Below are 144,179 nucleotides of genomic sequence, written 5' to 3'. Positions count from 1 at the left end.
TGTTGTGCAGGTTAGTTATCATTGTTTTAGTTTACAATGGAGCCCCTAGTTCCACTCTTTATACCCCTGATACCTCCTTTGTCCCACCCCCCACACATGCGGTGACCTCACCCATTACAACCAGCATGTCCAGAGATACAACCTCTCTCATCATCACCCAGTGCCTGGGCTTACCTCCGCTGTACCCGCACCCCACCATACCCCTGTTTGCGCATTATGCCCTGAATATATTCTACCATGCCCAGAAACCTGCTCCTCTTATTCGCTGTCCCCAACGCCCTAGGCGACCAGTTTTGATAGCCTTCAGCCGCACACTCATACTACTCCTTCTCTGTTCCGCGGGTGATGTGGAGGTAAACCCAGGCCCTGCATGTCCCCAGGCACCCTCATTTGTTGACTTCTGTGATCGAAAAAGCCTTGGTTTCATGCATGTCAACATCAGAAGCCTCCTCCCTAAGTGTGTCTTACTCACTGCTCTAGCACACTCTGCTAACCCTGATGTCCTTGCCGTGTCTGAATCCTGGCTCAGGAAGGCCACCAAAAATTCTGAGATTTCCATACCCAACTATAACATCTTCCGTCAAGATAGAACTGCCAAAGGGGGAGGAGTTGCAGTCTACTGCAGAGATAGACTGCAAAGTAATGTCATACTCTCCAGGTCCATACCCAAACAGTTCGAACTACTAATTTTGAAAATTACTCTCTCCAGAAATAAGTCTCTCACTGTTGCCGCCTGCTACCGACCCCCCTCAGCTCCCAGCTGTGCCCTGGACACCATTTGTGAATTGATCGCCCCCCATCTAGCTTCAGAGTTTGTTCTGTTAGGTGACCTAAACTGGGATATGCTTAACACCCCGGCAGTCCTACAATCTAAGCTAGATGCCCTCAATCTCACTCAAATCATCAAGGAGCCCACCAGGTACAACCCTAACTCTGTAAACAAGGGCACCCTCATTGACGTCATCCTGACCAACTGGCCCTCCAAATACACCTCCGCTGTCTACAACCAGGATCTCAGCGATCACTGCCTCATTGCCTGTATCCGCTACGGAGCCGCAGTCAAACGACCACCCCTCATCACTGTCAAACGCTCCCTAAAACACTTCTGTGAGCAGGCCTTTCTAATCGACCTGGCCCGGGTATCCTGGAAGGACATTGACCTCATCCCGTCAGTTGAGGATGCCTGGTCTTTCTTTAAAAGTAACTTCCTCACCATTTTAGATAAGCATGCTCCGTTAAAAAAATGTAGAACTAAGAACAGATATAGCCCCTGGTTCACTCCAGACCTGACTGCCCTCGACCAGCACAAAAACATCCTGTGGCGGACTGCGCTAACATCGAATAGTCCCCGCGATATGCAACTGTTCAGGGAAGTCAGGAACCAATACACACAGTCAGTCAGGAAAGCTAAAGCCAACTTCTTCAGGCAGAAGTTTGCATCCTGTAGCTCCAACTCCAAAAAGTTCTGGGACACTGTGAAGTCCATGGAGAACAAGAGCACCTCCTCCCAGCTGCCCACTGCACTGAGACTAGGTAACATGGTCACCACCGATAAATCCATGATTATCGAAAACTTCAACAAGCATTTCTCAACGGCTGGCCATGCCTTCCGCCTGGCTACTCCAACCTCGGACAACAGCTCCCCCCCCCCCCGCAGCTACTCGCCCAAGCCTCTCCAGGTTCTCCTTTACCCAAATCCAGATAGCAGATGTCCTGAAAGAGCTGCAAAACCTGGACCCGTACAAATCAGCTGGGCTGGACAATCTGGACCCTCTATTCCTGAAACTATCCGCCGCCATTGTCGCAACCCCTATTACCAGCCTGTTCAACCTCTCTTTCATATCGTCTGAGATCCCCAAGGATTGGAAAGCTGCCGCAGTCATCCCCCTCTTCAAAGGGGGCGACACCCTGGACCCAAACTGTTACAGACCTATATCCATCCTGCCCTGCCTATCTAAGGTCTTCGAAAGCCAAGTCAACAAACAGGTCACTGACCATCTTGAATCCCACCGTACCTTCTCCGCTGTGCAATCTGGTTTCTGAGCCGGTCACGGGTGTACCTCAGCCACGCTCAAGGTACTAAACGATATCATAACCGCCATCGATAAAAGACAGTACTGTGCAGCCGTCTTCATAGACCTTGCCAAGGCTTTCGACTCTGTCAATCACCGTATTCTTATCGGCAGACTCAGTAGCCTCGGTTTTTCGGATGACTGCCTTGCCTGGTTCACCAATTACTTTGCAGACAGAGTTCAGTGTGTCAAATCGGAGGGCATGCTGTCCGGTCCTCTGGCAGTCTCTATGGGGGTGCCACAGGGTTCAATTCTCGGGCCGACTCTTTTCTCTGTATATATCAATGATGTTTCTCATGCTGCGGGCGATTCCCTGATCCACCTCTACGCAGACGACACCATTCTATATACTTCCGGCCCGTCCTTGGACACTGTGCTATCTAACCTCCAAACGAGCTTCAATGCCATACAGCACTCCTTCCGTGGCCTCCAACTGCTCTTAAACGCTAGTAAAACCAAATGCATGCTTTTCAACCGTTCGCTGCCTGCACCCGCACGCCTGACCAGCATCACCACCCTGGATGGTTCCGACCTTGAATATGTGGACATCTATAAGTACCTAGGTGTCTGGCTAGACTCTAAACTCTCCTTCCAGACCCATATCAAACATCTCCAATCGAAAATCAAATCAAGAGTCGGCTTTCTATTCCGCAACAAAGCCTCCTTCACTCACGCCGCCAAACTTACCCTAGTAAAACTGACTATCCTACCGATCCTCGACTTCGGCGACGTCATCTACAAAATTGCTTCCAACACTCTACTCAGCAAACTGGATGCAGTTTATCACAGTGCCATCCGTTTTGTCACTAAAGCACCTTATACCACCCACCACTGCGACTTGTATGCTCTAGTCGGCTGGCCCTCGCTACATATTCGTCGCCAGACCCACTGGCTCCAGGTCATCTACAAGTCCATGCTAGGTAAAGCTCCGCCTTATCTCAGTTCACTGGTTACGATGGCAACACCCATCCGTAGCACGCGCTCCAGCAGGTGTATCTCACTGATCATCCCTAAAGCCAACACCTCATTTGGCCGCCTTTCGTTCCAGTTCTCTGCTGCCTGTGACTGGAACGAATTGCAAAAATCGCTGAAGTTGGAGACTTTTATCTCCCTCACCAACTTCAAACATCTGCTATCTGAGCAGCTAACCGATCGCTGCAGCTGTACATAGTCTATTGGTAAATAGCCCACCCATTTTCACCTACCTCATCCCCATACTGTTTTTATTTATTTATTTTTATTTTTCTGCTCTTTTGCACACCAATATCTCTACCTGTACATAACCATCTGATCATTTATCACTCCAGTGTTAATCTGCATAATTATAATTATTTGCCTACCTTCTCATGCCTTTTGCACACAATGTATATATAGACTCCCCTTTTTTCTACTGTGTTATTGACTTGTTAATTGTTTACTCCATGTGTAACTCTGTGTTGTCTGTTCACACTGCTATGCCTTATCTTGGCCAGGTCGCAGTTGTAAATGAGAACTTGTTCTCAACTAGCCTACCTGGTTAAATAAAGGTGAAATAAAAATAAAAATAAAAAATATAATATTCAATCATTTTAGTACCTAACATTCGATTTGGACCAAACATTTTTCGAACAATGAGTAAGACATGAGGAATACAAATAAGTTGTCAAAAGCCATCCACGCACCCCCCACACTGCACTCTAATCCCACCTCAACAACGAGTATACAGTATCAGTTCTCTATGTTTTACAAGTAGTATGGAGCTGCGGCTTAGAGTATTGTTTCTTCATCCTATGTAATGTATTCGGTGATGCTTTTTTTTCCCCCTGTTCAGAGAAATTAGTAATTTAGGTTTTTGGGTTTAGCCAGCCGCCAGAGGAAAAGGAAGAGATTCCATGATGCGACCTCTCAAGAGGAGACGGCTCAGGACAGTGCAGCAATGGTGTTTCGGTAACACAGTGTTTATGTCCCATCCTACGTTCTGATATTACTAGGTTCTGACCACTAGACGGTGCTGTTCCTGCTATTAGGTGTTGTTTTTTAAACAATCCCCCCCAACCCCGATTGTTAAATGGGACCATGCCTCAGGACTACCTGGCATGATGACTCCTTGCTGTCCTCAGTCCACCTGGCCGTGCTGCTGCTCCAGTTTCAACTGTTCCACCTGCGGCTATGTTCACTGGACGTGCTAACTGTCCCAGACCTGCTGTTTTAAACTCTCTAGAGACAGCAGGAGCGGTAGAGATACTCTGAATGATCGGCTATGAAAAGACAACTGACATTTACTCCTGAGGTGCTGACTTGCTGCACCCTCGACAACTACTGTCATTATTATTATTTTACCATGCTGGTCATTTATGAACATTTGAACATCTTGGCCATGTTCTGTTATAATCTCCACCCGGCACAGCCAGAAGAGGACTGGCCACCCCTCATAGCCTGGTTCCTCTCTAGGTTTCTTCCTAGGTTTTGACCTTTCTAGGGAGTTTTTCCTAGCCACCGTGCTTCTACACCTGCATTGCTTGCTGTTTGGGGTTATAGGCTGGGTTTCTATACAGCACTTTGCGATATCAGCTGATGTAAGAAGGGCTATATAAATAATACATTTGATTTGATTTGATTTAAAGGGACAGTTAACCCAAATAAAATGACATATTGGTTTTCTTACCCTGTAAGCGGTTTATGGACCAGGTATGAAAACAACCCATGATTTGGTTTTGTTTACCAGTACACTGTTTCAAAATGCTAACCTTTCAGCATTTGTGTCACAAATCCAATGCAAGTCAATGGTACCTATATTAGCATTTTCATCCTTCAAGCATCCTTTCCATTCCCCCCCGTCTCCAATAGATTCTCGCAGAGGAGGTACAATATCAATAGCGGTTCTTTTGAGACATTAGCATGCTCTGTATTCGAGACCCTTCAGTGCCAATGGCTCCCGTGTTGCATTCAGGTGATTACAATGTACCCCACTGGGACCAGAGTGAAATATGTCAGTGTGTCCTTCCCCGAACAAGGCTGAAGGAGATAATGAGCATAATTATTGTTAAAGACTGCTTTTAAAAAGAGCCTGTTACTTGGCTACCTTATAGGCAATGATCACGATGGATGTTATACACAGGGAGAGACAGACCAGAGGGAAATTGAAATGAGATATCATACATTTCTGCCAAATTGAGATTTGAAAGGTAAGCTGTGAGAAGGTTTCCCACTGTAATAGATTTTGATGGGTGACCTCTGAGAATATTTGATGAACTTAACGAACAGTAAATCAAAATCAAATGACAATAGTAAAACATATTGTCTCCCATGAATGAAGCAGTGTATCCCCTCCCCCACATGGGCCAATTGAGATATGTGTCAGTAACACATTTTCTGTTAATTACCATAGCTCTTGCATTGAGCCATTCACCCAAGTTTCGTGAAATTTGTCCCAGTCCTGTCTGAGATATCGCATGGGACCAGGGGTGCCGTATTGGGGGGGGGGGGGGGGGGGGGGTTCTAACAAATTATTACAACATTAGGTTATTAATTTAATATTGAAAAAAAGTACCTATCATTATTAATATAATATTTTATTTACAATTCACTAATAAAACTAACGGTTTATTTTTATGTTCTTGTTTTTGGCAAAACAGTTAACATCCAGAGAGTCTTTGCATTGCCCAACTCCCCTCTATTTACATGAAAAGGTTTGGTCCTGCCCCCCAAACCAGGCGCGAGCGGTACTCGCTAGCAGTGAATTGCAAGTGAGGAGTGGCGGTGGGTCATCATGTCTCAGCTTCCTAAAGAAGAATCTGGTTTCCAAAGACGAAAAGGAAAGACAGGAGTGAGAAGGAGAAACGGTGATGTCACCCAATGTTTCACAAAGGAAGGTCCGTGAGTGGTGGATATTAACCTGATAGCTTAGTCCGTGAGTGAAATAGGCTACTTTTGCTCCCCTAACATTCAGTTACTTAATATCTTCACAGAAAATTCTGAGTGTTCACATTTCACTCCTATTTTAGTCGACATTTAATAAAATGCAGGAAAACTTTTAGCAAGCTATTCATAATAAATCAGTTCTCCCTGTCCCTGCCTGGTGCCAGGCCCAACAGATACAGCTTCAGGCTCAGCAGCCCTGTCTCCCCATACCCCTGAACCAGCCCTGTCTCCCCATCTCCATGAACCATCCCTGTCTCCCCATCCCCATGAACCAGCCCTGTCTCCCCATCCACATGAACCAGCCCTGTCTCCCCATCCACATGAACCAGCCCTGTCTCCCCATCCCCCTGAACCAGCCCTGTCTCCCCATCCCCCTGAACCAGCCCTGTCTCCCCATCCCCCTGAACCAGCCCTGTCTCCCCATCCCCCTGAACCAGCCCTGTCTCCCCATCCCCCTGAACCAGCCCTGTCTCCCCTTCCCCATGAACCAGCCCTGTCTCCCCTTCCCCATCCCCATGAACCAGCCCTGTCTCCCCATCCCCATACCCCTGACCCAGCCCTACTCCCAACTGAAGAAGGAGCTGAGCAGCATTGTGTTGAATGACACATCAGTTGGCATAATTGCAGGTACTGCAATGCATTGAGGACAAGAATGTGATTCTCCAGTCATGAAAAATCTCACTTGACACAGATGCAGGCTCTTAGAGATGGATGAGAGTCTCTCCTGTCTGAGGCAACACTGATTGCCACGCAAATGGATGTTGCACCTCAATTTATCAAGGAACACAGTCGCCAGAGGAAAGGGAAGAGATTCCATGATGAGACCTCTCAAGAGGAGACGGCTCAGGACAGTGCAGCAACAGTGTTTTGGAACACAGTGTTCTTTACTGCTATGGAAAACATCATAAGTGACTTGGACACTAGGTTCCACACCACTGCAACAAAAAAAAAAAATGTGTAGAATAATTTCCTGCCGTTCTGAAAGTTGGGCAGATTAGTGAGGATAAAGTCCCTTCTGTGTACCAACCACTGATCATGAAGTATTCCAGAGATCTTACACCTGAGTTTCAACATGAAGTAAGACACCTGAACACTGTATATGCTGCTCCCCTCCTAACTTGTCCCCTCTTGGTCTCCTGACACCTGGACACTGTATATGCTGCCACTTTCTCCTCTAGCTTGTCCCCTCTTGGTCTCCTGAACACTGTATATGCTGCCACTTTCTCCTCTAGCTTGTCCCCTCTTGGTCTCCTGAACACTGTATATACTGCCCCTTTCCCCTCCTAACTTGTCCCCTCTTGGTCTCCTGAATGCAATTTGTGAGATGCAGCTGCAAAGCATTTTTGGGAGAGGTGTGCATTGCTTTACGGATATTTTGCACACTGCCTGTGACTGTTCCTGGTGGCGAGGGAGCTTTCAGTGAGCTAAAACTGATAAACAACGATTTGAGGTCCACTATGTCCCAGGACAGGCTTTACAGTATTGCCATGCTGTCCATTGAAAGTCCGTTAGCTAGAAAGCTGGACTTCAAAGACTTGATCAGTGTCTTTGCTAGCAAGAAGGCTCGGCGCTGGGCTCTTGGTGAGTAAGGCTGAGCGAGGGCCAGTGATAACTGTTTAATGGCTATGGATATTGGATCACGACACACATGATGCCCACAGGCTGAGAATTAAGACTGAGAACAAGATAATGGCTGGATTGCCATAAAAATTTGTTGAGCACAATCAAGACCCCCAAGTGAAAGAAACCAGTTGATTTGGTGACCTCTTGACCTTTCCACTAGCGCCACCTTCAGGCCTTTTCCATTTCCACTTTTACAGCTGATTATTGTCTCGTTGGTGTGTAAACTTAGTTCAAAAATCTGCTGCCGATTTTATTATTTTGTTTATTATATCGTTCTATAGATGATAATGTTATTTTGTTTTTATTGAAGAGGAGTTACTGTATATTTAAAGTTATTTAAAAAGTTATTCATTAATGTTAAGAGAATTTCCCATTCAATAATTTTTACCATTAAAATGACATTTAGACTGTTAAAAGATGGCCTTAGGCACATTTCTTATAGAGGGTATCAGTCTTGCATCAAATAGTGAATTCCACTGTATGCAGACTGTTGCATGCATGTCTGCACAGTGTTATGCTTTCACAGCTCACTGTCGGTAAATATCGTACAGTAAATATTGACCTACAAGATGAGCTGCAAGCCTGCAAAAGGTAGGAGTTATTTAAAGCTTTGAATGGGTCGATTGGGTTCTGACAGTGTGTGGTTCCAGCAATTTCGCAAGGTTGGTGTGGCTTGTGGTGGTGGGGCCCAATGTGATATCTTTTCATAGTGGCCAAAATCCCCGGCGGCGCCCCTGAGTGTGACTAACGGTACAAATGAACGGACCGAGACAGATCCACAGTCCCCTGCAACATTTCATTGTGCAGGACAAAATACAAGTACATTAAAATTGTTATTTTGTATTCAGTTTAGATTTAGAAAACGTGGTTGTGATGAAGTGATTGGGACCCGATGCCAGATGTATTTCAACTTCAACCTGATGTTCATCTTCATCTTCACAGAAGCCCCAGCACTCAAGGAAACGTGACTTGCGGCCTGTTTGAAATGCATCCTTCCTTGAAGTGATCACAGATCACATTTGATTTTGGATTGGTTAATGTAAAGGGAGAATGACCTTACTTTCAGGTATCCAATCACAGTGCCTTTGGAAATTATTTAGACCCCTTGACCGTTTTCCACATTTTGTTACGTTACAGCCTCATTCTAAAATTGATTAAATTGTTCCCCCCCTCATCAATCTACATACAATAACCCATAATGTAAAAACAAAAACAGGTTTTTAGAAATGTTGGCAAATGTGAAATATCACATTTACATAAGTATTCAGACCCTTTACTCAGTACTTTGTTGAAGCACGTTTGGCAGCGATTACAGCCTCGAGTATTCTTGAGTTTGACGCTACAAGCTTGGCACACCTGTATTTGGAGAGTTTCTTCCATTCTTCTCTGCAGATCCTCTCAAGCTCTGTCAGGTTGGATGGAGAGCGTCGCTGCACAGCTATTTTCAGGTTTCTCCAGAGATGTTAGATCAGGGGGTCAAGTCCGAGCTCTGGCTGGGCCACTCAAGGACATTCAGACACTTGTCCCGAAGCCACTCATGCTTTGTCTTGGCTGTGTGCTTAGGGTCATTGTCCTTTTGGAAGTTGCATCTTGGCCTCAGTCTGAGATCCTGAGCACTCTGGAGCATGTTTTCATCAAGGAGCTCGCTGTACTTTCCTCTGTTCATCTTTCCCTCGATCCTGACCAGTTTCCCAGTCCCTGCCGCTGAAAAACATCCCCACATCAAGAGGCTGCCACCACCATGCTTCACCGAAGGGATGGTGCCAGGTTTCCTCCAGACGTGACACTTGGCATTCAGGCCAATGATTCAATTTTGGTTTCATCAGACCAGAGAATCTTGTTTCTCATGTTCTGAGAGTCCTTTAGGTGCCTTTTGGCAAACTCCAAGCAGGCTGTCATGTGTCTTTTACTGAGGAGTGGCTTCCGTCTGGCCACTATCATAAAAGGCCTGATTGGTGGAGTTTTGCAGAGATGGCTATCCATCTGGAAGGTTTTCCCATCTCCACATAGGAACTCTGGAGCTCTGTCAAAGTGACCATCAGATTCTTGGTCACCTCCCTGACCAAGGCCCTTCTCCCCCAATTGCTCAGTTTGGCCAGGCGGCCAGCTCTAGAAAGAGTATTGGTGGTTCCAAACTTCTTTCATTTAAGAATGATGGAGGCCACTGTGCTCTTGGGGACCTTCAATGATGCAGACATTTTTTTGGTACCCTTTCCCGGATCTATGCCTCGACACAATCCTGTCTCTGAGCTTTTTTGGAGAATTCTTTCGACCACATGGCTTGTTTTTTTTTTTCTCTGACATACACTGTCAGGTAGACAGGTGTGTACCTTTCCAAATCATGTCCAATCAATTGATTGGACCACAGGTGGACTTCTACAATCAAGTTGTAGAAACATCTCAAGGATAATCAATGGAAACAGTCTGCACCTGAGCTCAATTTCGAGTCTCATAGTAAATGGTCGGAATATTTATGTAAATAAGGTCTCTTCTTTATCATCGTTAATACATTTGCAATTTTTTTGCATTTTCGTTGTGGGGTATTGTGTGTAGATTGAGGAGGAAAAATGTATAAATTAATGTAATCCATTTTAGAATAATGTAATGTAACAAAAATGAGGAAAGAGGGAAGTGGTCTGAATACATTCCTGTATATACACTGAATATGCATTGTGTGCTCACATCGAGGAAACAAGGACGGACACATTAGAACAGGGCTTTGATTTATAGTCACCTTTGACCCTGGGCCCCTATTTCATGTCGTTATTATTCCCTTACCCGGAATGGCTCAGAGAGTTGGAGGTGGAACTGAGATCATTTCCTTCTATGGCACTCCCTAGGAGGTCTGGTTGATGCTGGACGATGTCATTGATTGTAGCACATGCAATGTGGCTCCTGCTGGGATGTAAGAGTTCCCACTGTGGCCATTATGGACAGCTTGAGTGATGTCACACCAGGGACGAGAGAGAGAGAGAGAGAGAGCGAGAAGGCCTGTCTGGTCACAAATATACTGTAAGTACAGTAGATATGGGCATAGCGGAAAAAGAACACAAAGGGGTTTTAAAAAGTATCTGAACATTATTTTTTTTTAAAAATATAAAGTGCACATGTATAATCATATCTGCATGGAGAAAAACGGTATAATGGAAACATAATCTGTTGATGTATACAGCACCTGGTGTATAAATATTTGTTTTTATAGAGCAAGGTTATCTTTGGTAATTTATCCATCTGATACATTGTACTGTATTTGTCCTGCTTACATAGGAAGGACTCAGTATCACAGAGAAGAACATATCCATCCCGTGCCTATAAGACATCCTGGGCTTTGACTACAGCATGTAAAGGATTTTCCCAAATAATGCACAGCATGGGGTAAACAGATAGTTTAAGGGACTATCATAATGTCAAAACAGTATACAGGGACTATCATACAGGGACTATCATAATGTCAAAACAGTATACAGGGACTATCATACAGGGACTATCATAATGTCAAAACAGAATACAGGGACTATCATAATGTCAAAACAGCATACATGGACTATCATAATGTCAAAACAGCATACAGGGACTATCATAATGTCAGAACAGAATACAGGGACTATCATAATGTCAAAACAGCATACATGGACTATCATAATGTCAAAACAGCATACATGGACTATCAATGTCAAAACAGCATACATGGACTATCATAATGTCAAAACAGCATACAGGGACTATCATACAGGGACTATCATAATGTCAAAACAGCATACAGGGACTATCATAATGTCAAAACAGCATACAGGGACTATCATAATGTCAAAACAGCATACAGGGACTATCATAATGTCAAAACAGCATACATGGACTATCATAATGTCAAAACAGCATACATGGACTATCATAATGTCAAAACAGAATACAGGGACTATCATAATGTCAAAACAGCATACATGGACTATCATAATGTCAAAACAGCATACATGGACTATCATAATGTCAAAACAGCATACAGGGACTATCATAATGTCAAAACATCATACAGGGACTATCATAATGTCAAAACAGCATACAGGGACTATCATACAGGGACTATCATAATGTCAAAACAGAATACAGGGACTATCATACAGGGACTATCATAATGTCAAAACAGAATACAGGGACTATCATAATGTCAAAACAGCATACAGGGACTATCATACAGGGACTATCATAATGTCAAAAGACAATACAGGGACTATCATAATGTCAAAACAGAATACAGGGACTATCATAGTGTCAAAACAGAATACAGGGACTATCATAATGTCAAAACAGCATACAGGGACTATCATAATGTCAAAACAGCATACAGGGACTATCATAATGTCAAAACAGAATACAGGGACTATCATACAGGGACTATCATAATGTCAAAACAGAATACAGGGACTATCATAATGTCAAAACAGCATACAGGGACTATCATAATGTCAAAACAGCATACAGGGACTATCATAATGTCAGAACAGCATACAGGGACTATCATAATGTCAAAACAGAATACAGGGACTATCATAATGTCAAAACAGCATACAGGGACTATCATAATGTCAAAACAGCATACAGGGACTATCATAATGTCAAAACAGCATACAGGGACTATCATAATGTCAAAACAGCATACAGGGACTATCATAATGTCAAAACAGAATACAGGGACTATCATAATGTCAAAACAGCATACAGGGACTATCATAATGTCAAAACAGAATACAGGGACTATCATAATGTCAAAACAGTATACAGGGACTATCATAATGTCAAAACAGCATACAGGGACTATCATAATGTCAAAACAGCATACAGGGACTATCATAGTGTCAGAACAGCATACAGGGACTATCATAATGTCAAAACAGCATACAGGGACTATCATAGTGTCAAAACAGCATACAGGGACTATCATAGTGTCAGAACAGCATACAGGGACTATCATACAGGGACTATCATAATGTCAGAACAGCATACAGGGACTATCATAGTGTCAGAACAGCATACAGGGACTATCATAATGTCAGAACAGCATACATGGACTATCATAGTGTCAAAACAGCATACAGGGACTATCATAATGTCAAAACAGCATACAGGGACTATCATAATGTCAAAAGACAATACAGGGACTATCATAATGTCAAAACAGCATACAGGGACTATCATAGTGTCAGAACAGCATACAGGGATTATCATACAGGGACTATCATAATGTCAAAACAGCATACAGGGACTATCATAATGTCAAAACAGCATACAGGGACTATCATAATGTCAAAACAGAATACAGGGACTATCATACAGGGACTATCATAATGTCAAAAGACAATACAGGGACTATCATAATGTCAAAACAGAATACAGGGACTATCATAGTGTCAGAACAGCATACAGGGATTATCATACAGGGACTATCATAATGTCAAAACAGCATACAGGGACTATCATACAGGGACTATCATAATGTCAAAACAGAATACAGGGACTATCATAATGTCAAAACAGCATACAGGGACTATCATAATGTCAAAACAGCATACAGGGACTATCATAATGTCAGAACAGCATACAGGGACTATCATAATGTCAAAACAGAATACAGGGACTATCATAATGTCAGAACAGCATACAGGGACTATCATAATGTCAAAACAGCATACAGGGACTATCATACAGGGACTATCATAATGTCAAAAGACAATACAGGGACTATCATAATGTCAAAACAGACTACAGGGACTATCATAATGTCAAAACAGAATACAGGGACTATCATAATGTCAAAACAGCATACAGGGACTATCATAATGTCAAAACAGTATACAGGGACTATCATAATGTCAAAACAGCATACAGGGACTATCATAATGTCAAAACAGAATACAGGGACTATCATAATGTCAAAACAGAATACAGGGACTATCATAATGTCAAAACAGAATACAGGGACTATCATAATGTCAAAACAGTATACAGGGACTATCATAATGTCAAAACAGCATACAGGGACTATCATAGTGTCAGAACAGCATACAGGGACTATCATAATGTCAAAACAGCATACAGGGACTATCATAGTGTCAAAACAGCATACAGGGACTATCATAGTGTCAGAACAGCATACAGGGACTATCATACAGGGACTATCATAATGTCAGAACAGCATACAGGGACTATCATAGTGTCAGAACAGCATACAGGGACTATCATAATGTCAGAACAGCATACATGGACTATCATAGTGTCAAAACAGCATACAGGGACTATCATAATGTCAAAACAGCATGCAGGGACTATCATAATGTCAAAAGACAATACAGGGACTATCATAATGTCAAAACAGCATACAGGGACTATCATAGTGTCAGAACAGCATACAGGGATTATCATACAGGGACTATCATAATGTCAAAACAGCATACAGGGACTATCATAATGTCAAAACAGCATACAGGGAGTATCATAATGTCAAAAGACAATACAGGGACTATCATAATGTCAAAACAGAATACAGGGACTATCATAGTGTCAAAACAGAATACAGGGACTATCATAGTGTCAAAACAGCATACAGGGACTATCATAATGTCAAAACAGCATACAGGGACTATCATAATGTCAAAACAGAATACAGGGACCATCATACAGGGACTATCATAATGTCAAAACAGAATACAGGGACTATCATAATGTCAAAACAGCATACAGGGACTATCATAATGTCAAAACAGCATACAGGGACTATCATAATGTCAGAACAGCATACAGGGACTATCATAATGTCAAAACAGAATACAGGGACTATCATAATGTCAGAACAGCATACAGGGACTATCATAATGTCAAAACAGCATACAGGGACTATCATACAGGGACTATCATAATGTCAAAAGACAATACAGGGACTATCATAATGTCAAAACAGACTACAGGGACTATCATAATGTCAAAACAGAATACAGGGACTATCATAATGTCAAAACAGCATACAGGGACTATCATAATGTCAAAACAGTATACAGGGACTATCATAATGTCAAAACAGCATACAGGGACTATCATAATGTCAAAACAGAATACAGGGACTATCATAATGTCAAAACAGAATACAGGGACTATCATAATGTCAAAACAGAATACAGGGACTATCATAATGTCAAAACAGTATACAGGGACTATCATAATGTCAAAACAGCATACAGGGACTATCATAGTGTCAGAACAGCATACAGGGACTATCATAATGTCAAAACAGCATACAGGGACTATCATAGTGTCAAAACAGCATACAGGGACTATCATAGTGTCAGAACAGCATACAGGGACTATCATACAGGGACTATCATAATGTCAGAACAGCATACAGGGACTATCATAGTGTCAGAACAGCATACAGGGACTATCATAATGTCAGAACAGCATACATGGACTATCATAGTGTCAAAACAGCATACAGGGACTATCATAATGTCAAAACAGCATACAGGGACTATCATAATGTCAAAACAGCATACAGGGACTATCATAATGTCAAAACAGCATACAGGGACTATCATAGTGTCAGAACAGCATACAGGGATTATCATACAGGGACTATCATAATGTCAAAACAGCATACAATATATACTTCGCTCTATTCAGTTGTTGAGACGAGTACTTGTTGACACAGTTTAAAAAATTGGAGCCTTGGGCTTTCAAATGCTTTAGTTACCTCATCAAAGAGCTTGCGAGCAGTAAAAGATGTTTGTGACTATCTTGACAAATCCATGCATGCAGACTAATAAATTGTGATGGGAGCTTGGTGTTATTTCCATGTCCTGTGAGCCTTGATCAATAGTTGATTGGGACTAATTTATTCAGCAACTTTCAAATAAACAAAATAAAACACAGGCACTTTGTATACTAAATAAAAGAGGCACATCTCATTGAAAAGCTGTTCTGCTCTGATAAAAAAAAAAGTCCTTAAAGAAACAACCAAATAATCCCAGAAAACAGTTTCTTTCATCTTGATCCTGTGGGAAATTCCCCTGCTTGTGGTGCAACGAGCGAGTTTTTGGATCGTGGGGCAAATAGGGCATGAAATCTCAGTGAAACATCCTGAAGATCCTGATAATTTTCAACACTTGCCCTTCCCCTCTCTCTCTTGTGAGACATTGAGGAGATCCTGTCCAACCTGAAGCTCCATTCCCTCTCTGAAATAGCCTGGTAGAGTTTTTAAACAACTAAATTGACCAAGGTTGTTTGAAGTTTTAGAATTTATTTATTTACTTTTTTGGTGCTCAATGCACACATTGTGCAGTTTCTCTAGAGGTAAATCAGATCAAGACCCAACTGTGCGATGTAGTAATTAGAGTTGTAGTTTCCAAAAGGCCAATATTTCTACATAGTTCAGCGCAGAAAATGTGGTCATTAATGAACTACAACGACCATAATCCATATTGCACGCCTACTTGTCCGGTCTGTGTGTTTCTTTAACACCTGCTATGTTAGGTTAGTGTGGGGCACACCGAGGTAGGTCGGGCAGATAAGGAGAGCAAGAGAAGAGACAGATTAATTCCTTTTTTCGAGAGAGATAGAGAGCAGTTGCTTCGCCAGGTATCTCTACCTGAAAATACATGATCTAAGTGATTGATAGTTGGCATTCAGCAGTCATAGTAGTATGTCTTATTTACTTTGAAGAACTACTAAAATAGTGATTTTTGTCAGACAACAGACAGGTCTATCGAGATGAGATGACTTGGAATGAAATAAAGTCATCATATAAAACCAATGTAATAAACACAACACTGAAACATTTTCCCAAAGTAAATGAATGTGAATAAATTATGGTTAATAAGTGATCAGCACTAATGTACAGTCACTACCATCATGGGGACTTTTATTACAGTCACTACCATCATGGGGACTTTTATTACAGTCACTACCATCATGGGGACTTTTATTACAGTCACTAGCATCATGGGACTTTTATTACAGTCACTACCATCATGGGACTTTTATTACAGTCACTACCATCATGGGGACTTTTATTACAGTCACTACCATCACGGGGACTTTTATTACAGTCACTACCATCACGGGGACTTTTATTACAGTCACTACCATCACGGGGACTTTTATTACAGTCACTACCATCACGGGGACTTTTATTACAGTCACTACCATCATGGGGACTTTTATTACAGTCACTACCATCACGGGGACTTTTAATACAGTCACTACCATCACGGGGACTTTTATTACAGTCACTACCATCATGGGGACTTTTATTACAGTCACTACCATCATGGGGACTTTTATTACAGTCACTACCATCATGGGGACTTTTATTACAGTCACTACCATCATGGGACTTTTATTACAGTCACTACCATCACGGGGACTTTTATTACAGTCACTACCATCATGGGGACTTTTATTACAGTCACTACCATCATGGGGACTTTTATTACAGTCACTACCATCATGGGACTTTTATTACAGTCACTACCATCACGGGGACTTTTATTACAGTCACTACCATCATGGGGACTTTTATTACAGTCACTACCATCATGGGGACTTTTATTACAGTCACTACCATCATGGGACTTTTATTACAGTCACTACCATCACGGGGACTTTTATTACAGTCACTACCATCATGGGGACTTTTATTACAGTCACTACCATCATGGGGACTTTTATTACAGTCACTACCATCATGGGGACTTTTATTACAGTCACTACCATCATGGGGACTTTTATTACAGTCACTACCATCACGGGGACTTTTATTACAGTCACTACCATCATGGGGACTTTTATTACAGTTACTACCATCATGGGGACTTTTATTACAGTCACTACCATCACGGGGACTTTTATTACAGTCACTACCATCATGGGGACTTTTATTACAGTTACTACCATCATGGGGACTTTTATTACAGTCACTACCATCACGGGGACTTTTATTACAGTTACTACCATCATGGGGACTTTTATTACAGTCACTACCATCACGGGGACTTTTATTACAGTCACTACCATCACGGGGACTTTTATTACAGTCACTACCATCATGGGGACTTTTATTACAGTCACTACCATCACGGGGACTTTTATTACAGTCACTACCATCACGGGGACTTTTATTACAGTCACTACCATCACGGGGACTTTTATTACAGTCACTACCATCACGGGGACTTGTATTACAGTTACTACCATCACGGGGACTTTTATTACAGTCACTACCATCATGGGGACTTGTATTACAGTTACTACCATCACGGGGACTTGTATTACAGTTACTACCATCACGGGGACTTTTATTACAGTCACTACCATCATGGGGACTTGTATTACAGTCACTACCATCACGGGGACTTTTATTCATTGTTTTATTCTGTGTTGTTACAGCATTTAACCCACAATGCATAGCGCATTTAATGTATTGTACTTTTTTTAAATTTATTTTTTTTAAATCGAAAAACTGAAATCGAACTGACCTCAAAAGCACTAATTCGCTCAGCACGTGCAGGGGCTTCCAGGGGCTTCCAGGGGCTTCCAGGGGCTTCCAGGGGCTGAAGCCGTAGGGGGCCCAGGAGGCAAACAAAAATAAAAATGAAAGAGTGTAGTACATATTATATATGCGGTTTATCTTTTCTGCAACCGCCAACCACAGGTGGACTCAGGAGCTCTCAATGAGTATAGACAGCCTGCTCTCAATGAGTATAGACAGCCTGCTCTCAATGAGTATAGACAGCCTGCTCTCAATGAGTATAGACAGCCTGCTCTCAATGAGTATAGACAGCCTGCTGCTGCCGGTTGGGGGTAACTTGGGAGCCCCATCTTGGTTGGGTAACTGATTCAGGGCCCGTCCTAGCCTTAAATAAAACCCAAACAAAGCCCCGGGGAGCGCAGGGGAGAGGAGCAGGTGCAGGGGGAGATACTGATCGATTTGGTTGTCCGCCGATAAAATAAGAAATCAGGGCTTTACTCGGCGCTGACTTGGCAAGCCTTCAGAGGGCTGAGGAGATTAGAAAAGAGAATTTCCCGACAACAAACAAAGGGCATGGTTAAAGAGCCCAGTCCTGACCGCTTGTCCCTTTGTCTCTTTCTAAGTGTGATTAGATCGGAGTCTTTCCATCCTGTCTGGGAGGAGGGGAGGGGGGGGGGGATCTGAACTCTGGCTCTATAAATGTCAATATACTCTTGTTTTAGATGACTTGATTCTTCTGAGATGAGACACAGTGCTGGAGAACGTTCAACGTTACAAAAAAACAAAAGCAAAGTGACGTTCATCTGCAGTCATGTGTTCTAAAGTTCCTCTCACACACACACACACACACAACACACACACATACACACATACATACATACATACATATATACACACACACACACACACACACACACACACATACATACACACATACACATACATACACACACACACACACACACACACAACACACACACACACACACACACACACACAACACACACACATACATACATACATACATACATACATACACACACACACACACACACACAGCTCAAAAAAATAAAGGGAACACTTAAACAACACAATGTAACTCCAAGTCAATCACACTTCTGTGAAATCAAACTGTCCACTTAGGAAGCAACACTGATTGACAATAAATTTCACATGCCGTTGTGCAAATGGAATAGACAACAGGTGGAAATTATAGGCATTTAGCAAGACACCCCCAATAAAGGAGTGGTTCTGCAGGTGGGGACCACAGACCACTTCTCAGTTCCTATGCTTCCTGGCTGATGTTTTGGTCACTTTTGAATGCTGGCGGTGCTTTCACTCTAGTGGTAGCATGAGACTGAGTCTACAACTCACACAAGTGGCTCAGGTAGTGCAGCTCATCCAGGATGGCACATCAATGCGAGATGTGGCAAGAAGGTTTGCTGTGTCTGTCAGCGTAGTGTCCAGAGCATGGAGGCGCTACCAGGAGACAGGCCAGTACATCAGGAGAAGGCCGTAGGAGGGCAACAACCCAGCATCAGGACCGCTACCTCCGCCTTTGTGCAAGGAGGAGCACTGCCAGAGCCCTGCAAAATGACCTCCAGCAGGCCACATATGTGCATGTGTCTGCTCAAACGATCAGAAACAGACTCCATGAGGGAGGTATGAGGGTCCGACGTCCACAGGTGGGGGTTGTGCTTACAGCCCAACATCGTGCAGGACGTTTGGCATTTGCCAGAGAACACCAAGAATGGCAAATTCGCCACTGGCGCCCTGTGCTCTTCACAGATGAAAGCACACTGAGCACATGTGACAGACGTTACAGTCTGGAGACGCCATGGAGAATGTTCTGCTGCCTGCAACATCCTCCAGCATGACCGGTTTGGCGGTGGGTCAGTCATGGTGTGGGGTGGCACAGCCCTCCATGTGCTCGCCAGAGGTAGCCTGACTGCCATTAGGTAGTCAGGCTACATATGCTGGTGCGGTTGGCCCTGGGTTCCTCCTAATGCAAGACAATGCTAGACCTCATGTGGCTGGAGTGTGTCAGCAGTTCCTGCAAGAGGAAGGCATTGATGCTATGGACTGGCCCGCCCGTTCCCCAGACCTGAATCCAATTGAGCACATCTGGGACATCATGTCTCGCTCCATCCACCAACAGACTGTCCAGGAGTTGGCGGATGCTTTAGTCCAGGTCTGGGAGGAGATCCCTCAGGAGACCATCCGCCACCTCATCAGGAGAATGCCCAGGCGTTGTAGGGAGGTCATACAGGCACGTGGAGGCCACACACACACTACTGAGCCTCATTTTGACTTGTTTTAAGGACATTACATCAAAGTTGGATCAGCCTGTAGTGTGGTTTTCCACTTTGATTTTGAGTGTGACTCCAAATCCAGACCTCCATGGGTTGATACATTTGATTTCCATTGATAATTTTTGTGTGATTTTGTTGTCAGCACATTCAACTATGTAAAGAAAAAAGTATTTAATAAGAATATTTAATTCATTCAGATCTAGGATGTGTTATTTTAGTGTTCCCTTTATTTTTTTGAGAGGTGTACATATTCCTCCCCCCCTACTACCATACTCCTTTCAAAAGGCACTTAAATCTTTTGTCTTGCCCATTCACCCTCTGAATGGCACAATCAATGTCTCAAGGCATAAAAATACCTATTTAACCTGTCCTCTCCCCTTGATTTAATAAGTGACATCAATAACGAATCATAGATTTCACCTGGACTCACCTGGTCAGTCTATGTACTACAATGTACTACATCACAGTGCTAGAGGCGTCACTACAGACCCGGGTTCGATCCCGGGCTGTATCAAAACCGTCCGTGATCGGGAGTCCCACATAGCGGTGCATAATTGGCCCAGCGTCGTCCGGGTTAGGGAAGGGTTTGGCCAGGGTAGGTCGTCATTATAAATAAGAATTTGTTCTTTACTGACAAATAAATAAATAATGATTAAATAATGGTTAAATAAAATAAAAAATACATGTACAAAAAGAGCAGGTGTCCTTAATGTTTTATACACGGAGTTAAGAGCCAGTAACTGTTTAGTCGCTTGTTCGACTCCCCGAGCTGGCATGGCAGTTAACCCCCAGCAACAACTGCTTCCCGGTGCCAATGATGACAGCTAAGGCATCCCCCCCCAATATTTTTTGAAAACAATGTATAGCCTCAGAACTATGATTTAGATCTCATGGATGGTCAGTCTTTGCATCTATTGTGCAGTCTATGAATTGGAGAGTGGTTACAATTCTCGGACTACCCAAAGATTCCTAGATGCCCTTCCAGACTCCCTCACCTACCCAAGGACGTCAGAGGCCAAAAATCAGTTAACCACCTAACTGAGGAACTAAATTTAACCTTGCTTAATACCCTAGATGCAGTCGCACCCCTAAAAACAATAAATATTTGTCATAAGAAACTAGCTCCCTGGTATACAGAAAATACCTGAGCCCTGAAGCTTCCAGAAAATGGGAACAAAAATGGTGCCACACCAAACTGGAAGTCTTCCGACTAGCTTGGAAAGACAGTACCGTGCAGTATCGAAGAGCCCTCACTGCTGCTCCATCATCCTATTTTTCCAAATTAATTGAGGAGAATAATGAAAATCCGAAATGTATTTTTGATATTGTCTCAAAGTTAACTAAAAAGCAAGCATTCCCCAAAGAGGGGATGGCTTTCACTTCAGCAGTAATAAATTCATGAACTTCTTTGACGAAAAGATCATGATCATTAGAAAGCAAATTACGGACTCCTCTTTAAATCTGCGTATTCCTCCAAAGCTCAGTTGTCCTGAGTCTGCACAACTCTGCCAGGACCTAGGATCAAGGGAGACACTCAAGTGTTTTAGTACTATATCTCTTGACACAATGATGAAAATAGTCTTGGCCTCTAAACCTTCAAGCTGCATACTGGACCCTATTCCAACTGAACTACTGAAAGAGCTGCTTCCTGTGCTTGGCCCTCCTATGTTGAATATAATAAACGGCTTCCTAACCACCGAATGTGTACCGAATTCACTAAAAGAGGCAATAATAAAGTCTCTCTTGAAAAAGCCAAACCTTGACCGAGAACATGTAAAAAAAACTATTGGCCTATTGGCCTTGAATCTCCCATTCCTCTCAAACATTTTTGAAAAAGCTGTTGCGCAGCAACTTACTGCCTTCCTGAAGACAAAACAACATATACGAAATGCTTCAGTCTGGTTTCAGACCATGTTATAGCACTAAGACTGAACTCGTAAAGGTGGTAAATAACCTTTAAATGGCGTCAGACCGAGGCTCTGCATCTGTCCTCGTGCTCCTAGACCTTAGTGCTTCTTTTGATACCATCGATCACCACATTCTTGAGATTGGAAATTCAAATTGGTCTACACGGACAAGTTCTGGCCTGGTTGAGATCTTATCTGTCGGAAAGATATCAGTTTGTCTCTGTGGATGGTTTGTCCTCTGACAAATCAACTGTAAATGTCAGTGTTCCTCAAGGTTCCGTTTTAGGACCACTATTGTTTTCACTATATATTTTACCTCTTGGTGATGTAATTTGGGAAACATAAAGTTAACTTTCACTGCTATGTGGACGATACGCAGCTGTACATTTCAATGAAACATGGTGAAGCCCCAAAATTGCCCTCCCCGGAAGCCCGTGTTTCTAACATAAGGAAGTGATTGGCGGAGAGATGATAGTTTTAGGTCCCAAGAAACAAAGAGATCTTCTGTAGGATCTGACAATTAATCTTGATGGTTGTACAGTCATCTCAAATAAAACTGTGAATGACCTCGGCGTTACTCTGGATCCTGATCTCTTTTGATGAACATAATCAAGAATATTTCAAGGACAGCTTTTTTCCATCTTCGTAACATTTCAAAAAATCTGACATTTTCTGTCCAAAAATGATGCAGAAATATTATCCATGCTTTTGTCACTTCTAGATTACTGCAATGCTCTATTTCCGGCTACTCGGATAAAGCACTAAATAAACTTCAGTTAGTGCTAAACATGGCTGGTAGAATCTTGAAAATAACCCAAATATGTGATCATATTACTCCAGTGCTAGCCTCTCTACACTGGCTTCCTGTTAAGGCTAGGGCTGATTAAGGTTTTACTGCTAACCTACAAAGCATTACATGGGCTTGCTCCTACCTATCTTTCCGATTTGGTCCTGCCATACATACCTACACGTATGCTATTCTGTCCCTAGAGTTTCTAAGCAAAAGCTGGAGGCAGGGCTTTCTCCTATAGAGCTCCAGTTTTATGGCATGGTCTGCATATCCATTGGAGAGACGCAGACTCGGTCGGGACCTTTAAGTCTTTATTAAAAAGACTCATCTCTTCAGTAAGATTGATTGTAGTCTGGCCCAGGGGTGTGAAGGTGAACGGAAAGGCACTGGAGCGATGAACCGCTCTTGCCGTCTCTGCCTGGCTGGTTCCCCTCTCTCCACTGGGATTCTCTGCCTCTAACCCTATTACAGGGGCTGAGTCACTGGCTTACTGGTGCTCTTCCATGCTGTCCCTAGGAGGGATGCATCACTTGAGTGGGTTGAGTCATTGACGTGATCTTCCTGTCTGGGTTGGCACCCCCCTTGGGTTCGGGAAGGTCTTTGTGGGCTATACTCGGTCTTGTCTCAGGGTAGTAGGTTGGTGGTTGAAGATATCCCTCTAGTGGTGTGGGGTCTGTGCCTTGGCAAAGTGGGTGGGGTTATATCCTGCCTGTTTGGCCCTGTCCGGGGGTATCGTCGGACTGGGCCACAGTGTCTCCCAACCCCTCCTGTCAAAGCCTCCAGTATTTATGCTGCAATAGTTTGTGTCGGGGGGCTAGGGTCAGTCTGTTATATCTGGAGCATTTCTCATATATTTTCCGGTATCCTGTGTGAATATGCTCCCTCTAATTCTCTCTCCTTTCGGAGGACCTGAGCCCTAGGACCATGCCTCAGGACTGCCTGGCATGATAACTCCTTGCTTACCCCAGTCCACCTGGTCATGCTGCTGCTCCAGTTTCAACTGTTCTGCCTGCTGCTCTGGAACCCTGACCTGTTCACTGGACGTGCTACCTGTCCCAGACCTGCTGTTTTGTACTCTCTCTCTACCGCACCTGCTGTCTCTAACTCTGAATGATCGGCTATGAAAAGCCAACTGACATTTACTCCTCAGGTGCTGACCTGTTGCACCCTCTACAACCACTGTGATTATTATTATCTGACCCTGCTGGTCATCTATGAACATTTGAACATCTTGGCCATGTTCTGTTATAATCTCCACCCGGCACAGCCAGAAGAGGACTGGCCACCACTCAGAGCCTGGTTCCTCTCTAGGTTTCTTCCTAGGTTCCTGCCTTTCTAGGGAGTTTTTCCCTAGCCACAGTGCTTCTACACCTGCATTGCTTGCTGTTTGGGGTTTTAGGCTGGGTTTCTGTACAGCACTTTGTGACATCGGGTGATGTAAAAAAGGGCTTTATAAATACATTTAATTGATTGATTGATCCCTACTGCCTCTGATCTGGTGGAATCACTAAACACAAATGATTAATTTGTAAGTGATGCCTGAGTGTGCTCTTGACTCTCCGAAAGTAAAACAAATAATAATTGTGCTGTTTGGATTGCCTAATATAAGTAATTTGAAATTATTTATACTTTTTTTGCAATTACATTTTGATACCTAAGTATATTTAAAACAAAATGCCTTTACTTTAATTCAAGTACTATTTTACTGGGTGACTTTCACTTTTACTTGAATAATTTTCTAATAAAAAAGGTATGTTTACTTTTACTCAAGTATGACAATTGGGTACTTTTTCCACCACTGTGTAGGTTCAAGTCGTCACCGTGTAGGTTACAGGCGTCACCGTGTAGGTTACAGGCGTCACCATGGCAACTGTGTGTGTATTGCCACTTGCTCAAAGCCGATTCCGTCACGTCAGAGTACAGGAGCTCAAGTGAGGTTCACAGTAGAGACGAGGGTTTTTCCGTGGGGAGTTGTTTGAATACTCGGGCTGACATATTGTGTTAGAGCCCCGTCGGAGAGACAACCCTTTTACAGTAGGTGGTTTCCTCCCTCAGGTGCCATGAGTGTGACAGGAAATGATATGTTGACACAGCCAATGGCAACGTGTGTGACAGATGACATAGAAATGACCCCACAGTGTCACAGCACCAAGACCAACCAACCTGTTTCATACTCACCCAGAGTCAGTGTACGGCACTGGAATTCACTATAGAAAGAACATTATGGGGCCTATGTAACATTCAGGAGCAAGGGCTATTTCAAACAGAATGCTGTGTGGTGCTGTCTTTGAGCCAAAATGTCCGCCGCGCTTCACCCAGGTACATGTCCCAAGGTGTCCCCGACCTTGTATTAAAAATGCCATAAAAAAATACAATGTATTATGCATTAGCCCTAATGAAATTCACTTAGGATGTTGCAGGCCTAAACACATAATCATCAGAGCAGTAATATTTTTCAAATTAAAAAAGGGACGATTTCATTAGAAGACAAAAACAAAAAAGTGGATAAATGTTATACATAGCTGGTCAAACAAACGAGTGATGGAATGTTTATTCAGTCGTGGCAATTTGCTGAGGTAATGGATTCTTTGGCCAATAAAGAAATTTAACAAAATAAAAAAAATTCAAACAATTACGCCCCACCATTTCAGTTATAAATTGTTAGCGATGTCACATCAATGCAGATCGCTGTAGAACGGTTTGTTCAATCTATGCAATTAGACCAGTGGTCACCAACCGGTCGATTAAAAAACCCAACAAAGCTTTTCACATTTCTATTTTCATTTATCTGGCGCTGTTAAAGGTAGGTGGATTCAGCTGCACTGCATGCTGGGTAGGTGAACTATTACAATTTCATGTTGTCTGACGGTACAAACTCTGCCTTTCCCGGTGGGCCCGGAGAGCAAATCAAGTGCACTATAGGCCTATCACTGACCAATCGGATGGCTCAGTTTACAATGTCTGCAGTAACGTATCAGGCCTGAAAGAAAGTTAAAGCAAAGACTGTGTCCCTTGAATGCACCATTTACCAATGGCAGAGGTGAAAAGGGCAATAGGTACGGCTGGGTTAACTTCACCTGGGAAAGATGAGGTGTTCTATATTATGTTGGCCCATCTTAGCGATGAGGCACTGGATAAGGTATTGGTGTTGTACAACAGAGCGTGGGAGGAGGGGAAACTACCAGGCAGCTGGAAGGAGACAGTAGTGGTACCAATCCACTACCAGACAACAGGAAGGAGACAGTAGTGGTACCAATCCACTACCAGACAACAGGAAGGAGACAGTAGTGGTACCAATCCACTACCAGACAACAGGAAGGAGACAGTAGTGGTACCAATCCACTACCAGACAACAGGAAGGAGCCAGTAGTGGTACCAATCCACTACCAGACAACAGGAAGGAGACAGTAGTGGTACCAATCCACTACCAGACAACAGGAAGGAGACAGTAGTGGTACCAATCCACTACCAGACAACAGGAAGGAGACAGTAGTGGTACCAATCCACTACCAGACAACAGGAAGGAGACAGTAGTGGTACCAATCCACTACCAGACAACAGGAAGGAGGCAGTAGTGGTACCAATCCACTACCAGACAACAGGAAGGAGACAGTAGTGGTACCAATCCACTACCAGACAACAGGAAGGAGACAGTAGTGGTACCAATCCACTACCAGACAACAAGAAGGAGACAGTAGTGGTACCAATCCACTACCAGACAACAGGAAGGAGCCAGTAGTGGTACCAATCCACTACCAGACAGATGGAAGGAGACAGAAGTGGTACCAATCCTTAACATCACATGCATGTAAAATTATGGAACGTATGATTACGGAGAGGCTAATTTACTTCCTGGAGAGCAGGGGGTTAGTATCGCTACACATCAGAGTGGATTCAGGAAGGGAAAGGGAACTATGGACCCAGTGCTCTGCTTAGAAACAGAGGCCAAGAAGGCTCGGGTGAACAAGGAGACTGTTGTAGCTGTCTTTTTGTGATGTGGAGAAGGTGTATGATGTGGAAGGAGGGGTTGGTAATCAAGATTGATATTACGGGGGTAGGAGGAAGAATGTACAACTGGATAAAGGACTTCTTGTTTGGAAGGTCTATCCAGATGAGGGTGGTGAAGTCTCTCTCAGGCAGCTACCTGGTGGATAACGATACACCACAGGGGGGCGTGATTAATCCTTGGTTGTTCTCAATCATGATCATGATGTTTACTCTCAGGTACGTCCGTATATTAGGTCGTTATTTGCAGATGATGGTGCCTTATGGAAGAGGGGGGGGGAGGTGCCATACATAGTCAGGAAGGTACAGGAAGCAATTGATGAGGTAGAGCGGTGGGCATTTAATGTGGGGATTCAGGTTCTCTGTAGAGAAAACTCAGACAGTGTTCTTTACCCGGAGGAAGGTGGGATATGAGGTATGCTTGAGGTTGTATGGGAGAAAGTTGGAGAGGGTGGGAGCCTTCAGGTTCCTTGGGATTTACTTTGACACTAGACTGACCTGGGCAGAACACATTGAGAGAGTGGTGGGAAAGTGTAAGAAGGTGATAAATGTGATGTGCTGTATGACAGGAAAGGAGTAGGGAGCTGGGCGTTCATCATTGATGACCATGTATGTTGCATTGATCTGGTCAGACAGGAAAGGAGTAGGGAGCTGGGCGTTCATCATTGAAGACCATGTATGTTGCATTGATACGATCTGTAATGGACTATCGCAGTATAGCGTATGGTTCGGCAGCCCGGACATCATTAGAAAGGCTTGATGTCATACAGGGACAAGGAATCTGCATATGTAGTGGGGCGTTTCAGACGTTCCCAGTGGCTGCACTACAGGTGGAGATGGGGGAAATTCCATTGCAGATTGGGAGGGGAGAACGGCAGGAAGGCACAGAAGAGAGGAGGCTATATTTACAACATTAAGGGTGGGACCCAGCCAATTGAATAAGAACTTACATGTGATAGGAAAGCATCCAACAGGAAAGTGTGATTATTGCCAGGAAACAGAGACCGTGGAGCATGTACTGCTACAGTGTGGGCAGTATCAGAGGGAAAGAGAGATGCTGAGATCGAGTATGAGAGAGAATGGGATACAGGAAATTAGGAGTATAATTGAGTAGTACGTCATTAGAAATAGTCTCAAATATTTTGTTATCTTTTTTTAAGAGCAAATGGCAGGTAGGATTTAGATCCTCCTTGTCTCTAGCCCACACTCCAGTACATTAGGTGGCGATAATGCACCATAATGTTGGATGCAAACTGCTGATAAACCCCCACAGATGAAGAAGACTGTCCTTTTTGGTCAGTGTCAGCGGAGGAACGTTGACAGGCAGACCTCAGTCTGCTAAACTCTCCCACGGCTGAGACTGACTGTCAGACGCAGGCACCATCAGCCCAGTAAAATACAAATAAAAAAGCACAGTATTTAAAATGTACACTCACTCAGCTATGTCTCACAAGTAATACAACAGCGGATCCATGACCTGTATGATCGTATAGCCTACCTCAAATAAAACAAATAAGAACACAAACAAATGGTCTCACCAACAGTGCATTGGCAGGGCAATTCAAGAAAATAAAGAAAGATCTTACCAGTGCAGTTGATCGGTTCAGAAAAATGATCAGAAGGAAATCCACAAGGCCCCACCCCTCAAAACATTTATAGGCCTGTGGAAATAGCCTTTCAAAAACTTGTCAGACAATCCACAGAAAGGAAAAAAACTTTTTCTTAATTCTCCAATACATGTATGTGACAAGTCTCACCTGTCCAGCATCACAAGAAAACTAGGTTCTTCCAACTAACAGAAGTTTCCCGGGCAACAAAATCTTTATTCTCCCACCTTTCTCCTGTCAAAATCCATGCTGGACTTGACACACCCACTTCCTATAGCCACTCAAAGCAGGAAGTGACAATGGGTGTGTCTAGGCCTAGGGAGTGATCAGGGTGGAGCCTACAGCCCCAACACATCAAGAAACTATAGAACCTTGTAGGTTACACAATGATAATGTATTGGGCCTATAGCCTACTGCACAAACCTCATTGCTATAGTACTGTTTTTATTGTTGCATAGGCTTGGGCTACGTTTTTAAGTCATGGTAAAAAAAAAATCTGAATGGTAGATAAAAAATGTTACTTTAAAAAGTGATATTGACTCAGATAATGTTGGTGACCACTGAATTAGACAATCCATCCCAACCCAATGAATGGCCAATGTATTTCATTTATTAAGGGCCTAAGGCGGATCGTTTCTCCAGTTGTTGTGGTCTTGTTTAGGGGGCGCTATGCACTCCTAAAATCTAAGGGGGCACAAAGTATGTGAGGATGGCTAGGGTGTGGTCTGGAGGCTGTCTGGGCCACCTGACTGTAAATTGGAGAATTCTATTTTAATCGTATTTATTATAATTTTTTGCACTGACTCTCTTGCACAGGCTTGATGTATACTCACTGGACTTTAACCACGCTCTAACACATAATACGTTGACACTCACACACACACACACGCACACGCACACACACGCACGCACACACGCACGCACACACACACACACACACACACACACACACACACACACACACACACACACACACACACCACACACACACACTCACACACACACACACACACACACGCACACGCACGCACGCACACACACACGCACACACACACACACACACACACACACACACACACACACACACATGGGAACGTATTCAAGCGCCTTGACCTTTTCCACATTTAGTTTCAGGCATATTCTAAAATGTATAAAATAGATTTTATCCTCATCAATCTACACACAATACCCCATAATGACAAAACAAAAACAGGTTTTAGACATTTTATCAAAGTTATTAAAAAATAAAAAGCTGAAACATGACATTTACATACATTTTCAGACCCTTTACTCAGTACTTTGTTGAAGCACCTTTGGCAGCGATTACAGCCTCGAGTCTTCTTGGGTATGACGATACAAGCTCGGCACACCAGCATTTGGGTGTTTCTCCCAATCTTCTCTGCAGATCTTCTCAAGCTCTGTCAGGTTGGATGGGGAGCGTCGCTGCACAGCTATTTTCTGGTCTCTCCAGAGATGTTCGATCGGGTTCAAGTCCAGGCTCTAGCTGGGCCACTCAAGGACATTCAGAAACTTGTCCCGAAGCCACTCCTAGGTTGTCTAGGCTGTGTGCTTGGTGTCGTTGTCCTGTTGAGGTGTTGAGCACTATGGACTAGGTTTTTTCAAGGATCTCTCTGTTCATTTTTCCCTCGATCCTGACTAGTCTCCAAGTCCCTGCAGCTGAAAAACATCCTCACAGCATGATGCTGCCACCACCATGTTTCACTGTAGGGATGGTGCCAGATTCCCTCCAGATGTGACGCTTGGCATTCAGGCCAAAGCGTTCAATCTTGGTTTCATCAGACCCTTTAATCTTGTTTCTCATGTTCTGAGAGTCTTTAGGTGCCTTTTCGCAAACTCCAAGCAGGCTGTCATGTGCCTTACTGAGGAGTGGCTTCCGTGTGACCACTAGTGCTGTAGTGCTGCAGAGATGGTTGTCCTTCTGGAAGATTCTCACATCTCCACAGAGGAACTCTGGAGCTCTGTCAGAGTGACCATTGGGTTGTTGGTCACCTCCCTTACCAAGGCCCTTCTCCCCTGATTGCCCAGTTTGGCCAGACGGCCAGCTCTAGAAAGAGATTTGGTGGTTCCAAACTTCTTTAATTTAAGAATGATGGAAGCCACTGTGTTCTTGGGGACCTTCAATGCTGCAGACAGTTTTTGTTACCCTTCCCCAGATCTGTGCCTCGACACAATCCTGTCTCGGAGCTCTACATACGATTCCTTCGACCTCATGGCTTGGTTTTTGCTCTGACATACACTGTTAACTATGGGACCTTATATAGACAGGTGTGTCACTTTCCAAATCATGTCCAATCAATTTAATTTACCACAGGTGGACTCCAATCAAGTTGTAGAAACATCTCAAGGATGATCAATGGAAACAGAATGTACCTGAGCTCAATTTCGAGTCTCATATCAGAGGGTCTGAATACTGGTATTTCTGTGTTTTATTTTTAATACATCTGCAAACATTTCTAAAAAGCTGTTTTTACTTTGTCATTATGTGTAACGGCATTCTTCCTCCTCTTCTGAGGAGGAGTAGCGAGAAGGATCGGAGGACCAATGCACAGCGTGGTAAGTGTCCATAACGTTTATTTTAAGATATAAACTGAACACTATGAAACAATACAAAACAATAAACGTGAACATGAACGAAACCGAAACAGTACCGTGTGGCAACAAACACTCACACGGAAACAAACACCCACAACTCAAAAGTGAAACCCAGGCTACCTGAGTATGATTCTCAATCAGAGACAACTAACGACACCTCCCTCTGATTGAGAACTATACTAGGCTGAACTCAAAACCCCAACATAGAAAAACACACATAGACTGCCCACCCCAACTCACGCCCTGACCATACTAAATAAAGACAAAACAAAGGAAATAAAGGTCAGAACGTGACATTATGGGGTATTGTGTGTAGATTGAGGAGGAAAAATATTTATTGAATCCATTTTCAAATAAGGCTGTAACATAACAAAATGTAGAAAAAGTGAAGGGGTCTGAATACTTTCCCAATGCACTGTACGCTGCTGCTACTCTGTTTATTATCTTTCCTGATTGTCTAGTCACTTTTACCCTTACCTACATGTACAGTACCAGTCCAGAGTTTGAACACCTACTCATTCAAGGGGTTCCTTTATTTTGACTATGAATTAACACATATGGAATCATGTAGCAACCCCCAAAAAGTTTTTGTCTTAGATTTTAGATTCTTCGAAGTAGCCACTCTTTGCCTTGATGACAGCCTTGATGACACTCTTGATATTCACTCAACCAGCTTCACCTGGAATGCTTTTCCCACAATCTTGAAGGAGTTCCCACATATGCTGAGCACAACAGAAGCTGTTTAGAAGCTTCTTGGATCTAGACTTGGCGCTCCGGTACCGCTTGATGTGCGGTAACAGGGAGAACAGTCTATTATTACGGTGACTGGAGTCTTTGACAATTTTTTGGGCATATATGGACTTGGTATTTTACCAAATAGGGCTATCTTCTGTATACCCACCCTACCTTGTCACAACACAACTGATGGGCTCAAACGCATTAAGAACGAAATAAATTCCACAAATTAACTTTTATCATGGCACACCTGTTAATTGAAATGCATTCCAAGTGACTACCTCATGAAGCTGGTTGAGAGAATGCCAAGAGTGGGTTAAAGCTGTCATCAAGGCAGCATCATGAAGAAGAATCTCAAATATAAAATATATTTTTATTCGTTTAACACTTTTTTGGTTACTACATGAATCCATATGTGTTATTTCATAGTTGTAATGTCTTCACTATCATTCTACAATGTAGAAAATAGTAAAAAATAAAGAAAAACCCTTGAATGAGTAGGTGTGTCCAAACTTTTGACTGGTACTGTATGTGTTTTTAACAGGACAAATCTGAGGGGTTACGTGTCTCTGTGCCCCCTACTGTATAGGCATGACACCTGAAGCTGAAAGTATACATTGTTCCTAACAGTTCTAGGATCAGATTACTCAACCCAAATCTTTACCTTAATCTCTAAACTGACAAACATGTATCTGACCCTGGACCTGTGCTTAGGGGAAACTTCCACCAGCTCCACATAACCAGGAAGGGTGTTGAGAATGGAGGGTGATGAGAATGACCAGGAAGGGAGGGTGTTGACAATGGAGGTTGGTGAGAGTGACCAGAAAGGGAGGGTGTTGACAATGGAGGTTGGTGAGAATGACCAGGAAGGGAGGGTGTTGACAATGGAGGTTGGTGAGAATGACCAGGAAGGGAGGATGTTGACAATGGAGGTTGGTGAGAGTGACCAGGAAGGGAGGGTGTTGACAATAGAGGTTGGTGAGAATGACCAGGAAGGGAGGGTGTTGACAATGGAGGTTGGTGAGAATGACCAGGAAGGGAGGGTGTTGACAATGGAGGTTGGTGAGAATGACCAGGAAGGGAGAGTGTTGAGAATGGAGGGTGCTGTGAATGTGGTAGGAATTGAGAACTACAGGTGTCAATCATTACAGGTGTCAATCTCACATGGAAAAACCAATGTCCATTTACTTGAACCCTCAAGAGGGATGTGTATCCTTGTGACTGTTTCATGAGTCACAAGGATACACATCCCTCTTGAGGGTTCACACACTGATGATGTTGGCTTGATGTGATCTCAATGGCCACAGTGTCAGAGGCGTTTGCAATCAGAGGTACAAACATTCTCTTCACATAGCTTGCGTGACCAACAACCAATAGCACATCTTAGTTTGGACATGAGCCAGAGCTAAATAGCTTTGTTTGTGTTTTAGTGTAAGCCAGCTCTGAGGTAAGCCAGTTCAGAGGTAAGCCAGTTCAGAGGTAAGCCAGTTCAGAGATAAGTCAGTTCAGAGGTAAGCCAGTTCAGAGGTAAGCCAGTTCAGAGATAAGTCAGTTCAGAGGTAAGCCAGTTCAGAGGTAAGCCAGTTCAGAGATAAGCCAGTTCAGAGGTAAGCCAGTTCAGAGGTAAGCCAGTTCAGAGATAAGCCAGTTCAGAGGTAAGCCAGTTCAGAGGTAAGCCAGTTCAGAGATAAGCCAGTTCAGAGATAAGCCAGTTCAGAGGTAAGCCAGTTCAGAGATAAGTCAGTTCAGAGGTAAGCCAGTTCAGAGGTAAGCCAGTTCAGAGATAAGCCAGTTCAGAGATAAGTCAGTTCAGAGGTAAGCCAGTTCAGAGGTAAGCCAGTTCAGAGGTAAGCCAGTTCAGAGGTAAGCCAGTTTTGAGGTAAGCCAGTTCAGAGATAAGCCAGTTCAGAGGTAAGCCAGTTCAGAGGAAAGCCAGTTCAGAGGTGTAACTTTTGTTTTGAGCAAAATCTGGAGAGAACTGAAAAGTAAGCCTGAGACATTTGAGTCATTTCACCGTAAATCTTCAATTAGATGACTCTTAACTAGCCACTTGCCCATTTTAATAGCCAGGCAACGCCGGCCATTCCAGCAAATAATCGCCTGTTTCAAATAATTGCCGGGTCTAAATGCATTGTTTAGGATGTTACCATGAATTGTTTACAAGGTTTAATGTTTTATGTGTAACAGAAAATAATTCAGTAATGACAAAAAAAAATTATGGAAATCATCTGTTTTTATCGCCAGTAAGAAACTGCTAGCCATTGGCTGCTAACATCTGAGAACTGCTAGCCATTGGCTGCTAACATCTGAGAACTGCTAGCTAACTGGCAAGCACAAAAACATTCAACAGCTCTGGGAGTACAGACCCCCCAGAAATCGGCAGTAAAGAACTGCCAAAAATGCACAATCAAAGAGGAGAATAATTATTCTGTCAAGGAAAAGTTTTTTTTCTTCTCTCTCACGAAATAGAGGCATACTAAGACAAAAGGAAATGTGGCACAGTGTGTAAACGATAACACATTAGTGCAGGAAATTAAGAAATGTATTAAAATGCTTGAAAGAAACAATTAACTATGGCAAATTAGCAAAAGCTGTGTGTATTAACACATAGAAGTGAATTTGTCCCAATACTGGAGTAAGGAGCCAAAACAAAACAAAACAAAAAACGAGTCACTGTCCCAATGCTTTTGAAGCTCACTGTAGTGCCTTTTCCCCCCAACACTAACTTCATCAGAGCAAAACCTTCATTTAAAATTCGCTTCCATGAGATTCCCTGAGAATACCACTAGTACTGGCCAGTTTAGGCAGCTCACAATAGGCCTAGTACTGTGTTTGGAACCATACTTCCTGTTGGAATTGTCATTGATACCCTGCAGCCTCTCACAGAGAAATCTGTCTTGTCAGTCTTGTCTATTGTTTGGATGTTCCCTGTGACAGTTACAATGTGTAGGACTCCACTGTCCTATTAATGTTACCGCATTTAATATAACGCTGTGAAATACCACAGAGCGAAGGACCCAAAATGGTGAAAAAGATGGCGCCTCGTTTGGTACAAGAATGATGATAAGTCTTCAAGAAGTGTTTTTTTTCACATCGCAGAGAGAGAGAGAGAGAGAGTAGAACTCCTGCCACCTACTACTAGACAATAGGGACCAGGACTGAAATAAAATGATTAAAAACACAAAATGGCCTGCGTTTACATGATTAGTGTCGTCGATGACTGGCCTAAAAATAGAAGACGATTTTGGGTAACACAGCGATTGCTCTTCTGTTGCCATTGGTAACCAATTTGTGCACCTCAACCTTTTGTTGCTCAATTAATTAAATGTGTATTATAGGCAGCCTTACTATAACTCTCACAAAACAGAATGTATACTTCCTGGAAGTAAAAAAAAAAGTATTTGAGTAAAATCCACTACTGTAACTGGGAGAACTGAGGCCTCCTGGGAAGAGGAGAAGACAGGCTTTTTTTGAGAACATTAAAATCAATAATAATCTACTAAAGGGGAAAATCTCACAGCATTAATCTTTGCCATTCACCAATGAGGCATAGAGTAATTAATCAATGCTGAAAACGAGGGGAAATTGCCAATTAATCTTTAATTCTCTAAAGAGACAGAGGGAGTGAGGCTATAGCGAGACTACCTTCAGTTAAAAGCTTGGGGTTCTTTTCAATACCAACATGCATGGAAGATGGAAAAGAGATGTTATTTATTTCAGCTGATTCGGCTCATCCAGTCGGTGTAGTTTGCACTTTTGGCACCATTCCATTGGTCCTAAAGTGCGAAAACCACACAGCTGGCATGCCATGTTAAATGAAACACACACAGGACAGGTAGCCTGCAGGATATAGAGGCGGAGTCAGCAGGCGGAAGGGTCGGACGATAAAAAAAATAAATTGGGAAATGAACTGGCAGCTGGAGGACAGATCATCTCTCTGATCCCAGGATGAACCACTGCTGTTGAGCCCATGAGCAAGGCACTTAATCCTTACATTGCTCTCCATCCAGGTTAGACAACACAGCTGAACCTATGTCCTTTAGTGTGTGTGTGTTTCGAGGTGTTTGGTTAAAGGCAGAAGACACATTTCTATTCCAAACTCACAACTTTGCTGTATGTGGCTTGACATCAGGAACTGAGGCTGGGACAAGTACACAGTACATACAGTACCAGTCAAAAGTTTGGACACGCCTACATTCAAGGGTTTTTCTTTATTTTGACTATTTTCTACATTGTAGAATAATAGTGAAGACATCAACACTATGAAATAACACATATGGAATCATGTAATAACCAAAAAAGTGTTAAACAAATAAAAAATATATGTTATATTTGAGATTCTTCAAAGTAGCCACACTTTGCCTTGATGACAGCTTTGCACAATCTTGGCCTTCTCTCAACCAGCTTCACCTGGAATGCTTTTCCCACATTCTTGAAGGAGTTCCCACATATGCTGAGCACTTGTTGACTGCTTTTCCTTCACTCTGCATTCCAACTCATCCCAAACCATCTCAATTGGGTTGAGATTGGGTGATTGTTGAAGCCAGGTCATCTGATGCAGCACTCCATCACTCTCCTTCTTGGTCAAATAGCCCTTACACAGCCTAGAGGTGTGTTGGGTCATTGTCCCATTGAAAAACAAATGATAATCCCACTAAGCACAAACCAGATGGGATGGCATATCGCTGCAGAATGCTGTCACAAAGACACGGTGGTTGGAACCAAACATCTCAAATCTGGACTCATCAGACCAAAGGACAGATTTCCACTGGTCCAAGCAAGTCTCTTCTTCTTATTGGTGTCCTTTAGTAGTGGGTTCTTTGCAGCAATTCGACCATGAAGACATGATTCAGTCTCCTCTGAACAGTTGATATTGAGATGTGTTTGTTACATGAACTCAGTGAAGAATTTATTTGTGCTGCAATCTGATGCTGGTAACTCTAATGAACTTATCTTCTGCAGCAGAGGTAACTCGGGGTCTTCCTTTCCTGTGGCTATACCCATAAGAGCCAGCTTCATCATAACGCCTGATGGTTTTTGCGACTGCACTTGACAAAACTTTCAAAGTTCTTGAAATTTTCCGCATTGACTGACCTTCATGTCTTAAAGTAATGATGGTCTGTCGTTTCTCTTTGCTTATTTAACGAATTAAGAAGGAACAAAATTCCACAAATTAACTTTTAACAAGGTTAATTGAAATTCATTCCAGGTGACTACCTCATGAAGCTGGTTGAGAGAATACAGAGAGTGTGCAAAGCTGTCATCATTGAAGAATCTCAAATCTCAAATATTTTTTTGATTTGTTTAACACTTCTATGGTTACTACACGATTCCATATGTGTTATTTCATAGTGTTGATGTCTTCACTATTATTCTACAATGTAGAAAATAGTAAAAATAAAGAAAAACCCTTGAATGAGTAGGTGTGTCCAAACCTTTGACTGGTACTGTATCTGCAGTTCCCTCTCCTGTGACATGCAGGCTCATACCTGACTAAAACCTTTTCCATTTTTGGCCAGAACAAAAAGACTCCATAGAGTTAAATCAGTAAGGTCCACTTGTGCTGATCCACTTGACAGGTATGTGCAGAGTACTGAGTGCTCCAGAACGCCCCCCCCCCTCCCCTCCACTCTCTCTCTCTCTCTCTCTCTCTCTCTCTCTCTCTCTCTCTCTCTCTCTCTCTCTCTCTCTCTCTCTCTCTCTCTCTCTCTCTCTCTCTCTCTCTCTCTCTCTCTCTCTCTCTCTCTCTCTCTCTCTCTCTCTCTCTCTCTCTCTCTCTCTCTCTCTCTCTCTCTCTCTCTCTCTCTCTCTCTCTCTCTCTCTCTCTCTCTCTCTCTCTCTCTCTCTCTCAGCTTCTTGACATTCTCAGAGAAATAGTGCCATACTGAAGAAAAGCACAGCTGAAGGTGCATGAAATGAATGCACTCAACATCTTCAAGCAGGAAAAATGGGAGGGATGAAGGGAATGAGAGAGAAAAAACGAGACAGTCGTGACGATGTCCTCCATCCTGCCTGTTCCACTTTTCAAACTCATTCTTTAATTTATTACCTGTTCTTGTATTTATTTATCCACTTACTTAAACCATACCAACCGAAATGGCACAACAGTATTCTGATTCAACCATACCAACAGAAACAGCCTTCGAGGACGCTGCCTGACTCTACATCTCACTGTAACAGCCTTCGAGGACGCTGCCTGACTCTACATCTCACTGTAACAGCCTTCGAGGACGCTGCCTGACTCTACATCTCACTGTAACAGCCTTCTAGGACGCTGCCTGACTCTACATCTCACTGTAACAGCCTTCGAGGACGCTGCCTGACTCTACATCTCACTGTAACAGCCTTCTAGGACGCTGCCTGACTCTACATCTCACTGTAACAGCCTTCGAGGACGCTGCCTGACTACATCTCACTGTAACAGCCTTCGAGGATGCTGCCTGACTCTACATCTCACTGTAACAGCCTTCGAGGACGCTGCCTGAGTCTACATCTCACTGTAACAGCCTTCTAGGACGCTGCCTGACTCTACATCTCACTGTAACAGCCTTCGAGGACGCTGCCTGACTCTACATCTCACAGTAACAGCCTTCAAGGACGCTGCCTGACTCTACATCTCACTGTAACAGCCTTCGAGGACGCTGCCTGACTCTACATCTCACTGTAACAGCCTTCGAGGATGCTGCCTGACTCTACATCTCACAGTAACAGCCTTCAAGGACGCTGCCTGACTCCACATCTCACTGTAACAGCCTTCGAGGACGCTGCCTGACTCTACATCTCACTGTAACAGCCTTCGAGGACGCTGCCTGACTCTACATCTCACTGTAACAGCCTTCGAGGACGCTGCCTGACTCTACATCTCACTGTAACAGCCTTCGAGGACGCTGCCAGACTACATGAGGGAGTGGTTTAGAATGAAACTGCCAGGAACTGACAGCTTCGGAGCCCAGAGAGAGAGAGGCACAGACATAACAGGAAGCACTGTCAAACTCCGGGGCCTGCCGTTCAGCTCCCTGCCTCTCATTAGAAGCGAAGGATGACACAGACACAGGCACTGGAGGAAGAGAGAGGAAGAAAACGTGAAGATAGTGAGAAAGAGGGGAAGGAGAGAGGACATGGAGAGAGAGAGAGAAAGAGAGAGAGCTCTTCTCCCGAGCTCCCACTGATAAGCTTTCTCGAGCTCAGTTCCACCCAGTGATACCACTAAAACAAAGCTTTGAGCGAGGAGCAGGATTTATAATGTAGCTTAGTATGTATAGTGTGGCCGGTAGTTCTCAGCTACAGCATCCACAGTGTGCACACTGCATGTGGATTTGTGTTCATTCTGTGTTTATTATGTTGTCTGTATATCCTGTTTATTGTCTGTCTGTATATCCTGTTTATCATCTGTACATCCTGTTTATCATCTGTCTGTACATCCTGTTTATCATCTGTACGTCCTGTTTATCATCTGTCTGTACATCCTGTTTATCATCTGTATGTCCTGTTTATCATCTGTACATCCTGTTTATCATCTGTACATCCTGTTTATCATCTGTACATCCTGTTTATCATCTGTCTGTACATCCTGTTTATCATCTGTACATCCTGTTTATCATCTGTCTGTACATCCTGTTTATCATCTGTACATCCTGTTTATCATCTGTCTGTACATCCTGTTTATCATCTGTTTGTATATCCTGTTTATCATCTGTCTGTATATCCTGTTTATTGTGGCTGAACCATTTCAGTGAGTCAAATTCCTGTACATGCAAATGTATTTGGGGATTCTGATTCTGAGAAGAGGGGGAAAAAAACACGTAATTGAAAATTGTACTATGATAGGCCAACGTGGTTCCCACTGAGTAACAGCCCATCCCACAGAAACCAGTAGCAGCAGCTTATGGTGAATGTATCTCCAGTGTGTGTGTCTGAGCTTGGAGAAGCAGCCCCCCAACATGCGGAAGTCTAGAAAGCAAGTAGCGTTGTGAAAAACGGAGACAGTCGGCTCTACCGTCCTATTATCAGTTCTAGTGTATCTTACGTCTCTGTGTTTCCAAAATAGTTCTATACATCTATAAACACAAAGATACGTAACGAGTACTTAAGAGTACGTTTGTGTATTTAATGAAAGGCTTGTTGTGATAGTCTGTGTGTTGTTGGACTTCTGCTCTTGTTGCATCTAACGGGCACTCAAGGCAGTCGAAATCTGACAGTTTTCCTGTTGGGATCCATGGAAGCACAGAGTGACGAATCTGTATGCATGGTGATAAAACCAGCCCATCGGTGGCGTGAATGCCGCTGTCATAAACTGTGAAGACGGGTGCCAGATGCTGTCAAACGGCAGGTACTGAGTCGCGCTGTCTGTAACTATGACATTTTATGCTCCACCGAACACGCAAGGACCACCCGTGTCACAGCTCTGAGAGAAAGGACCATCGGTGTCACAGCTCTGAGAGAAAGGACCATCGGTGTCACAGCTCTGAGAGAAAGTTTGGAGAATAAATACAAGCGTTTGGCAGACACCAACCGCAACAAAATGGCCTCCTGTTTGAATGGGTCAGGAGAGAGAGAGTCAAGGCAGAAGTTCTTCTTTCTCTTTTGACTTTATATATATATATAGGTTTTGAGAAACTTCAGAACATATTTTCTAACGTTATTGCATTGTGAATATTTAATTTAACCTGGGCTGTAACTCACTGACCAATGGCAGCTACTGTGTCTCTGTCTCAGAATCTGTATGCTCACAGGGCCAATCACCAGAGCATGAGCGCTGAGGGCGCAACAGTTTTTCACCTACCAAAAATGTATAACACTACGAAAGAAAATCATTGTCTGACTGAACACAAAGATAAACCAAAAGTTATGTCTCAGACACAACATTGTATTACTCAAGCTTGACATGACTGATGCCCTCACTAATAGCATTTACTTGCATCTTGCTGGCATCTTGCTGGCATCTTGCTAGAATGAATCTTTCAGTTTCATACTGTTCTTTGCACAGGTCAAGAAATAATGACCTTTTCTTCATAGGGTATCCTCTTCATAGGGCATCCTCTTCATAGGGCATCTTCTTCATAGTGTTTCCTCTTCATAGGACATTCTCTTCATAGGGCATCCTCTTCATAGTGTTTCCTCATCATAGGGCATCCTCTTCATAGGACATCCTCTTCATAGGGCATCCTCTTCATATGGTATTCTCTTCATAGGGTATCCTCTTCATAGGGCATCCTCTTCATAGGGCATCCTCTACATAGGGCATCCTCTTTATAGTGTTTCCTCTTCATAGGGCATCATCTTCATAGTGTTTCCTCTTTACAGGGCATCCTCTTCATAGGGCATCCTCTTCATAGGGCATCCTCTTCATAGGTTATTCTCTTCATAGGGCATCCTCTTCATAGGGCATCCTCTTCCAAAATATAGAATTTGTAGATAATTGGCCCTCTTTCTGGAACTCACCCACAAACAGGACCAAGCCTGGCCTGTTGAGGAGTGAAGGACATCATCCTAGCTGGAGGGGTGCTCTCATCTTACAGTGCCTTGCGAAAGTATTCGGCCCCCTTGAACTTTGCGACCTTTTGCCACATTTCAGGCTTCAAACATAAAGATATAAAACTGTATTTTTTTGTGAAGAATCAACAACAAGTGGGACACAATCATGAAGTGGAACGACATTTATTGGATATTTCAAACTTTTTTAACAAATCAAAAACTGAAAAATTGGGCGTGCAAAATTATTCAGCCCCTTTACTTTCAGTGCAGCAAACTCTCTCCAGAAGTTCAGTGAGGATCTCTGAATGATCCAATGTTGACCTAAATGACTAATGATGATAAATACAATCCACCTGTGTGTAATCAAGTCTCCGTATAAATGCACCTGCACTGTGATAGTCTCAGAGGTCCGTTAAAAGCGCAGAGAGCATCATGAAGAACAAGGAACACACCAGGCAGGTCCGAGATACTGTTGTGAAGAAGTTTAAAGCCGGATTTGGATACAAACATATTTCCCAATCTTTAAACATCCCAAGGAGCACTGTGCAAGTGATAATATTGAAATGGAAGGAGTATCAGACCACTGCAAATCTACCAAGACCTGGCCATCTCTCTAAACTTTCAGCTCATACAAGGAGAAGACTGATCAGAGATGCAGCCAAGAGGCCCATGATCACTCTGGATGAACTGCAGAGATCTACAGCTGAGGTGGGAGACTCTGTCCATAGGACAACAATCAGTCGTATATTGCACAAATCTGGCCTTTATGGAAGAGTGGCAAGAAGAAAGCCATTTCTTAAAGATATCCATAAAAAGTGTCGTTTAAAGTTTGCCACAAGCCACCTGGGAGACACACCAAACATGTGGAAGAAGGTGCTCTGGTCAGATGAAACCAAAATGTAACTTTTTGGCAACAATGCAAAACGTTATGTTTGGCGTAAAAGCAACACAGCTGAACACACCATCCCCACTGTCAAACATGGTGGTGGCAGCATCATGGTTTGGGCCTGCTTTTCTTCAGCAGGGACAGGGAAGATGGTTAAAATTGATGGGAAGATGGATGGAGCCAAATACAGGACCATTCTGGAAGAAAACCTGATGGAGTCTGCAAAAGACCTGAGACTGGGACGGAGATTTGTCTTCCAACAAGACAATGATCCAAAACATAAAGCAAAATCTACAATGGAATGGTTCAAAAATAAACATATCCAGGTGTTAGAATGGCCAAGTCAAAGTCCAGACCTGAATCCAATCGAGAATCTGTGGAAAGAACTGAAAACTGCTGTTCACAAATGCTCTCCATCCAACCTCACTGAGTTCGAGCTGTTTTGCAAGGAGGAATGGGGAAAAAATGTCAGTCTCTCGATGTGCAAAACTGATAGAGACATACCCCAAGCGACTTACAGCTGTAATCGCAGCAAAAGGTGGCGCTACAAAGTATTAACTTAAGGGGGCTGAATAATTTTGCACGCCCAATTTTTCAGTTTTTGATTTGTTAAAAAAGTTTGAAATATCCAATAAATGTCGTTCCACTTCATGATTGTGTCCCACTTGTTGTTGATTCTTCACAAAAAAATACAGTTTTATATCTTTATGTTTGAAGCCTGAAATGTGGCAAAGGGTCGCAAAGTTCAAGGGGGCCGAATACTTTCGCAAGGCACTGTATCTACCAACATAGACAGGGCTCTAACTTCTCTAGCTCCACAATTAAATAGGGTGCAGGCCAGGCAGCAGGCTAGCCAGCCTGCCAGCTTAGTGGAGTATGCCACTAGCACAGTCAGTGTAGTCAGCTCAGCTATCCCCATTGAGACCATGTCTGTGCCTCGACCTAGGTTGGGCAAAACTAAACATGCCACTGTTCGCCTTAGAAATCTCACTAGAATAAAGACTTCCTCAATTCCTGTCATTATTGAAAGAGATCGTGATAACTCACATCTCAAAATGGGGCTACTTAATGTTAGATCCCTCACTTCAAAGGCAGTTATAGTCAATGAACTAATCACTGATCATAATCTTGATGTGATTGGCCTGACTGAAACATGGCTTACGCCTGATGAATTTACTGTGTTAAATGAGGCCTCACCTCGTGGTTACACTAGTGACCATATCCCCCGTGCATCCCGCAAAAGCAGAGGTGTTGCTAACATTTACGATAGCAAATTTCAATTTACAAAACCCCCCCGACGTTTTCGTCTTTTGAGCTTGTAGTCATGAAATCTATGCAGCCTACTCAATCACCTTTTATAGCTACTGTTTACAGGCCTCCTGGGCCAAATACAGCGTTCCTCACTGAGTTCCCTGAATTCCTATCGGACCTTGTAGTCATAGCAGATGATATTCAATTTTTTTGTGATTTTAATGTTCACATGGAAAAGTCCACAGACCCACTCCAAAAGGCTTTCGGAGCCATCATCGACTCAGTGGGTTTTGTCCAACATGTCTCTGGACCTACTCACTGTCACAGTCATACTCTGGACCTAGTTTTGTCCCATGGAATAAATGTTGTGGATCTTAATGTTTTTCCTCATAATCCTGGACTATTGGAGCACCATTTTATTACGTTTGCAATCGCAACAAATAATCTGCTCAGACCCCAACCAAGGAGCGTCAAAAGTCGTGCTATAAATTCTCAGACAACCCAAAGATTCCTTGATGCCTCCCTCTGCCTACCCAAGGACGTCAGAGGACAAAAATCAGTTAACCACCTAACTGAGGAACTCAATTTAATCTTGCGCAATACCCTAGATGCGGTTGCACCCCTAAAATCTAAAAACATTTGTCATAAGAAACTAGCTCTCTGGTATACAGAAAATACCTGAGCTCTGAAGCAAGCTTCCAGAAAAGTGGAATGGAAATGGCGCCACACCAAACTGGAAGTCTTCCGACTAGCTTGGAAAGACAGTACCGTGCAGAATCGAAGAGCCCTTACTGTTGCTCGATCATCCTATTTTTCCAACTTAATTGAGGAAAATAAGAACACTCCTAAAAAATATTTTGATACTGTCGCAAAGCTAACTAAAAAGCAGCTTTCCCCAAGCGAGGATGGCTTTCACTTCAGCAGTAATAAATTCATGAACTTCTTTGAGGAAAAGATCATGATCATTAGAAAGCAAATTACGGACTCCTCTTTAAATCTGCGTATTCCTCCAATGCTCACTTGCCCTGAGTCTGCACAACTCTGCCAGGACCTAGGATCAAGAGAGACACTCAAGTGTTTTAGTACTATATCACTTGACACAATGATGAAAATAAACTTGGCCTCTAAACCTTCAAGCTGCATACTGAAACCTATTCCAACTAAACTACTGAAAGAACTGCTTCCTGTGCTTGGCCCTCCTATGTTGAACATAATAAACGGCTCTCTATCCACCGGATGTGTACCAAACTCACATAAAAGTGCCAGTAATAAAGCCTCTCTTGAAAAAGCCAAACCTTGACCCAGAAAATATAAAAAACTATCGGCCTATATCAAATCTTCCATTCCTCTCAATTATTTTAGAAAAAGCTGTTGCGCAGCAACTCACTGCCTCCCTGAAGACAAACAATGTATGCGAAATGCTTCAGTCTGGTTTTAGCACTGAGATTGCACTTGTGAAGGTGGTAAATTACATTTTAATGGCGTCAGACCGAGGCTCATCATCTGTTGTCGTGCTCCTAGACCTTAGTGCTTCTTTTGATACCATCAATCACCCCATACTTTTGGAGAGATTTGAAACCCAAATTGGTCTACACGGACAAGTTCTGGCCTGGTTTAGATCTTATCTGTCGGAAAGATATCAGTTTGTCTCTGTGTCCTCTGACAAATCAACTGTAAATTCCGGTGTTCCTCAAGGTTCCGTTTTAGGACCACTATTGTTTTCACTATATATTTTACCTCTTGGGGATGTCATTCGAAAACATAATGTTAACTTTCACTGCTATGCGGATGACACACAGCTGTACATTTCAATGAAACATAGTGAAGCCCCAAAATTGCCCTCACTAGAAGCCTATGTTTCAGACATAAGGAAGTGGATGGCTGCAAACGTTCTACTTTTAAACTCGTACAAAACAGAGATGCTTGTTCTAGGTCCCAAGAAACAAAGAGATCTTCTGTTGAATATGACAATTAATCTTGATGGTTGTACAGTCGTCTCAAATAAAACTGTGAAGGACCTCGGCGTTACTCTGGACCCTGATCTCTCTTTTGACGAACATATCAAGACTGTTTCAAGGACAGCTTTTTTCCATCTACGTAACATTGCAAAAATCAGAAACTTTCTGTCCAAAAATGATGCAGAAAAATTCATCCATGCTTTTGTCACTTCTAGGTTAGACGACTGCAATGCTCTACTTTCCGGGTACCCGGATAAAGCACTAAATAAACTTCAGTTAGTGCTAAATACAGCTGCTAGAATCCTGACTAGAACCAAAAAATTTGATCATATCACTCCAGTGCTATCCCCCCACACTGGCTTCCTGTTAAGGCAAGGGTTGATTTCAAGGTTTTACTGCTAACCTACAAAGCATTACATGTGCTTGCTCCTACCTATCTTTCCGATTTGGCCCTGCCGTGCATACCTACACGTACGCTACAGTCACAAGACGCAGGCCTCCTAATTGTCGATAGAATTTCTAAGCAAACATTTGGAGGCAGGGCTTTCTCCTATAGAGCTCCAGTTTTATGGAATGGTCTGCCTACCCATGTGAGAGACGCAGACTTGGTCTCAACCTTTAAGTCTTTACTCATCTCTTCAGTGGGTCACATGATTGAGTGTAGTCTGGCCCAGGAATGTGAAGGTGAACGGAAAGGCTCTGGAGCAACGAACCGCCCTTGCTTTCTCTGCCTGGCTGGTTCCCCTCTCTCCACTGGGATTCTCTGCCTCTAACCCTATTACAGGGGCTGAGTCACTGGCTTACTGGTGCTCTTCCATGCCGTCCCTAGGACGGGTGCGTCACTTGAGTGGGTTGAGTCACTGACGTGATCTTCTTGTCTGGGTTGGCACCCCCCTTAGGCTGTGTCGTGGCGGAGATCTTTGTTTGCTATACTCGACCTTGTCTCAGGATGGTAAGTTGGCAGTTGAAGATATCCCTCTAGTGTTGTGGGGGCTGTGCTTGGCAAAGTGGGTGGGGTTATATCCTGCCTGTTTGGCCCTGTCCGGGGGTATCATCGGACGGGGCCACAGTGTCTCCTGACCCCTCCTGTCTCAGCCTCCAGTATTTATGCTGCAGTAGTTTATGTGTCGGGGGGCTATGGTCAGTCTGTTATATCTGGAGTACTTCTCCTGTCTTATCCGGTGTCCTGTGTGAATTTAAGTATGCTCTCTCTAATTCTCTCTTTCTCTCTTTCTCTCTTTCTTTCTTTATCTCTCTCGGAGGACCTGAGCCCTAGGACCATGCCTCAGGACTACCTGGCTTGATGACTCCTTGCTGTCCCCAGTCCACCTGGCCGTGCTGCTGCTCCAGTTTCAAATGTTCTGCCTGCGGCTATGGAACCCTGACCTGTTCACTGGACGTGGTAACTGTCCCAGACATGCTGTTTTAAACTCTCTACAGACAGCAGGAGCGGTAAAGATACTCTTAATGAACGGCTATGAAAAGCCAACTGACATTTACTCCTGAGGTGCTAACTTGTTGCACCCTCGACAACTACTGTGATTATTATTATTTGACCATGCTGGTCATTTATGAACATTTGAACAGCTTAGGCCATGTTCTGTTATAATCTCCACCCGGCACAGCCAGAAGAGGACTGGTCACCCCTCATTGCCTGGTTCCTCTCTAGTTTTCTTCCTAGGTTTTGGCCTAGCCACCGTGCTTCTTCACCTGCATTGCTTGCTGTTTGGGGTTTTAGGCTGGGTTTCTGTACAGCATTTTGAGATATCAGCTGATGTACGAAGGGCTATATAAATACATTTGATTTGATTTGATGATAGTGTTTCCTCTTCATAGGGCATCCTCTTAATAGGGCATCCTCTTCGTAGGGTATTCTCTTCATAGGGCATCCTCTTCATAGGGCATCCTCTTCATAGGGCAGCCTCTTCATAGGGCAGCCTCTTCATTGGGCATCCTCTTCATAGGCCATCCTCTTCATAGGGCATCCTCTTAATAGGGCATCCTCTTCGTAGGGTATTCTCTTCATAGGGCATCCTCTTCATAGGGCATCCTCTTCATAGGCCATCCTCTTCATAGGGCATCCTCTTCATTGGGCATCCTCTTCATAGGACATCCTCTTCATAGGACAGCCTCTTCATAGGACATCCTCTTCATAGGACATCCTCTTCATAGGACATCCTCTTCACAGGACACACGAAAACCACATGTTGAGATACATATAGTCGAGATACATAACTGTATCCCCGCCAAAATTTGCTTCACAGCCATTATAGCTTTTAACAGTTTTAATTAATCCTAACCTTAACCCGAACTTTAACTAGCCTGACTTAACATAACCTTAACCCTAACCTTAACGAAGCTAACCCACTTGCGATTTCGCCAGATGTGCTGCGTTTTGGCCGAATGTCATTTTTCAGTGTCTTTGCCTCATTTTGTCACGTTGGAAAACACATTAAACTGTACCTTAACTTTGGTACTACACGACAGGGCTTCTCAAACCTTCATCTTTGGTACTACACGACAGGGCTTCTCAAACCTTCATCTTTGGTACTACACGACAGGGCTTCTCAAACCTTCATCTTTGGTACTACACGACAGGGCTTCTCAAACCTTCATCTTTGGTACTACACGACAGGGCTTCTCAAATCTTCAACTTTGGTACTATACGACAGGGCTTCTCAAACCTTCAACTTTGGTACTACACGACAGGGCTTCTCAAACCTTCATCTTTGGTACTACACGACAGGGCTTCTCAAACCTTCATCTTTGGTACTACACGACAGGGCTTCTCAAACCTTCAACTTTGGTACTACACGACAGGGCTTCTCAAATCTTCAACTTTGGTACAATACGACAGGGCTTCTCAAACCTTCAACTTTGGTACAATACGACAGGGCTTCTCAAACCTTCAACCTTGGTACTAAACGACAGGGCTTTTCAAACCTTCAATTTTGGTACAATACGACAGGGCTTCTTTCTGGGGCTGGGGATTCCTTTTGTGATAGCAAATTCATCAGAGACCTTATCTCATAATCAGAACACAACTCGAGTGAGATAAAAAAAAAAATAGCATACAAGGAGTTGTACTATGACTTCAGCAGTGCATGGTCGGATGAACCAAGTCTCGGGCCCTGGCAAGGAACATTTTAAAAGCCTGCCTCTTGGCATTGGAGAAAATGTTTATCAGTTTTCAAGCTAATTTCCTGCAATTCTACACATTTTCCCATAAGGCAGAGAGATGTTGTTGTTTTAGCTTTAAAACAAATATCCCGAAATTCAGCACATTTTCCCATAAGGCAGAGCGAAAAAGTTGCAGTTTTAAAGCTTAAATTACAGTGTTTAATTATTTTTTTTTTAAGTATTGAGTGGAAAAATTGAGGCCTATAGGTCTACTGTGAATATCCCTGTGAGCCTCCCAGGCACGTTACCCAGGGTTAACAACATTATCTGATGATTACTAATATTATATTGTATTGTATTGTATTACACCCTCTACAGTTACTCCACAGATCCCTTGGCCAAAATGAGTTTAATCTGTTATTGCTAGTACTGTTCATAAAACACACACACGTAGCGCTTGATGGTTTTTTGCAACTGCAGTTTGAAGAAACTTTCGAAGTTCTTGAAATTGTCCGGATTGACGGACCTTCATATCTTAAAGTAATGATGGAATGTCGCTTCTCTTTACTTTTTCGAGCTGTTGTTGCCATAATATGGACTTGGTCTTTTACCAAATAGGGCTATCGTCTGTGTACCACCCCTACCTTGTCACAACACAACTGATTGGCTCAAACGCAATAACAAGAAAATACATTCCACAATTTAACTAATAACAAGGCACACCTGTTAATTGAAAGGTATATATATATATATATACAGTGGGGAGAAGTATTTGATACACTGCCAATTTTTCAGGTTTTCCTACTTACAAAGCATGTAGAGGTCTGTAATTTTTATCATAGGTACACTTCAACTATGAGAGACGGAATCTAAAACAAAAATCCAGAAAATCACATTGTATGATTTTTAAGTAATTAATGTGCATTTTATTGCATGACATAAGTATTTGATACATCAGAAAAGCAGAACTTAATATTTGGTACAGAAACCTTTGTTTGCAATTACAGAGATCATACGTTTCCTATAGTTCTTGACCAGGTTTGCACACACTGCAGCAGCGATTTTGGCCCACTCCTCCATACAGACCTTCTCCAGATCCTTCAGGTTTCAGGGCTGTCGCTGGGCAATATGGAATTTCAGCTCCCTCCAAAGATTTTCTATTGGGTTCAGGTCTGGAGACTGGCTAGGCCACTCCAGGACTTGAGATGCTTCTTACGGAGCCACTCCTTAGTTGCCCTGGCTGTGTGTTTCGGGTCGTTGTCATGCTGGAAGACCCAGCCACGACCTATCTTATTGAGCGAAGGAGGTTGTTGGCCAAGATCTCACGATACATGGCCCCATCCATCCTCCCCTCAATACGGTGCAGTCGTCCTGTCCCCTTTGCAGAAAAGCAGCCCCAAAGAATGATGTTTCCACCTCCATGCTTCACGGTTGGGATGGTATTCTTGGGGTTGTACTCATCCTTCTTCTTCCTTCAAACACGGCGAGTGGAGTTTAGACCAAAAAGCTACATTTTTTGTCTCATCAGACCACATGACCTTCTCCCATTCCTCCTCTGGATCATCCAGATGGTCATTGGCAAACTTCAGACGGGCCTGGACATGCGCTGGCTTGAGCAGGGGGACCTTGCTTGCGCTGCATGACTATTGATGCCCCACGAGGTGAGATCTTGCATGGAGCCCCAGACCGAGGGTGATTGACCGTCATCTTGAACTTCTTCCATTTTCTAATAATTGCGCCAACAGTTGTTGCCTTCTCACCAAGTTGCTTGCCTATTGTCCTGTAGCCCATCCCAGCCTTGTGCAGGTCTACAATTTTATCCCTGATGTCCTTACACAGCTCTCTGGTCTCTTGGTCATTGTGGAGAGGTTGGAGTCTGTTTGATTGAGTGTGTGGACAGTTGTCTTTTATACAGGTAACGAGTTCAAACAGGTGCAGTTAATACAGGTAATGAGTGGAGAACCGGAGGGCTTCTTAAAGAAAAACTAACAGGTCTGTGAGAGCCGGAATTCTTACTGGTTGGTAGGTGATCAAATACTTATGTCATGCAATAAAATGCAAATTAATTACTTAAAAATCATACTATGTGATTTTCTGCATTTTTGTTTTGGATTCCATCTCACAGTTGAAGTGTAACTAGGATAAAAATTACAGACCTCTACATGCTTTGTAAGTAGGAAAACCTGCAAAATCAGTAGTGTATCAAATACTTGTTACAAATACTTGTTCTCCCCACTCTATATATATGGGGTCCGTGCCAGATAATAAAATAATTATATATATGCAGTACCTCCGCGGACCGCACTTTGAGAACCCTTGCTATACTAAATGGCATGATGTTGTGTTGTAAAACTACAATAATAATGTCCATTTCCATCCCGCTTTCCATTTCCTGGAGTTTTGTTAAGTTACCTGCATGTGCAGGGGGTTCATTTCAGACTAACCATTTCCAATGAGAACAGCAATGAGGAGGTAAGAGCAGCATTTAAGGCCCTGTGATGTGGTTGATTACTCCTTGTGGTCTCCACCACTTCAACATCAGCGTTTCCCCTCCCAGGTTTAAATCAGATACACAGAAGATTGATGTACGGCTCACGATGTCACCCAACCCCAGCAGCAGTCAACCAGAGCATGGCGGGAACACTAACACCCCGGGGAGATGACCACAACATCACTTCCTGAACAAGAGAAGGAAGAGAAAGTAAGAGAGAGAGACATCGTCCGAAAGGGGGCGGGGCATCGTCATGACAGAAGCCAGAAACGTTTAGCACGTCCTCTCCATATGCTGCTAAATTATTGATGGGTTTTATGGTGTGACTAAGATGTGGCCAAGATGTGGAGGGGAATTGGCACAGTAGCCGGGATCCAAAACAGCAACCGTATGGGAGACTTCCTTACATCCATTCCCTAAAAGACGGAGAGGGAAAGAGGCACGTTTTGGTGGAAGCAATAACATTTAAATGTCAAAAAATAATTCCTGCTGTAATATTTTATAACATTAGAGTATCCACAGCAGTAAAGGCCATGAATGGCCACAGGGGTAAAGGACATAAATTACTACTTCCTCTGACAGTTCATAATTCCATTTCCAATATCTTTTCTTTTAAAAGTTTAAGGTCGCTTTTGATAGCTGTACTTGCCGTATCTGATATATGGCATTGCAATGCTCCCCCCCCCCCCCCCCCCCCCCCCATCAAGTCTGATGACACATGACAAGCAGAGTGAAATCTCCATTATTACGGCCGGCCGTCTGGCTCCCTGCATAATCTTACACATTTGAATGCACCATAATTACACCTATTCGCAAAGGGTATCTGACGCAAGCCTTTATTATTAAGGATAATGAATATTGACTTTAACAACAGACTTCAGGTCAGAGGAAATGGCTTTTTGTAATATGTAATATTTGAATGGTGTCGTAGTGTTTTTTTCAACCTCCAACGTTTCCTCACATGGCGGTATGAGTCACCGTCGCTAAAGAAATCACAGGAAATAGAGTGTGCACAATATAAAACGTGTTGCTATAGCAGCACACAACAGGAGATCAGGACATTGACTGGACACCATATAAAACACAACAGGAGATTAGGACACAGAGTAACACCATATAAAACACAACAGGAGATCAGGACATTGACTGGACACCATATAAAACACAACAGGAGATCAGGACATTGAGTAACACCATAAAAAACACAACAGGCGATCAGGACATTGACTGGACACCATATAAAACACAACAGGAGATCAGGACACTGAGTAACACCATACAAAACACAACAGGAGATCAGGACACAGAGTAACACCATACAAAACACAACAGGAGATTAGGACACAGAGTAACACCATTCAAAACACGACAGGAGATTGGGACACAGAGTAACACCATATAAAACACAACAGGAGATCAGGACACAGAGTAACACCATACAAAACACAACAGGAGATTAGGACATTGAGTAACACCATACAAAACACAACAGGAGATTAGGACACAGAGTAACACCATACAAAACACAACAGGAGATTAGGACACAGAGTAACACCATACAAAACACAACAGGAGATTAGGACATTGAGTAACACCATACAAAACACAACAGGAGATCAGGACACTGAGTAACACCATACAAAACACAACAGGAGATTAGGACACAGAGTAACACCATATAAAACACAACAGGAGATCAGAACATTGACTGGACACCATACAAAACACAACAGGAGATCAAGACATTGAGTAACACCATATAAAACACAACAAGAGATTAGGACACAGAGTAACACCATACAAAACACAAGAGGAGATTAGGACACAGAATAACACCATACAAAACACAACAGGAGATTAGGACACAGAGTAACACCATATAAAACACAACAGGAGATCAGGACACAGAGTAACACCATACAAAACACAACAGGAGATCAGGACATTGAGTAACACCATACAAAACACCCACAGGAGATTAGGACACAGAGTAACACCATACAAAACACAACAGGAGATTAGGACACAGAAAAACACCATACAAAACACAACAGGAGATTAGGACACAGAGTAACACCATACAAAACACAACAGGAGATCAGGACTTTGACTGGACACCATATAAAACACAACAGGAGATCAGGACATTGAGTAACACCATATAAAACACAACAGGAGATCAAGACATTGAGTAACACCATATAAAACACAACAGGAGATTAGGACACAGAGTAACACCATACAAAACACAACAGGAGATTAGGACACAGAATAACACCATACAAAACACAACAGGAGATCAGGACACAGAGTAACACCATACAAAACACAACAGGAGATCAGGATATTGAGTAACACCATACAAAACACCCACAGGAGATTAGGACACAGAGTAACACCATACAAAACACAACAGGAGATTAGGACACAGAATAACACCATACAAAACACAACAGGAGATTAGGACACAGAGTAACACCATACAAAACACAACAGGAGATCAGGACATTGACTGGACACCATATAAAACACAACAGGAGATCAGGACACAGAGTAACACCATACAAAACACAACAGGAGATTAGGACACAGAGTAACACCATACAAAACCCAACAGGATATTAGGACATTGAGTAACACCATACAAAACACAACAGGAGATTAGGACACAGAGTACACCATACAAAGCACAACAGGAGATTAGGACACAGAGTACACCATACAAAACACAACAGGAGTTAGGACACAGAGTACACCATACAAAACACAACAGGAGATTAGCACACTGAATAACACCATACAAAACACAACAGGAGATCAGGACACTGAGTAACACCATACAAAACACAACAGGAGATTAGGACATTGAGTAACACCATACAAAACACAACAGGAGATCAGGACATTGACTGGACACCATATAAAACACAACAGGAGATCAGGACATTGACTGGACACCATATAAAACACAACAGGAGATCAGGACATTGAGTAACACCATACAAAACACAACAGGAGATCAGGACATTGACTGGACACCATATAAAACACAACAGGAGATCAAGACATTGAGTAACACCATATAAACACAACAGGAGATCAGGACATTGACTGGACACCATATAAAACACAACAGGAGATCAAGACATTGAGTAACACCATATAAAACACAACAGGAGATCAGGACATTGAGTAACACCATACAAAACACAACAGGAGATCAGGACACAGAGTAACACCATACAAAACACAACAGGAGATTAGGACACAGAAAAACACCATACAAAACACAACAGGAGATTAGGACACAGAGTAACACCATACAAAACACAACAGGAGATCAGGACTTTGACTGGACACCATATAAAACACAACAGGAGATCAGGACATTGAGTAACACCATATAAAACACAACAGGAGATCAAGACATTGAGTAACACCATATAAAACACAACAGGAGATTAGGACACAGAGTAACACCATACAAAACACAACAGGAGATTAGGACACAGAATAACACCATACAAAACACAACAGGAGATTAGGACATTGAGTAACACCATACAAAACACAACAGGAGATTAGGACACAGAATAACACCATACAAAACACAACAGGAGATCAAGACATTGAGTAACACCATATAAAACACAACAGGAGATTAGGACACAGAGTAACACCATACAAAACACAACAGGAGATTAGGACACAGAATAACACCATACAAAACACAACAGGAGATCAGGACATTGAGTAACACCATATAAAACACAACAGGAGATCAGGACACAGAGTAACACCATATAAAACACAACAGGAGATCAGGACACAGAGTAACACCATATAAAACACAACAGGAGATCAAGACATTGAGTAACACCATATAAAACACAACAGGAGATTAGGACACAGAGTAACACCATACAAAACACAACAGGAGATCAGGACACAGAGTAACACCATATAAAACACAACAGGAGATCAGGACATTGAGTAACACCATATAAAACACAACAGGAGATCAGGACATTGACTGGACACCATACAAAACACAACAGGAGATCAGGACACAGAGTAACACCATATAAAACACAACAGGAGATCAGGACATTGAGTAACACCATATAAAACACAACAGGAGATCAGGACATTGACTGGACACCATACAAAACACAACAGGAGATCAGGACATTGAGTAACACCATACAAAACACAACAGGAGATCAGGACATTGAGTAACACCATATAAAACACAACAGGAGATCAGGACATTGAGTAACACCATACAAAACACAACAGGAGATCAGGACATTGAGTAACACCATACAAAACACAACAGGAGATCAGGACATTGACTGGACACCATACAAAACACAACAGGAGATCAGGACATTGAGTAACACCATATAAAACACAACAGGAGATCAGGACATTGAGTAACACCATACAAAACACAACAGGAGATCAGGACATTGAGTAACACCATACAAAACACAACAGGAGATCAGGACATTGAGTAACACCATATAAAACACAACAGGAGATCAGGACATTGAGTAACACCATACAAAACACAACAGGAGATCAGGACATTGAGTAACACCATACAAAACACAACAGGAGATCAGGACATTGACTGGACACCATACAAAACACAACAGGAGATCAGGACATTGAGTAACACCATATAAAACACAACAGGAGATCAGGACATTGAGTAACACCATACAAAACACAACAGGAGATCAGGACATTGAGTAACACCATACAAAACACAACAGGAGATCAAGACATTGACTGGACACCATGTAGAACTGGTCCTGAATATCAACATTGCTCATACATTACAGTAGCTGACTTCTGTGTAAGTGTGTGGTTTGAGATGTGTACCTGTGTAGGTCTGTAAACTTTCAGACATTCTCAGTCCCTCACTTCCCAACCAGATAAACTCTCACATAACTCCCCTGATCGCTGGCTGGTGTCTGTGTGTCTCTCTCTCTCTCTCTGTGTGTGTGTGTGTGTGTGTGTGTGTGTGTGTGTGTGTGTGTGTGTGTGTGTGTGTGTGTGTGTGTGTGTGTGTGTAGTCAATGTCATACAATTTCTGTATCCATAATAGATTGCAACTGGAATAACCAACAAGTGTTGCTGGATATTGCTTGCAAAAAAGGGACCACCTCCACATCCCAACCAGATAAACTCTTACATAACTCCCCTAATCGCTGGCTGTGTGGCGTTAGTTGAATTCTAATTGGCAAATGAAGGGCTCCACTCTCTCAGCTACCTTGAGCTACAGTCAGAGAGGCCATTTCAAGCATGTTTCTGTTCCTCCCATTCCCTTGGGGATCTGCTGTGCGTGGTTCAAGGTTGAGAAACTCTTAGCAAGCTGGCTTTGTACAGTAGCTAAGGTCCAAATAATTTACCATGTGGTGTGCTGTCACTAAGACTGGGAAGTGTGTGCGTGTGCGTGTGCGCGTGTGTGTGTGCGTGTGTGTGTGTGTGTGAGTGTGTGTGTGTATCAGATGTGTTCTCAATGTCATAGAATCCCAGTATTCTAAAAAGCTTGTAACTAAAAGTTCAAAAGAGTCGTTTTTTATTTGTATTTATTTGTATTCCTTGTTGACAGCCCTGGTCGACAGCCCTGGTCGACAGCCCTGGTTGACTGCCCTTGTTGACAGCCCTGGTCGACAGCCCTGGTTGACTGCCCTTGTTGACAGCCCTGGTCGACAGCCCTGGTTGACAGCCCTGGTCGACAGCCCTGGTCGACAGCCCTGGTTGACTGCCCTTGTTGACAGCCCTGGTCGACAGCCCTGGTTGACTGCCCTTGTTGACAGCCCTGGTCGACAGCCCTGGTTGACAGCCCTGGTCGACAGCCCTGGTTGACAGCCCTGGTTGACTGCCCTTGTTGACAGCCCTGGTCGACAGCCCTGGTTGACTGCCCTTGTTGACAGCCCTGGTCGACAGCCCTGGTTGACTGCCCTTGTTGACAGCCCTGGTCGACAGCCCTGGTTGACTGCCCTTGTTGACAGCCCTGGTCGACAGCCCTGGTTGACTGCCCTTGTTGACAGCCCTGGTCGACAGCCCTGGTCGACAGCCCTGGTCGACAGCCCTGGTTGACAGCCCTGGTTGACTGCCCTTGTTGACAGCCCTGGTCGACAGCCCTGGTTGACAGCCCTTGTTGACAGCCCTGGTTGACAGCCCTGGTTGACAGCCCTGGTTGACAGCCCTGGTCGACAGCCCTGGTTGACAGCCCTGGTTGACAGCCCTGGTTGACAGCCCTGGTCGACAGCCCTGGTGGACAGCCCTGGTCTACAGCCCTGGTTGAAAGTTACACCCGCAATTACGTCTGCTAAATATGTGTATGCGGCCAATATCATTTGATTTGATTTGATTTTTGGTTGACAGCCCTGGTTGACAGCCCTGGTTATTAACAGCCCTGCTTATTAACAGCCCTGGTTGACAGCCCTGGTTATTAATAGCCCTGGTTGACAGCCCTGGTTATTAACAGCCCTGGTTGACAGCCCTGGTTATTAACAGCCCTGGTTATTAACATCCCTGGTTGACAGCCCTGGTTGACAGCCCTGGTTATTAACAGCCCTGGTCGACAGCCCTGGTTATTAACAGCCCTGGTCGACAGCCCTGGTTATTAACAGCCCTGGTTGACAGCCCTGGTTATTAACAGCCCTGGTTGACAGCCCTGGTTGACAGCCCTGGTTATTAACAGCCCTGGTTGACAGCCCTGGTTATTAACAGCCCTGGTTGACAGCCCTGGTTGACAGCCCTGGTTATTAACAGCCCTGGTCGACAGCCCTGGTTGACAGCCCTGGTCGACAGCCCTGGTTGACAGCCCTGGTTATTAACAGCCCTGGTTGACAGCCCTGGTTATTAACAGCCCTGGTTGACAGCCCTGGCTGACAGACCTGGTTATTAACAGCCCTGGTTATTAACAGCCCTGGTTATTAATAGCCCTGGTTGACAGCCCTGGTTATTAACAGCCCTGGTTGACAGCCCTGGTTATTAACAGCCCTGGTTATTAACAGCCCTGGTTGACAGCCCTGGTTATTAACAGCCCTGGTTGAGAGCCCTGGTTATTAACAGCCCTGGTTGACAGCCCTGGTTGACAGCCCTGGTTATTAACAGCCCTGGTTGACAGCCCTGGTTGAGAGCCCTGGTTATTAACAGCCCTGGTTGACAGCCCTGGTTATTAACATCCCTGGTTGACAGCCCTGGATGACAGCCCTGGTTGACAGCCCTGGTAGACAGCCCTGGTAGACAGCCCTGGTAGACAGCCCTGGTTGAGCTTCAATAACCGAGTCAATGACTGAGTCGGTAGCACAGCACACTACAACAGACTTTTAAAGCTAATTTAAACTTGAAGAGACATGAAGTCGAGGAAAATGCCTTTAAAAGCTGCACAGATGTATAGTGCTTTGCCCTATAGCGCACCTTGGATTGAATGCCGGCCCTCATCTCTTCATGACAATGCACATTCACTCCTTCTGTGCTAATGGATGTCTGCCTTGCACTGATCTCTACAGTCAGTGGATGGGCTACAAGAACGGAATGTATAGACGCTGATCTCTACAGTCAGTGGATGAAGATGCTGAGAAGATCTGTGATCATTGATCAGATGCAGTGTGATTAACGGTGCGCCCACCCCCATCTTCCTTTAAAGAACATTTAGACCACAGAGTAACAGGAAGAAGCCTGCTTTAGGTCAACTGGCTGCAGGGAAGGTCTGCTACCAAGAGGCCCCTCCACTTCACTCTCCTGCTCAAAACGTGTGGGCTGCATTGAAGTGGAGCGCCGGAGCATGAGTTTGGCACGCTCGACTACCCCGGGGTCAACTCCGCTTTCTCTTTCCATTCTCATCAGTTAGTAACTTGGGAAAAAATCAGTTATGACACTAGCAGACAGATTAGTCTATCAAATAACTTGACTTGCATCATTTCCCGTCAGTTATGAAACTAGCAGACAGACTAAACTATCAAATAACAGGACTTGCATCATTTCCCGTCAGTTATGAAACTAGCAGACAGACGAAACTATCAAATAACAGGACTTGCATCATTTCTGATCCTTTTAAATTCTGACTACCCCTTCCTCTGGTGGAAACATAAAAACTACAATTATATATATGCATGTATGTATGTATGTATGTATGTATGTATGTATGTATGTGTGTATGTGTGTATGTATGTATGTATGTATGTATGTATGTATGTATGTATGTATGTATGTATGTATATATATATATATATATATATATATATATATGTGTGCTAATGGATACACACTTATTGTACAAAACATCAGGAATACCTTCCTGAATTCATCAATTCATCGGGGTATGGACTCTACAATGTTGTGTTGAAGTGTTCCACATGGATGCTGGCCCATGTTGATTCCAATGCTTCCCAAGTTGGCTGGATGTCCTTTGGGTGGTGGACCATTCTTGATACACAGGAAACTGATGAACATGGAAAAACCCAGCAGCGTTGCAGTTCTTGACACACTCAAACCGGCGCGCCTTGGCACCTACTGCCAAACCTCGTTCAAAGGCACTTTAATATTTTTTCTTACCCGTTCACCTTCTGAATGGCACATATACACACAATCCATGTCTCAAATATCTCAAGGCTTAAAAATCCTTCTTTAACATGATACCTCCCCTTCATCTAAATGGATTGAAGTGGATTTAACAAGTGAAATCAATAAGGGATCATAGCTTTCACCTGGATTCACCTGGTCAGTCTCTGTCCTGGAAAGAGCAGGTGTTCTTAATGTTTTGTACACTCAGTGTAGATCTCTCTCTGTTCAATGACACGTACCCTTCCATTTCTTCACCAGTTGTCTGGGACAGCGATGTTGTTTTGGCAAGTTCTCTGCATTTGAGGCTTACTAGGAAGTTTAAGCTGGTCTGAGAGATCCCTGATGTGTTTATCAAGCTCAGACTCCGTGTCATCAGATAATACCTTGTGTTCCTCTGCTACTCTATCATAGCCTCTCGTTATCAAGCTCAAACTCCATGTCATCGGATACAGGAGTTTGGGGCGGAAGGCGGCCTAGTGGTTAGAGCACAGGGCCAGTAACAGAAAAGTTGCTGGAAAAAATCCTGAGCTGACAAGTTAAAACTGTTGTTCTGCCCCTGAACAAGGCCGTTAGCCCACTGTTCCTCTGCCAGTCTATCATAGCCCCTCTTTACCAAGCCCAGACCTGGTCTTCCTCTGCCAATCTATCATAGCCCCTCTTTACCAAGCTCAGACCTTGTCTTCCTCTGCCAGTCTATCATATCCCCTCTTTACCAAGCTCAGACCTTGTCTTCCTCTGCTGATCTATCATAGCCTCTATCATAGCCTCTCTTTACCAAGCCCAGACCCTGCTGATCTATCATATCCCCTCTTTACCAAGCTCAGACCTTGTGTTCCTCTGCAAATCTATCATAGCCTCTTTCATATCCCCTCTTTACCAAGCCCAGACGTGTTCCTCTGCTAATCTATCATAGCCTCTCTTTACCAAGCCCAGACGTGTTCCTCTGCTAATCTATCATAGCCTCTCTTTACCAAGCCCAGACACTGCTGATCTATCATATCCCCTCTTTACCAAGCCCAGACGTGTTCCTCTGCTAATCTATCATAGCCTCTCTTCGCACAGGTACATGTTCATTACGTTTTTTTGTCAATGTGCTGAAACAATAAAACATGCACTATATTGAGTTCATATGCATGACACATTGCAAAAATACTATGCGCAAAACGGACTAAATATAATCATAATTTGTATGGGCTATTGTGGCCATTGGCTCAACTTACCCCAAGGCAACTATTACTAGCCCACACAGGAGGAACTTTCATGCTCGGTTTAGGGCCCTATATTGTAGCTTATAGAGACCCCAACTGATGTATAAAACCATGTTAAAACTCTCTATTTTGGTTTAGATACAAGCATCATGAAACCTTTGTTTTTTGGAACTAATTTTCTTTCTCTACGTTGTTTCGTTCTTCACAGACTCCATGAAATGATGACCTCTACCTAATTATATGGTCACATGATTCATTTTGTGTGCGGTTTCTTAGAAACATGGGTTGGCTCAACCATAACCCCTTGCATACAGCGGGGGGAAAAAAGTATTTAGTCAGCCACCAATTGTGCAAGTTCTTCCACTTAAAAAGACGAGAGAGGCCTGTAATTTTCATCATAGGTACACTTCAACTATGACAGACAAAATGAGAAAAAAATCCAGAAAATCACATTGTAGGATTTTTAATGAATTTATTTGCAAGTTATGGTGGAAAATAAGTATTTGGTCAATAACAAAAGTTTATCTCAATACTTCGTTATATGGCCCTTTGTTGGCAATGACAGAGGTCAAACGTTTTCTGTAAGTCTTCACAAGGTTTTCACACACTGTTGCTGGTATTTTGGCCCATTCCTCCATGCAGATCTCCTCTAAAGCAGTGATGTTTTGGGGCTGTTGCTGGGCAACACTGTTGCTGTTACACTGTTACCATTTGACATTTCCTTTTCCAACACATCCTTCTGTTTTACTGCGATGTCTTACAAGGGTCTTGAACCTCTCTATTTGGACCATTGCTACTGAGATTGGCCTAAAAATAAATAATTTACCAAATAATATAATTATATTTGATTAATGGTGTTTTTTTTAAGATCTCCTAACAGTACTGTTTTGTAGGTACATCTGAACACAGACATGACGGAACAACCAGAGTGGAGTCTTAGCCTGGACCAGGCTGGTCTTATCATGCTAGATTTGGTGGAGTCTTAGCCTGGACCAGGCTGGTCTTATCATGCTAGATTTGGTCGAAGAAAAGCAGCCAACAAGTGGAAAGCATATGTGGAAAGTCCTTCAAGACTTTTGGAAAAGCATTCCAGGTGAAGCTGGTTGAGAGAATGGTAAGCGTGTGCAAAGCTGTCATGACGGCAAAGGGTGGCTATTTGAAGAATCTCAAATATAAAATATATTTGTTTAACACTTTTTTGGTTACTACATTATTCCATATGTGGTATTTCATAGATTTGATGTCTTCGCTATTATTCTACAGCGTAGAAAATAGTGAAAATAAAGAAAAACCCTTGAATGAGTAGGAGTTCTAAAACTTTTGACCGGTAGTGTACTTTTGTGAAACAACTATACATTTACCAAGTTTTTCCACAAAGAAAATGTGTTGCCTGAAGCTACAATTTCTAGCTTTATTATAAAAGTCCCACGTGAAACTGTACATGGAATAAAAGACAGCTATAACTGCACCATCTCCATGACCGTCACTTCCCCTTTAACAGCTTTATGAATTGTCAAGGCCCATTTCACAGAGCCATTGATGATCCAACTCGTCATTTTAACAACTGCTCCATGTCCAAAAACAACAAGGGAAAGGGGACGGGGTGGAGAATGGAGATATCAAACTGAAATAAACACGTCAACACGAGGCCTTTATTTGTGTTGTTGTTGGGGCGGTTACAGGTACATTGTTGACTTCAATGTTTACGTTTAAGCTGCCACTCAAAATAAACAACAGTAAGCAACAAGTACAGAGTTGAAGTGATATTAACTTTAATATAAACAAAAAAAAGAAGTAGGTCTCCACCCTGAACATCCCATCTCATTCCCCCAACCCCACCCAGCCAACATGTCTCCACCCCGAACATCCCATCTCATTCCCCCAACCCCACCCAGCCAACATGTCTCCACCCCCAACATCCCATCTCATTCCCCCAACCCCACCCAGCCAACATGTCTCCACCCCCAACATCCTATCTCATTCCCCCAACCCCACCCAACCAACATGTCTCCACCCCGAACATCCTATCTCATTCCCTCAACCCCACCCAGCCAACATGTCTCCACCCCCAACATCCCATCTCATTCCCCCAACCCCACCCAGCCAACATGTCTCCACCCCGAACATCCCATCTCATTCCCCCAACCCCACCCAGCCAACATGTCTCCACCCCGAACATCCCATCTCATTCCCCCAACCCCACCCAGCCAACATGTCTCCACCCCGAACATCCCATCTCATTCCCCCAACCCCACCCAGCCAACATGTCTCCACCCCGAACATCCCATCTCATTCCCCCAACCCCACCCAACCAACATGTCTCCACCCCCAACATCCCATCTCATTCCCCCAACCCCACCCAGCCAACATGTCTCCACCCCCAACATCCTATCTCATTCCCCCAACCCCACCCAGCCAACATGTCTCCACCCCGAACATCCCATCTCATTCCCCCAACCCCACCCAGCCAACATGTCTCCACCCCCAACATCCCATCTCATTCCCCCAACCCCACCCAGCCAACATGTCTCCACCCCCAACATCCCATCTCATTCCCCCAACCCCACCCAGCCAACATGTCTCCACCCCGAACATCCCATCTCATTCCCCCAACCCCACCCAGCCAACATGTCTCCACCCCCAACATCCCATCTCATTCCCCCAACCCCACCCAGCCAACATGTCTCCACCCCCAACATCCTATCTCATTCCCCCAACCCCACCCAACCAACATGTCTCCACCCCCAACATCCTATCTCATTCCCCCAACCCCACCCAACCAACATGTCTCCACCCCCAACATCCTATCTCATTCCCCCAACCCCACCCAACCAACATGTCTCCACCCCCAACATCCCATCTCATTCCCCCAACCCCACCCAACCAACATGTCTCCACCCCCAACATCCCATCTCATTCCCCCAACCCCACCCAGCCAACATGTCTCCACCCCGAACATCCCATCTCATTCCCCCAACCCCACCCAACCAACATGTCTCCACCCCCAACATCCTATCTCATTCCCCCAACCCCACCCAACCAACATGTCTCCACCCCCAACATCCTATCTCATTCCCCCAACCCCACCCAGCCAACATGTCTCCACCCCCAACATCCTATCTCATTCCCCCAACCCCACCCAACCAACATGTCTCCACCCCCAACATCCTATCTCATTCCCCCAACCCCACCCAACCAACATGTCTCCACCCCCAACATCCCATCTCATTCCCCCAACCCCACCCAACCAACATGTCTCCACCCCCAACATCCCATCTCATTCCCCCAACCCCACCCAACCAACATGTCTCCACCCCCAGCATCCTATCTCATTCCCCCAACCCCACCCAACCAACATGTCTCCACCCCCAACATCCTATCTCATTCCCCAACCCCACCCAGCCAACATGTCTCCACCCCCAACATCCTATCTCATTCCCCCAACCCCACCCAGCCAACATGTCTCCACCCCCAACATCCTATCTCATTCCCCCAACCCCACCCAGCCAACATGTCTCCACCCCCAACATCCTATCTCATTCCCCCAACCCCACCCAGCCAACATGTCTCCACCCCGAACCTCCCATCTCATTCCCCCAACCCCACCCAACCAACATGTCTCCACCCCGAACATCCCATCTCATTCCCCCAACCCCACCCAACCAACATGTCTCCACCCCCAACATCCTATCTCATTCCCCCAACCCCACCCAACCAACATGTCTCCACCCCCAACATCCTATCTCATTCCCCCAACCCCACCCAGCCAACATGTCTCCACCCCGAACATCCCATCTCATTCCCCCAACGCCACCCAGCCAACATGTCTCCACCCTGAACATCCCATCTCATTCCCCCAACCCCACCCAACCAACATGTCTCCACCCCCAACATCCTATCTCATTCCCCCAACCCCACCCAGCCAACATGTCTCCACCCCGAACATCCTATCTCATTCCCCCAACCCCACCCAGCCAACATGTCTCCACCCCCAACATCCCATCTCATTCCCCCAACCCCACCCAGCCAACATGTCTCCACCCCGAACATCCCATCTCATTCCCCCAACCCCACCCAGCCAACATGTCTCCACCCCGAACATCCCATCTCATTCCCTCAACCCCACCCAGCCAACATGTCTCCACCCCGAACATCCCATCTCATTCCCCCAACCCCACCCAGCCAACATGTCTCCACCCTGAACATCCCATCTCATTCCCCCAACCCCACCCAACCAACATGTCTCCACTCTGAACATCCCATCTCATTCCCCCAACCCCACCCAGCCAACATGTCTCCACCCTGAACATCCCATCTCATTCCCCCAACCCCACCCAACCAACATGTCTCCACCCCCAACATCCCATCTCATTCCCCCAACCCCACCCAACCAACATGTCTCCACCCTGAACATCCCATCTCATTCCCCCAACCCCACCCAGCCAACATGTCTCCACCCTGAACATCCCATCTCATTCCCCCAACCCCACCCAACCAACATGTCTCCACCCTGAACATCCCATCTCATTCCCCCAACCCAGCCCAACCAACATGTCTCCACCCCGAACATCCCATCTCATTCCCCCAACCCCACCCAGCCAACATGTCTCCACCCTGAACATCCCATCTCATTCCCCCAACCAACATGTCTCCACCCCCAACATCCCATCTCATTCCCCCAACCCCACCCAGCCAACATGTCTCCACCCCCAACATCCCATCTCATTCCCCCAACCCCACCCAACCAACATGTCTCCACCCCCAACATCCCATCTCATTCCCCCAACCCCACCCAACCAACATGTCTCCACCCCCAACATCCCATATCATTCCCCCAACCCCACCCAACCAACATGTCTCCACCCCCAACATCCCATCCCATTCCCCCAACCCCACCCAACCAGCATGTCTCCACACCTAACATCCCATCTCATTCCCCCAACCCCACCCAACCAACATGTCTCCACCCCCAACATCCCATATCATTCCCCCAACCCCACCCAACCAACATGTCTCCACCCCCAAAATCCCATCCCATTCCCCCAACCCCACCCAACCAGCATGTCTCCCCCCCAACATCCCATCTCATTCCCCGAACCCCACCCAGCCAACATGTCTCCACCCCCAACATCCCATCTCATTCCCCCAACCCCACCCAACCAACATGTCTCCACCCCAAACATCCCATCTCATTCCCCCAACCCCACCCAGACAACATGTCTCCATCCCCAACATCCCATCCCATTCCCCCAACCCCACCCAACCAGCATGTCTCCACACCTAACATCCCATCACATTCCCCCAACCCCACCCAACCAACATGTCTCCACCCCAACATCCCATCCCATTCCCCGAACCCCACCCAGCCAACATGTCTCCACACCCAACATCCCATCCCATTCCCCCAACCCCACCCAACCAACATGTCTCCCCCCCCCCAACATCCCATGTCATTCCCCCAACCCCACCCAACCAACATGTCTCCCCCCCAACATCCCATCTCATTCCCCCAACCCCACCCAGCCAACATGTCTACACCCCCAACCTCCCATCTCATTCCCCCAACCCCACCCAGCCAACATGTCTACACCCCCAACCTCCCATCTCATTCCCCCAACCCCACCCAGCCAACGTCTCCACCACAAATATCCCATCTCATTCTCCCAACCCCACCCAGCCAACATGTCTCCACCCTCAATCTCCCATCTCATCCCATTCCCCCAACCCCACCCAGCCAACATGTCTCCACCCCCAACCTCCCATCTCATTCCCCCAACCCCACCCAGCCAACATGTCTCCACCCCCAACCTCACATCCCATTCCCCCAACCCCACCCAGCCAACATGTCTACCTCCCCAACCTCCCATCTCATTCCCCCAACCCCACCCAGCCAACGTGTCTCCACCACAAGCATCCCATCTCATTCCCCCAACCCCACCCAGCCAACATGTCTCCACCCCCAACCTCACATCCCATTCCCCCAACCCCACCCAGCCAACATGTCTCCACCCCCAACCTCACATCTCATCCCATTCCCCCAACCCCACCCAGCCAACATGTCTCCACCCCCAACCTCACATCCCATTCCCCCAAACCCACCCAACCAACATCAAAGCAGCAATTGTCTCTGATAATTTGAAAGATTCAAGGAGCTATCATCGTTAAGTGACATAATAGTTGCAAAGCATTAAATATTCATGCACTTCTAAATGAATTTTTTTACTTTTCCCCAGACGCATTCAACTGTAGGGCACTCCCACATCATATGGAGGAATGTGCCTACCTGATTTAGAGGACACAGTGAACAGTTGGGGGTCAACTTCATCATGTAACATTTCCTTGGTGTTAAATACAGTCTGTGAACAATCTTAAAATGTGTAAATTGATAGTTTGGATTATGGGATGCCAATGTCATATTTTTTCATATTCTGTTCCAGTTAATGGTTGATCCAATTCAATTTGATCTGTGAACAATATTTTTTTCAATGGCTAACTCAGAATATGAGCCTTCCAAAAGTGTTTTATATAATAAAGAGATCAGACCTTTCGGGAGCACCAGATAATTTATTTATAAATCCAATCATTGGATGGTTCAGTAGTTGGGTTTACCAAGGGACTCCAGAGGCCAGTATAGATGACTTTAGTTGTAAACATAGAAAAAAGATATGTCCTGGTAACGTGTCTTTCAAATTTTGGAATGTTCTCCAACCATTACTGTCCATGATAATCGGCAAGAGTACGGATTCCACATTTGGACCATTGGGGGGGGGGGGGGGGGGGGGGGGGGGGTGTGTGTAAAATGTCGCCCTTCAGATCGCAAGTCATTATTGTGAAATATTGGTGTATGGGCGTGCCAGTTTGATTCCCAGTTACATTGTTTTTCAATTTTGCACCAAAAAATTAATTGTGTGAGCAATAATAGGACCCAAAGCATAGTTTACATTGTTAAGGGATCAGTGAAGACCACCTCATCCAGGGCAATAGCAGCCACCATATTTCTCTCTATAGTCAGGCCAGGAGGCAGAGAAATCATGTCTAAATCAATTGAGGATGAGGCAAAATACTAGTGCCTGAAAATACAATAAAAAAATTGGTATTGATAGTCCTCCTACGTCTTTCCGTCTTTGAAAGATTGTTAATTTTATCCGAGTTCGTTTACCTTACCACATACATTTTGAAACGCCATTATGAATTGTATCCCAATAGCCAGAAGGAGTCGTGGGAAGCATTAAACTACAGAAATTAAGCCGTGGCAATATTTTCACTTCGACAATAGATATTCTGCCGGTGAAAGCAACTGGGATATTTTCCCATCTACTGAGATCGGACCTAATTTCTTTGAGCTTTCTGTTAAAGTTTCTGGCAATGGTTTTATCTAAGTAAGGAAATATGTCTACTCCCAAATATTTAAAATGTTAAATTATTGGGATTCCATAAGTAGACATGGAGTCCTCCATCGGGTTCCATAAGTAGAGATGGAGCCCTCCATCAGGGTCTTGAGAGAATGTAGGTGTAACGATTGTCGTCGGGAGAAGGAGAAGAGGACCAAAGAGCAGCGTGATACGTATTCATAATGATTTTAATAAAGATGAATACTGGAACAAAAACATCAAACGAACAGTTCCGCAAGGTGTAACAAAAACACTAAACAGAAAATAACTACCCACAAACACCAGGTGGGAACAGGCTACCTAAGTATGCTTCTCAATCAGAGACAACGATTGCCAGCTGCCTCTGATTGAGAACCATACCAGGCCAAACACATAGAAATAGAAAACATACAACACAAAACAGAATGCCCACCCCAACTCACGCCCTGACCAACCTAAAATAGAGACATAAAGAAGGTCAGGAAGTGACAGTAGGGCTGCGTTGGTTAGATCATTTAAAAAAAAAATGAATGATGAAGCTGAATTTATCTATGATCGTCAATGCATTTGGGAGCGATTGAGATAAAAAATCGTCAGCGTACAACGAGATGAAACAATCAGTAGATTTTTGCGGAATTTCTGTTATTTCCTTATATTGACAATTTGCCTGTTCCAGGGGTTCCATGGAGAATGAGATAAGCAAAGGTGAAATTGGATCGCCTTGTCTGCTGCTTGTAGTGATTCTGAACAGAGCAGAGAAGATATTGCCTGTTATATCTAGGGCTGAGGGATTGGCATAGCATTTTAATCATATTAATGAAATTGGAGCCAATTCCCATACGTTCCAAGACCAGACCAAAGATATGACAATTCAAGTCTATCAAAAGCTTTTTCTGCATCGAGAGATATACAGCCCAAGGAGCTGTTGTTTCTGATGAAACATTTAAGATATGTTATAGCCGACAGAGGTTATCCGAGAATAAGATTTTTTAACAAACCTGCTTTGGTCCATGTGGACTAACTTGGGTATGTAAGTCTCGAGATGACAACATTTTGGAAAACATTTTAATAAATGTGTTTGTCAAAGATAGGGGGCGATAGTGAGAACACTGGGTGGCATCCATCTTTTTTTTAAATTCACATCTTTTCCAAATGAACCTTTGTGAACGGCTATGTTAATCATTTCTAGCAATAGTGCACCTAATTGACTTGATTTTATTTTATCATCCTATCCAATGCCCTTTTGAGTTCATTAAGAGAGATTTGGGCTCCGAGTGAGGTGGCTTCCTCTGTTGAAAGTACAGACATAGTCTGGCTTGGTGTGGATTTACAATCAGAGGTATACAGTTCTTTATAGAAGCAGGATAATTGGTGTTCTGATAGTAATTCCCCCTGTTTCAGATTCAATAGTTGTATAAATCCCCAACTTCGGAGTGATTTCTCCACACGTCTCTATTGAAAACGAGGGAGCGTAAAAAATACGCTTGGTTGGAGGTTTAACGATAAGTACAGGGGAATTAACAATGGTGGACTAGCTTGTCTGTGACCTGTCGCCGCATTGGTCGTGGTCGCTGGGAGCGCCGAAGGGGGTTCTGGAGGGGATTGTGGGATTGGGTGAGCTCTGTGTTTCAGTGTGGCGCAAGGGCCCTTTCCTCCACTCGTCCCCGTTGACCCCCATCCAACAAATGTACTGTCAGTAAATACACCAGATGGCAGGGGTCACACAGAACAGGTCACACAACAACAAAAAAATGAAGTCCTGGAGGAGTTGTCTGAATCGGACATGCTGGTTGGGTGGGGTTGGGGGAATGAGATGGGATGTTGGTGGTAGAAGTGGAATAGCAGTTATGCTTCTTTACGGTCGTTTGAGTTTTATTTCCACCTCTCGCCATGTCATTGCTCGTTACGAGTTTCTGGTTGCTGATTGGTGGGCTTGCCTCAAAACTGGCTGGTCAGAAAGAAAGCCACAACAAAGATGGTACGGGCAACTTCCAGCCGCTTGACAAAAGTGCACTGTGCTCAGTAATTGTTGTTTAATTGTCAGTGAAATGTTGCTATCTGGATGACAAGTGACAATAGACGTTAGGAGGACTGCTGCTTATTCCACTCAGTTCAATGTGTTTCCTCTACATCTAACTCACCAAGGTGCTTGTCAAACTGAGTTGAATAATTGCAACTTTACCACAGACACATTATGGCTTTCAACCAACCCGTCTCGTTGTGGTCAAAATTGCAGTCAGAAAATGGGACCACAGCCATTCAACATCTGGTAAGGTTATGAGCAACCTACCTCACAGGAAGTCAGATTGCTTTTTGACTGCCCATTCGGCTGTTGTGATCTGTGCCATGATCCCGTAGATATTGTCTCCTTACTCCATGCTGCCGTGTTCTTTTGAAGACTGTTGTGTCTATATTTCTACAGAGGACTAAAGAACCTGACAGAATCTCAAGCTGCTCGTTGAACAGAAAAGCAGAGCTTGCATGAGTCTCTCAGCTCAAAGCCATGGAAATTGCAGAGCAGTCATGTACAGATTGCAGAGCAGTCATTTTGGGCTCCCGAGTGGCGCATCGGTCTAAGGCACTGCGTCTCAGTGCTAGAGGTGTCACTACAGACCCTGGTTTGATTCTAGGCTGTATCACAAGCGGCCGTGTTTGCGAGTCCCATAGGGCGGTGCACAATTGACCCAGCGTCGTCCGGGTTAGGGGAGGATTTGGCCAGGGTAGGCCATCATTGTAAATAAGAATTTATTCTTAACTGACTTGCCTAGTTAAATAAAGGTTCAATATAAATCAACATCAAGATAGAAGATCTTGGTTCTTTCTCTCACTCCTCTCTTGCTGTACAAGAGCTGCTTTCTTACTCTCCCTCCCTCTTTCCCTCTCTCCACTCTACCCATCTCGCTTTATCAAGGCAGGGAGACCCTCCTGGGAGGCTCTGATCTCCTGTGCACTTCCTGAAGAATTAATGACTTCTAATGTACCAGTTAATGCAGAAAAGGCAGAACATCCATCAAAACTGACAATTTAATGGCGCTTTCATAGATGGGGCACTCATGTCTTTTTTTACTCTCCTTCACCAATTTCACCCCCAATTTTTGTTCTCTCTCTCATGCGTGCTCTGTTACAAAAGCATATTGTTAGCCTCTTTTGACTTGAAGGAGAATGTTCTCAGAATGTTTTGGAGGATTGTTTTGGTAGGAAGGAACTACTTTGTGACGTAAAAAAAAACCAGACTGTACTGTACATTGTTTTGGCTCGTGATGAAGGGCATTGAGCTCTAAACCCTATTCTGTGTACGTGAGAGAAATATGTCAATATTCATGTTGTTGAAAGTAACAGCAGTTCACAGATAGTGCTGATGTCCTGTTAGGATCACATAGCAGTGGTCTAATGACATCGACTGCCTTTGCAGGTATTAGCTGACTTCTACGTATTTCTATATCTTTCTCTAAGGTGTTCTATCTTTTCATGTACCACAATATATTCTGTGAGTTTGCACAGAGAAACAACCAGTACATCACTGGGGCCAAGCTTCCTGCCATCCAGGACCTCTATACCAGGCGGTGTCAGAGGAAGGCCCTAAAGATTGTCAAAGACTCCAGCCACGCTAGTCATGGACGGCAATCGGTACAGGAGCGCCAAGTCTAGGTCCAAAAGACTTCTTAACAGCTTCTACCCCACAAGCCGTAAGACTCCTGAACAGGTCATCAAAGGGCTACCCAGACCCCTCTTTTACGCTGCTGCTACTCTCTGTTTATTATCTATGCATAGTCACTTTAACTATACATATTACCTCAATTAGCCCGACTAATCGGTGCCCGCGCACATTGGCTACCCAGACTATTTGCATTGTGTCCCCCCACCCCTCAACCCCTCTTTTACGCTGCTGCTACTCTCTGTTTATTATCTATGCATAGTCACTTTAACTATACCTACATGTACATACTACCTCAATTGCCTCGTCTGGCTGGTGCCCCCGCGCATTGACACAGCCTCGCTATTGTTATTTTACTGCTGCCGTTGAATTATTTATTACTTTTTTATCTTCTATTTGTAACTTTTTTTTCTTATCTATTTTTTAAATATTTTTTAAAAACTTCTTAAAGCATTTTTGGTTGGTGAGGGCTTGTAAGTAAGCATTTCACTGTGAGGTCTACTACACCTGTTGTATTCAGCATTTCACTGTGAGGTCTACTACACCTGTTGTATTCAGCCTTTCACTGTGAGGTCTACACCTGTTATACACCTGTTATACACCTGTTGTATTCAGCCTTTCACTGTGAGGTCTACACCTGTTATACACCTGTTATACACCTGTTGTATTCAGCATTTCACTGTGAGGTCTACACCTGTTATACACCTGTTATACACCTGTTGTATTCAGCATTTCCCTGTGAGGTCTACACCTGTTATACACCTGTTCTACACCTGTTGTATTCAGTATTTCACTGTGAGGTCTACACCTGTTATACACCTGTTGTATTCAGCATTTCACTGTGAGGTCTACACCTGTTATACACCTGTTTGTTGTATTAGGCATTTCACTGTGAGGTCTGCACCTGTTATACACCTGTTATACACCTGTTGTATTCAGCATTTCACTGTGAGGTCTACATCTGTTATACACCTGTTATATTCAGCATTTCACTGTGAGGTCTACACCTGTTATACACCTGTTGTATTCAGCATTTCACTGTGAGGTCTACATCTGTTATACACCTGTTATATTCAGCATTTCACTGTGAGGTCTACACCTGTTATACACCTGTTGTATTCAGCATTTCACTGTGAGGTCTACATCTGTTATACACCTGTTATATTCAGCATTTCACTGTGAGGTGTACACCTGTTATACACCTGTTGTATTCAGCATTTCACTGTGAGGTGTACACCTGTTATACACCTGTTGTATTCAGCATTTCACTGTGAGGTCTACACCTGTTATACACCTGTTGTATTCAGCATTTCACTGTGGGGTCTACACCTGTTATACACCTGTTGTATTCAGCATTTCACTGTGGGGTCTACACCTGTTATACACCTGTTGTATTCAGCATTTCACTGTGAGGTCTACATCTGTTATACACCTGTTATATTCAGCATTTCACTGTGAGGTCTACACCTGTTATACACCTGTTGTATTCAGCATTTCACTGTGAGGTCTACATCTGTTATACACCTGTTGTATTCAGCATTTCACTGTGAGGTGTACACCTGTTATACACCTGTTGTATTCAGCATTTCACTGTGAGGTCTACATCTGTTATACACCTGTTGTATTCAGCATTTCACTGTGAGGTGTACACCTGTTATACACCTGTTGTATTCAGCATTTCACTGTGGGGTCTACACCTGTTATACACCTGTTGTATTCAGCATTTCACTGTGGGGTCTACATCTGTTATACACCTGTTGTATTCAGCATTTCACTGTGAGGTCTACATCTGTTATACACCTGTTATATTCAGCATTTCACTGTGAGGTCTACATCTGTTATACACCTGTTGTATTCAGCATTTCACTGTGAGGTCTACACCTGTTATACACCTGTTGTATTAGGCATTTCACTGTGAGGTCTACATCTGTTATACACCTGTTGTATTCAGCATTTCACTGTGAGGTCTACACCTGTTATACACCTGTTATATTCAGCATTTCACTGTGAGGTCTACACCTGTTATACACCTGTTGTATTCAGCATTTCACTGTGAGGTCTGCACCTGTTATACACCTGTTATATTCAGCATTTCTTTGTGAGGTCTACACCTGTTATACACCTGTTGTATTCAGCATTTCACTGTGAGGTCTACACCTGTTATACACCTGTTGTATTCAGCATTTCACTGTGAGGTCTACACCTGTTATACACCTGTTGTATTCAGCATTTCACTGTGAGGTCTACACCTGTTATACACCTGTTGTATTCAGCATTTCACTGTGAGGTCTACACCTGTTATACACCTGTTGTATTCAGCATTTCACTGTGAGGTCTACACCTGTTATACACCTGTTGTATTCAGCATTTCACTGTGAGGTCTACACCTGTTATACACCTGTTATACACCTGTTATACACCTGTTATACACCTGTTATACACCTGTTATACACCTGTTATATTCAGCATTTCACTGTGAGGTCTACACCTGTTATACACCTGTTATACACCTGTTATACACCTGTTATACACCTGTTATACACCTGTTATACACCTGTTATATTCAGCATTTCACTGTGAGGTCTACACCTGTTATACACCTGTTATACACCTGTTATACACCTGTTATATTCAGCATTTCACTGTGAGGTCTACACCTGTTATACACCTGTTATATTCAGCATTTCACTGTGAGGTCTACACCTGTTATACACCTGTTATACACCTGTTATACACCTGTGGTATTCGAATATATGCTTTGATGCATCATCATTCCACAGAGACTAAATCTCCTTATTGGGTCAATTTCAATTCAGAAAATATAACATAAAATATATTATATTCAAGTATACTGATATTCATAAATCTATTCTTGTTTCATATAAAACCAAACAGCCTAACTATGTAAAATGACGTAAATTAAATACCTTTTGTTCTACACACCCGACGTTAACGTTAGATTCTATTGTGAGGCACATTATGACCAGGCAAAAAAACAGGACACCTTAACCACACACTAGAAACAATGCAGTTAAGATCCACACAAAGGATAAGAGACAAAAAAGAAAGCACTGATGCCTTATGGGTCTTCTCTATCTGGGCAGAAATGGACTGGCCATAGGGCAGTTCTGGAATATATCGGATGGACCAGTGGGCCTGTCTAAATGTGGGTAGTGGTGCAGAATGATCGTTATTAAATAGAGGGGCAATATTTCCTGGAATAGATCACTGGGGGAGATAATGTTGTTTTTAACTGATGTTTGGCTGTGTGTACTTTAGTGGGTTGTTGGGTGGGTGTTTGGTTGTGTTTGGTGTGTGTGTGTTTGGCGTGTGTGTGTGTGTGGGGGGGGGGCGGTTGTGTTTGGTTGTGTGTGTGTGTTTGTGGGGGGGGGGGTTTGGTTGTGTCTGGTTGTGTGTGTGTGTTTGTGGGGGGGGGGTTTGGTTGTGTCTGGTTGTGTGTGTGTGTGTGTGTGTGTGTGTGTGTGTGTGTGTGTGTGTGTGTGTGTGTGTGTGTGTGTGTGTGTGTGTGTGTGTGTGTGTGTGTGTGTGTGTATGTGTGTGTGTGTGTGTGTGTGTGGAGGTTTGGTTGTGTTGTGTGTGTGTGTGTGTGTGTGTGTGTGTGTGTGTGTGTGTGTGTGTGTGTGTGTGTGTGTGGAGGTTTGGTTGTGTGTGTGTGTGTGTGTGTGTGTGTGTGTGTGTGTGTGTGTGTGTGTACTTGCAGGTGCGAGGATGTGAATGTACTCAACAACAACCACTGTTCCCACCCAGCGACACACACACACACACACACACACACGCACACCAACTGAATCTAAAATAAAATTGGAAAATCTACTTAGTAAACAAAAACAAAAAAAATTTGAAAAACTTTTGAAAAACTAAAGCTATAATGAAACTTTTATCATTGACTGCAAAACGAACTATAATAAAATTAAAATAAATGTAAATGATTTTTAATTGGTTTCAAATGGGGTTTCAAGCTTTTTTTCTAATGGGGTTTTCGAGTTTCTGAATCTGGCGGGTAAATGCTGCCAGTAGATGGCGATGTTTCAAATAGACCTAGTATAGATCTAAATAGACCTAGCTGGTACATCCCTATCGCTAGCTGCCAGTAGATGGCGATGTTTCAAATAGACCTAGTATAGATCTAAATAGACCTAGCTGGTACATCCCTATCACTAGCTGCCAGTAGATGGCAATGTTTCAAATAGACCTAGTATAGATCTAAATAGACCTAGCTTGTACATCACTATCACTAGCTGTCAGTAGATGGTGATGTTTCAAATAGACCTAGTATAGATCTAAATAGACCTAGCTGGTACATCCCTATCACTAGCTGCCAGTAGATGGCAATGTTTCAAATAGACCTAGTATAGATCTAAATAGACCTAGCTGGTACATCCCTATCGCTAGCTGCCAGTAGATGGCGATGTTTCAAATAGACCTAGTATAGATCTAAATAGACCTAGCTGGTACATCCCTATCACTAGCTGCCAGTAGATGGCAATGTTTCAAATAGACCTAGTATAGATCTAAATAGACCTAGCTGGTACATCACTATCACTAGCTGCCAGTAGATGGCAATGTTTCAAATAGACCTAGTATAGATCTAAATAGACCTAGCTTGTACATCACTATCACTAGCTGTCAGTAGATGGTGATGTTTCAAATAGACCTAGTATAGATCTAAATAGACCTAGCTGGTACATCACTATCACTAGCTGTCAGTAGATGGTGATGTTTGAAATAGACCTAGTATAGATCTAAATAGACCTAGCTGGTACATCACTATCACTAGCTGCCAGTAGATGGCAATGTTTCAAATAGACCTAGTATAGATCTAAATAGACCTAGCTTGTACATCACTATCACTAGCTGTCAGTAGATGGTGATGTTTCAAATAGACCTAGTATAGATCTAAATAGACCTAGCTGGTACATCACTATCACTAGCTGTCAGTAGATGGTGATGTTTGAAATAGACCTAGTATAGATCTAAATAGACCTAGCTGGTACATCACTATCACTAGCTGCCAGTAGATGGCAATGTTTCAAATAGACCTAGTATAGATCTAAATAGACCTAGCTTGTACATCACTATCACTAGCTGTCAGTAGATGGTGATGTTTCAAATAGACCTAGTATAGATCTAAATAGACCTAGCTGGTACATCACTATCACTAGCTGTCAGTAGCTAAGAGGGAAGAGGCGCGATCGCAGAGTGTGAACCATAGGTGTGAACAATTGCGGCAGCAAAACCAGCACCAGCAGTGGTGAGTCGCAAAAGGCAAAGCCCTGTATGGGATTCTTTTGAGTATGTTGCTGGAAAGGACAAAAGCTAATGCATTGTAGTGTCAGAAGATGAAAGGAAAAACTCCAACCAACCTCAAAGTTCCTCTGAACAGCGCCCATATAGTTCCTCTGAACAGCGCCCATATAGAATTTCAGGACAAGGTGAGACGGCTAATATTAAGTCTGTTAAGAACAATTTCTTATTTTCAATGACGGCCTAGTGGGTTAACTGGTCTAGGAACAGTGGGTTAACTGGTCTAGGAACAGTGGGTTAACTGGCCTAGGAACAGTGGGTTAACTGGTCTAGGAACAGTGGGTTAACTGGTCTAGGAACAGTGGGTTAACTGGCCTAGGAACAGTGGGTTAACTGGTCTGGGAAAAGTGGGTTAACTGGTCTAGGAACAGGAACACACTCTCTCTCTGGCCAAGGAACAGTGGGTTAACTGGTCTAGGAACAGTGGGTTAACTGGTCTAGGAACAGTGGATTAACTGGTCTAGGAACAGTGGGTTAACTGGTCTAGGAACAGTGGGTTTACTGGTCTAGGAACAGTGGGTTAACTGCCTTGTTGGTGGGTTAACTGGCCTAGTGGATTAACTGGTCTAGGAACAGTGGATTAACTGGTCTAGGAACAGTGGGTTAACTGGTCTAGGAACAGTGGGTTTACTGGTCTAGGAACAGTGGGTTAACTGCCTTGTTCAGGGACAGAACGACAGATTTGTACCTTGTCAGCTCAGGGGTTTGAACTTGCAACCTTCCGGTTACTAGTCCAACACTTTAACCACTAACCGCCCCGAACTCTGAACTGCACCCACAAAGAATGTCAGGATAAAGACAAGGTGAAACGGCTAATATTAATGACTGTAGATTTTAATTCCTGGTATCATATTAACACATATAATTATTTGTACTTTTGAACTAATTGTAGTATTGTAGTAATTCTACAGTAAGAACTGCAGTATTCAATACTAGTATTTTATTTTACGTGGGTGGGAACGACGTACCAAGTCAAAAGTTCAGAAACCAATACGTGGTAAGGACATGATTCCAAGTTTCACTGGATAGGAAAAAAAAAGCATGACAGGTGATATTATGAAATGTGTGTGTGTGTGTGTGTGTGTGTCTTGCTATAACTTCTTGTAGTGGACCTAACAGACTTTCTGTTTTTGTCTGTAATTTATAACTTTCCCTAATGTCCTTTTGAACTTTGCTGTCCAAACACAAAATGTTGGTAAAAAGTTCAAGAAAACCATGTTAGTATTGAGCCAGCACATGGTAGAAAAAATACATGTCTTTGATCCACAACACAGAACATCAGATAAATAGACAACATGCTACACACACACACACACACACACACACACACACTCTCACACACTCTCACACACACACACACACACACACACACACAGATGTGTATTACTATACCTGTGAGGACTTTTTGTGGACCAACAATTGATTCCCATTCAAAATCCTATTTACCCTAACCGTAACTCATGATCCTAAACCTAACCACTAACCCCTGACCTTAACCCCAATTCTAACCCTAATTCTAACCCTAATCCTAACCCTAACCACTAACCCCTGACCTTAACCCCAATTCTAACCCTTATTCTAACCCCAATTCTAACCCTAATTCTAACCCCAATTCTAACCCTAATTCTAACCCCAATTCTAACCCTAATTCTAACCCTAATTCTAACCCTAATCCTAACCCTAACCACTAACCCCTGACCTTAACCCCAATTCTAACCCTAATTCTAACCCTAATTCTAACCCTAATCCTAACCCTAACCACTAACCCCTGACCTTAACCCCAATTCTAACCCTAATTCTAACCCTAATTTCAACCCTAATTCTAACCCTAATTTTAACCCTAAACCTAAAATAGCCTTTTTACAAATGAGGACCAGCAAAATATCCTCACTTTTCTGAGTTTTTGTAGGCTTACTATTCTTGTGAGGACAACTGGTACTCACAAGTAAAGAAAAATGTGCGCACACACACACACACACACACACACACACACACACACACACACACACACACACACACACACACACACACACACACACACACACACACACACACACTCTCTCTCTCTCCTAGGATACTTTAAAAAAAAATAATCTTCTTCCCCTCTTTGAAAGGTTTCCTCTTCCCTGTGTATAAATGAATGAAGTGGATAAGGTAGGCACTCAGTCATGCTCCAAGAAAAATGACACTAGACCTGAACATCAGTACCTAGAAATTGAAACACGACACGATCCCCCCCCAAAAATCTGTGAATGTGGAGATATAGCGAAGAACATTTTGGGTGTCATGGGTTTTGGTCATAAAGGATGAGCCTGCATTTGCCAAATCAAGGAGACATTTTGAAGGAATTAAACCTTGTTTAAATTTCAGAGACTGCATGGAGATCCACAGTAAAATAGCCTCCGCTAACTGGTGGACGATGTTGAGCAATAGCTCATTCATTTCCTTTATGCTTTCTTGGTGAGCTCTCTGCTCCAGAAATCACAGGAAATTGATTTCATTATCTGTTTCAATTTCAGCTTAGTGCCTGCATATGAAATGCGTCCCACCCTCCATCTCACCCTCCATCCCATCCGCCATCTCACCCTCCATCTCCCCCTCCATCCCATCCGCCATCTCACCCTCCATCTCCCCCTCCATCTCCCCCTCCATCTCACCCTCCATCCCATCCGCCATCTCACCCTCCATCTCACCCTCTATCTCACCCTCCATCTCACCCTCCATCTCCCCCTCCATCTCACCCTCCATCCCACCCTCCATCTCACCCTCCATCCCATCCGCCATCTCACCCTCCATCTCCCCCTCCATCCCATCCGCCATCTCACCCTCCATCTCACCCTCCATCTCACCCTCCATCCCACCCTCCATCTCCCCCTCCATCCCATCCGCCATCTCACCCTCCATCCCATCCGCCATCTCACCCTCCATCTCACCCTCCATCTCCCCCTCCATCCCATCCGCCATCTCACCCTCCATCCCACCCGCCATCTTAACATCTTTGCCATTGAAGTGACATTAGCATTACCATGGCAACAATCCCTACAGTAAAGGGAAGGTTTATCACGTTTAGCTAGGTCCAGTATTTTTTTTTTTAGGTTTGTTCTCATTCAGTACCTCTATCACACATCTCTCACTATGGAGTTTGTTGCAAACCTCCTTACAGGAGACAATTTGAAAAAAATATTATAGTGAAAACTACCCAAAATGCATTGTGTGCCACATTGACATCAAATTAAGACATGGTGAGGAATCTGTTGAAGAAGATTTCTGTTGTTATGTTGAGGCCCTTTGTTCAGGACCTGAAAGGACTAATAGCAAAACTCAAATGTTATGACAACAGATTCTCAAAGATTTATTGGTGTCCTCGAACTAAACTTCATTTAGCGTAGCTTGATGTTGTCTACTGACAAAGTACTAACCTTTTTAATTGTGAGGTTAACATAATATATTTACACTGAAGTCTTTGAACAAAATACCATTATATAGTGCTTTCCGAAAGTATTTAGACCCCTTGAGGTTTTCCACATTTTGTTAGGTTACAGCCTTATTCTAAAACGTATTTAAAAAATAAAATCCCTCATCAATCTACACAAAATACCCTATAATGACAAAGCAAAAACTGGGTTGTAGAAATGTTTGCTAATTTATTTTAAAAATAGTATTGGGCCAGCTCCTTGCCCTGTAACACCTGAAAGGGTCTTGGGCCAGCTCTATGCCCTGTAACACCTGAAAGAGTCTTGGGCCAGCTCCTTGCCCTGTAACACCTGAAAGAGTCTTGGGCCAGCTCCTTGCACTGTAACACCTGAAATGGTCTTGGGCCAGCTCTTTTCCCTGTAACACCTGAAAGAGTCTTGGGCCAGCTCCTTGCCCTGTAACACCTGAAAGAGTCTTGGGCCAGCTCCTTGCACTGTAACACCTGAAATGGTCTTGGGCCAGCTCTTTTCCCTGTAACACCTGAAAGAGTCTTGGGCCAGCTCCTTGCCCTGTAACACCTGAAAGGGTCTTGGGCCAGCTCCTTGCCCTGTAACACCTGAAAGAGTCTTGGGCCAGCTCCTTGCCCTGTAACACCTGAAAGAGTCTTGGGCCAGCTCCTTGCCCTGTAACACCTGAAAGAGTCTTGGGCCAGCTCCTTGCCCTGTAACACCTGAAAGAGTCTTGGGCCAGCTCCTTGCCCTGTAACACCTGAAATAGTATTGGGCCAGCTCCTTGCCCTGTAACACCTGAAAGAGTCTTGGGCCAGCTCCTTGCCCTGTAACACCTGAAAGAGTCTTGGGCCAGCTCCTTGCCCTGTAACACCTGAAAGAGTCTTGGGCCAGCTCCTTGCCCTGTAACACCTGACAGAGTCTTGGGCCAGCTCTATGCCCTGTAACACCTGAAATGGTCTTGGGCCAGCTCCTTGCCTCGTAACACCTGAAAGAGTCTTGGGCCAGCTCCTTGCCCTGTAACACCTGAAAGAGTCTTGGGCCAGCTCCTTGCCCTGTAACACCTGAAATGGTCTTGGGCCAGCTTCTTGCCTCGTAACACCTGAAAGAGTCTTGGGCCAGCTCCTTGCCCTGTAACACCTGAAATGGTCTTGGGCCAGCTCCTTGCCTCGTAACACCTGAAATGGTCTTGGGCCAGCTCTATGCCCTGTAACACCTGAAAGAGTCTTGGGCCAGCTCCTTGCCCTGTAACACCTGAAATGGTCTTGGGCCAGCTTCTTGCCTCGTAACACCTGAAAGAGTCTTGGGCCAGCTCCTTGCCCTGTAACACCTGAAATGGTCTTGGGCCAGCTTCTTGCCTCGTAACACCTGAAAGAGTCTTGGGCCAGCTCCTTGCCCTGTAACACCTGAAATGGTCTTGGGCCAGCTCCTTGCCTCGTAACACCTGAAATGGTCTTGGGCCAGCTCCTTGCCCTGTAACACCTGAAAGGGTCTTGGGCCAGCTCCTTGCCTCGTAACACCTGAAAGAGTCTTGGGCCAGCTCCTTGCCCTGTAACACCTGAAAGAGTCTTGGGCCAGCTCCTTGCCCTGTAACACCTGAAAGAGTCTTGGGCCAGCTCCTTGCCTCGTAACACCTGAAAGAGTCTTGGGCCAGCTCCTTGCCCTGTAACACCTGAAAGAGTCTTGGGCCAGCTCTATGCCCTGTAACACCTGAAAGGGTTTTGGGCCAGCTCCTTGCCTCGTAACACCTGAAAGAGTCTTGGGCCAGCTCCTTGCCCTGTAACACCTGAAAGAGTCTTGGGCCAGCTCCTTGCCCTGTAACACCTGAAAGAGTCTTGGGCCAGCTCCTTGCCCTGTAACACCTGAAAGGGTCTTGGGCCAGCTCCTTGCCCTGTAACACCTGAAAGAGTCTTGGGCCAGCTCCTTGCCCTTTAACACCTGAAAGGGTCTTGGGCCAGCTCCTTGCCCTGTAACACCTGAAAGAGTCTTGGGCCAGCTCTATGCCCTGTAACACCTGAAAGAGTCTTGGGCCAGCTCCTTGCCCTGTAACACCTGAAAGAGTCTTGGGCCAGCTCTATGCCCTGTAACACCTGAAATGGTCTTGGGCCAGCTCCTTGCCTCGTAACACCTCAAAGAGTCTTGGGCCAGCTTCTTGCCTCGTAACACCTGAAAGAGTCTTGGGCCAGCTCCTTGCCCTGTAACACCTGAAATGGTCTTGGGCCAGCTCCTTGCCTCGTAACACCTGAAATGGTCTTGGGCCAGCTCCTTGCCCTGTAACACCTGAAAGAGTCTTGGGCCAGCTCCTTGCCCTGTAACACCTGAAATGGTCTTGGGCCAGCTCCTTGCCTCGTAACACCTGAAATGGTCTTGGGCCAGCTCTATGCCCTGTAACACCTGAAAGAGTCTTGGGCCAGCTCCTTGCCCTGTAACACCTGAAATGGTCTTGGGCCAGCTTCTTGCCTCGTAACACCTGAAAGAGTCTTGGGCCAGCTCCTTGCCCTGTAACACCTGAAATGGTCTTGGGCCAGCTCCTTGCCTCGTAACACCTGAAATGGTCTTGGGCCAGCTCCTTGCCCTGTAACACCTGAAAGGGTCTTGGGCCAGCTCCTTGCCTCGTAACACCTGAAAGAATCTTGGGCCAGCTCCTTGCCCTGTAACACCTGAAAGAGTCTTGGGCCAGCTCCTTGCCCTGTAACACCTGAAAGAGTCTTGGGCCAGCTCCTTGCCTCGTAACACCTGAAAGAGTCTTGGGCCAGCTCCTTGCCCTGTAACACCTGAAAGAGTCTTGGGCCAGCTCTATGCCCTGTAACACCTGAAAGGGTATTGGGCCAGCTCCTTGCCTCGTAACACCTGAAAGAGTCTTGGGCCAGCTCCTTGCCCTGTAACACCTGAAAGAGTCTTGGGCCAGCTCCTTGCCCTGTAACACCTGAAAGAGTCTTGGGCCAGCTCCTTGCCCTGTAACACCTGAAAGGGTCTTGGGCCAGCTCCTTGCCCTGTAACACCTGAAAGAGTCTTGGGCCAGCTCCTTGCCCTTTAACACCTGAAAGGGTCTTGGGCCAGCTCCTTGCCCTGTAACACCTGAAAGAGTCTTGGGCCAGCTCTATGCCCTGTAACACCTGAAAGAGTCTTGGGCCAGCTCCTTGCCCTGTAACACCTGAAATGGTCTTGGGCCAGCTCCTTGCCTCGTAACACCTCAAAGAGTCTTGGGCCAGCTTCTTTCCTCGTAACACCTGAAAGAGTCTTGGGCCAGCTCCTTGCCCTGTAACACCTGAAATGGTCTTGGGCCAGCTCCTTGCCTCGTAACACCTGAAATGGTCTTGGGCCAGCTCCTTGCCCTGTAACACCTGAAAGAGTCTTGGGCCAGCTCCTTGCCCTGTAACACCTGAAATGGTCTTGGGCCAGCTTCTTGCCTCGTAACACCTGAAAGAGTCTTGGGCCAGCTCCTTGCCCTGTAACACCTGAAATGGTCTTGGGCCAGCTCCTTGCCTCGTAACACCTGAAATGGTCTTGGGCCAGCTCCTTGCCCTGTAACACCTGAAAGAGTCTTGGGCCAGCTCCTTGCCCTGTAACACCTGAAATGGTCTTGGGCCAGCTTCTTGCCTCGTAACACCTGAAAGAGTCTTGGGCCAGCTCCTTGCCCTGTAACACCTGAAATGGTCTTGGGCCAGCTTCTTGCCTCGTAACACCTGAAAGAGTCTTGGGCCAGCTCCTTGCCCTGTAACACCTGAAATGGTCTTGGGCCAGCTCCTTGCCTCGTAACACCTGAAATGGTCTTGGGCCAGCTCCTTGCCCTGTAACACCTGAAAGGGTATTGGGCCAGCTCCTTGCCTCGTAACACCTGAAAGAGTCTTGGGCCAGCTCCTTGCCCTGTAACACCTGAAAGAGTCTTGGGCCAGCTCCTTGCCCTGTAACACCTGAAAGAGTCTTGGGCCAGCTCCTTGCCTCGTAACACCTGAAAGAGTCTTGGGCCAGCTCCTTGCCCTGTAACACCTGAAAGAGTCTTGGGCCAGCTCTATGCCCTGTAACACCTGAAAGGGTCATGGGCCAGCTCCTTGCCTCGTAACACCTGAAAGAGTCTTGGGCCAGCTCCTTGCCCTGTAACACCTGAAAGAGTCTTGGGCCAGCTCCTTGCCCTGTAACACCTGAAAGAGTCTTGGGCCAGCTCCTTGCCCTGTAACACCTGAAAGGGTCATGGGCCAGCTCCTTGCCCTGTAACACCTGAAAGAGTCTTGGGCCAGCTCCTTGCCCTGTAACACCTGAAAGGGTCTTGGGCCAGCTCCTTGCCCTGTAACACCTGAAAGAGTCTTGGGCCAGCTCCTTGCCCTGTAACACCTGAAAGAGTCTTGGGCCATCTCTATGCCCTGTAACACCTGAAAGAGTCTTGGGCCAGCTCTATGCCCTGTAACACCTGAAAGGGTCTTGGGCCAGCTCCTTGCCCTGTAACACCTGAAAGAGTCTTGGGCCATCTCTATGCCCTGTAACACCTGAAAGAGTCTTGGGCCAGCTCTATGCCCTGTAACACCTGAAAGGGTCTTGGGCCAGCTCCTTGCCCTGTAACACCTGAAAGGGTCTTGGGCCAGCTCCTTGCCCTGTAACACCTGAAAGGGTCTTGGGCCAGCTCCTTGCCCTGTAACACCTGAAAGGGTCTTGGGCCAGCTCTTTTTGGATGTCATCCCATCGTTGATTACGATCACTCATATTTGAGGATTGAAAGAAGCCATTATTTGAACAAAATGTGCAAGTTATTCAAATCACCACTTGAAGTAAAATTTGCCATTCAGCACAGATGTTGTCTCTGCTCATTAAATGAAGAAAGAGACAGGGAAGAACAAAATGTTTTGATATTCAAGGACATTGACTCAGCACCTTGCAAAACCATATTTCTAAAGTGGGATATTTCCTCATTCTCTCTCTTGATAGCTTCATTTCATAGTGAAAGCTATTTATTGGCTGGCATAATTTCTTTCTGCATTCATGTCATCACCCACTCAAATACAAAGCTGCTCACAAAATAACACATTATAATCACTGTCACAAAACAACTATTATCTCAGACTGCGATCTTTAGGTTTATCTTTCAATATGTTGAATAACGCCTGGCTTTCCACGTGGTACGTGTGGGTTTGTGTTTATGTGTATATATGAATGTGTTCGCACGTTTTCTTCTGAATGTGCATTCATGAGTTTAGTCTCGGAAACTCTGAAATAAAATCTTGCGTAATTGGATCAGATTAAGTTGTGGGGGGGAGTAAAATACTAGAACGAGGAACAGAAGCATCGAGGTAGCTCCACCCCTCTCACTTTGAAATTTACGGGCAAGTCTATGGGCAAAAATATGTCCCCCCCCCTTACGAAATTCGAAAGATGCGAACAGTTACAAAAAAATCTCCATATCGGAAACAAAGTTCCTCATTAGTCTTCAAATACCGCAGTCGATTGACAGTCGATTGACAGTCGATTGACAGTCGATTGACAGTCCAGTTACGTTATGTACATTTGTCCACAATAGATTAGCGTGTTTTAAGCAGAGGAAAATGTTGTTATGGATATGCCTTGTAGAACTACCGTTTGGGCTCCCATTTGTATCCATAAAGACATTTTAACTATATTTTCCGATTGCTAAAGACCTTATTTATGCCTTGAGACAACTCTCATCATATCCCTTCTCTGCAGTTTTTCTGTTCAAAGCAAATGTGAAATTGGAATTACAATTGCATAAGTGAACAAGCTAAACAAAGAGGAGCCTCAACCTCCCATGACATTATCTTGTGAAAACAGGGCCTGGACAGATTTAAGATTCACTGGGGCTGCAATCTGCATGCTAAGGCCCATCAATTTTTCATGGCTCTCACACTATGAGCACTCACAGCCAGAAGGGGGTAATGCAAAATTGATTTGTGTATTAAAACTGCTTAGCCAAGCAGGCGTCACTGGGAAATGTAATGATTACCCCCTTGGGATAGGAGGGCCTTGTGTGGCCAAAGCGATGGAGGAGAAAAGGTGGATTTTTCCTTTCTGCAAATAAACCAAGATTTAGCCAGTCGTCAGACACCCCAGCCTGGTCTCATAGACTAAAGGTAACATAGTAAATGTAAATCTGATTCCATTCAAATTAGTATGATATGTTACATTTGGTATGGTTACATAAGACGGAAGGTTACTCAATAAGGCAAAAACTAAAGGACGGTGGTTGGTCAGGGAGGATGGGTGGCCACATAACAGAAACATCTAACAACCCAAAGGTTGCGTGTTTGAATTACATCACGGAAAACTTTAGCATTTTTGATAATTAGCAACTTTGCAACTACTTACTCCTTTTTAGCTAACCCTTCCCCTAACCCTAACCTCAACCCTTTAACTTAACTTCTAACCCTGTCCTTAACCCTTAACCCTTACCTTAACCCCTAGCCTAGCTAATGTTAGCCATTTAGCTAATGTTAGCATTGGCCACCTAGCCTCCTAGCTAACATTAGCCACAACAGAATCAATTTGTAACACATCATACATTTTGCAAATTAGAAACAAATTTAAATCGTAACATATCATAAGAAATGGATGATGGACATCCACAAATGAATACATGCCATGCGAAACATATCATACTAATTGGAGTGTCCCGGATTTACGTTTACTATGTTACGTCTACCCCTGAGTCCAGGTTGCACACCCAGATTGTGAATGGCCAATACATATAGCCTATTGAATGACATGGTGTGACAACTTTGAGGCACTGGAACTATTCAGGATACACAAATGACAGAAAATGCAGTTTAACATTGAAGTGCTAGGGTTTTTTTTAATCCAAAATAGCACCCTATACCATATTAGACTAGTACACTAGTCATTTAGGATGAACCCTGAATCTCCAGCCCTGCACATGTACTGACCACTGCTAAGGTATCCCAGAAAATAATCAACCTGTCTTTACATTGATGTGAAACCTGTCAAACAAATTGAATGCTCTTCAGATGGCAAATCATTGTCTTTACGACAGATTACACACGTCCTGACGTTGCGTTGAGTAGGAGTGACGCCACCTGACGTTGTGTTGAGGAGTGACGCCACCTGACGTTGTGTTGAGTAGGAGTGACGCCACCTGACGTTGTGTTGAGGAGGAGTGACGCCACCCGACGTTGCGTTGAGTAGGAGTGACGCCACCTGACGTTGTGTTGAGGAGGAGTGACACCACCTGACGTTGTGTTGAGGAGGAGTGACGCCACCCGAAGTTGTGTTGAGTAGGAGTGACGCCACCTGACGTTGTGTTGAGGAGGAGTGACACCACCTGACGTTGTGTTGAGTAGGAGTGACGCCACCTGACGTTGTATTGAGGAGGAGTGACGCCACCCAACGTTGTGTTGAGTAGGAGTGACGCCACCTGACGTTGTGTTGAGGAGGAGTGACGCCACCTGACGTTGTGTTGAGGAGGAGTGACGCCACCTGACGTTGTGTTGAGTAGGAGTGACGCCACCTGACGTTGTGTTGAGGAGGAGTGACGCCACCTGACGTTGTGTTGAGTAGGAGTGACGCCACCTGACGTTGTGTTGAGGAGGAGTGACGCCACCCGACGTTGTGTTGAGTAGGAGTGACGCCACCTGACGTTGTGTTGAGTAGGAGTGACGCCACCTGACGTTGTGTTGAGTAGGAGTGACGCCACCTGACGTTGTGTTGAGTAGGAGTGACGCCACCTGACGTTGTGTTGAGGAGGAGTGACGCCACCTGACGTAGTTGTGTTGAGTAGGAGTGACGCCACCTGACGTTGTGTTGAGGAGGAGTGACGCCACCTGACGTTGTTGTGTTGAGGAGGAGTGACGCCACCTGACGTTGTGTTGAGTAGGAGTGACGCCACCTGACGTTGTGTTGAGGAGGAGTGACGCCACCTGACGTTGCGTTGAGTAGGAGTGACGCCACCTGACGTTGTGTTGAGGAGGAGTGACGCCACCTGACGTTGTGTTGAGTAGGAGTGACGCCACCTGACGTTGCGTTGAGTAGGAGTGACGCCACCTGACGTTGTGTTGAGGAGGAGTGACGCCACCTGACGTTGTGTTGAGTAGGACTGACGCCACCTGACGTTGCGTTGAGTAGGAGTGACGCCACCTGACGTTGCGTTGAGTAGGAGTGACGCCACCTGACGTTGTGTTGAGGAGGAGTGACGCCACCTGACGTTGTGTTGAGTAGGAGTGACGCCACCTGACGTTGTGTTGAGTAGGAGTGACGCCACCTGACGTAGTTGTGTTGAGTAGGAGTGACGCCACCTGACGTTGTGTTGAGGAGGAGTGACGCCACCTGACGTTGTGTTGAGTAGGACTGACGCCACCTGACGTTGCGTTGAGTAGGAGTGACGCCACCTGACGTTGTGTTGAGGAGGAGTGACGCCACCTGACGTTGTTGTGTTGAGGAGGAGTGACGCCACCTGACGTTGCGTTGAGTAGGAGTGACGCCACCTGACGTTGTGTTGAGTAGGACTGACGCCACCTGACGTTGCGTTGAGTAGGAGTGACGCCACCTGACGTTGTTGTGTTGAGTAGGAGTGACGCCACCTGACGTTGCGTTGAGTAGGAGTGACGCCACCTGACGTATGACAACAGTGGCCATTATGATCCTCAAACGAACTAAAGGAAAATAAAAAGTCTGACACGAATCTTTCTTAACCAACTGTGTATAATGCATTATGAATGAATTAACAGAACTTTCTTAGCACTCCATAGAGCATTATAAGGCATAACGGATCTTGCTGTAAGCATTCATATCAGTTTAAAATATATTTAACCTTGATTTTATCCAGGAGTCATACCAAGACCAAGGTCCTTTATTTTATCAGGGAGTCATACTGAGACTAAGGTCTCTTACAGATGAGCCCTGAATTACAGAAATTACATAAAATACACACATCAAACTTCAGCTTTCTGAATGACCCTAGAGGCACCAGAACATCACATTAAAGAACATTTTGAAGATTGTTCCGCAAATAAGGTGTAAGAAAACTAAAAGACGATTGACCTAACTCAGTAGAGATCAAAGGAATCAAAGGTCTGGTAACTCAGTTGAATAAAGATGCTAGGTACAGTGGGACTTTTTGTAAACAAACTTTCTAAATTAAAACATAGCAATGTATCAACCTACGTGACATCACAGAGGGCCAACCAACGTTCTGGTAGAGAATGCAGTGATGACATCAGAGGGTTAACCAACTTTCTGGTAGAGAATGCAGTGATGACGTCACAGAGGGCCAACCAATTTTCTGGTAGAGAATGCAGTGATGACATCACAGAGGGCTAACCAACCCATACAAAAAACTAGAGTACCCACCCTAGTCACACCCTGACCTAACCAAAATATATTGAAAACAGAGATATCTAAGGTCAGGGCTTGACAGCAGTGATGACAACAAATTGGGCTAACCAACTTTCTGGTAGAGAATGCAGTGATGACATCACAGAGGCCAACCAACTTTCTGGTAGAGAATGCAGTGATGACATCACAGAGGGCCAACCAACTTTCTGGTAGAGAATGCAGTGATGACATCACAGAGGGCCAACCAACTTTCTGGTAGAGAATGCAGTGATGACATCACAGAGGGCCAACCAATTTTCTGGTAGAGAATGCAGTGATGACATCACAGAGGGCCAACCAACTTTCTGGTAGAGAATGCAGTGATGAGTACTAAAACTGCCACCTGTAATTAAGCACAGTGCACAATGATAAACTATAATAAATCTAACGGCTTTAATGAAGTTGCAGGTACGTTCATATAGATGATGTCGCCATAGTCTAGGACCAATAGGGACGTCGACTGAATAATCTGCTTTCACTATTCAACGAGGGGCGGGACCTATTTCTATAGAAGAAGCCCATGTTTATTCTCAGCTTCTTAGCCAACTCATCGATATGCTTTTTAAAAGACAGATTTTCATCTATCCAAGATGCCCAGATATTTGTAAGCAAGGACACGATCAATATGGACACCATCCACACACAGTACATGCTTAAAATGCTTAAATCATCAGAGTTATTGTTATGTGCTCTAGAAAACAGGATACTTAGTTTCACCTGCATTCAATACTAATTTCAGGTCAACAAAGTTTTTCTGTAATACAATGAAGGCAGACTGTTCAGATGGAGCCAGGTCAACCGTGTGGACAATATTATACACAACAGTGTCATCGGTATACAAGTGCAGGTAAAGCTTCTTCTTTTTTTTTTTTACAGACAAGTCGATATTGTTAACAGTAAAAAGTACAGGACCCACAATCGACCCCTGCGGGACACCTTTCGTAATATCCAGGACACCTGATTTAGCACCAACACATTGAGTTTTATCTGTTAAGTCATTTTTAAACCAGTTACATGCAACCTGGTCTAGACCAATAGATGAAAGCGTCTGAATTAGCAATGAGTGATCAACAGGATTCGAAAGCCTTTAACAGGTCAATGAAGAGGGCATTACAATGTTGCCTTTTATCTATACAGTTAACCACATCATTTATAACTAGGGATGCAGCAGAGATAGTGCTGTGACCTGGCCTAAAACCCGACTGATGAACATGTATAATACATTTAAAAGATGAGAAAGATCTTAGCTGAGAATGAATCAAGGATTCAAATATTTTACTCAGTCAACAAAGTTTAAAAATAGGGCTATAATTATTTATATCACAATGGTCCCCACCTTGGTGATGGGGGAGTACATGAGCCACCTTCCAAACCTTGGGGATAGTAGCAGATATAGTCAGGTTATAGTCAGATATAGTCAGGTTAAAAACATGTGTTAATGATTCAACAATCAATAATGATATAATTATTCATAAAAAGTTATGGTTACTTACAAGAGCCTATATGAATGCTTATTATGCATTTATAAGGCAGGCAACTCATACAAATTGTTCACCACTAAATTTAACCAGGGTTTGGAACTGGTTCAGAGAACAGAACCGAAAACGGGAGAATAATAAACATTTTCAAGGAACAGAAAAGGAACCGGGAACAAAAGTGATCCATGCTGTTCCGGAACAGAACTGTTATTTTAAAAGCATGGGAACCGGTTAATAAAAATGTTTTACATTCCAGGCATTTTTTTCTAACAAAGCACCTATGACCTCACTCTATCACTCAGATACGTATTCCAGTGTCTGTCTGCCAGCTGAAAATCTTTACCGGTGTGTTTTTAGGCAACTTGCCCCTCCCCCCTCTGATGCATAGGCTACTGTACTGACGTCACCATAGGCTACTGTACTGACATTACCATAGCCTACTGTACTGACATTACCATAGGCTACTGTACTGACGTTACCATAGGCTACTGTACTGATGTTACCATAGGCTACTGTACTGATTTTACCATAGGCTACTGTACTGACGTCACCATAGGCTACTGCAGTGATGTTACCATAGGCTACTGTATTGACGTTACCATAGGCTACTGCAGTGATGTTACCATAGGTTACTGTACTGATGTTACCATAGGTTACTGTAGTGACGTTAACATAGGTTACTGTACTGATGTTACCATAGGTTACTGTACTGACATTACCATAGTCTACTGTACTGACGTTACCATAGGCTACTGTATTGACGTTACCATAGGCTACTGTACTGACGTTACCATAGGCTACTGTACTGACATTACCGTAGGCTACTGTACTGACGTCACCATAGGCTACTGTAGTGACGTTACCATAGGCTACTGTACTGAGGTTACCATAGGCTACTGTAGTGATGTTACCACAGGCTACTGTAGTGACGTTACCATAGGCTACTGTACTGACGTCACCGTAGGCTACTGTACTGACGTCACCATAGGCTACTGTAGTGACGTTACCATAGGCTACTGTACTGAGGTTACCATAGGCTACTGTAGTGATGTTACCACAGGCTACTGTAGTGACGTTACCATAGGCTACTGTACTGACGTCACCATAGGCTACTGTACTGACGTCACCATAGGCTACTGTAGTGACGTCACCATAGGCTACTGTACTGACGTCACCATAGGTTACTGTAGTGACGTTACCATAGGCTACTGTAGTGACGTTACCATAGGCTACTGTAGTGACGTTACCATAGGCTACTGTACTGACGTCACCATAGGCTACTGTAGTGACGTTACCATAGGCTACTGTACTGACGTCACCATAGGCTACTGTACTGACGTCACCATAGGCTACTGTACTGACGTCACCATAGGCTACTGTAGTGACGTTACCATAGGCTACTGTACTGAGGTTACCATAGGCTACTGTAGTGATGTTACCACAGGCTACTGTAGTGACGTTACCATAGGCTACTGTACTGAGGTTACCATAGGCTACTGCAGTGATGTTACCATAGGTTACTGTACTGATGTTACCATAGGTTACTGTACTGATGTTACCATAGGCTACTGTACTGACGTCACCATAGGCTACTGTACTGACGTCACCATAGGCTACTGTACTGACGTCACCATAGGCTACTGTAGTGACGTTACCATAGGCTACTGTACTGAGGTTACCATAGGCTACTGTAGTGATGTTACCACAGGCTACTGTAGTGACGTTACCATAGGCTACTGTACTGAGGTTACCATAGGCTACTGTACTGACGTCACCATAGGCTACTGTACTGACGTCACCATAGGCTACTGTAGTGACGTTACCATAGGCTACTGTAGTGATGTTACCACAGGCTACTGTACTGAGGTTACCATAGGTTACTGTAGTGATGTTACCATAGGCTACTGTATTGACGTTACCATAGGCTACTGTAGTGATGTTACCATAGGCTACTGTACTGAGGTTACCATAGGCTACTGTAGTGATGTTACCACAGGCTACTGTACTGACATTACATTTGTGATTCAGAGAGATTGATCAACTTTTTCAGTGCCATTTAAGGATACTATAGGCCTAGTTATCATATTTCATGTTGGATTTATTAACTACAAAAAGATAAGACATGTTTTTACTCTTGCCGCTCTGCACACAAAAGCTTGTTAGCTCAAAGGACATTCAAAGTTCCTCCATAGAATACACTCTTCCAAGGTGTAATTCTATTCTATAATTTTTTACAATTTAGCAGACACTCTTATCTAAAGCAATTAGTGTTATGTGTCTTTCTCACAGGTACATCAACAGTTTTTGTACCTATTTGGCTCAGGGATTCGAACCAGCAACCTTTCGGTTAGTGGCCCAACACTCTTAACCAAAAGGCTAATTCACAATGCATGTTAGAAACAATATGTCCAGAACTTCAAGCCTCCTCCTCAACCCTCTCTCGCTCTCTCCCCACCTGGAAAAATGTCAGTCTCGTCTTGCGCCATAGGCTACACTTGTATGTCCATCACGCATGTAAACAACTAACTTGCCTGCTCGGTCCTCACTGATTGGTGAAGTAGTTTAATGAGCCAAATGTTTTTAAAAAAACGGTTTATATTAAAGAAACTGAAAGGAACGAGATAAAGTGGTAATGTTTTGGGTGGTGTCACGTTCTGACCATGGTTCTGTTATTTTATTATTTGTTTTAGTATGGTCAGGGCGTGAGTTGGGGTGGGCAGTCTATGTTTGTCTTTCTATGTTGGTTTTTGTGTTCGGCCTAGTATGGTTCTCAATCAGAGGCAGGTGTTCCAACTGGTTCAGAACTATATTTTGCTGGGTTAGAACAGTGGAACAGAAATGTAAAAACAAAATTGTAGTTCTGTTCAGAACTAAATATTGGAAAATCCTTTTGGTTCCAACCCCTGCTCATAACATCGGCACCAAAGATTATGAGTATAAAAATTGTAATTTTTTTTGTTAAATCATGAAATTATGATAATAATATGAGTCAATACTACCTCACACGTGATTTGTCAAGAACAACCAATGCAGCTGCCGTATCATGAATATGCATAGTTAGTGTATGATTTATGAAGCTAAATGTACCACACGTCCCAATACCCAAACTCCCTTGTTTTGGCCCCCGGAGTGACACAAATGAATTCAAGCTGCCAGGGGTCACATTTCCGGAACATAAAAATTTGTCTTATCACCACATGCAACAACACGACCAGTGTTACTCCCGGGGTTACTAACACTCGTCCTTGTACAGCAACCTTGCGAGGTTGCACACCACACGCACCACCCCACTCCACAACACCGACATATGCATATTTGTTCAGTTCGGGCACGTTGGTGGCGTCTGCCAAATGAGTTGCGTGGACACTGACGCCGCCTGCCATCTCCATCGAGGGTGTCCTTGAGCGGTGCATTAGAAAGGACAGTGATTACCTGTGCTGCTTAAATGACCTCCCATTGGGCTGACATTTCCAGACTATAAAATAGGAATTGGTTTTATGTTGGCATAAAGGTGTGAATATAATCTGAAGGTACAGGGTTGGCACGGAAACCGGGCCCCATTGATGGTGACTGAATAGTTACACCTCTCAACTAAATCTTGGTTTCCAACCGACCCCCCCACCCCCCCAAAAATGTTTTTTTTTTTGCAAAGTGAAGGGTGGATCTTGGTAAATGTAACTGCCACTGGGTTTTTCTAGTATATTCTGGTAACTGTCCCCAAAACCAAAGAAGAAATAATGATTATTCAAATAACTCAGTGGGAGTTACATGAGCCAAGACACACTGCTTAGTTCACAGACACAAACCTAATTTGCTCACTGTGCTCGATGAAGAGAGATTGAGGAGTGTGGCTTTAAAATATGTACTCAAGAAACATTCAAGTACAAAGATCCTGGCAGAAATTGAGGCACAGATGTCTACTGGCAGAAAAAACCCAGAAGACATTGCAAGTAGGAAACCCAGCACTCATACAAGTTGAGACTCAATGTCATTTTTTCGCTAGCTTTCAATGCCACACCAAATCTAGACCATGTATTATTGAGCAATCACAATTAGCCATAGCACACCGAAAGCTCCACTTAATACCTCAACGAGCAATCAATTAGCCATAGCACACCGAAAGCTCCACTTAATACCTCAACGAGCAAACACAATTAGCCATACCACACCAAAAGCTCCACTTAATACCGCAACAGCCCCACTTAATACCTCAACAACCTCACTTAATACCCCAACAGCCCCACTTAATACCGCAGCAGCCTCACTTAATACCGCAACAGCCTCACTTAGTACCCCAACAGCCTCACTTAATACCTCAACAGCCCCACTTAATACCCCAAAAGCCCCACTTAATACCTCCACAGCCCCACAATACCCCAACAGCCTCACTTAATACCTCAACAGACCCACTTAATACCGCAACAGCCTCACTTTCCAATAAAACCATGTTAATGAGTAATCACCAGAGTCAAGACCCTTGAACAGGAAAAGGAGCTCAAAATCCGAGTTGGGTGGGCAGCACACTGCCCAAATGGTGACTCATCATTCGGGTCAGCTTGACGAGGAGCGTTAAAAACAAATGGAATGTCGTATTCGTTATTAGCCTGAATTACACAGAGCCTGATTGGTCACTGACTCGTTGACCCGCTGTCGACAGAAGTTCCCATTGAAGAGGCTTCTGTTGAGATTTGGGTGGTGGTGTTAGGATTGAACTGATTTCGCATAACAGGGATGACAAGTCTGATTAACTGAGTGGGAAAGAGAACGATGGATCATGATGATATATTTGACTCTTAAACAGATATGTTTAGACCAGAGTGGGAGTAAGACTACATAAACAACTATTCCGCTTGTATAATATCCTATACCACTAAACTATATGGCCATGTAAGACCTATGCCACTAAACTATATGGCCATGCAATTGATTACAAAGCCGTCAGTTATCAGGTAACGGCACGGTAATACAATGCTACTACAGCTATTACGTGTAGTTACATAGGTATAAGGGCTTGCAATCTGGGAGCTGGAATTGCATAGGACCCATAGCTTTCCATTGTAAGAGCATGGGATTTCACAACAAAAAGAGAAGAAATTCTGGTTGGTTTTTCTTTGGATTTTCTCCTACCATATCAATTGGGTTATCGTCTCCTACATTATTTTAACATTTCCGCAAACTTCAGAGTGTTTTCTATCCAATGGTACCAACTATATGCATATCCTGGCTTCTGGGCCTGAGTAACAGGCAGTTCACTTTGGGCACGTCAGTCAGGCGGGAAATTCTGAAAAAAAAGGAGCCCTAACAAGTTAAAATGTTACAAATGATACAGTGCCGTTAGAAAGTATTGACACTCCTTGACTTATTTTGTTCAAAACGGATTAAATAGACACACAATACCTTATAGAGACAAATGGAAAACATGTTTTTGAGAAGTTTTTGCAATTTTATTGAAAATGAAATACATAAAAATCAAATTTACATAAGTATTCACACCCCTGAGTCAATACATGATAGAATCACTTTTGGCAGCAATTATATCTGTGAATCTTTATACGTAAGTCTAAGAGCTTTGCACACCTGGATAGTAAAATATTTGCACATTATTATTTAAGAAATTCCTCAAGCTCTGTCAAGTAGTTTTTTTTCAAGACGATTTAAGTCAACAGTATCTAGGCCAGGAACATTCAATGTTGTCTTGGTAAGCAACTCCAGTACATATTTGGTCTTGCGTTTTACATTATTGTCCTACTGAAAGGTGAATTTGTCTTCCAGTGTCTGTTGGAAAGCAGGTTTCCTTTAGGATTTTTCCTGTGACTAGCTCTATTCCGTTTATTTTTATTTTAAAGAACTCCCTAGTCCTTGCCGATGACAAGCATACCCATAACATGACACAGCCACAAACATGCCCAAAACATAACGCTTTGTATTCAGGACATAAAGTTAATTTGTTTGTCACATTTTTTGCAGTTTTGCTTTAGTGCCTTATTACAAACAGGAAGCATGTTTTGGAATATTTGTATTCTGTACAGCCTTCCTTCTTTTCACTCTGTCAATTAGGTTAGTATTGTGGAGTAACTACAATGTTGTTGATCCTTCCTCAGTTTTCTCCTATCACAGCCATTAAACTGTTTTAAAGTCACCATTGGCCTCATGGTGAAATCCCTGAGCAGTTTCCTTCCTCTCCGGCAACTGAGTTAAGAAGGGTGCCTGTATATTTGTAATGACTGGGTGTATTGATACACCATCCACAGTGTAATTATTAACTTCACCATAATCAAAGGGATATTCAATGTCTGCTTGCGAGGCACTGGAAAACCTTCTTGGTCTTTGTGGTTGAATCTGTGTTTGAAATTCACTGCTGAACTGAGGGACCTTACAGATACTTGTATGTGTGGGGTACTGAGATGAGGTAGTCGTTCAAAAATCATGTTGAACACTATTATTGCACACAGAGTCCATGCAATTTATTATGTGACTTGTTAAGCAAATGCTTAATGCTTAATTTATTTAGGCTTTCCATAACAAAGGAGTTGAACACTTATTGACTCAAGGCAATTCAGCTTTTAATTTAATTAATTTGTAAGAATTTCTAAAAACCTAATTCAACTTTGACATTATAGATTATTGTGTTTAGGCCATGTGACACAAACTCTCAATTTAATCCATTTTAAATTCAGGCTGTAACATAAAAACATGTGGAAAAAGTCAAGAGGGGTGACTACTTTCTGAAAGCCCTGTATCCATCCAGTTGAACTCAAACACGTTTGACTGAGGAAAGGTTGATATTCCACTGAAAAGAAGGACAACTAAACACTCATATCACAAAAAGTTCACTCACTCCCTCTCAGTGGGTCTGCTCAGTTTCTCTCCTTCTGTGCTATTTCTGTCAAAACACTGCAGCCTCCGGTTGCGAAACCCGAGTGAAAATGGCAAAATGGCAGTAGCAGCACATTTTATCACCGGGGATTTGAGGAGAGAACTCAGCGCCTGACCTTTACTGCTAAGAACTCAAACATGTTAGCCGTAATGTCTGGGCTTGGCAGTTGCCGCTCTGTCGTGATTATGTTAATGTTTGTGGATTGTTCAGACTGGAGAAAGCCCTAGGGAGCATTTACAAGCGTACCATCAGGTTCCTCTATATCGGAATCCTTCACCTGTCCTTTGTGTTTCCCAATAAGCAGGCCTTAAATGTAATTTACCATCAGGTTACCCCACCTGTCCTTTGTGTTGCCCAATAAGCAGGTCTGTCATTTCCTCCCACACTGAATAATCCTGAGTAATAGGGTTAGGTTTCACTGGATATACAACCTGGAAATACTATTACAGACCAGCTTTTTCCTGATTTGGTGCAGGTTTTCCTAAAATGTATTTTTTTATGATGTGATGATTATTCCTGTGACCTGTGACCTGTAGCGTAATGAGAGCAGCTATGTAATAGACAGACAGGAACATCTAATTGGTGTTGAAGGTTCAATGCAGCTATTTGTTTTTTATCTTAATATCAAATTATTTCTGGGTAACAATTAAGAACCTTACTGTGATTGTTTTCAATTAAAATGGTCAAAAATAAACAAAAATGACTTCTATGTAAAGAGCAATTTCTTAAGCAAGAATTTAGCTAGGACTGTGTGGGAGTGGTCTGAGTGGGGAGGGGGAAAACTGAAAACTGGCTCTTATTGGTAGGGAGGTTTGGAACTCTCTTTCTTATTGGTCTATTACTATATTTAATTTTGTGATATTTCCCCCCCCCCTTTTTCCCCCCCAATTTTGATCTTGTTTCATCGCTGCAACTACACCCAATGGGCTCTGGAGGCAAAGGTCGAGTCATGCGTCCTCCGAAACATGACTCGTCAAATCACGCTTCTTAACACCTGCCCGCTTAACCCGGGAGCCAGTCGCACCAATGTGTCTGAGGAAACACAGTTCAACTGACAACTGAGGTCAGCCTGCAGGCGCCTGGCCCGCCACAAGGAGTCACTAGAGCGCGATGAGCCATGTAAAGGCCCCCCGGCCAAACCCTCCCCTAACTCGGACGGAGCTGGGCCAATTGTGCGCCACCCTATGGGACTCCCGATCACAGCCGGTTGTGATACAGCTCTGGTCTGTAGTGACGCCTCTAGCGCTGCGATGCAGTGTCTTAGGCCGCTGCGCCACTCGGAAGGCCCATCCTCTTATTGGGATATTAACTAATTTGCCGCCTGGTCACTCCATCCCACGAAAACAGCCTGACATTTCGGGCAATCTTTTCTAACAGTTCTTACACTAAAAGGGCATTATCATAATTTTCACAATTTCACAGTATTATTCCAACTTCATAGTGTGGAAATAAACAGTATATAAAACACAGGAAAATCACATTTTTGACAGGGAAATGATGACATACTGTATGCTGACACCGCCTTGATATGACGACACACAAGTCATCTCTTTTTGTAGTTGTGATTGTAAGTTATGCCATTTCATGCAGACCTGGGTTTAAATAGTATTTGTTTTTTTATGAAACACCTAAGCTGTGCATGGTGCAATGGAAGCAATGGCGTACAAACCTTGTCCACCAGGCAACCCAGGGCAGGTCTAATCAAACGCTCAAAGTGTTTGGAAGAAAATGATGAAAACAACTTGAACCCATGTCATGATCCACTCATAACAAGGATGCAAAAAATAAACATACGTTTAAACTATTTGACGTAAGATGTGATTGTACATAATGTTGATTTATTATGGATCTATGGATAAACACATCTACATAAAGAACGGAATGGATCAAACAGTACATTACCATAAGTCCTTGCAAACATGGTATTTCTGGTGTGCAGGGATCATATTCAAAAAAACCATTGTGATTTATTTACTACAATTCCACATAGCTCTGGCCATAGAAAGATGATTTAGGAGAACGCTGATCTGATCTAACCTTTCCTGCCTCATGAAATATGCAACATCCTGGCCACCAATCCCCTCCGCAGTCTCAGGATGTCTGTCTTACACCCAGGCGGCATGCAAGAGGAAATTGCTTTGGACTCTCACTGTATCGTCGGAATCATCGTCATGACAAAAAAACAGAACAACCGCAATCTCATTGTTACTGTACTACGCAACGTCCCAACCGTCCCTTAACATTCAAACCGGCTACATTTCCCACTTAGGTTTTTAAAATGTATTTAACATTTTTTAGGGGATCAGCTTTAATATTGCAGTTAGATTTTTGCTTCCATCAATATAATTGTCTGCATCATTTCCAATCCCCCATATTTTTGGGGGGTAAATATACACTACCAATCAAAAGTCTGGGGTCACTTAGAAATGTTCTGGTTTTTGAAAGAAAAGCAGATTTTTTGTCCATTAAAATAACATCAAATTGATCAGAAATACAGTGTAGACATTGTTCATGTTGTAAATGACTATTGTAGCTGGAAATGGCAGATTTTGTATGGAATATCTACAGTGTACAGAGGCCCATTATCAGCAACCATCACTCCTGTGTTCCAATGACACGTTGAGTTAGCTAATTCTAGTTCATAATTTTAAAAGGCTAATTGATCATTAGAAAACCCTTTTTTTTTACAATTATGTTAGCACAGCTTAAAACTGTTGTCCTGATTTAAAGAAGCAATATAACTGGCCTTCTTTAGACTAGTTGAGTATCTGGAGAATCAGCATTTGTGGGTTTGATTACAGGCTCAAAAGGGCCCGAAAGAAATAACTTTCTTCTGAAGCTCGTCAGTCTATTCTTGTTTTGAGAAATGAAGGCTATTCCATGCGAGAAATTGCCAGCAAACTGAAGATCTCGTACAACGCTGTGTACTACTCCCTTCACAGAACAGTGCAAACTGGCTCTAACCAGAATAGAAAGAGGAGGGGGAGGCCCCAGTGCACAACTGAGCAAGAGGATAAGTACATTAGAGAATCTAGTTTGAGAAACAGATGCCTCAGAAGTCCTCAATTGGCAGCTTCATTAAATAGTACCTGCAAAACACCAGTCTCAAAGTGTAATGATCTTCGTCTTCATCGGATGAGTAGGAGTAGGAAGGATCGGACCAAAACGCAGCGTGGTAAGTGTCCATGATTATTTATTATCACAGAACACGAAAATACAAAATAACAAAGTGAAAGTAAGAAATTAAAATCGAAAACAGCCCTGAAAGGTGAAAACACAAAACAGGAAACAACCACCCACAACTAACAGTGGGAAAACAGGCTACCTAAGTATTGTTCTCAATCAGAGACAACGATAGACAGCTGCCTCTGATTGAGAACCACACCAGGCCAAACAACACAGAAATCCAAAACATAGAAAATGAACATAGAATGCCCACCCTTGTCACACCCTGGCCTAACCAAAATAGAGAATAAAAGTCTCTCTATGGCCAGGGCGTGACACAAAGTCAACAGTGAAGAAGCGACTCCGGGATGCTGGCCTTCTAGGTCAAGTTCCTCTGTCCAGTGCCTGTGTTCTTTTGCCCATCTTAATATTTTATCTTTATTGGCCAGTCTGAGATATGGCTTTTTTTTTGCAACTCTGCCTTGAAGGCCAACATCCCAGAGTCGGGATGCTGGGAGGTTCGGGTACCCACGGGCAAGTGACGGAGATAACGATATAAAGCTTCCTGTCAGTCTCTGGCAAGAGTTACACATGGGCCAGCAGACAGGACAGAGAGAGGCCTGCTACAATTTTTTTCTTAAGAGACGGGCAAGACAGTGTCGGCTACATAGGTGTCTCTCCATCTGTCCTACTCTCATCTCCAAGATAGCAGGGGCAGCGGGAGAGAAACCGGACAGAATTATTGGACGTTTGAAAACATCATTGAGGCTTATCTCTGAGGTTCAAGCCAAAAATGAGAGTTGTAGGGGAGTATAATACTGGTTGTTTTTTATTTGTTTAGTGTTATAACACTGTAGTGTAATAACACAGTATTCAGGTTGTTCTGTAGTGTTATGATACAGTGTTCAAGTTGTTCTGTAGTGTTATGATATAGTATTTAGGTTGTTCTGTAGTGTTATGATATAGTATTTAGGTTGGTCTGTAGTGTTATGATATAGTATTTAGGTTGTTCTGTAGTGTTATGATACAGTGTTCAAGTTGTTCTGTAGTGTTATGATATAGTATTTAGGTTGTTCTGTAGTGTTATGATATAGTATTTAGGTTGGTCTGTAGTGTTATGATATAGTATTTAGGTTGTTCTGTAGTGTTATGATATAGTATTCAAGTTGTTCTGTAGTGTTATGATATAGTATTCAGGTTGTTCAGGTTGGTCTGTAGTGTTATGATATAGTATTCAGGTTGTTCAGGTTGTTCAGGTTGTTCCTTTGTGTTGTAATACACTATTCAGGTTGGTCTGTAGTGTTGTAATACAGTATTCAGGTTGTTCTGTAGTGTTATGATACAGTGTTCAAGTTGTTCTGTAGTGTTATGATATAGTATTTAGGTTGGTCTGTAGTGTTATGATATAGTATTTAGGTTGTTCTGTAGTGTTATGATATAGTATTCAAGTTGTTCTGTAGTGTTATGATATAGTATTCAGGTTGTTCAGGTTGGTCTGTAGTGTTATGATATAGTATTCAGGTTGTTCAGGTTGTTCAGGTTGTTCCTTTGTGTTGTAATACACTATTCAGGTTGGTCTGTAGTGTTGTAATACAGTATTCAGGTTGTTCCTTTGTGTTGTAATACAGTATTCAGGTTGTTCTGTAGTGTTGTAATACAGTATTCAGGTTGTTCAGGTTGTTCTGTACTGTTATAATACAGTATTGAGGTTGTTCAGGTTGTTCCTTTGTGTTGTAATACAGTATTCAGGTTGGTCTGTAGTGTTGTAATACAGTATTCAGGTTGTTCTGTAGTGTTATAATACAGTATTCAGGTTGTTATGTAGTGTTATGATACCGTCTCAATCTGGTACTGTACATGTTCCATTGTCTCTGTGTAAAGGATACTGTACATTCTATTATATCGAATAGTTTTGTTTACGTTTACAATGATGTAAAAACACGGCCTCTCGCATAATTTCTATTATTTCAATCTCAAGCCTTTCCCGATTAGAAGCCCCTCTGTTTTCCCCGCCTCCACCGGATAAAGAGAGGGACAACCTGATTTCCCCACTCCACCTCCGCTGGGTAGTGAGAGGGACGACCCCTTCCAGGCAAACGGCAAAAGCAGGCCACCCGCCAGGCAAAATTACAGGTAGCAGGCGCGTGCTGGTGCCCTGGCCAGTGGCTTGTCAGCAGGGGCATGGGGCCACTGCAGCCCCCTCTCTGGACGTCTAGGAGATAAACGCTACAGACTCCACTCACCCCTGAGGGCTCACAGCGGGCGGCGGATAGGGAGACCAGCCTCTGCTCTGCATGGGAGAGCTGAGAACTACAACTCCCAGCACTGCATAGGGAAAAACTACAACTTCCTATGGCGTGAACTGAAAATGAACGAACAGTCCTGTTACGGTGCGTGAATGAGGACCCAAAAGCGAATTAACAAAACAGAGTATCTTTAATTACAAAACAAAACGTAGGCTCAGACGGACAGGCAGATTCCGACAGGACAGGACAAGGTTACAGGAACACGACGATGGTCTGGTTCAGGCATGAATGACACAAACAAACAAACAAGAATCCGACAAGGACAGGAGCAGAAACAGAGAGAGATATAGGGACCTAATCAGAGGGAAAAAGGGAACAGGTGGGGAACGGGGTGAATGGGTAATTAGGAGGAGACAAGGCACAGCTGGGGAAAAGAGGGGGAGAAAAGGTAACATAACAACGACCAGCAGAGGGAGACAGGGTGAAGGGAAAGGACAGAGACAAGACAACATGACAGTACATGACAGTACCCCCCCACTCACCGAGCGCCTCCTGGCGCACTCGAGGAGGAAACCTGGCGGCAACGGAGGAAATCCTCGATCAGCGCACGGTCCAGCACGTCCCGAGAGGGAACCCAACTCCTCTCCTCCGGACCGTACCCCTCCCAATCAACAAGGTACTGGTGACCACGGCCCCGAGGACGCATGTCCAAAATCCTGCGGACCCTGTAGATGGGTGCGCCCTCGACAAGGATGGGGGGGGGGGGGGGGGAAGACGAGCGGGGGCGCGAAGAACGGGCTTAACACAAGAGACATGGAAGACCGGGTGGACGCGACGAAGGTATCGCGGAAGAAGAAGTCGAACTGCGACAGGATTAATGACCCGAGAAATACGGAACGGACCAATGAACCGCGGGGTCAACTTGCGAGACGCCGTCTTAAGGGGAAGGTTCTGAGTGGAGAGCCAAACTCTCTGACCGCGACAATATCTAGGACTCTTAGTTCTACGCTTATTAGCAGCCCTCACAGTCTGCGTCCTATAACGGCAAAGTGCAGACCTGACCCTCTTCCAGGTGCGCTCGCAACGTTGGACAAAAGCCTGAGCGGAGGGGACGCTGGACTCGGCGAACTGAGATGAGAACAGCGGAGGCTGGTACCCGAGGCTACTCTGAAAAGGAGATAGCCCGGTTGCAGACGAAGGAAGCGAGTTGTGGGCGTATTCTGCCCAGGGGAGCTGTTCTGACCAAGACGCAGGGTTGCGAAAAGAAAGACTGCGTAAGATGCGACCAATAGTCTGATTGGCCCGTTCTGCTTGACCGTTAGACTGGGGGTGAAAGCCGGAAGAGAGACTGACGGAAGCCCCAATCAAACGGCAAAACTCCCTCCAAAATTGAGACGTGAATTGCGGACCTCTGTCCGAAACGACGTCTGACGGAAGGCCATGAATTCTGAAAACATTCTCGATGATGATTTGTGCCGTCTCTTTAGCAGAAGGAAGCTTAGCAAGGGGAATGAAATGAGCCGCCTTAGAGAACCTATCGACAACCGTAAGAATAACAGTCTTCCCCGCTGACGAAGGCAGTCCGGTGACAAAATCTAAGGCGATGTGAGACCACGGTCGAGAGGGAATGGGAAGCGGCCTGAGACGGCCGGCAGGAGGGGAGTTACCGGACTTAGTCTGCGCGCAGACCGAACAAGCAGCCACGAAACGACGCGTGTCATGCTCCCGGGTGGGCCACCAAAAACGCTGGCGAATGGAAGCAAGCGTACCCCGAACGCCAGGGTGGCCGGCTAACTTGGCAGAGTGAGCCCACTGAAGAACGGCCAGACGAGTAGGAACGGGAACGAAAAGAAGGTTCCTAGGACAAGCGCGCGGCGACGGAGTGTGAGTGAGCGCTTGCTTTACCTGCCTCTCAATTCCCCAGACAGTCAACCCGACAACACGCCCCTCAGGGAGAATCCCCTCGGGGTCAGTGGAGGCTACTGAAGAACTGAAGAGACGAGATAAAGCATCAGGCTTGGTGTTCTTAGAGCCCGGACGATAAGAAATCACGAACTCGAAACGAGCGAAAAACAGCGCCCAACGCGCCTGACGCGCATTAAGTCGTTTGGCAGAACGGATGTACTCAAGGTTCCTATGGTCAGTCCAAACGACAAAAGGAACGGTCGCCCCCTCCAACCACTGTCGCCATTCGCCTAGGGCTAACCGGATGGCGAGCAGTTCGCGGTTTCCCACATCATAGTTACGTTCCGACGGGGACAGGCGATGAGAAAAATACGCGCATGGGTGGACCTTGTCGTCAGAGAGGGAGCGCTGAGAAAGAATGGCTCCCACGCCCACCTCTGACGCGTCAACCTCGACAACGAACTGTCTAGAGACGTCAGGTGTAACAAGGATAGGAGCGGATGTAAAACGATTCTTGAGGAGATCAAAAGCTCCCTGGGCGGAAACGGACCACTTAAAGCACGTCTTGACAGAAGTAAGGGCTGTGAGAGGAGCTGCCACCTGACCGAAATTTCGGATGAAACGACGATAGAAGTTCGCGAAGCCGAGAAAGCGCTGCAGCTCGACGCGTGACTTAGGAGCGGGCCAATCAATGACAGCTTGGACCTTAGCGGGATCCATCTTAATGCCTTCAGCGGAAATAACAGAACCGAGAAATGTGACGGAGGAGGCATGAAAAGTGCACTTCTCAGCCTTCACAAAAAGACAATTCTCTAAAAGGCGCTGGAGGACACGTCGAACGTGCTGAAGATGAATCTGGAGTGACGGTGAAAAAATCAGGATATCGTCAAGGTAAACGAAAACAAAGATGTTCAGCATGTCTCTCAGGACATCATTGACTAATGCCTGAAAGACAGCTGGAGCGTTAGCGAGGCCGAAAGGAAGAACCCGGTATTCAAAGTGCCCTAACGGAGTGTTAAACGCCGTCTTCCACTCGTCCCCCTCCCTGATGCGCACGAGATGGTAAGCGTTACGAAGGTCCAACTTAGTGAAAAACCTGGCTCCCTGCAGGATCTCGAAGGCTGAAGACATAAGAGGAAGCGGATAACGATTCTTAACTGTTATGTCATTCAGCCCTCGATAATCTATGCAGGGGCGCAGAGACCCGTCCTTCTTCTTGACAAAAAAAAACCCCGCTCCGGCGGGAGAGGAGGAGGGGACTATGGTACCGGCGTCAAGAGCTACAGACAAATAATCCTCGAGAGCCTTACGTTCGGGAGCCGACAGAGAGTATAGTCTACCCCGGGGGGGAGTGGTTCCCGGAAGGAGATCAATACTACAATCATACGACCGGTGTGGAGGAAGAGAGGTGGCCCTGGACCGACTGAACACCGTGCGCAGATCGTGATATTCCTCCGGCACCCCTGTCAAATCACCAGGCTCCTCCTGTGAAGAAGAAACAGAGGAAACAGGAGGGATAGCAGACATTAAACATTTCACATGACAAGAGACGTTCCAGGAGAGGATAGAATTACTAGACCAATTAATGGAAGGATTATGACAAACTAGCCAGGGATGGCCCAAAACAACAGGTGTAAAAGGTGAACGAAAAATCAAAAAAGAAATGGTTTCGCTATGATTACCAGAAACAGTGAGGGTTAAAGGTAGCGTCTCACGCTGAATCCTGGGGAGAGGACTACCATCCAGGGCGAACAAGGCCGTGGACTCCCTTAACTGTCTGAGAGGAATGTCATGTTCCCGAGCCCAGGTCTCGTCCATAAAACAGCCCTCCGCCCCAGAGTCTATTAAGGCACTGCAGGAAGCTGACGAACCGGTCCAGCGTAGATGGACCGACAAGGTAGTGCAGGATCTTGAAGGAGAGACAGGAGTAGTAGCGCTCACCAGTAGCCCTCCGCTTACTGATGAGCTCTGGCTTTTACTGGACATGAAGTGACAAAATGACCAGCAGAACCGCAATAGAGACAGAGGCGGTTGGTGATTCTCCGTTCCCTCTCCTTAGTCGAGATGCGGATACCTCCCAGCTGCATAGGCTCAGCTCCCGAGCCGGCAGAGGAAGATGGTAGTGATGCGGAGAGGGGGGCAACGGAGAACGCGAGCTCCTTTCCACGAGCTCGGTGACGAAGATCAACCCGTCGCTCAATGCGAATAGCGAGTTCAATCAAGGAATCCACGCTGGAAGGAACCTCCCGGGAGAGAATCTCATCCTTTACCTCTGCGCGGAGACCCTCCAGAAGACGAGCGAGCAAAGCCGGCTCGTTCCAGCCACTGGAGGCAGCAAGAGTGCGAAACTCAATAGAGTAGTCTGTTATGGATCGATTGCCTTGACATAGGGAAGACAGGGCCCTGGAAGCCTCCTCCCCAAAAACAGATCGATCAAAAACCCGTATCATCTCCTCCTTAAAGTCCTGATACTGGTTAGTACACTCAGCCCTTGCCTCCCAGATTGCCGTGCCCCACTCACGAGCCCGTCCAGTAAGGAGAGATATGACGTAGGCGACACGAGCAGTGCTCCTGGCGTAAGTGTTGGGCTGGAGAGAAAACACAATATCACACTGGGTGAGGAACGAGCGGCATTCAGTGGGCTCCCCAGAGTAACACGGCGGGTTATTGATTCTGGGCTCCGGAGATTCGAAAGCCCTGGAAGTGGCCGGTGGATCGAGGCGGAGATGGTGAACCTGTTCTGTGAGGTTGGAGACTTGGGTGGCCAGGGTCTCAACGGCATGTCGAGCAGCAGACAATTCCTGCTCGTGTCTGCCTAGCATCGCTCCCTGGATCTCGACGGCTGAGTGGAGAGGATCCGAAGTCGCTGGGTCCATTCTTGGTCGGATTCTTCTGTTACGGTGCGTGAATGAGGACCCAAAAGCGAATTAACAAAACAGAGTATCTTTAATTACAAAACAAAACGTAGGCTCAGACGGACAGGCAGATTCCGACAGGACAGGACAAGGTTACAGGAACACGACGATGGTCTGGTTCAGGCATGAATGACACAAACAAACAAACAAGAATCCGACAAGGACAGGAGCAGAAACAGAGAGAGATATAGGGACCTAATCAGAGGGAAAAAGGGAACAGGTGGGGAACGGGGTGAATGGGTAATTAGGAGGAGACAAGGCACAGCTGGGGAAAAGAGGGGGAGAAAAGGTAACATAACAACGACCAGCAGAGGGAGACAGGGTGAAGGGAAAGGACAGAGACAAGACAACATGACAGTACATGACAAGTCCTTACACCACTCCAGGAAACCACATGATAACAGTGATATTTTTCAGAAATGTATAAATGTTCTTATTAACTAATTGGTCTATGGACAATGGGATGCATGCTTACGGACATTATGATGCATTGACAGACAATGAATATGACTATGAATATGAAAGTGTAGCTTATTGCCTTTTGCAAGAGAGTTTCTTTAGAGTAATATCAGACTAGTTGTGGAATCCACTTAAAGGGGCAATCTGAGATTCAAACAACAACTAGTTTTTTTTTCCGTAAACGGCTGAGGGATTGGGGCTGGAGAAATGTAATTAATGGACGGAGCCAGTGATGCAGGGACTGATTATTCATCATATCAAAAGGATAGTTTAATAGTTTTACATTTGTACAAGCCTATATTTTGGGGTGTCATAGAGCAAATTATACTCACGAGGCATTTATACTGTAAAATTTATTATTTAAGAATCAATGGCTCTACATGACTCATAAAAAATAAAGAAAAAATATGTATCAATCCCAGATATCCCATTCAACTGTCTGGACATCCATTTGCGTTCCTCTCCATCATATTTCTGTCACGACTTCCTGCGGAGTCGGTCCCTCTCCTTGTTCGGGCGGCGTTCGGCGGTCGACGTCACCGGCCTTCTAGCCATCGCCGATCCACTTTTCATTTTCCATTTGTTTTGTCTTTGTTTTCTACACACACCTGCTTTTCAATTCCCCCATAACATGTTCATTATTTAACCCTCTGGTTTCCCCCACTGTAACGGTTGTTCCTCTGACGAGGAGGAGTAGTAGGAAGGATCGGAGGACCAATGCGCAGCGTGGTAAGTGTTCATGATATTTATTATAACTAAGAACACTAAAGAACAAAACAATAAAGTGACAACGAACGAAACGAAACAGTCCTGTACGGTGAATACACAAAACACAGAACAGAAAATAATCACCCACAACTCAAGGGTGAAAACAGGCTGCCTAAGTATGGTTCTCAATCAGGGACAACGATTGACAGCTGCCTCTGATTGAGAACCATACCAGGCCAAACACAGAAATCCCAAATCATAGAAAAAAAGAACATAGACTGCCCACCCAACTCACGCCCTGACCATACTAAAACAAAGACATAACAAAAGAACTAAGGTCAGAACGTGACACCCATGTGTGTGTGCGTGTTTGTTTTATTGTTCAGGCTGTTACTGACGGCTGGTATTTTGTTGCCGGGGTACCGGTATTTTTCGTGGTACCGGTATTTTTCCCGCACCATAGAATTGTGTTTATACTGGTGTTAACTTCTATTAAATACCTTGTCCACGCATCTCAGCTCTCCTGTGCCTGACTCCTTTCACCAGTTACTCACAGGCTTGACAATTTCAGGTTAATACTATCCATCTTTTGTCTACATTCTGCCATACACTGTGCTCCTTGTCGAACACTCTCACATTTATGATGCCAAATTATCTGCTATAATAAGCAATGATCTGAAACTGGTAAGATTTTTGGACCATTTCATTCCAATTATTTCAGATCTTTGATGTTTTCTTAGATGAATAGATATATTCATTAAATACCCACAGGTGGTCACCATCTACCGTTGAAGTCGGAAGATTACATACACCTTAGACAAATACATTTAAACTCAGTTTTTCACAATTCCTGACATTTAATCCTAGTAAAAAATTCCCTGTCTTAGGTCAGTTAGGATCACCACTTTATTTTAAGAATGTGAAATGTCAGAATAATAGTAGAGAGAATGATTTATTTAAGCTTTTATTTCTTTCATCACATTCCCAGCGGGTCAGAAGGTTACATACACTCAATTAGTATTTGGTAGCATTGCCTTTAAATTGTTTAACCTGGGTCAAACGTTTCGGGTAGCCTATACACAAACTTCCCACAATAAGTTGGATGAATTTTAGCCCATTCCTCCTGACAGAGCTGCTGTAACTGAGTCAGGTTTGTAGGCCTCCTCGCTCGCACACGTTTTTTCAGTTCTGCACACAAATGTTCTATAGGATTGAGGTCAGGGCTTTGTGATGGCCACTCCAATACCTTGACTTTGTTGTCCTTAAGCCATTTTGCCACAACTTTGGACGTATGCTTGGGGTCATTGTCCATTTGGAAGACCCATTTGCAGCCATACTGATGTCTTGAGATGTTGCTTCAATATATCCACATAATTTTCCCGTCTCACGATGCCATCTATTTTGTGAAGTGCACCAGTCCCTCTTGCAGCAAAGCACCCCCATAACATGATGCTGCCACCCCCGTGGTTCACGTTTGGGATGGTGTTCTTCGGCTTGGTTTTCCTTCTTCGGTTTTCCTCCAAATATAATGATGGTCGTTATGGCCAAACAGTTCTATTTTTGTTTCATCAGACCAGAGGATATTTCTCCAAAAAGTACAATCTTTGTCCTCATGTGCTGTTGAAAACCGTAGTCAGGCTTTTTTATGGCTGTTTTGGAGCAGTGACTTCTTCCTTGCTGAGAGGCCTTTCAGTTTATGTCGATATAGGACTAGTTTTACAGTGGATATAAATACTTTTGTAGCTGTTTCCTTCAGCATCTTTACAAGGTCCTTTGCTGTTGTTCTGGGATTGATTTGCACTTTTCACATGAAAGTACGTTCATCTCTAGGAGACAGAACGCGTCTCCTTCCTGAGCGGTATGACAGCTGCGTGGTCCCATGGTGTTTATACTTACGTACTATTGTTTGTACAGATTAATGTGGTACCTTCAAGCGTTTGATCTACCATTTATTTTCTGAGGTCTTCACTGATTCCTTTTGATTTTCCCATGATGTCAAGCAAAGAGGCACTGAGTTTGAAGGTAGGCCTTGAAATACATCCACAGGTACACCTCCAATTGACTCAAATGATGTCAATTAGCCTAGCAGAAGCTTCTAAAGCCATGACATCATTTTCTGGGATGTTCCAAGCTGTTTAAAGGCACAATCAACTTAGTGTATGTAAACTTCTGACCCACTGGAATTGTGATACAGTGAATTATAAGTGAAATAATCGGTCTGTAAAACAATTGTTGGAAAAATGATGTCCTAACCGACTTGCCAAAACTATCGTTTTTTTAACAAGAATTTTGTGGAGTGGTTTAAAAACGAGTTTTAATGACTCCAACCTAAGGTTATGTAAACTTCCTACTTCAACTGTATTATGATGCAATCGATTTTCAGTATTGCTACGGTTTTAAGAGATGCATTTTCATTTTGTTGCACACGCTAGAGTAAGATTTGGTTTTGCAATACTAAGAAATTCTCAGATAAATAATATATAAGCTGTCCTAGTAAGTAACAGCAATAGAATAAACAATTAACTGCTTTTTGCAGAATCACCATTACTTTCCAGCTTTTTTAGACAATCTGAATTTCTCATGCATTTCAACATTCAATAAAGTAAGTGTGGAACTCACAGCAGCGATATAATCAAGTAAACAAATGAGAGTTTTGAAACATATTGAAACTCCGATCAATCAGTATCTATCAATATCTGTTACGTCTTGACCATAGAAAGCTTTTCATTCTCTATGTTGGTTAGGTCAGGGTGTGACTAGGGTGGGACATCTAGGTAATCATATTTCTATGTTGGCCTGGTATGGTTCCCAATCAGAGGCAGCTGTCTATCATTGTCTCTGATTGGGGATCATATTTAGGCAGCCATTTCCCCTTTGTGCTTTGTGGGATCTTGTCTAGGTATAGTTGCCTGTGAGCACTACTTTGAGCTTCACGTTTCATTTTTCGCTTTATTGTTTTTTCTTTGAGTTTCTTTTCCTAATAAAGAGGATGGAGACATACCACGCTGCATCATGGTCCTCTCCTTATAACGATTGTGACAATATCCATGAGAGAGGGATCTGTGAGAGAGTTTTGAAACATATTGAAACTCCAATCAATCAATCAATATGTGTGAGAGTTTGAAACATATTAACACTCCAATCAATCAATATCTATTTGAAGGTTTTGAAGCATTAAAACTCCAATCAATCAATATCTATTTGAAAGTTTTGAAACATTAAAACTCCAATCAATCAATATCTATTTGAAAGTTTTGAAACATTAAAACTCCAATCAATCAATATCTATGAGAATGTTTTGAAACATTAAAACCAATCAATCAATATCTATTTGAAAGTTTTGAAACATTAAAACCAATCAATCAATATCTATTTGAAAGTTTTGAAACATTAAAACATATCAATCAATATCTATGAGAATGTTTTGAAGCATTGAAACTCCAATCAATCAATATCTGCAGATGTAAAGTAGCCCTCACCGTAAAATGTTGTTCGCGATGAGACATACGAGAGACATATTACCTTTAAGAAATCAAGCTAATGATTTTTCATTTACACAATAATCAAATATTAATTATCTTGAAGACAGATTAGAGGCTGGTCTTCTTGGGACCATCAGATGACTTTCTGATCAAGACGTAATGAATGACGACTTTCAGAAGGCCTCCGATGAAGAACTTACAGAATGACATATTCAAGTTTTGTCTGCCTTGCGAATTTTAAAGATTTCATTCCAACTTTATATTTTGTTTTCTTCAGAACAACTGATTATTTCACAAAGTGGTGTCTACACTCCTGGTGGATAAAGCATCGACATGATGAATTTGTAAACCAAGCTCAGACTATGATGCATGTTGTGTTATTAATGGCCCTGTCAGCAAGAACATCTCTCTAAAGACAAAACACAAATAGCTTAAAGCAATCATGGAATTGGCCGTTTAGTGCACAAAACAGTAGAGCTGATACCCAGATTCCTTGCAGCATTTTGTCCTCTGATATGAAAAAGGTTAATCCAACATTAATATCTGTACACATCATTTTATTCATTTAAATGCAGCTCTGTCACCCAAACTGCTCCTTTAAAAAAAAAAGGGATTTGTCAGAAGAGCCTAATGATGGGTGGGTGGGCCTAGAGACTATGATGGATGGGTGGGCCTAGAGACTATGATGGGTGGGTGGGCCTAGAGACTATGTTGGGTGGGTGGGCCTAGAGACTATGATGGGTGGGTGGGCCTAGAGACTATGATGGATGGGTGGGCCTAGAGACTATGATGGGTGGGTGGGCCTAGAGACTATGATGGGGTGGGTGGGCCTAGAGACTATGATGGGTGGGTGGGCCTAGAGACTATGATGGGTGGGTGGGCCTAGAGACTATGATGGGTGGGTGGGCCTAGAGACTATGATGGGTGGGTGGGCCTAGAGACTATGATGGGTGGGTGGGTCTAGAGACTATGATGGGTGGGTGGGCCTAGAGACTATGATGGGTGGGTGGGCCTAGAGACTATGATGGGTGGGTGGGCCTAGAGACTATGATGGGTGGGTGGGCCTAGAGACTATGATGGGTGGGTGGGCCTAGAGACTATGATGGGTGGGTGGGCCTAGAGACTATGATGGGTGGGTGGGCCTAGAGACTATGATGGGTGGGTGGGCCTAGAGACTATGATGGGTGGGTGGGCCTAGAGACTATGATGGGTAGGTGGGCCTAGAGACTATGATGGGTGGGTGGGCCTAGAGACTATGATGGGTGGGTGGGCCTAGAGACTATGATGGGTGGGTGGGCCTAGAGACTATGATGGGTGGGTGGGCCTAGAGACTATGATGGGTGGGTGGGCCTAGAGACTATGATGGGTGGGTGGGCCTAGAGACTATGATGGGTGGGTGGGCCTAGAGACTATGTTGGGTGGGTGGGCCTAGAGACTATGATGGGTGGGTGGGCCTAGAGACTATGATGGGTGGGGGGGCCTAGAGACTATGATGGGTAGGTGGGCCTAGAGACTATGATGGGTGGGTGGGCCTAGAGACTATGATGGGTGGGTGGGCCTAGAGACTATGATGGGTGGGTGGGCCTAGAGACTATGATGGGTGGGTGGGCCTAGAGACTATGATGGGTGGGTGGGCCTAGAGACTATGATGGGTGGGTGGGCCTAGAGACTTTGATGGGTGGGTGGGCCTAGAGACTATGATGGGTGGGTGGGCCTAGAGACTATGTTGGGTCGGTGGGCCTAGAGACTATGATGGGTGGGTGGGCCTAGAGACTATGATGGGTGGGTGGGCCTAGAGACTATGATGGGTAGGTGGGCCTAGAGACTATGATGGGTGGGTGGGCCTAGAGACTATGATGGGTGGGTGGGCCTAGAGACTATGATGGGTGGGTGGGCCTAGAGACTATGATGGGTGGGTGGGCCTAGAGACTATGATGGGTGGGTGGGCCTAGAGACTATGATGGGTGGGTGGGCCTAGAGACTATGATGGGTGTGGCTACAGTCCAAATGTTTAACCTCTATTATATGGTAACGCAAGTTTAGAAGCTCATGAGAGCTGGTCTAACCCTGCAGGTTTACTGGGCGGTTGCATGGAGCAATCTGCCCATGGTGACACAAAGGGAACAGATCCCAACATCCCAACATGTTTCAGACAGACCACTAATGTCCCTGTTCTTAAGAACACCAAGGTAACCTGTCTAAATGACTATTGCCCCATAGCACTGACATCTGTAGCCATGAAATGCTTTTAAAGGCTGGTCATGGCTCACATCAACACCATCATCCCAGACTCCCTGGACCCACTCCTATTCGCATAGCGCCACAACAGATCCACAGATGACGCAATCTCTATTGCAATCCACACTGCTCTCTCTTTCACCTGGACAAGAGTAGTACCCTATGTGAGAATGCCGTTTATTGACTACAGCGCAGCGTTCAACACCATAGTCCCCTCCAAGTTCATCACCAAGCTTGGGACCCTGGGACTGAACCCCTCCCTCTGCAACTGGATCCTGGACTTCAGACAGGCCGCCCCCAGAGGGTAGGTAACAACACATCTGCCACGCTGACCCTCAACACAGGGGCCCCTCAGAGGTGTGTGCTTTGTCCCCTCCTGTACTCCCTTTTCACCCATGACCGCGTGGCCACACACACAACTCCAAGAACATCATCAGGTTTACTGACGATACAACGGTGGTAAGCCTAATCACAGACGATGATGAGACAACCTACAGGAGGAAGTCAGAGACCTGGCAGTGTGATGCCAGGACAACAACCTCTCCCTCAACATTGGCAAGGCAAAATACCTGATCGTGGACTACAGGAAATATTGACAAGCTATAGTGGAGCGGGTCAAGAGTTTCAAGATCCTCGGTGTCCACATCACCAAGGACTTAACATGATCCTCTCACACCAGCACAGTTGTGAAGAAGGCGCAACAGTGCCTCTTCCCCTCAGGACTTTGAAAAGATTTGGTATGGCTCCTCAACTCCTCAAAATGTCCTACAGCTGCACCATTGAGAGCATTTTGACTGGCAACTGCACCACCCTCGATTGCAAAGCGCTACAAAGGGTGGTGCAGATGGCCCAGTACGTCACTGGGGCTGAGCTCCCTGCCATCCAGCACCTCTATGCCAGGCTGTGTCAGTGGAAGGCCCTAAGAATTGTCAAAGACTCCAGCCACCCAAGCCATAGACTGTTCACTCTGCTACCGCACGGCAAGTGGTATTGGAACGCCAAGTCTGGGACCAAAAGGCACCTGGACAGCTTCTACACCCGAGCCATAAGACTGCTGAAAAATCAATCATATAACTACCCAGATTATTGCATTGACACTTTTTTCAATCAATCAATCAGATTTATTTATAAAACCCTTTTTTTTATATATCAGCAGATGTCACAAAGTGCTTATACAGAAACCCAGCCTAAAACCCCAAACAGCAAGCAATGCAGATGTTGAAGCACGGTAGCTAGGAAAAACTCTCTAGAAAGGCAGGAACCTTGGAAGAAACCTCGAAAGGAACCAGGCTCTGATTGGTGGCCAGTAATCTTCTGGCTGTGCCGGTGGAGATTATAAGAGTACATAGCCATTCAGGCTAGATCGTTCTTCAAGATGTTTAAACATTCATAGGTGACCCGCAGGGTCAAATAATAATCACAGTGGCTATTGAGGGTGCCACAGGTCAGCACCTCAAGACTAAACGTCAGTTAGCTTTTCATAGCTGAGAATTAAGAGGCCGAGAAAGAAGGAGAGAGAGAGAGAGAGAGAGAGAGAGAGAGAGAGAGAGAGAGAGAGAGAGAGAGAGAGAGAGAGAGAGAGAGAGAGAGAGAGAGAGAGAGAGAGAGAGAGAGAGAGAGAGAGAGAGAGAGAGAGAGAGAGAGAGAGAGAGAGAGAGTCTTGTGTGTTTATATGATACCACGAGTCGAATCCTGACAGAATTCCCCCCCCCTCCAAAAAATGTCTGTCTCCCCTTTATCCTGAAATTCGTTAAGGGCGCTGTTCAGATTAACTTCGAGGTTGTTTGGGGTTTTTCCTTTCGTCTCTGTTCCACACATCTCCTGACACTACAATACGTTTGATTTTGTCCTTTCCAGCAATGTACTTAAAATGATCACATACAGGATGCTGCTGGTGTTTGGTTTGCTGCCGCAATTGTTCACGCCTATGGTTCACGCTCATGCTCTGCGATCGCCCTCTGATTTCTTCCCTATTAACTACTGACAGCTAGTGATAGGGATGTACCAGCTAGGTCTATTTAGATCTATACTAGGTCTATTTGAAACATCACCATCTACTGACAGCTAGTGATAGTGATGGACCAGCTAGGTCTATTTAGATCTATACTAGGTCTATTTGAAACATCACCATCTACTGACAGCTAGTGATAGTGATGTACCAGCTAGGTCTATTTAGATCTATACTAGGTCTATTTGAAACATTGTCATCTAGTGGCAGCATTTACCTGCCAGATTCAGAAACTCGAAAACCCCATTCGAAAAAAAAGCTTGAAAACCACATTTAATTTTTGACCAAAGTAAACATTTATTAATAATTAAATCTACAAATGATTGATGATGTTTTTTATTTTATTTTAGTTAATTTTGCGGTCAATGATAATAGTTTTAGCATATATTTTTTTAGCTTTTTTTCATTTAGTGTAATAACCTTGTTAGTTACTCGTTTTAATGCTGAATAAAAACTGCAACATTCATTTCTAAAATAGCCTTAACTGTAGGCTATTTACTTTTTAACAAAAGTCATACCGAATTGTGTTAGGTTGACAACTCAAACATATATCAACATTTAAAGGAGATGTATCTAATGCTTGGATAGTTTAATCTGAGCCACTGGCTTAAATGGGAAATTTAACTAAAATCCCACATTTCCTTAGTGGTTCCATACATTGAAATTAACTAGGTGGAGTTTGCCTTCTCCTCTTTTGTCTCCCTGCAGTCTAGAACTGGAAGGTGCCAAAACGGGTCAGGTGACTCATTGCTTGTCTTTGTGCACTGGTACTGTAGCTATGCTCTGTTGTGAGTCAAAGAGCGATTGAGAAACCTGCGAATTGTGGCCAAATTCTTTGTTTAATTGAAAGCATATGGCCAAACAAACTATCAAAAGTACTATCTGTTTTGAGCCAGGAAATGTTCACTTTTCCACCTAAAACAATTTGGATTATTTTACATCATTCATTTTATTTGGCCGACTGCAACAACAGCAGAGATGGGTAGCAACTGCTGGTAACAACTCTCGTGGGGAAAACTATGTGTCGTGCCTTAAGAGCCTGGACTTTTTGTTGTTGTGTTACAGCCTGAATTTAAAATGGATTAAATTGATATGTTTGGTCACTGGCCTAAACACAATACCCCATAATGTCAAACACATGTTTACATGTTAATTAAACATTAAAAGCTGAAATGTCTTGAGTCAGTAAGTATTCAAGTCCTTTGTTATGGCAAGCCTTAATACGTCCTAGAGAAAAACATGTGCTTAGCAAGTCACAAGTCACATTATACATTGCATGGTGTTCAACATGATTTTTTTAATGACTACCTCATCTCTGTACCCCCACACATAAAATGATCTGTCCCTCAGTCGAGCAGCGAATTACAAACACAGATTCAACCACAGGGACCAGGAAGGTTTTTCAATGCCTCGCAAAGAAGGGCACCTAATGGTAGATGGGTACTTTTTTTTCAACCAGACATTGAATATCAGTTTGAGCCTGGTGAAGTTATTAATTACACTTTGCATGGTGTATAGAAACACTCAGTCACTACAAAGATACAGGTGTCCATACTAAAGGAAATCGCTCAGGGATTTCACCATGAGGCCAAGGGTGACATTAAAACAGTTACAGAGTTTAATGGCTGTGATGGGGGACAACTGAGGATGGATCAACAACATTGTAGTTACTCCACAATACTAAACTAGTTGACAGAGTGAAAAGAAGGAAGCCTGTACAAACAAATATTCCGAAACATACATTAATAAGGCACAAAGGAGATGTTGCAAAATACAGTAGCAAAGAAATTAACTTCATGTCCTGAATACAAAGTGTTATGTTTGGGGCAAATTTCAAGCATAGTGGTGGCTGCATCATGTTATGGGTATGTTTGTAATTATTAAGTACTAGGGAGTTTTTCAGGATAAAATAGAAACTGAACATTTGAAAGACTTATCACAGGTAGCCTAAAGTTAGTTCTGAAAAGAGGAAATCCGAAGAGATGCCAGCAAGAGAAAGCTTGTGTTTGGTCCTTGGCTGCAAGAAATCTAGAGAAGAAGGCACAACATGTCACTGTTTTCCATTGAAAGATATGAACAAACGCAGAAGATGGCTAGTAGCCATAAAACAGTAAATAGTATGTAAACACTCCTACAGCCAAATCCACACGTGCATTGTAGCCTAAGCACTTAATCGACGATGACTACAATATATATATATATATATATATATATATATATATATATATATATAATCAGAAAATGAGGGGGGAAAAAAACACAAAATTAAAGTCAAACACACAGCTGTTCTTCAGTGTTCCCAAGGACTGGATCTGGTGCCGTGCCAAAACGCAGAGGCGTTTTTAAATGTCAAAGCCAGCGTGCAGAGGTATGTAGTCTAATGAGAAGTTGGAGTGGATCTGATTCTGTTGTATCGTGTAAACATAGCCTAGAAGCTCTACCGGGTTAGCACATGTGCCCTGTCCTTATGACAAAGGGGATGAGGAGATAGGCAATAATTGTGTCATCTTACATTGCAATAGACAGTAATTGTGTCATCTTACATTGAAATAGACAGTAATTGTGTCATCTTACATTGAAATAGACAGTAATTGTGTCATCGTACATTGAAATAGACAGTAATTGTGTCATCTTACATTGCAGTAGACAGCAACTGTGTCATTTTACATTGCAGAAGACACAGAATAAAAATGAAAAGTGTTGTTACATTTTAATTACTTAGTATCTTGTCTACTTGCTTTTTTTCCATAATCATGATCTACTATTTTTGATGTGTTGACTAGCCGTGGTTTATTTGCATGACAAGATTTCATGCTTTTAACAACTTTATAGCCTTGTGTGAAATGCATGGCCCCAGGAACCCTCTGGAGCCATCTTATTAGCATGAAATACATGGCCCCAGAAACCCTCTGGAGCAATCTTATTAGCATGAAATACATGGCCCCAGAAACCCTCTGGAGCAATCTTATTAGCATGAAATACATGGCCCCAGGAACCCCTGGGGTACGGGGCCTTGCAAAGGTATTCATCCCCCTTGCCGTTTTTCCTATCTTGTTGCGTTACAACCTGTAATTTGAATGGATTTTTATTTGGATTTTATGTAACGGACACAAACACAAAATTGTCCAAATTGGTGAATAGAAAAATATCCTGTTTACAAGAATTCAACAAAAATGTAAACGGAAAAGTGGTGTGCGCATATGTACAGTGCCTTGCGAAAGTATTCGGCCCCCTTGAACTTTGCGACCTTTTGCCACATTTCAGGCTTCAAACATAAAGATATGAAATTGTATTTTTTTTTGTGAAGAATCAAATACAAAGTATTAACTTAAGGGGGCTGAATAATTTTGCACGCCCAATTTTTTCAGTTTTTGATTTGTTAAAAAAGTTTGAAATATCCAATAAATGTCGTTCCACTTCATGATTGTGTCCCACTTGTTGTTGATTCTTCACAAAAAAATACAGTTTTATATCTTTCTGTTTGAAGCCTGAAATGTGGCAAAAGGTCGCAAAGTTCATGGGGGCCGAATACTTTCGCAAGGCACTGTATTCACCCCATTTGCTATGAAGCCCCTAAATAAGATCTGGTGCAACCAAGTCACATAATTAGTTAAATAAAGTCCACCTGTGTGCAATCTAGGTGTCACATGATCTGTCACATGATCTCAGTATATATATACACCTGTTCTGAAAGGCCCCAATGTCACGACTTCTGCCGAAGTCGTTGCCTCTCCTTGTTCGGGCGGTGCTCGGCGTTCGACGTCACCGGTCTTCTAGCCATCATTGATCCTTTTTTCATGACAATGTGATCCATGACGGAGCTGATAACGTCAAGCTCCCTCGCTTGTTCCTGAACGCGTTCCTCCAGCTCCATGGGCATAGTGTCCTCTCCTGCTGACTTCATATATTGGTCAGAGATTCTGTCATGCATAGGTGTAATAGGTGGCAGGGAAGTCAGGCGCAGGAGAGTCAAATGGAGTGTAAAATGGAGTCTTTTAATAAAGTCCACGGAGTATGCTCCATAACACTAAATGTACATAAACATGGGTACGAGGACCCGACGCGCACCTATACAACAATCATACTACACTGACAATAAAACAATCTCTGACAAAGACATGAGGGGAAACAGAGGGTTAAATACACAACAGGTAATGAATGGGATTGAAAACAGGTGTGTGGGAAGACAAGACAAAACCAATGGAAAATGAAAAAAGGATCAATGATGGCTAGAAGACCGGTGACGTCGAACGCCGAGCACCGCCCGAACAAGGAGAGGCAACGACTTCGGCAGAAGTCGTGACACCCAAGGTTTGCAACACCACTAAGCAAGGGGCACCACCAAGCAAGCGGCACCATGAAGACCAAGGAGCTCTCCAAACAGGTCAGGGACAAAGTTGTGGAGAAGTACAGATCAGGGATGGGTTATAAAAAAATATCTGAAACTTTGAACATCCCACGGAGCACCATTAAATCCATTATTAAAAAACGGAAAGAATATGGCACCACAACAAACCTGCCAAGAGAGGGCCGCCCACCAAAACTCTCATACCAAGCAAGGAGGGCATTAATCAGAGAGGCAACAAAGAGACCAAAGATAACCCTGAAGGAGCTGCAAAGCTCCACAGTGGGGGATTGGAGTATCTGTCCATAGGACCACTTTCAGCTGTACACTCCACAGAGCTGGGCTTTACATAAGAATGGCTAGAAAAAAAGCCATTGCTTAAAGAAAATAATAAGCAAACACTTTTGGTGTTCACCAAAAGGCATGTTGGAAACTCCCCAAACATATGGAAGAAGGTACTCTGGTCAGATGAGACTAAAATGTTGCTTTTTGGCCTTCAAGGAAAATGCTATTTCTGGTGCAAACCCAACACCTCTCATCACCCCGAGAACAACATCCCCACAGTGAAGCATGGTGGTGGCAGCATCATGCTATGGGGATGTTTTTCATCGACAGGGACTGGGAAATTGGTCAGAATTGAAGGAATGATGGATGGCGCTAAATACAGGGAAATTCTTGAGGGAAACCTGTTTCAGTCTTCCAGAGATTTGAGACTGGTGTACGGAGGTTCACCTTCCAGCAGGACAATGACCCTAAGAATACTGCTAAAGCAGCACTCAAGTGGTTTAAGGGGAAACATTTAAATGTCTTGGAATGGCGTACTTAAAGCCCATACCTCAAACTTAAAGATTGCTGTACACCAGCGGAACCCATCCAACTTGAAGGAGCTGGAGCAATTTGGCCTTGAAGAATGGGCAACAATCCCAGTAGCTAGGTGTGACAAGCTTATAGAGACATACCCCAAGAAACTTGCAGCTGTAATTGCTGCTAAAGGTGGCTCCACAAAGTAATGACTTTGGGGGAGGGGGGATAGTTATTCACACTCAAGTTTTCTGTTTTTTATTATTATTTCTTGTTTGTTTCACAATAAAAATATGTTGCATCTTGGAAGTGGTAGGCACAACCTGCCATTTAAAAAAAATATTTTAATTCCAGGTTGTAAGGAAACAAAGTAGGAAAAATGCCAAGGGGGTTGAAAACTTTCACAAGCCACTGTAGGCCTATTAGCATCAAACACATGGTTCCAGGAACCCTCTGGAGTAGGCTTATTAGCATGAAATACAAGGTCCTAGGAACCACATGGGGTAGACCTATTAAAATGAAATACATGGTCCCTGGGATAGGCCTTTTCTCATGGTCTGGTTTGTTGTGTATTCATAACCCCCACCTCACCTGTCAGGATTGGCTTTGAGTATCCTAACAATAGAGCTACTGTTAGCCCCATGGACATAAATGACATTAGCAGATCCAATGTATTATCCACATAGATTCCACATCACAATGTGTTGACAAATTACGTTGAAACAGTGGCGTGTTATCATGGATGCCAAGCTTCCCCAATAAATGGACCAACATTTTTTTTTTTTCAAAATGTGTATCTTTTGTCTCTCTGTGTTTTATAATTTTCCTTCAATTCTCAAGAAGCTGTATGTAACTCACAGGAGAAAGCATCCGAGCGAGCAAAACAACACCACTCTGTCTCTCTACATGTAGACCATCTATCTGATGCTGTCTGGTCCAAATGAGTATGACATTTTTTGCCACAAGTAGCATTGAAGGAAAGGGAAACCGGTGAGCATCTGGCCTCCCTTGACAAAAAAAAAGTATTAGAAAATGTGTCAATCAGCGTTGAGCAAAAGTGTCACGACTTCCACCGAAGTCAGGTCATCTCCTTGTTTGGCGGCGCTCGGCGCTTGGCGTCGCCGGTCTTCTAGCCATCGTCGATCCCACTTTTCATTTTCCATTTGTTTTGTCTTGTTTTTCCACACACCTGGTTTCAATTCCCTCATTTACTTGTTGTGTATTTATTTAACCCTCTGTTTCCCCCCCATTGTCTTTGTGTGGGATTGTTTATTGTGGTGCTTGCGCCCGTTCCCCATGAGCGCACAACGGGTTATCTGTGTGCCCGTTTATCTTGTTGTTCTGGATGCCGTTGGTTTTGCTAATTAAATCTCCGGTTATTACCCAGTTCTGCTCTCCTGCGCCTGACTTCTCTGCCGCCAATTACGCACCCCGCTACATAATGTGAGTGAGCTCAACTGTGAATGGTCCTGGCGTACCAAAACAGAAAGTGTCAAGAGAAGGCAGCTTGGATTTGGCTTCATTCCTATTAAATCCCATTGAGCATAAGTCATTGACAGAAAAACTTTCATTGTTTTATCACATTGTGTTGTTGTCCTCGAGTGGCTAGCTAGCTTGCTAAAATTGTCCCTTTCTTAATTAGCCATGGATGGAGATTGGGATTTGGACTTGTGGTTTTACTTAATTCTCTGTACTGGCCAATAATTATAATGTTGTTTCTGATCCAACCATTAATTCATACATTGTTGTGCCACTGGCCTAAGAGGATGGCAGTTTCAATATGTAGCTAGATGTAGAAGGCTACTGTTAACTAGCTAATGTTGCCCATGAATGGAAGCTAGGCTAGCAAATATTTTAGCCAGGTTGCCTAAGGATAACACAAAATAAAAGCGTGTACTGTATGACAGAGTGACAGACCGTTTCGTCAACATGAGAGAGAGGAGGACGGCATTGACGTTTCTTTACAAGCAGGGTGAGTCAACATGTTTTTCTACTTGCACGAACACACACACACACACACACACACACACACACACACACACACACACACACACACACACACACACACACACACACACACACACACACACACACAAAAACCAGAAACCATGGACAGCAACATCATATTTAGCTTACGTTGATTGGACTAAAATATTTTGGGGGGGTATCTTATAGTTGTCACTGTATTAGACTAAGCAGAGGTGATTTGATGATGTTGAAATGGTGCTGTAATAATGGAGGCAGAGTCTATTTTCTTTGTGACTTGTGCTAACTCTCTGTGGTTCTAAAATCAATAGTTGTTCAGTGGTCCGAACATGGCAGAGACATTAACTTGCTTGACCAGGCTGTAGGTCATGTAACTGTCTGTTACTGTACACGGAATATGCTTTGTGGACTGACCCAGGACAGAGGTTGCTACGTGGTTTTGTGATAAAAACAAAAGGTGTGGTTGAATTTATTCTGCCACTGTGTCTTTTTGATTGTCTCGGCCTCCGGCCCATATGTCACGGTGGCAAGGCATATGAACTAGAGCAAATAACGCAATTATCACAACACATAGGTTTGTAATATGGTTGTAATTCCTGGTGATCTAACCCACGCATCGCTACTGCGCTGAAACCACGTTGATTCAACCAGTTTGTGCCCTTGCCCTCCATTTTGATTTAGCAGTAGAATGTATCCTAGCAGTTGTGAAGGCCCGGTGGGGCTCCGCGTAGGCAGTGTGTATCCTAGCAGTACATGTGTCCTAGAGTTTTTTTATCCATATTATTGAGAGTTTGGTGTTTGTACACCAAGGACAGCATTTATATGTATGTTGTATCCATAAGCAGCATTCCCTCATCTTCGCTCCACAATTCAGCTGGTAACCTTGGAGCAGCTGTCATCCAGAAGTGGCTGAAATTGAAACAGAGGGTCCTAATTAAGTCCTAACCATCGCCCTCGTCAGCTCAAATATGCATAGAGGACCCTGGGAGAGAAAAAAAAAACACCACTTTTTTTTTTGTGTGGGGGGGAAACACAAAATAATGACTGCGGATGTTATTCAGAGCTAATTAATTTGACATTGGTACAACAGCGTCAACACTGGCTGGAGTGTGTGTGGACGGGTCTGGAGGTGTGTGTGTGTGTGTGTGTGTGTGTGTCTGAGGAGGTGTGTGGACGGGTCTGGAGGTGTGTGTGTGTGTGTGTCTGAGGAGGTGTGTGGACGGGTCTGGAGGTGTGTGTGAGTGTGTGTGTGTGTGTGTGTGTGTGTGTGTGTGTCTGAGGAGGTGTGTGGATGGGTCTGGAGGTGTGTGTGTGTGTGTGTGTGTGTGTGTGTGTGTCTGAGGAGGTGTGTGTGTGTGTCTGAGGAGGTGTGTGTGTGTGTGTGTGAGGGCATGTGTGTGTGCATGAATGTGTGCGTTCATTCACACATGAGTGGAGGTGAGGACATGTGTCTGTGTGTTACTGCTTTCACCTAGGATTTATGGTAATTTGTCTGTAAAAAAAACTGTTTATATGACCCCCTTACAAACAGGCCCCTTTTTACAACATTCTTGCCTGCTAAAAGCCTTTATACCTCCCGTGGGCATGTCGGCATGCCGGTGACAAGTGGTAGTAGTGGTGTGCAGATGTAGGTGGCAGTCTATTTGAATAAATCCCTTGAATATACACCATCAAAAATAAAAAAATATTATTAATTAGTTTAGGCCGGTCCTAAGAAACATTTATGGGTGGTTCGAGCCCTGAATGCTGATTGGCTGAAAGCCATGGTATATCAGACCGTATACCACGTGTATGACAAAACATTATTTTTTTACTGCTCTGATTACGTTGGTAACCAGATTATAATAGCAATAAGGCACCTCTGGGGGTTTCTGGTATATGGCCATTATACTATGGCTAAGGGCTGTATCCAGGCACTCTGCGTTGTGTCGTGCTTCAGAACAGCCCTTAGCCGTGGTATATTGGCTATGTACCACACCCCCTCGGGCTGTATTGCTTAATTATAATAACAATAAAATGTATTTTCAAAACAATATAATTACATATTTTGAGTTGAATTACGTTAAGTCCAAATGAGTTTTGTTCATTAAACAGACAAGACACTCCTACTCAGATCAAAGTCACCACATATATATTTTATAGTAAGAATATACAGAATCAAATATAAATGGTAATTTTCCCATGTCACGGGAACATGGGACAGCTGAAACAGGAAGCTAAGCCCAATGGTTTTTGTGGTCCGTCTCCTTCCCACCCATTACTCCACTTTGTGAGCGGACGTAGGTTCTTCAATTGAGAGTATTTTCATTACGATGCTGATAGAAATAATAATAGAAATGCAATTTTCAAATGCGTGCAAATCTCGTTCATATTTCACAACCCCGGTGAGCTTTTGGAGTTGTCTATATGTGATGGAGATAAATAATAAGCCTACTCTTGATTTAGGCTACATTATAGCATGCTAAATGTTTCTGATTCGGGGATCGATGAGAAAACGAATAGATGAGCGATACCAACCTCCACTTATTTGCCGAGCCAGAAACCATTTCACCAAATCGCCTATATACAGACGGCACAGGAGGTTGTTGGCACCTTGATTAGGGAGGACGGCCTTGTAGCAATGGCTGGAGCGGGAATCAGCGGGAATCATCCCACTCAGCAGCCTCCACTGTCAGACAGAGAGTCAGTGAAGCAAAATCACATTGATTGATTATCAGACAAGCCAGTGAATTCACAGGCTTTTGGAAGGGAGTAGGCCTGGGTTACTAAGCGACTGCGAGTGAAGAGCAACATAATCCACTTGGTAAACTACATAACATGGCAAAATGTTAAATTAAATGAGTCAACTAGACAAGATGATCATGAGCAGCACTCACCTCAACTTAGCACTCACCTCCGACACCTCAGCAATCACCTCAATTTAGCACTCACCTCAGCACTCACCTCAATTTAGCACTCACCTCCCTCACCTCAGCACTCACCTCAACTGAGCACTCACTTCCCTCACCACAGAACTCACCTCAACTAAGCACTCACCTCAACTTAGCACTCCCCTCCCTCACCACAGCACTCACCTCACCTCAGCACTCACCTTCGACACTTAAGCACTCACCTCAATTTAGCACTCACTTCCCTCACCTCAGCACTCACCTCAATTTAGCACTCACCTCCCTCACCACAGCACTCACCTCACCTCAGCACTCACCTTCGACACTTTAGCACTCACCTCAACCTAGCACTCACTTCCCTCACCTTAGCACTTACCTCAGCTTAGCACCTACCTCTCTCACCTCAGCACTTACCTTAGCACTCACCTTAGCACTCACCTCAGCACTCACCTGAGCACTCACTTCCGATACCTCAGCACTCACCTTAACTTAGCACTCACCTCTCTCACCTCAGTACTCACCTCAGCTTAACACTCACCTCGGTCACCTCAGCACTCACCTCAGCAATCACCTAACCACTCACCTCCGACACCTCAGTTTAGCACTCACCTCAGCTTAACACTCACCTCCCTCACCTCAGCACTCACCTCAGCAATCACCTTAGCACTCACCTCAGCACTCACCTTAGCACTCACCTCAGCACTCACCTGAGCACTCACTTCCGATACCTCAGCACTCACCTTAACTTAGCACTCACCTCTCTCACCTCAGCACTCACCTCAGCTTAACACTCACCTCCGTCACCTCAGCACTCACCTCAGCAATCACCTAAGCACTCACCTCCGACACCTCAGTTTAGCACTCACCTTAGCTTAACACTCACCTCCCTCACCTCAGCACTCACCTCAGCAATCACCTTAGCACTCACCTCAGCACTCACCTAAGCACTCACCTCCGACACTTCACCTCAGCACTCACCTAAGCACTCACCTCCGACACCTCAGTTTAGCACTCACCTCAGCTTAACACTCACCTCCCTCACCTCAGCACTCACCTCAGCAATCACCTTAGCACTCACCTCAGCACTCACCTAAGCACTCACCTCCGACACTTCACCTCAGCACTCACCTTAGCACTCACCTCAGCACTCACCTTAACACTCACCTCCGACACCTCAGCACTCACCTCTCTCACCTCAGCTCTTACCTCCCCAGCCTGATCGTAGCCTAACCAATATCCAAACAGAGATTCAGTGAAAACAAAAATCGGACATTGATTGATTTATCAAGACTTGTCTCCCAAGCTTGTCTCAAAGCAGGACGATGATACTGTCCTAATCCAAACCGTGCTGAAATTATAATCTAGTTAACCACATGTGGCTAGGCTATTGCTTCAAATGTATTAGGACGATTGGATGACTTTGCGAGATTCAGTAGGAAACAATTTGATACATGCCTTCAATGGCATTAGCCTACTTTATTCCATTATTTGTGCCATCCAGGGATATTTATTCCCACAGTTATTCTTTATGGATCCATCCAGTAGTGGTTAAGAAAACGTGGTAAACTTGCACTGCCTAGCGAACCACTAAGAGTTTATGAGAGTACTTCGTGCCATTGCCGACTGTTTCATAGGCCAACTGAACCGTGAAGCGTAACTTTGATTACTAGGTTGCTAGGCGGGAAATAAACGTTTACGCTTTGATAACAGCAATACCTTTTCAGGTAGGAAGAAAAAAGGGCCTAAAAATATTGCCGGTGTGGTAAAATTGGCAAACGAACGTCTTACTATGAAAAGAATATCAGTGTGGAGGAGTGGAGGTGGGGGGGGGGGCATTGAGGTGGGGGGGCATTGAGGTGGGGGGGCATTGAGGTGGGGGGACATTGAGGTGAGGGGCATTGTGGTGGGGGGGGGGGATTGAAGTGAGGGGCATTGTGGTGGGAGGGCATTGAGGTGGGGGGGCATCGAGGTGGGAGGGGTATTGAGGTGGGGGGCATTGAGGTGGGCAGCATTGAGGTGGGGGGCATTGAGGTGGGGGGGCATTGAGGTGGGAGGGCAATGAGGTGGGGGGGCATTGAGGTGGGGGGGGCATTGAGATGAGGGGCATTGAGGTTGGGGGGCATTGAGGTGAGGGGCATTGAGATGGGCAGCATTGAGGTGGGGGGCATTGAGGTGGGGGGGCATTGAGATGGGGGGCATTGAGGTGGGGGGTATTGAGGTGGGGGCATTGAGGTGGGGGGCATTGAGGAGGGGGGGCATTGAGGTGGGAGGGAATTGAGGTGGGGGGGGATTGAGGTGGGATGGGGGCATTGAGGTGAGGGGCATTGAGGTGGGGGGCATTGTCTGCCCAGTTGCCATGTGCAGCTGCTACCTCGTCAGGAAGACTGTCGACCACATCCCAATCAGTTGCCTAGGTAATGCGTGTAATTGATCAGAGCCACATTAATATTAGGATTAGAGTGTGTAAATTGTCCTTGCAGGGTCATAACGAGCCCTTAATGACACAATCAGAAGTCTTACTGCTAATTTATTTGACTGGAATCTGGAGGCCTAGATTAATTAAGAGGTTGGAATCTTAATTCAAAATGATGGAAAGAAGCTTTTGTTGTCTCAAGGTGGCATGCAGTGTAGGTGTGAGTGTTTATCATCACAATATTTAATGTTTACAAACTCACACGTGAATATGCATAATCTACATTTCACTTGGTTGGTGCTGTGATTAGTAATGAATGGAGCATTGATTGGTCGGTTCTCTGGCTGGCTACTGTAGAGGTTGTTCACTATATTGATGGCCTCTATCTGCTGAGCAAGACCATCGTCAACATGTTCACCACGTCAATATTATTCCTTGTTGCTATAGCAATGTTTTTGAAGGTGTTAGCAATGGAAAACACTGACAAAGAAAGAACAGATGATTCTTTGTGATATTTACAATAACAGGTGAGTTTCCTCTGTGATATTTACAATAACGTGTGAGTTTCCTCTGTGATATTTACAATAACAGGTGAGTTTCCTCTGTGATATTTACAATAACACGTGAGTTTCCTCTGTGATATTTACAATAACAGGTGAGTTTCCTCTGTGATATTTACAATAACGTGTGAGTTTCCTCTGTGATATTTACAATAACGCTTGAGTTTCCTCTGTGATATTTACAATAACACGTGAGTTTCCTCTGTGATATTTACAATAACGCGTGAGTTTCCTCTGTGATATTTACAATAACACGTGAGTTTCCTCTGTGATATTTACAATAACACGTGAGTTTCCTCTGTGATATTTACAATAACGCGTGAGTTTCCTCTGTGATATTTACAATAACGCGTGAGTTTCCTCTGTGATATTTACAATAACACGTGAGTTTCCTCTGTGATATTTACAATAACAGGTGACTTTCCTCTGTGATATTTACAATAACAGCCGTTTTAAATGAATGTAAATGAATGATATAGACCAGGGGAGCTCAAACCTTTGGGCATGGTGGGCCAAAATATAATATGAGTGGTGGGCTGAGGTCCGAACAAATAGACATTACACACTGGGCACAGACATCAGTTCAACGTCTAGTTTTGATTTACATTTGGTTGAGATGTCAACTAACATGAATTCAACATGAAATCAACAAAAAATATCACAATGTCATTGGATTTAGGTTAAAATTTGGGTGAAAAGAGACTTCTATTTTTGCCCTCCTTACATTAATGACTTTTTGCAAATCCAATCAGTTTTCTATGTTAATTCAATGTCATAACATATATTTCTGGGGTTGAAATGATGTGGAAACCACTCGTTTTTACCCAGTGGGTATGTATTTAGAAATATAAAAGGTTAACAATATATGTTTAGTGTCTTTAAAAAATAGCTATTTTTTTACTAAGCAATCGTGAAAAAACACTTCAAACATTAATCAAATTGTAACTATATTAATTGACAATTTGATCACGAACACGAACCATTAACACACACACACACACACACACACACACACACACACACACACACACACACACACACACACACACCTATGTTATAGATCTAATTATTCTCGAAGAATATCACTTGTAAACACCTCATGGGCTTCAAGTTCAACTGTCATGTCCCATCATAAGCCAATAATATAAGGTTGAGGAGGAGGGCACTTTTAAGCGTACCTTTAATTTGCTTTGTAATATGGAAAGTGAGTCTTATGAAGTGAACATCAAACCCACCTTTGCAGTATGGTTAGTAGTCCTGTCAAACCTCCTATGATAATGAATTAATTAACAAATGAAAGAGGATTTGGTTGTCTCGGGCCCTCTTTAAGAGAAAAGGTTAATTTTCATTCAATATGCTAAACTGCTTAGAGCCAAAGACCTTTACAAGCGCAAACAGAGTGGTTCACGGGGTGACCCTTTTGGCCTTCTAATCCGTCAGGATACTGAAGTCAATACTTTAAGATTGATTCACCTCTCCAGTCAAATCAACTATTAAATCCATTAGCAGGACGGGCTCAGGCCTACTTTTCAGTGAGATTCCAATCAGTGACTATTTGATCTGGGACGCACGCGTCCAAATGACCAGAGCAAAAGTTATCCAGTGACCGAACGACAGAGCAGGGGGGGGGGTGGGGGGGGGGGGGGGGGGGGGGAGGGACATTTTTTTTTAAATCCTGAAAGTTTGTCTTGTGGGTCCTTTGACTTCCATGTAATATGTTGTTTCTTCATCACCTCCATATAAGCTCTGATCTTTCTCAAAACGGGAACGCGGGAAGCTCCAAATGAAATCCGAGAGCTCTAATGACAAAGATTTACAGATGTTGCGTATTTATCATGGATTATTTACAGGGAGATTCTCGATGATGAGTGTTGTGATGACGTGTAGGGAGGAGGGAGGCAGGACATGAATCAGCTCAAGCAGCCAAGCGGGGCCTTTCAAGGACAAAAATTAATATATGGCAAACCAGGCAAGGAAGGTTCCAGAAAGTCATCTCTGTTCAACGGACAGGGAAAGGGAAGTGTGAGTCACTGAAGTGGATTCTGGGGATTCTGGGGATTCATTTACATGGATAAGTGCTGAGAAGTCATCCATCAAAAAACACTTAAATGTATAGGTCAAATATTCAACATTATTAACATCATCCATATCATCCAAAAGAAATAGAACTATATGATTGTCTCTGGTGAATAAAAAATGAAGATTACGACCTGAAGGCCTGGCATAGCCACGTTTCGGGACGGTTTTACCTTTTTAAATGTCTATGATTACCTTTTGGGGGGGGGGGGGGGGGGGGGAGAATTAACACTATTTTACACCATGTGACTCAGACAGGATTCAAAGACAAGGCTCTGTCAGGAAGCAATACCCTTATAAATCCATTCTGCTATCTGACATCGTTCACTGTAGTTTGGACAGAGAAAAAACACTGCAGTACACTCCACACTGATGCAGTTAAACACATAGAGTAGATTGACCTGTTCTAGCACTCACAGTTAAACACAGAGAGTAGATTGACCTGTCCTAGCACTCACAGTTAAACACAGAGAGTAGATTGACCTCACACACAGAGAGTAGATTGACCTCACTCACAGAGAGTAGATTGACCTCACACACAGAGAGTAGATTGACCTCACTCACAGAGAGTAGATTGACCTCACTCACAGAGAGTAGATTGACCTGTTCTAGCACTCACAGTTAAACACATAGAGTAGATTGACCTGTTCTAACACTCACAGTTAAACACAGAGAGTAGATTGACCTGTTCTAGGACTCACAGTTACACAGAGCGTAGATTGACCTGTTCTAGCACTCACAGTTACACACAGAGAGTAGATTGACCTGTTCTAACACTCACAGTTACACAGAGAGTAGATTGACCTGTTCTAGCACTCACAGTTAAACACAGAGAGTAGATTGACCTGTTCTAGCACTCACAGTTAAACACAGAGAGTAGAATGACCTGTTCTAGCACTCACAGTTACACACAGAGAGTAGATTGTGTTTAACTGTGAGTCCTAGAACAGGTCAGAGAGTAGATTGACCTGTTCTAGGACTCACAGTTAAACACAGAGAGTAGATTGACCTTTTCTAACGCTCGCAGTTAAACACAGAGAGTAGATTGACCTGTTCTAACACTCACAGTTACACACAGATAGTAGATTGACCTGTTCTAGGACTCACAGTTAAACACAGAGAGTAGATTGACCTGTTCTAACACTCACAGTTACACACAGATAGTAGATTGACCTGTTCTAACACTCACAGTTACACACAGATAGTAGATTGACCTGTTCTAACACTCACAGTTACACACAGATAGTAGATTGACCTGTTCTAGCACTCACAGTTAAACACAGAGAGTAGATTGACCTGTTCTAACACTCACAGTTACACACAGATAGTAGATTGACCTCACTCACATTTTTAAAATAGACTGTGGAAAGAGGAAGAGCAGTTTGCGAAATCACTTTTTATTTTGTAGGATTTTATCTTCATTTTATATATATATATTTTTAAACAAAACAGGACAGAAACTAGGATAAAACTAAGACAAACAGGACATTGAGAATCACAAAATGCCCACTAAACAAAATCTGATAAAAAGTGATGATACATAGAGAAATGGAGGGGTTGAGCTATCAGTACTAGCACCACAGAAGGAATAGGTTTACAGAGCCAATCAATCAATACAAAGCACTTAAAGGATCTTGTCTGGTCAGAGAAACACCAAAAGGACCCTAATGAATAACCGGTTAAATTATACAACCTGAAGCTATGTTGATTGCGAAAGATTTGTAGCTTAAATTGACTACTGATGCTGATGCTGCTGGTGGTGATGATGGTGATGATGATGTGATGGTGATGATGGTGATGATGATGTGATGATGATGTGATGGTGATGATGGTGATGATGATGCTGCTGCTGACACTGGCTTCCTGTCAAAGCAAGGGCTGATTTCAAGGTTTTACTGCTAACCTACAAAGCATTACATGGGCTTGCTCCTACCTATCTCTCTGATTTGGTCCTGCCGTACATACCTACACGTACGCTACGGTCACAAGACGCAGGCCTCCTAATTGTCCCTAGAATTTTTAAGCAAACAGCTGGAGGCAGGGCTTTCTCCTATAGAGCTCCATTTTTATGGAACGGTCTGCCTACCCATGTCAGAGACGCAAACTCGGTCTCAACCTTTAAGTCTCTACTGAAGACTCATCTCTTCAGTGGGTCATATGATTGAGTGTAGTCTGGCCCAGGAGTGGGAGGGTGAACGGAAAGGCTCTGGAGCAACGAACCGCCCTTGCTGTCTTTGCCTGGCCGGTTCCCCTCTTTCCACTGGGATTCTCTGCCTCTAACCCTAATACAGGGGCTGAGTCACTGGCTTTACTGGGGCTCTCTCATGCCGTCCCTGGAGGGGGTGCGTCACCTGAGTGGGTTGAGTCACTGGTGTGGTCATCCTGTCTGGGTTGGCGCCGTGGCGGAGGTCTTTGTGGGCTATACTCAGCCTTGTCTCAGGATGGTAAGTTGGTGGTTGAAGATATCCCTCTAGTGGTGTGGGGGCTGTGCTTTGGCAAAGTGGGTGGGGTTATATCCTTCCTGTTTGGCCCTGTCCGGGGGTGTCCTCGGAGTGGGCCACAGTGTCTCCTGACCCCTCCTGTCTCAGCCTCCAGTATTTATGCTGCAGTAGTTTATGTGTCGGGGGGCTAGAGTCAGTTTGTTATATCTGGAGTACTTCTCCTGTCCTATTTGGTGTCCTGTGTGAATCTAAGTGTGCGTTCTCTAATTCTCTCCTTCTCTCTTTCTCTCTCTCGGAGGACCTGAGCCCTAGGACCATGCCCCAGGACTACCTGACATGATGACTCCTTGCTGTCCCCAGTCCACCTGACTGTGCTGCTGCTCCAGTTTCAACTATTCTGCCTTATTATTATTATTTGACCATGTTGGTCATTTATGAACATTTGAACATCTTGACCATGTTTTGTCATAATCTCCACCCGGCACAGCCAGAAGAGGACTGGCCACCCCACATAGCCTGGTTCCTCTCTAGGTTTCTTCCTAGGTTTTGGCCTTTCTAGGGAGTTTTTCCTAGCCACCGTGCTTCTACACCTGCATTGCTTGCTGTTTGGGGTTTTAGGCTGGGTTTCTGTACAGCACTTTGAGATATCAGCTGATGTACGAAGGGCTATATAAATACATTTGATTTGATTTGATTTGATTTGATGCTGCTGCTGTTGATGATGATGATGATGATGGTGATGGTGATGATGGTGATGGTGATGATGATGATGATGATGCTGCTGCTGCTGATGATGATGGTGGTGGTGATGGTGATGATGGTGATGGTGATGATGATGATGATGATGATGCTGCTGCTGCTGATGATGATGGCGGTGGTGATGTGATGATGATGGTGATGGTGATGGCTATGATGGTGATGTCTCCACCCCCAACATCTCACCCCATCCCATTCCCCCAACCCCACCCTGCCAACATGTCTCCACCCCCAAACATCCCATCCCATTTCCCAACCCCATCCAGCCAACACTTCTCCATCCAACCCATCCCTCCACAAACTCCTGCAAACCAGGTTCTCACCCTTTCCCACCTACCCCTAACAACTAGGGTTGTCAATCACCCCCCCTTCCACTCCCCCACCCGGTAACCGGAGAAAAAAAACCTTCCCATACCACCCCTTCCCCGTGGGCCTGGAAGCAAAGAGAGTAAAACAGATTAACTGATGTTTTTTCACTAATGAATCATATTTCAAATTCACTGTGCATTTGCAATATGTTTCAATGGGCATTTACCATCACGAATTTGACATGCTCAAAAAAAAAAAAAAAGCAAAGACAGTTAAACAGATTACAATAGGTGCATACAGTATAGGTGTATACAGTATAGGTGTATACAATAAACACTGTTTCTTGGCCATGTACTGTTATAATCTCAACCCGGCACAGCCGGGTTCCTCTCTAGGTTTCTTCCTAGGTTCCTGCCTTTCTAGGGAGTTTTTCTTAGCCACCGTGCTTCTATATCTGCATTACTTGCTGTTTGACGTTTTACGCTGGGTTTCTGTATAGCACTTTGTGACATCGGCTGATGTAAAAAGAGCTTTATAAATATATTTGATTGATTGATTGATATTGTATAATTGTATGTGTTGGGCTTCATGGATTGTTTAATTGTATGTGTTGGGCTTCATGGATTGTTTAATTGTATGTGTTGGGCTTTATGGACTGTTCAATTGTATGTGTTGGGCTTTATGGATTGGTTAATTGTATATGTGTCACGTTCTGACCATAGTTCTTTTGTGTTTTCTTTGTTTTAGTGTTGGTCAGGACGTGAGCTGAGTGGGCAGTCTATGTTGTGTGTCTAGTTTTCTCGTTTCTATGTTTGGCCTGATATGGTTCTCAATCAGAGGCAGGTGTTAGTCATTGTCTCTGATTGGGAACCATATTTAGGTAGCCTGTTTTGTTGTTTTGGTATTTTGTAGTGTTCACGTTTATGGTCTTTATTAAACATGTTGAACTCTAACCACCCTGCGCTTTGGTCCGATCCTTCGTCCACAGAAGAAAGCCGTTACAATATGTTGGGCTTTATGGATTGTTTAATTGTAAATGTCGGGATTTAGCGGAGGTTATTCTTGACAGTCAAGTATATCGGTTTCTTGACGAGCAAAAAAAAGATGTTGGCTCTTAGATGGCAATCACCTCACTCCCGCCCAAATCGCCAGTGGATACAGTTACTACAAAACATAATAATATAACAATTATCGACAGCGAGAATGAATGGTGCTCCTCCGGCCGCAAAACCTGAACCTATAGGGGAGGGTCTGGGTGGGCATCTGTCCACGGTGGCGGCTCTGGCGCAGGACGTGGACCACACTCCACCATAGTCTTTGTCCGCTTTAGTCTCCTCCTAGGAATGGCGACCCTCGCCGCAGACCTAGGATTGGTAACCCTACTAAATGGCCCTACTGGACGGAGGGGCAGCTCGGGACTGAGGGGCAGCTCGGGACTGAGGGGCAGCTCGGGACTGAGAGGCAGCTCGGGACTGAGGGGCAGCTCGGGACTGAGAGGCAGCTCGGGACTGAGGGGCAGCTCCGGATTGAGGGGTAGCTCAGGACTGACGGTTCTGGCGGGTCCTGGCTGACTGGCGGCTCCTTGCAGACTGCCGGCTCTGGCGGCTCCTTGCAGGCGGGAGGCCCTGGCGGCTCTGGAGAGGCGGGAGACCCTGGCGGCTCTGGACAGGCGGGAGGCCCTGGCGGCTCTGGACAGGCGGGAGACCCTGGCGGCTCTGGACAGGCGGGAGACCCTGGCAGCTCTGGACAGGCGGGAGGGCCTGGCGGCTCTGGACAGGCGGGAGACCCTGGCAGCTCTGGACAGGCGTGAGGCCCTGGCGGCTCTGGACAGGCGGGAGGCCCTGGCGGCTCTGGACAGGCGGGAGGCCCTGGCGGCTCTGGACAGGCGGGAGACCTTGTTATATTATTATGTTTCATAGTAACTGTATCCACTGGCGATTTGGGAGGGAGTTTGCCATCTAAGGTGATTGCCATCTAAGAGCCAACATCTTTTTTTGCAGTAGTGCTCGCCTTCTCTGATTCATTGAGAGATTCAAGGACCTATCATCGTTAAGTAACATAATAGATGCAAAGCATTGAAAATTGAAAATTCATGCACTTTTTTTAGTAACTTTACCCCAGAACCATTTAACTGCAGGGCACTCCCACATCATATGGAGGCTACCTGATTTAGGGGACAGACGGGAGTTGGAAACAATTTCATCGTGAAAGGTTTCCTTGGTGTTAAATAAAGTCTGTGAACAAACTTTTAATGTATAAATTGATGGTTCGTATTACGGGATCCCAAGGTTATAATTTCCCCATATTCTTTTCCAGTTAAAGGGTTGTTCAGATTTAATTAAATTTGTAGACCATGCTTTTTTAATGGCTAGCTAGTCAGTTGTTTATATATTATAGAGATGTGTTCTTTCGGGAGCACCAGATAATTTATTTATAAATCCAATCATTGGATGGTTCAGTAGTTGGGTTTACCAAGGGACTCCAGAGGCCAGTATAGATGACTTTAGTTGTAAACATAGAAAAAAGATATGTCCTGGTAACGTGTCTTTCAAATCTTGGAATGTTCTCCAACTGTTACTGTCCATGATAATCGGAGTACGGATTCCACATTTGGACCATTGGGGGGATGTAAAATGCCGCCCTTCAGATCGCAAGTCATTATTATGAAATATTGGTGTATGGGCGTGCCAGTTTGATTCCCAGTTACATTGTTTTTCAGTTCCAACCCCTGGTTTGTTGATAGTCCGGATAGTCTGCTGATCATACTATCCAAATTAAGTCTGATTCTAAATTCCTCCATTCAAATCGCACCATAGGCACCATCCTTTCCCAATGCAGCATTACAGATGTCTCTCTCTCTGGCATATTCTGTCGAGAATTCTAGGTAATCCCTCCTACATTCAAAGACCTGTACTTCCCATCACTTCAGGAGACGCCAGTGGCTTCACTTAGTAGGAACACATGTAAACCTGCATGCATCCTGCTGCATTGAGAGAGAGAGAGAGAGAGAGAGAGAGAGAGAGAGAGAGAGACAGAATTTAATGCTAATGTTCCTTTTAGACATGCTTCTAATTCTACTGCAGGAATATCAGCAATATTTAACTAGAAATGCCACAGAATGTCATGTTGGAAAATGCCACAGGGGAGGGACGGGGACTGGGAGGACGAACCCAAACCTCCCCTTAAGATGAAATAAATCCTTTCAGGGTACGGTTCTTCTATTTTGCAGGGTGTTCGTTTTCATAGCAACAGAGGAAAATGCAGAAGACAGGCCAGGGAGAGATAAATGAAGTCATCAGTCGCAGAAAGGAGGGATGGTGGATGGGCCCAAAAACGACCCTGTCATCCTATCCTGCCTCCTACCCTGTCATGCCGCCTACCTTGTCATTCTACCCTGTCATCCTACCCTGTCTTTCTACCCTGTTATGTCCTCTACCATGTCATTATACCCTGTCACTCTACCGTGTCAATCTAGCCCTCTCATTCTACCCTGTCATCCTACCATGTCATTTTACCCTGTCATTCTACCCTGTCATCCTACCCTATCTTCCTACCCTGCCAATCTAACCCTGTCATCCTACCTTGTCAATTTACCCTGTCTTCCTACCCTGTCAATTTACTCTGTCATTCTATTGTGTCATACTACCCTGTCAATCTACCCTGTCATTCTACCATGTAATTTTACCCTGTCATTCTACCCTGTAATTTTACCCTGTCAAACTACCCTGTCATGCTATCGTGTCATTCTATCGTGTCATTCTACCCTGTCATTCTATTGTGTCAATCTACCCTGTCATTTTACCATGTCACATTACCCTGTCAATCTACCCTGTCATTTTATCCAGTCAAACTACACTGTCATGCTACCCTGTCAATCTACCCTGTCATTCTACCCTGTCATTTTATCCAGTCAAACTACCCTGTCATGCTACCCTGTCAATCTACCCTGTCAAACTACCCTGTCATTCTACCCTGTCAAACTACCCTGTCATTCTACCCTGTCATCTACCCTGTCAATCTACCCTGTCATCTACCCTGTCAAACTACCCTGTCATTTTCAGCGCGCATTGAGTAATTGTTGACGTGAGACGCTGTTACTGGCTGCTAATGAATGCTAATTGACATGTTTACCGTTGGCTTAAATGATCTATGTCCGTATAACAGTGTGAATTACCTGCAGTACGGTATGAGTCACTCACTCCCCCATATCATCACTGATGACAGTCTCTCTTCATTGTAGTTGAGAGAACAATATTTGAAGCTTGATCGTTACTCTCACATAAGGTTAAACTATTCCAGCAGCATTAAACATAAACAAATTGTATTGCACGCTACAAAATATTTTAATGCTTCAATGCACATGAGATAAATCACTTGTGTGAGTTGATCCCAATCCTAGGTGGTGAAGTACAGTATGCTAATACTCACATATGAAACCTCGTGACCTGATTGGAGAAACATTAGCCAATCTAATGGCTGTGGCTGCTTTGGCATCGATCTCAAAGCTTTTAAAGCTCCGCCCAGCAACAGGCCCTCCCGTCAACCATGACAATGCAATAATGTGATGGATGGTATACCCCCTCCCTCCCTCCCACAGCACACACGCACACACACAACAATGACCAATCTTCCCTTGACACACTGTTAGAACATTCAGAAGTATTCCTGTTTGGTATTTCAACTTGTAGTTTGGAATTTTCCCAACAAACAACAACAACGAAAAAAAGCCTTTGAGCTCAATGACCAAGTTGGCTGCAACGTTAAGCGGCCGAATGTTCCAGGGCGGAAAACATGAAAAGGTTCTAATCCAAAATCAATAAGGCTGGAGACAGAGACAATATTATGGGGAGGAACAGAGAAGACCCGGTACAGCAGCAGGTCCTTTATTTCAGAACAATTTTTTCAAAAGTGATCTGCTGACGTCCGAGACATTAGATATGCATTCTCTTTGGTGCAGTGCTTCAGAACATCTCTCTCTCTCTCTCTCTCTCTCTCTCGCTCTCTCTCTCTCTCTCTCTCTCTTTCTCTCTCTCTCTCTCTCTCTCTCTCTCGCTCTCTCTCGCTCTCTCTCTCTCTCTCTCTCTCTCTCTCTCTCTCTCTCTCTCTCTTTCTCTCTCTCTCTCTCTCTCTCTCTCTCTCTCTCTCTCTCTCTCTCTCTCTCTCTTTCTCTTTCTCTTTCTCTCTCTTTCTCTCTCTCTTGCTCTCTTTCTCTCTCTCTCTCTCTCTTGCTCTCTTGCTCTCTTTCTCTCTCTCTCTCTCTCTCTCTGCCAGGCCAAGCAGAGAGGACATCAGGGCTATATATCCTTTAGATATCTTCCAGAGTGCTTTTAACATTAAGGAAATCGATATTAACAAGATTGAGCCCATTCACTGCTGAGTTTTATAGTTTCCAATAATGGACCTAATGCAGATCATTACCAAGGCAATCAAGTTATGCTTCTTCCTCGCCAAGGACTTGGCCCAGCAACACACCATTTGTACCAATTTATCAGACTGACCCGAACAAGAGAAAAAACCTAAAACAAAACTTGGCAATAGTTGTAGAGGACCTCATTAATGTATGAGATTTGCCTTGGTCAATAATGCATGTTGCTATATACCTGCAATTATTCCTCAAGACATGCACCAAGGCCCTATGACAGAAAATACAGGAAAAGAGGGCACTAAACATAATTATTTAAAAAAATAGATGTGTTATTTTGACATACGCAGGATAGGTGTGTTGTTTCACAGCGTTAGCTGTGGTAGTAAGGCACCCCTGGAGGAAATTGCTCAAGGGCACATTGACAGATTTTTCACATTGTCGGATAAGGTATTCAAACCAGCAACCTTTTGGTTACTAGTCCAACACTCTAACCGCTAGGCTACCTGCCACCCCACAATTAGTATAATTATGATGCGTTATAATATTATAATACATAATTAACCTGAGCCTTATTGTCATATCTCAGGTAGGCTACCGCACAGTACTTTGTCAAAACTGAATCATGGATTTCATACACTATGCGAGCAAAATGTAAATAATTTGTCACGCCCTGACCTTGGAGATCCTTTTTATGTCTCTATTTTGGTTTGGTCAGGGCGTGAGTTGGGGTGGGTATTCTATCTTCTCTATTTCTTTGTGTTTGGCCGGGTGTGGTTCTCCATCAGGGACAGCTGTCTATCGTTGTCTCTGATTGGGAACCATACTTAGGTACCCTTTTCCCCACCTGTCTTGGTGGGAAGTTGACTTTCTTCATGGCACTTTGCCTTTGAGCTTCACGTTTTTTTTTTTTTTTGTAGTGTTTATTGTTTTGTCGGCGTCCTTTTGATCATTAAAAGATCATGTACGCTCACCACGCTGCACCTTGGTCCTCTCCTTCAAACAGCCGCGACATACTTGACAGAACTTCAATACACTCAGCACATGATTGTCGAGGCAGTAGGTCAAACACTGTAAGGTATTTGGTGTTTTGTATTTGTCATGTCTTGAATATTTAGGGGTGATAGTTACGAGGCTTGTTCAGAGTCTGATGACAATAGCGTAACCTTTAGCTGTGACCTTTCCCGTGCGGGTAGTCCCTAATCTATTTTTGACTTTACTGGACCAAGGGATCGCTGATACATACGACTGGTCGTATTACACCGAAATCATGAGTAAATTATTGTTCAAGGAAAATATTTAACTTAATGTATGAACAAGTTTAGATTCACCTTAAAACAGTGTTTTTAAACTGAGGTCCTTTGCCAACTTAACAAACATTGTCGGTAAGAAATACACATGGATTCAAACCATTTACGGATAAAAAAAAAAAATGACTTATATAATTTGTATATTTTCTGCAGGTTATCAATTCAAAATGTTTTTAAAGCAAGCTTTTTACAAATGCAGAAATTCAATGTTGAGAGATACGAGGTGACACTGAAATATCTTTACCTATTTTGGGGATTGGTGGGACACAATACAGTAGCTTTTTTTTTGTTGGCAGATAGTTCGGTATAGTTCTGTACAAGCTGCATTATTTTCAGGTCCAGTAAACGTGATAAAATAGTCATCTTTCTGTGGAAGGTATAGAGGCTATAGGTCACCTCTGCCAGGTCACCTCTGTCTGTCTGTGTTCGTCCTCAGAGCCCTAGCTCTGGGGGGAGGGGTAGAAGATAATGCTGATGGGAGGCAGACCTACCTGACTGACCTCAAGCTAATCACCTATTTCACGTCGAAGGAACGGAGCTCTTGTTCTTTGAAATCACTGTAGATTCTCAAAAGCTTGTCGACGAGTAGGTGGTCTCGTACTGTAATCAGAAAGAGTGTGGGATGCAACACCATTATGTAATCGGCAAAAAACTAAATACGTTATGCAAAGCTCTTCTGATAAAGCGACATGTTTGTTGACGTGAAGGCGTACAGTAGCTACGATAACTGGGAACATTGAGCTGAAACAGGTAGCTATTTACCTTTACAGTGTTCTGCGAAGGAGATGGACTGGGGCTCACAGATACCACTGATGTACTTTAAACACACAAACACACAGACACAACATGTGTGAAGGTGTTATTGTCTACAGACACAGCGTGCACTGTAGACAATAACACATATACACACACCTTCACCCTACCTACTTGATACACTACAATCCCATATGATCTTAAACTAGATTCCTTTGTAGCTAACAATTTAAAATAGTATCCATGAGTATGATCAAGTGTGGCACAGCGGTCTAAGGCACTGCATCTCAGTGCTAGAGGTGTCACTACAGACACACAGGTTCAATTCCAGGCTGTAACGCAGTGGTCTAAGGCACTGCATCTCAGTGCTAGAGGTGTCACTACAGACACACAGGTTCAATTCCAGGCTGTAACGCAGTGGTCTAAGGCACTGCATCTCAGTGCTAGAGGTGTCACTACAGACACCCTGGTTCGAATCCAGACTGTGTCACATGGCTGTGATTGGGAGTCCCATAGGGCTGCACACAATTGGCCCAGTGTCG

This window comes from Oncorhynchus mykiss, chromosome 21 (assembly GCF_013265735.2).
Source record: "Oncorhynchus mykiss isolate Arlee chromosome 21, USDA_OmykA_1.1, whole genome shotgun sequence".
Classification (NCBI taxonomy): Eukaryota; Metazoa; Chordata; class Actinopteri; order Salmoniformes; family Salmonidae; genus Oncorhynchus; species Oncorhynchus mykiss.
Note: the sequence above shows the minus strand (reverse complement) of the source record.